This window comes from Ornithorhynchus anatinus, chromosome 17 (assembly GCF_004115215.2).
Source record: "Ornithorhynchus anatinus isolate Pmale09 chromosome 17, mOrnAna1.pri.v4, whole genome shotgun sequence".
Lineage (NCBI taxonomy): Eukaryota > Metazoa > Chordata > Mammalia > Monotremata > Ornithorhynchidae > Ornithorhynchus > Ornithorhynchus anatinus.
The window spans coordinates 22,361,967-22,506,145 of record NC_041744.1 but is presented as its reverse complement, the minus strand read 5'-3'; the positions used below and the strand labels follow the sequence as shown (position 1 = coordinate 22,506,145).

Genomic DNA, 144,179 nt, shown 5'->3' with positions numbered 1-144,179 from the left:
TTAAAAAACACTTAAAATCCTCAGCTTTGAAGTTTCTGTATATCTCACTGTTTAAGTTCCGGGTTCACTTCTCCCCTCCCCCATTTCTAGTTTCAAATCAATCAGTGGTACTTAGTGAGTGCTTCCTGGGTGCCGAGGACTGTATTAAGTAATTGGGAGAGTACAACAGAGTAGGTAGGCAATGAGCATACAATCTAGTGGTTTAAGAATTAAGGGAAAAGGGACCTTAAACATGATTGGTTCTTGGCCCTAATATGCTAGTCAATTTCAAGGAAATGTTCAACAAACACATTGTGACAGAAGTTGGCTTGTGAGTTGGGCCTTTTGTTATAGTGGTCATGGAATCTTGCCTGAGTTTTCTCTGGTACCCTGGGGGTTCCCTTACCAAGATGATGAGGCACACCACTGTAGTTATTCTACCCCGGGCTTTTATATTGTCAGGGTGACGATTTGCTATGGTGTCTTTTAGCAAGTCAAGAAACTTGAATAGAAACATGCTGAAAGGGTCACAGAAATTGGAGTCAGGGAGATGAACTGACGTGATATCGTTCACCGGAAATATTGTGTGCAGATGGTTACTATATACTGCTATGTTGAAGAATGGACTAGAAGAGAATAAAGGAGAGAAAAAAGAAAAATGGCAGCGATGAATAAAGCTAATGTTACATAATGCTGATGAGGAATTAGATGATTTACACTGGGCAACAAGACTGAAATACATCTTAAGCATGTAATCTCACATCATGTGGTATTATATATAGTAGAGACTGTGCAGGGAGCTTGGAGGTGAAAAAGATCATTCTCTCATTGGAAGTGATGCATTAGCAGAAGGATTACAGGGCAGGGAACAGAAAAGGAAGAGGATTGAAAGGAGTATGACGCAGGAAGCAAAGGATTTCCACACAGGACAGAAAAAAAAGAGAAAAGTCAAAGGGAAAAGGTTATTGCCCTCCAAATTGCAATGAGAGTGTCATTTGCGTGGCTCTGAAATGTAGTCCAGATTTCCCTGGGGGACAGAGGCATGAGAGTAGAGGACCCAAAAGCATCCCTTCAGACAAAAACTCCCAAAATGCATCACTTGAACTTCTAGCTAGTAACAGTGGGTTGCAGTCAGTGGGAGCTCAATAAATACCCTTTCTACTTTTACTGCCTCAGTGATGAGCAATCACAAAATGAAGTCCATCTCCTAGGAGACAGTTCCTCAGATTATTATCTCGAAAATAGAAATAATCCCCAAACCACAGGCCTTTACAGCTTCATTAGTCGTTCAGAACAAGTGGGGAGCGTGAATCACAGAAGCAAGCATGCTGTTCTTAGATCTGAAGCTCTCACATGTTGAATTGATTGATGTGTTTTAAAACAATCTGGATAAATCGAGCTCCTCTCCTTCCCTTGGACCTGAATCTGCGCCATCCGCCTTTCAGAATCAATATCTAGCGATGTTTCCAAGGCATCACAATGTGATTTTGGCACATGACCAGTGGAAAAGAGCCTTCTCCAAATCTCCGAGCATGTGTGTGAATCTGGTGGCCAAGCAGATCTTTGGGCTTTGGAATAGGCCCCATCTCCCCCCTCCCCATCCACCTCCGCCTTCCCTCAAAGCACCAGATTGCCTAAATGCATGCACTTAAGCCTCGAGAAGCAGAAGGAAGGGGTCTTGTTGATAGGGAGATTTTGTGCGCCTTAACTTTCCCAACTGAAACCCTAGCGGGCCTCTGGAGACAAGTGCCCCGCTCTAAGCATCCATAATTCATTAAGGTATGAAAGGAGAGATCATACAGAAGTCACTGATTTACATTTGCCAGATAAATGAAGTGCCAGATCTTTTTTTAAAATCAATAAGTGAATGAATAAATAAATGTTTAGAGCATTTAGATTCCGTTATCATAACTACTAGCTTGGTCGGCTAGTCAGCGTTGCCTGGACTGGAAATGACTTGTTCATTTCTAAAACCTCCTTCCCAGTGGTACAGGGATACGCATTTACTCAGCCAGTCAATCATATTTACTGAGCGCTTACTGTATGCAGAGCACTGTACTAAGTGCTTGGGAGAGTACAATATAACAATATAACATAATTCCCTGCCCAGAGTGAGCTTACAGCCTAGAGGGGGAGACAGATATTAATATAAATGAATAAAATTACAGATATGTTTATAAGTGCTGTGGGACTGGAAGAGGGGAATAAATAAAGGGAGCAAGTCAAGGTGATACAGATGGGAGTGAAAGGTCAGGAAACAAGGATCTAGTGAGGGAAGCTATTATCCAACCTCTGCTTCACTGACACTTACCTCTCCTGCCTCCCAACCCCTAACTGTGAGTGTCACTCAAAGTTCAGTTCTGGGTCCCTTTCTTTTCTCCATCTACACCCACTCCCTTGGAAAACTCATTTGCTCACGTGGCTTCAACTATCCCCTTTATGCTGATGACACCTACATATCCAGGCCTGATCTCTCTCCTTCTCTACCGCCTCATATTTCCTCCTGCCTTCTACTTGGATGTCCTCCGCTCACCTCAAACTTAATATGGCTAAAACTGAACTTCTTATCTTCCCTCCCAAACCCTGTCCTCCCGCTCACTTTCCCATCACTGTTGATGGCATCACCATCTTCCCTGTCTCATAGGCCTGTAACCTTGGCATTATCCTTGATTCTTCTCTCTCATTCAACCCACATATTCAAACTATCACTAAACCCTATCAGTTCTACCTTCACAACATTGCCAAAATCTGCCCCTTCCTCTCCATACAAACTGCTACCACATTAATGCAAGCACTTATCCTATCCTGCCTTGATTATTCTATGCCTTGATTGTTCTATCAGCCTCCTTGCTGACCTCCCAAGCCTCCTGTCTCTCCATACTCCATTCTGCTGCCCAGATCATTTTCCTTCAAAAACATTCAGACCATGTTTCCCCACTTCCAAAGAAACTCCAGTGGTTGCCTATCCCTCTCTGCATCGAACAAAAATTCCTCACCACTGGCTTTAAAACACTTAATCAGCTTGCCCCCTCCTACCTCACCTTGCTACTCCCCTACTACAATCCAGTCCGCACACTTCATTCCTCTAACGCTAATCTTTTCACTCTACCTTGATCTTGTCTATCTCGCCTCCGACCTCTTGCCCACATCCTACCTCTGGCGGGGAATACCCTCCTTCCTCAAATCAGACAGATCATATCTCTCTCTCACTTGAAAGCCTTGTTGAAGATATCTTGTGAAGATCGATCCAACAGGACTTTGTGATGGATTGGACATGTGGGTGGGAAGAGAGAGAGAAGTCAAGCAAAATGCCATGGTTATGGGCTTGTGAGACAGGAAGGATGGTGGTGCCGTCTACAGTATTGGGAAAGAAGGAGAAGGACAGGGTTTGAATGGGAAGATAAGGAGGTCTGTTTTAGATGTATTAAGTTTGAGGTGATGGCACGGCAGCCAAGCTTTGCCCCTGTCCCAGCCCAGCACCCCACCCTTGTACAGGCAGGTTTAAGCTTGAAGATAGAAGGTTGATTCCAGGACACTGATTTCTTGGCCATTGTCGATGAAGCAAGGTCAGTGGGAATGCTCCAGTGATGACGTGATATTTACCTTTGGCCCATTGAAATTGGTTATTTTATTCCCATCCTAAAAACTGGAATGCATTTTTCTCCTTTGACCCTCTTTTGAGACTTCCCTTCCTTAAGTTTATTTTTCTAGTGTGCTTTGAGATCAATTATTCTTTCCCCATCCCTTTAGGCAAGCCACCTGGGTGGTACACTGTTCAAAAATATGCTGAATGGTAAAGAAGAAGAAAACCATAATGGACTTCACACAGCTGGTGGACACTTCGTGGGGGAGGCAAGATTCCTCCCCAAAAAAGACAGATGGAGAAAATGGCTGGGAGAGTTTGGACCTTGGGCATCCACCTCCCCTGGGTTTTATGGTTCACACCCAGACTAACACCCAGGAGCTGTAGTGAAATACAGTGGGTGGGTGCCTGGGGTGAACAGACAAAACCATTTTTCATCTTCTTCCCTCTAAACACAGACTGCAATTGGAAAATCTCCAATTGGGAAATCTGGAAGAGAACTCTGCTGTCACTTCCTAGGATCTGAGGGAGTAGCCCTTAGATCTCTAACCTTCTACCTCCCGCTGTTGTGAAGTCTACGTCTCTTGATTGCTCTTTAGAGAGGGCTATTCAGCAGTGTCAAATTTTGACTTGTTTTTAAGGACCCCAGAAAGCAAAAAGAGAATCCTCCCATATCAAGAAGCAGTGTGACCTATTGAAAAGAGCACGGGTCTGGGAGTCAGAGGACCTGGGTTCTAATACCAGCTCTGCCAATTGTCTGCTGTGTGATTTGGGGCAAGTTGCTTAACTTCTCTGTGTCTCACTTTCCTCATCTATACAATGGGGATTAAATCCTACTCCCACTAGAATGTGAGCACCATGTGGGGCTCTACACACAGTGAGCGCTCAATAAATACAACTGAATGACAGGGACTGTGTCCAACCTAATAACCTCATAGCTATCCCAGCACTTAAAACAGTGCTTGGCACACAGTAAGAGCTTAACAAATGTAATAATAATAATAATTACCATAGTAGGTTTATAGTGCACATTGGCCATCTTTGCATCCTTTTAAGATTTCAAATCTACTTATCTTGCCATCTAGAAAGCAGGTCAGGATCAACAGGTTTTACCCATGCCAGGAATACACCTAATGACCCAGGGAGGGATTTTCTAGAGGTCTGGCCCAAGAAAGTCTAGCAGCAGTAGTAATAGTACTAGAATTTACTTGGTCTACTGGATACCAGTCTAATACAGCATGGTCCCAATCCAGTCACATTTTGTACATGAGCTGACTTGAGGGATTATAAATTCAGTCAGCTGGGAACATAATAGCACATAGAACACCCCCAGTCCGATCAGTCTGCTTCCCTAGCTTCTTCCCAAACACTGCAGCTCCCAGCTTAGAATCGCAGGAACGTTGGCTTCAGCCAACAGAGGCGGCTAGTCCATTCCTGCTCCCTAGGAAAATGTCGGGGTACCTTCCCACTACCTACAGTTCCTTGTGGACAGGGAATTTGTCTACCAAAGCTGCTGCATTGCTCTCTCCTAAGCACGTAATAATATTAATAATATTGATTGATAGACCGAAAACTTCCAGAAAGGGGAGCCCTCATGGATGCCCCAAGACATGACAGAATTCAATACCTGATTCCACCATCAAGCCTGCTCTTTCTATCCTGAACTTTGCATGGCCTTCAGGATAGGCCTGCTAATGTCTGCTAATTATTTTGCACTGTACTCTCCCAAGTGCTTAACACAGTACCCTGCACATATAGTAAGTGTTCAATAAATACCATTGATTGATTGATTGGTTCCCTAGTAAGAGAAGCAGCATGGTTCAGTGGAAAGAGCACGGGCTTTGGAGTCAGAGGTCATGAGTTTGAATCCCAGCTCTGCCACTTGTCAGCTGTGTGACTGTGGGCAAGTCACTTAACTTCTCTGGGCCTCAGTTTCTTCATCTGTAAAATGGGGATTAAGACTGTGAGCCCCATGTGGGACCACCTGATTCCCCTATGTCTACCCCAGCGCTTAGAACAGTGCTCTGCACATAGTAAGTGCTTAACAAATACCAACATTAACATTAGTCATCTCAAGGAGTTGATGGCCTCCCCTGCACCACCAAAAGGGTGAGTTTCCCTGCAAAGGAGTTACTCGGGATCAACAGCTTTACAGGCTCCCCATACAATGTCCAGTAATAAGGATGAGAAGGAGGCATTGCAACAGAATGAGAGAAGACCAATCCTAGGCAACTTTTCCCACACTGGGTTTGCCAGTGCAAAACCAGTTAGTCCAGCCTTGCCTCTTTTCTAGCCAGCAGTCAGCCACATACACCAAAGCCACTGACACAGGCTGGGGTCTGAGGGAAATCAGAAGAGGATCACCAAACCAGCCTCGGAACAAGAACTAGGCCAAACACAAATATTTCCTCTGTGCTCCAAGACACAAGCACAAGGTGAAAGAAAATGGGCATTGATGGAGGACAAAAGGTTAACAAGAACAAGCCTGTAATCTGTAATGGAAACTCCAGCCACAAACAAAGCAGAGTGGTCTAGTAGAGAGAGAACGGGTCTAGGAGTCAGAGGTCCTGGGTTCTAATCCCGGCTCTTCCACTTCTCTGTTTGTGACCTCGGGTAAGACACTTCATTTATCTGGGCCTGTTTCCTCACCTGTGAAATGGGGATTAAATCCTCCCTCTGATTTAGACTGTAAGCCCCATGTGAGACAGGGACTATGTCCAACCTGATTATCTTGTATCTACTCCAGTGAATAATACAGTGCCTGGCACTGAGTAAGCACTTAACAAGTACTATTAAGGAAAAAAAAAGATAAGCCTTAGTCCTGACTTCTGGAGAGCCTAAACACAGGAGTTGATTTTAGGGCTAGTAGTTTGTGTAGCCACTTGCAATCTCTCATCCTTGCCGATCAGGTTCCCACTGGTGCCCAGGGCCTACCAGGTGAGTAGACAGTATCTCCAAAAGTGTCTCCAAAACATTTTACCTGCAAGGCCCATTTATGGCTGAAATAACCACTGTATAGTTCTGATGCTGGGCCACAGTGCCACAACCCTAGTAGTATTTACTGAGCACTTACTCCTTGCAAAACACTGTAAAACTCTTGAGATACTAAACATTCGGTAGAAATGCTCCTTGTCCTCGAAGAGCATACATCAAGAGGAGGAGACAGACGCTACAGTAAGTTATAGGTGGGTAGAACAAACAAATTTAAATTTTAAAATTTTATATATATATGCTGAGGGGGAAGGGGACAGGAAGATTAGCTAAGTGCTTAGGGGGTCCTGCAGGGGATACTGTAGGTGGTATGTCTGTCTCCCCCTCTAGACTGTAAACTCACTGTGTGCAGGGAATATGACGGCTTATTGCTATACTGAACTCTCCCAAGTGCTTAATGCTTTACACACAGTAAGCGCTCAATAAATACAATTGAATGAATGAATGGTCTTCACCAGCCATGCTACCCAGATATTTTTCAGGATTCCTCCTGGGCCAAAAGTAAAGTGTTTTGGGTGATTCTTCACTCAGGAATCTTCATCCCTAATGCCACAATCCCCGCTGACAAAACCAGGACTAGAACGCTGGCCTCCAGTTTTCCAGAGCTGTGCTCTTCCCCCGGCCAAGAAGCAGGGTTAGATGTAGTCTACAGACCCTAAGGGCAGGGTCACTTTTGACATACCGGCTGCTTCCAAAGATAGCAGACTGAGGGCTTTTCTCAGGGAGCTTGATGAAGTCAATGAGCCCTGAGAAGGTGAGGTGTCCGTTGAAGCCTTCTCCAGTTGTTCATGCTGTTTGTTCAGCTGGGTTGAGGTCATATTTATTTCTTAGCTGTAATGAAGGTATCTGATGGCCTCACAACCTTTCTCTGGGCTTTTTCAGTACTTTCCCTCCTAGAATAACAACCCAATCCAGGCACTGACCTGATTCTTACTACCTTTCATTTACACTGTGTGCGACGATACAGGCTACGGCAATAAAATTCCCCGGGGCAGAATTTAAAATGTAAATACACTCGTAGAAAGGCCAAAGTGACAATGAGAAGAAAAAGCAGGGGAGGTGGCAGAAAGGGAGAAATAGAGAAAGAAAAAGTGACAGCTACAGAAAGGAGTAGCCACTTCTTAAGGCTTTTAGACAGAGGAAGTATGAGGAGTTGGCATATTGATGAGGGAAAAGGACAGACTCACAAAAGGTAGAATCTTTGCCCCGGAAAGGACTCCAAGGGGTCAACCAGTCCAAGCTTCTGTCTCTAGTAAAATGAATGCCTATCCCACCCAGGCTCTATATCTGTCTTCTTTGTGTAAATTTCCTACAGGAGGAAGATCACAGGACTTCCCTTACCTTCTCATTCCAGGGTTTAATCACTCCTCCAGGCAAGTCAAATCTCTCTATTTGAATTCTCTCATTTCTTGTAATTGAGCTCATTTACTCTTGTTGAGTTTCTCTGTGGAATTGGAGATCAATGGATCACTGCTCTTCCTAGTGGCCCATCTTTGTCATGCAAGGTCTCAATAAGCAAAATCAAAGAACCAAAACACACATATGTAAACACCTTGTTGTACTTTCCACGGTACTCAGCAAGGTACTGTGGGTGCTCAGGAAACACCTTCACTATTACCACATTCCTCTAATAAAGACATACACAATATAAATACTTTTCATGTTCCACACAAGAGCCTCGATAAGGTCTGTTACTGTTGCAGCTTTCTCTCTTCCTTACAGAGCTTCTATAGATCTCATATATGGTTCTTGAATATTTATTGGTTCTTCATTTCTGTCACCTCATGGCAGAAATGAACTCACACTTGGAATTCCTTACCTACTTCAGCTCCACTAAACTTCATCATCTCACTCCTTCACAGCCCTCCTCAAGAGTCACCTCCTCCAAGACTCCTTCCCTGATTAATCATCACACGCCTGTCCATGGCATCCTATCAGCCATCTCAGCATAGTGGTGAGGTTTTTTTTGACACTGTAGCTATCCTCTCACTCTAGCTTATTTTTAGTAGTAGTAAGCAATGTGGGTTAGCACGGTTTGGGGAGTCAGAGGTTGTGGGCTCTAATCTCGTCTCTGCCACTTATCAGCTGTGTGATTTTGGGCAAGTCACTTAACTTCTCTGTGCCTCAGTTATCTCATCTATAAAATGGGGATTAAGACTGTGAGCCCCTCGTGGGACAACCTGATTACCTCGTATCTACACCAGCACTTAGAACAGTGCTTGGCCCATAGTAAGTGCTTAAAAAATACCATCATTATTATTATTGTTAATATTGTAATTAATAATTATTATGGGATTTGTTAAGCACTTACTATGTGCTAGGCACTGTACTAAGCTCTAGGGTAGACACAAGCTCATTGTGGGCAGGGAGTGTTTCTGTTTATTGTTATATTGTACTCTCTCAAATGCTTAATACAGTGCTCTGCACACAGTTCAATAAATAAGAATGATTGAATGAATGAATAAATGAAGGTAGCTTATTGTTTGTTTGACCATTTGTATCACCAATTAAACTGCAAGTTCCTTCAGGGCAGAGACCAAGCCACTAGAAATGATAATAATAATGATATTTATGAAGTTCCAACTATTTGCCAAGCATGGTACTGAGCGCTGGGGTAGTTAATCAGGTCAGACTGACCCACATGAGGTTCACAATCTTAGAAAGATAAATTAATCAATGGTATTTACCGAGCACTTTCAGTGAACTAAGTCTTGTAGTAAATACTTGGGAATGTACGATACAACAGACTTGGCAGATGCAGTCGGGGCCTATGAGGAACTTACAGTCCACAGGGGAAGGACTGATGTTAAAGAAGCAGGGAAAATAGAAATTGGATAGAAGCTTCATTATACAGATGAGGAAACTGAGGCAGAGAAAGGTGAAGTGACTTGTCCAAGGTGACTCAGCAGACAAGTGGTAGGGCTGGGATTGGACCCCAGGTCCTCTGGTTCTCAGACTCTCACTCTTTCCACAAGGCAACACAGCTTCTCTGTAATAGGAGTTCTGCTTCAAGTAAATGTTCGAAAATTGCTGTTGATGATATAATAGCCTTGGGGTGTTACTAATCAATTCCACACTGTGCACAAAAAGAAGGTCCTTTGCCCGCTGGTGTTTGTACATAGGGCTCACAGCCTTAATCCTCATTTTACAGATAGGTAACTGAGGCTTAGAGAAGTTAAGTGACTTGCCCAAGGTCACACAACAGACAAGTGGAAGGACCGGGATTAGAACTCAAGTCCTTCTGACTCTCAGGTCCATGCTCTATCCACTAAGCCATTCTGCTTCTCTTCCAACAGCCTGCTAATGGAACTCCCTGGGACCCTGTTTTCAATTTCAAAGACTTTAAAAAGCTCTTACTAGGTGTCAAGCATTGTTTTAAGCACTGGGGTAAAGACAAGTTAATCAGATTGGACACAGTCCCTATCTCATATGGGGTTCACAGTCCAAGTACGAGGGAGATTTAATCCCCATTTTACATATGAGGAAACTGAGCCTCAGAGAGGTCAGTGATTTACCCAAAGTCACACCATAGGGAACTGACAGAGCAAGAATTAAAACCCAGGTCCTCTGGTTCTATCCTCCACAATATGATGCTTCTGTAAAACGTTTGCTCTGCTCTCCCTACTTGCTTGACCCCCATTTCAGTTAGCCATTCAGAACCTTGGATAGCTGTTATCTTTTATTTAATCAATCATAACATTTATTGAGAAACTTCTGTAAGCAGAGCACTGTACTGAGCGATAGGGAGCGATCAATAGAATTAACAAATACAACCCCAGCTCTCAACGGGTTTAGAAGCTAGCAGATTGTGTCCCAATAGTAAAGCTGTGTTGCTGGGGTTGGTGAGCTGACTGTATTCCAGGACTTTGCTACTGGTGTCCTGTATTCCCAATGGATGAAGCAGATGTCTTATAGGTAATACCGATACCTTTTTCTTTCTCCACCCAATAGCTTTTCTTTTCTACTACACCAGTTGATAATTAATGGCTTGAAAGACCAGAGGTGTTGAGAGAGTCTGACATCCTTATACACTGTCCATTATGACTTCTCTCCCATTTTTGTTGGTGCACAACCTGTAAGGAAGCCAAGTGTTTTCATGCTTCGTACCCGAATAAAAAAGTATGCACCACTGAAATGAGCCCCAATCTCCTGCTCAGAAAACACAGAAGACAGTCTCTCTTTGCATTCAATAAACCCCCTGCCAATGATCTTGTTCTAACTAAATGTTCCCGTTTTGCAGGCTCTACAGGCAACCGATCATTGAAGTGAAATCAATATCCCATTAGAGAATTTTTGACCAATCGCTTCATTTGACACTTGCAAGAAGGGTGGGAATATAAATCCGTCTGATAGGCTCTGAGGGTGCCATTAGTCTATGATCCCAAACAACACAGCCTTGTCCTCTTAAGAGCCCTTTCTCTATGAAAGAATAGAGAGAAGTGATTCATTCTCCACCCTGATAGCCTCAGAATGACTCTTTAGCTCAAAAATTAGCATCCACAGAGCTTCTAAGGTGATTTAGGGGGCTCGGGGATGAATTCATTTTGTTAATTGGTGTCCAATCTTATATAAAACTGTAAAAACTTAAATACCAACTTTCCTGAGAAAAGAGAAGCCTCAGCCCCTTCTTCAAGAGCCTTCCCAGTTCAGAGCCAATCACAAATCCTTGGAAATGAAGAAATCTACATTGCTCCCTATTCTGGTCCCTCCAAACTTGAGCCTTTTTGACTCCATGCTTTGGACCAAACTCCCCAGCCCTCCGGGCCTATACACCAGCACCTTCTGCTTCTCCCATCTTCTCTGTCCACCAGACAAGGATTTGGCTTTGCTCCCGTCTGAGCGGCCCAGGGTCCTGGACAACTTTCTGCTTTTGGCTCCTTTGGCTCTGCTTTGGGATTCCAATTCCTTTTGTTCTCTCAGATGGTGGGAGTTTGTAGACAGTCTGCTCTCCCAGTCCTTAGCCTTCTACTTGGTTCTGACATTTCATAAAGTACACCGTGCCAGCATCCCAGATCAAACTTGTCAGGGCACGGACGTGTTACCCACGCCAGGACGACTCTCGCAGCTCCATAAACTCGTGTGATAGCATCTTTTTTTTCCATTCTTTCCTTGGGTCTGGAGATTGATGCCTCCTGGATTCCAGTTTCTACCCTCCGGTTTGCCAATGACGCACTACCTTGGTTGCTATGGCCACTGGTGATTTATCTGTTGGAGTCTTATTCCTCGGCATATGGCTGCCAAAGCACCAGAGTTCCAGACCTGGGGTTCTGGGCAAGTCTTTTAGCTGAGGGTCAGGTTTGCCTCAAGCAGTCTGGCACATGATTTGAGTTTTCTTCAAGCTAATTGCCCCCCTTCCCCCCCCCTTACAAATGTGCCAGTAACTCTGTCATATCATCTCTAATCCATTCCATTACTTGGGTGTGGGTGTCTCTGACCTCATCGTCAGCACACAGTCATTTACAAGCAACTAGGCTCAGCAATTCCCATAAGCCCCAAGCCAATGAAGCAAAGCATCGTGGGAGAGTGGAATCCTGGTCTCCAGGGCCCTTTTAGTATTTTTGCAAGACTTTCTGGCCACACCACACAACCCAGTGATACACCACTGGGAAGAGAACTGGTTTACCATAGTATTAAACCAACCTTGATACTGGTGATATTTGTTAAACATTTACTATGTATAAAGCATTGTATTACACACTGGGGTGGATACAAGATAATCAAGTCAGACACAGTCCATGTCCCATAGAGGGGGTCTCAATCTAATGGGGAGAGAGAGCATATATTTAATCCCCATTTTACCAATGAGGAATTAAAGCATAGAGAGGTTAAGTGACTTGCTGAATGTCACACAGCAGGCAAGAGACAGAACCAGAATTAGGTCTGCCATGACCCATTTACTCCTTTAGTGAAGCTCTTTGCAGGCAGGGATTATGTCTCATATGTCTGCCGTACTTGCCCAGAGCTTACTACAGTGTTCCGCACTCAGTACAAGCTCAATAAATACCACTAATTGATTGAAGCAATAAAGACCTGGAGGAAATCACGGGGAAAAACTTGCTTTCCCAGATGAACTTACTTATGCAGCACCTAATTCAGAATATAGTCAAGGTCTCTTTCACAGGCTCTAAAAGTCTTAACAACAATTCATTTGTCAACAATGCATATTAGGCTTTTATCAGAGTCCTTTGGGTAATTAATTCCAGGGCTTCTCCTCACTGATAGAGAAACAGTTTGGCCCAGGGGAAAGAGTATGGGCCTGGGTTCTAATTCTGCCTCTCTCACTTGTCTGCTGTGTGACCTTAGGCAAGTCACCTCACCTCTCTGGACCTCAGTTCCCTCATCTGCACAGTGGGGATTCAATACCTGTTACCCCTCCTACTTGGACTGTGAGCCCCATGAGGGACCTGATTATCCTATACCTACCCCACCACTCAGTACAGTGATTGGCACACAGTAAGTGCTTAACGAACACTACTGTCCTCTCTGAGGTCCCTTAATGCAACTTTGCTGGATGTCTCTAGAGATTGTAGTGGAGACCAAGAACTTGGTTAGATCTAAGAAAGAATTTTTTCACTTCACGGGTGAACAGTCAAAAGGCTACCACACAATCCCATTCTTGAATATTAGACTACTAACCTCCCTGGGTGATTTAGACAGTCACTTGCCTGGAAGTTGGGGCCTGGACTGAAAGACCTAATGAGGTTTCTTCTACATCTAGGACTCTATTTGACTCATCGCATTTTGGTTAGTCTTATTCACTGACTCTCCCGACTTGAACCAAACAAATGGTCCACGTGCACAGACTCTTAGAAAACCCCTTATTTCTTCTCAGGTCACACAACCGAAAGGAGGGAAAACGTCTCAGAGGCCAACAGATCTCACTGAGCGACACCATTTCCTGGCATTTTATTGAGGGCAAAACCAGGTAGAGCATAATTTGCAACACACAAATATTCTGGGAAAGATCTGATAATGAGCTGGAGTTAGCTCATACCCATTACTGGTGATGCTCATCCTCCAACAGCTCTTTATGCAAGTGTCTTTGCTCATCCCATTACCCGCCTTGAGAGAGTCCAACACATCACACACCCAGATTTCCTGGCATTACAACATCTGCCATTCTTATCCATTTCGATCAAACCCATACAAGTTAAAAGGAAGAGAAAATGCCCAGAGAATACTTTGAAAAAATCAGCAACTCGGCTTCTAGCACCTCGCCTTTACTTGTATTTTTGCAACCGTATAAAACTCCGTCCAGTTGTGCGACCAAACCTGATGGAAAGACCTCCAAGGTTGAATGGTGAATTTTGAAAAACAGGCAGTTATAAGTGCTCTGAACCAACCAAATTCACTTACCAAGTTCCTGCCATGAACCCTCAATTGTATCCACCCTAATTTTTGTGACAGAAGATGTCGCCTTCATTTTTTTTAGCATTGCCAGTCTCCCACTTTGCTCCAATCTTTGCCAGAGAAAAAGGAGAAGGCCCTGAGTTTTATTTCACTTGGCCCAAATCAAGCCTTGGACAGCAGCACTGAAAGGGTCCCGTGATACTACTGCCCTGGGGTGAGCCCTTAAAAACGGTTCCTTTGATAAAAGGATCTTCCCGAATACAAAGTTTCTCAAGCTCCTGTGAGGTAACCTTTAGCAGGATTAAAAAACAGTAATGAGATAACTCCTCAAAAATCAATAAATAAACATCCAATTCAGTAATGCATACCACTTAGCTTTTCGACATTAGGCGAAACATTGTTTTTCACTAACTGAATTTACCTCTGATCCATTAGGAATGTTGATGGTCCACACAGCTGCCTGGAATTAAAAACTAGAATTTGATACCCAGTGGTTTTATTACATTTACAGTGGGCATTTATCATCCTAAAATGAGCACGACGGTCTGACTTCCTGGCAAAAGCAAGGGGAGGGGTCACATTTAATTTCAATTTTCTCACCAGGATTCATTTATTCATTTTTGTGCATTTCAATTTATGTTGAAAGTTTTGATGATAGTTGCCATGGATTTAAGGGGAATTATGAAAAATGGTAAGGAGCAGTTTATATATGATGATGAAGGCTATTCAGTAGAGGCGTTCTGAAAACAGCTAAGAAGAATAGTGGAAGTACGCATACAATTGTTTCCCTTCAAAGAGGGGTTAGTCACAGCCCTGCTTGGAGGCAGTAGGCTGGCATGGATAACCTCTTTGAGATTCCATGCAAGTCAATGATTTTATGGCAACACTGGTCTTGAGCCAATCCCACTCAACCAACTAAAATGGGTTGGTTTTTTTCCAGATCCCGAGGAATCATTTAGTATTTGATGCTCTTCTGGGACATCAGAATAATAAAGTATTCAAAAATTTATTATGTCGGATTCAGATCCTTTCTCTGCCCCTAAACATTCATTGGCGTAAACATTGGTGAATAGTGGAATGCCCAGAAATTGGTCAGCGGAAGAAAAAGGAGCTGATAGGGCTCTAGAGTTTTAGCTTACACTCTCTAGAATGTAGAGAAGCAGCGGTGCCTAGAAGTAAGAATGTGGGCCTGGGAGTCAGAGGGTCTGGGCTCTAATTCTAGCTTCACCACTTTCCTGCTGTGTGGCCTTGGGAAAGTCACTTCACTTCTCTGGTCCTCAGTTACCTTACATGTAGAATAGGGATTAAGACTGTGAGCCCCATGTGGGACATGGACTGTATCCAATCTCATTAGCTCGTATCTACCCTAATGCTTAGTACAGTGTCTGGCACATAGCACGTAATAGCATAAAAAGCTCCTTTAAAGCAGGGAACGGGTCACTTTTTAAAATCTGTACTTCCAAAGCGTCTAGTACAGCACACTGCCCCAAATATGCACTCAATGCATACTACTTCAGAAGACAAGATTGAGTCTGTTGTTCTGTATCGCCCAAAAGTATTCCTGTCAGAGACCTGAGCGATCCACACCCAAAGACAATGTCTAAAATATTTCAAATTTGTGAAGGGCAAAAACTGTAATAAGGCACTACTAAATAGCCCAGGAGAGGAAGCTTCAAGCACAAGCAGAGGCAAGCTGTCCCAGGAAAATGTCAAATGATTTTTGCTGGAGGCACACAGAAGTATCTTGGAAGTAAACAAGAACCCAGCCTCCCCTTGCTTAAAACAACCATCCCAAACAGAAACCCCACCCCCACGCTTTCTGGGATCAATAGGGCCCTTGATGTCACACTGCTTGTGTTTCAGGGTCACAAGCAGCCCATTCTAAACCCCACAGAATGATTGAGAAACGCATCTGTGTTTGAGGCAGGGGATATGAAGTCACGATTCAGTTTTGCTCAGCGATCCCAGGCAAATGATTGACCCTGAAGCCGACTGTGCCGTTCAGATCCGTTTACTGTGTCAATGACCACCTGGCTACAGGCCAATGACCACACAACGAAGCTTGGGCCAAAAAATACAATATCACAGGAAAACAACCTTAACAAGCAACAGGTATAATTTGTACACCAGTTTCTTCCTCAAACGTCTGAATAAATTAGGGGTTTGATGCACAACTCTGGCATCTCCCACTTCTCTGACACCCACCAAGAGTAAGGACCCCAATCTTCTTGTAGACAAGATCCCAGGTATGGAAGTGGGGTATCAGGGAAAGAATCAAGGAACACCCAATCAACTGAGAGAAGGGGTTTGTTAACAATCATAAAGGTGCCGTTTGTTAAGTGTTTACTGTGAGCCAAATATTGTGCTAAATGCTAGATGTGATGCAATCAGCTCAGACTATAAACTCGTTGTGGGCAGAGTATATGTCTTTAAGCTGTTATACTGTACTCTCCCAAGCAATCAGTGCAGTGTTCTGTACACAGTAAGCACTCAATAAATATGATTAATTGATCAGACACAATCCCTGTCCCACTTGGGACTCACAGTCTCAGGGGAAGGAAGAAAAGGTATTTAATCATATTACAGGAGAGAAAATTTAAGCCCAGAAAAGTTAAGTTCCTTGCCCAAGGTCACACAGCAGGCTAGTGGCCAAGCTGGCATGAAGATAATTTAAGCAAAATTAAATGATTTGGTGGGTGGCATGTGGTCCTTTTTTGGGCCCAACTCAGATTCTGTACATACTGAACCAGCATGAAATGATGGATTTACTCTGTGGCCAAAGTCTTATGGCAACTTTTAGCGCTTAAAAAGCGTTTACTTCACCAGAAACTCTAGGTCAGCCGCAGAAGACTGTCTTTCCAAGTCTGCCGGTGATTACTCAGCATCTTGCCTTGTTTAGGCTTGGAATTTAGCCACTGTCCCAAAGCTGCAAGGTCTGAAATGTCTGACAACTAAGATGTGAGCATTGTGGGCTTTACCAGGGAATTACAGTTTAACCGTTCATCCTCCTGATACCCCAGGCCCGCTGAGTTCCAGCCTGTGGGGTTGTGGTCAGTTGTCTGCTCAAGCGAGGGATGTGTTACCTGGGACTGGCATGGCTGAGCTGGTCTCCCGCACTATTCCTCGAAAACCACTCCTTTGCTTCATTATTAATAAGAGCATCAATAATTTATTCTATGATACATTATGATGATGAAAAATAATGCATTCTTAATGAATTCTAAGTGGTTGTTTTGCATTTCTTCAAGGAGGGTGCTTTGGCAGAAGGTAAATACATTTAAAATCCTCTGCAGAGTTATTAAATACTCCGTTCCTTGCCAGCTTCAGAATGGTCCTTGGGGTTTCAAATCCTCGCACCCTAGCAGTAATTACAAGCCTTTTTTGCCCTGAGCTGGTCACTGAGCCCCCAAACCTCCCCAGCTGCGTGTGGCATTCCACTTCTCAGCAGCAATCCAGCTTTCGATGGAGAGGGTGGAGCCAATCTGATTTTCTTTTGTGTCAGGTGGCTTATGCCAGAGATTTGGGGGCAAGGAGGAAGACAGCAGCCTCTGGGAGCCTGTTATAGGCCCAAAGAGTGTCCCTACCCTACCCTACCCTACCCACTCCTCTCCGCACCAGACATGTTTCACGGGCAGCATCAAGCAGGGGAGACAGCCACCTCTTTTTGCCAAAGAAACATGGAAAGTGAAAATTGGCAGGCAGCAACTTGTCTGAGGGAAAGAAATGTTCCACAGGAGAACTGTTGCTTCAGGCAGCGTTCCAGCAAAGGAACTGATAAACTCAGGAAAATAGGCTTGGGGGCTTCACAACCTGAGGAGGAGGAGGAGGAGGAGGAGGAAGAGGGGGGAGGTAGGAGGGAAAGGTGGAGGTGGAGGAGCAGGAGAAGATGAAGAGAATAGATAAGGGGAGGAGGAGGAGGCAAAGGAAAAAAGGTGTATTAAGAGGAAGAGAAGAGGGGAAGTGGGAGGAGGAATGGGAGAGGAGAAGAAGTGAAGGTGGAAGAGGAGGAAAAAGCCAGGAAGAGGGGAAGGATGTTGTGAATGAGGGGTGGAGCAGGAAGATCAAATGACCTTTGGGAATTTGATATTCACCCCACCCTCAACCACACAGCATTTATGTACATGTCTTTAAATTATATATTATAAATTATTTATTTATATTAATGTCTGTCTCCCCTCTAGACTTCAGCTCATTATGGGCATGGAAAGTGTCTGTTAATTCCATTGTATTATACTAACCCAAGCATGTAGTACAGTGCTCTATACATAGTAAGCACTCAACAAATACCATTGATTGACTGATTAAAAGATGAAGAGAGAGACAGAGAAGACAGAGGAGGAACAGGAAAAATCGTTGTGAGGGAAAAGGGGAAAGAATAAGTGGAGGTGAAGGAGATAGAGGAAGAGGAGGGGAGGGAGTGAGATTGTAGTCAAAGATGGAGTGACAATACAACAGATTCAAAAAGGATCTGGGCCTGACTCCTGGGATTTAGCAATCCACGTGTGTCCTGAAAACTAACATCTCAGGGAAAAGCAAAAGACATATAATTGAATCCAAAATAAGGACTCCAAAAGAATACACCCACAGAGTATAAAATTTCCTACTATGGAGCAATCGTGGGATATGCTGACATGTGATTAAATAGAACAGAAAGTTCTTGCTTTGTAGTGAAAAACTATTGCCATGTTCCAAAGACCCTGTCCCACGAGGGTCAGGAATTCATCATCCTTGACTCAATCCAAAGGACCCCTCAAAGCAGGATGAAACACTTATTACAGTGCTTCATACTAAGTCGGCACACATACATATCAAAAAAGTCTTTGATGATGATGAGGATGATACCTTGACGAGAGATGTAAGAGACAATTACAGTGAAAATATCAGTTAACGGATCACTAATCCATTGATCAGTAGCATGTGACCAGCTGCTATGTGCAAATCACAGGGCTAAGCACTTGGGAAACCATGACAGAGTTAATACAATCCCTGCCTTCAGGGAGTTGGTAATTTAGCAGGGGAGATAGACACCAAAATAAGTGACAGATGGGAGGACCCAATAAAGGCCGTAAGATAGTGAGGGTTGTGGGAACTTAAATGTTTACATGAGGTAGAAGGGCTGAAGTGACAATTGTGGGAGACAAGGTAGGGAGATTAAAGATGAGTTAGCGTAGGCTCCTGGAGGACAACCTGATGGTTGGATTAAGTTGTTACCCTTACTGCCTGGTTGGAAGAACATGGAGAGTGGGAGGATTGGAAGGAGGGAGGAAGCAAGGAGGAGCAGGAGATGGAGGCAGTGAGGGAGGGAGAGAAGGCATAAACTCTTTATGGGCAGGGAACGTGCCTGCTAATTCTGTTGTATTGTACTCTCCCAAGCACTTAGTAGAGTGCTCTGCACATAGTGAGCAGTCAATAAATACCATTCATTGATTGAGAGAGTGAGAGAGAAGGGTGGGAGGGGGGAGCGAGGAGGAGAGGCAGGGACAGCAGCAAGGGGAGAGGAAAGGAAGATAAAGGGGAGTAAGAGGGAGTGGGAGAGGGATCCTGTGACAATGACCTAATCCAGGAAGCTCCTGGAAATTCGGCTACCCACTGTGGGTCCTGAGTGGTCCAGCTGTAATAGATTCCACCCAAAGGGCAAAGGTCACAGCCCGGAGTTTCCCCTTCTTTCTTTTTGGCAAACCCAATGGAGGGTTCAACAGCACAACACCCAGACTTAATGACCACCTCCCAAGACTGAGCCAACAGGATTAGGGTCTTGCAAGGAATGGAGGCAGCTTCCTTGTCAGCAGACTCGATTTATCTGCTAACATATGTGCTCAATGCAACATCAATTCAGTCTTCCCCTGCAGGCAGGGGCTCCAGCAGTGTAATGAAATATGGAAATGTGTGGTGAAGGTGAAGATGGCTGTTCCCTGCCCTACTTGGGGTCTGGCTCTTTGATTGATGGGGTGGCATGGGGACCCAGAAAATAAATGCATGAGGGTGGCACACACATCTAGAAATGCCCTTGGGGCCAGGAAGAGAACTGCCAACTTCAGTCTGTCATCTATTCTGCATCAACCTCAGAGTGGATATTCCTCTCTCAGGTATTTAGCAGGGAGCAAAACTCACATTTGCTTGGCTGAAGGTACTAATTTCCTCCATTAGAGTCTAAGCACCTTGAGAGTAATAAACAATGAGTGCTTAATAAGTACTAATAAATTAGAGTACAACACAGAGTACATATTCAGGAGGATGTCCAAAGAAGACTTTCATCAAGGGCCAGAAGGTTCAAGAACCAGCAACTTAGAAGGGAACACAGGAAATTATTTGGTTCAGCCTCCTGGCAGATAAGTGTCCAATAAGCTCCAAAAGATCCCCTGTGGGTGGAGATACTACAGCTCCCCTGGGTAGACAATTCTATTATTTTATTCCATCAACACATCATTCTTCCAAATTGCTTAAAACAGGACCTGTGACTTTGCTTGTGCCAAACCCTAAGAAAATCTCACCCCAAGTGAGCGGGCTTTCCAACATGGCTTTCCATTCAGATCATCAACTTCAAGTTGGGCTGCTGATTCTAAGTTTGAATTTAGGGCAGGACTCATCCAAGGCACTAGAGAAGCCCCCGTTTGGCCATTTTAGAGGAGACATACTCATCCTTTGGAGTGGAGCCCCAGCAGATGGAGGCTGAATTGATGGGAAGGACTTCACTGATCTCCAGATATGTAGGAAATCTGGATAATATTTAGCACAGTTCTGTTCCTTTTGACTATTTCCATTCAGCCTGTTATATAGTCCAGGCCTATGTTTGGGCCTTCCTGTACAAAGCCACCTTCTTTGGGGGTACTGTTAAAACACACCTAGGAAGAGAAAGGCAGCATGGCCGCTCCCATTACATACTGATGGGTCAAGGGAGCATCTTCTGATGACTTGGGGGTCAATCTTTAATGTTAGTGATGGTATTTATTGAGCACCCACTGCTTATAAGGCATTACCTAATCTTTAGAAGTAGTTCAACAGAGGCACAGGGTGCATTCACAGCCTGCAAGGAGCTTACATTCTAACAGTACCTACACCACACATGAGAAGTGGGGGGGAGCAGGATACGTTGCCTGAAGCTGGGATGGTTCCTTTTGTAGGATGGAATGAGTGGCAGCGATTGTTGGCTTTGTTCCTGCCCTTGACAGGGGAACTAGAATTGTCAGGGAAAATATAGGGTCGGCTTTCCTTGGTGTTGATTTAGGCTTGGTGGCAGGTGAAGGCAAACTATCTGAGAAGACAACTGGGTTCCAGCAAGGGCTAACCTGGGTTTCTATATGCCATCTTGGGCCATTTTAGAAATAGGTAAATGTCTGGGGGATGAGGACCTGAATTCTAATTCCAGCTCTGCCACTTGTCTGCTGTATAAGCATTGGTATAAGCAAGGAGTGCAGCCCTGACGAACACAACCCTCCTGTTTCCACCCAACAGAAGCTGATCACCTGGACCCATGCCACTCAAGATGAGACAGACACAGCTGCCGGGAAACTGCCATCACGGGAGGGTCCCCTTGCTTATGGACTAGAAGTTTTGTCTCTATGACGACAGGAGTGTCAATCCCAAATTTATTTGTTGATGAGAGGCATCATGAGGGATGTGTTCATCAGCCCTGCACTCCTTGCTTATGCCAATAGATTTTCTTCGAGGTCCTCTGAGGCCAGGCCTTGAACCAGCTGTTCAGGACTCTGATGTCCAGTGCACCTAGTGACGACGGCATTGCTATCTATTTTAAAGGGAGGTTTTTTGCCAAGTTGACTTTGTCAGGGACATGGACTTCTTGGAATTTTTCCCATATTAAAAGGGAGGAAAAAGGCAGGGGGTTAGGGGTGGATATGTGTGTGTGTGTGGGTGTGGGTGTGTACACTTCCAAACTCTTGGTACAATGCTCTGCATGCAGTAAGTGCTCTTTAAATACTCCTGACCAATTGAAGAACATGTTTTGTCTTATAGTATAATTTATTTATTCATATTAACTTCTGTCTCCCCCTCTAGACTGTAAGTTGCTAATTCTGTTGTATTGTATTCTCCTAAGTGCTTTGAACAGTGCTCTGCACATAGTAAATGCCTAATAAATATATGATTGATCTATTGCTGTTGGATATACAAGTCACATAACCAGAGATTCCCCAAACCTTGGGCAAAGTGGTGATCCTTCTTAATTCACAGCCAGGCAGAAATCTGGCAAAAAGTCACTGACACATCTGTGTTGATACTCACTTGCTTGTAGGAACTCACTCAAAGGGGATTTTTCAACTGCAAGATAGAGTGTTGCCTTCTGGAAAGTGATTTTAATGGGCTGTTGGACGATCTGAGTTCTAGTCCTGCCTTGCTGTACGACTTTGGCAAGGACACCTCACCTCTCTGTGGCCGTTTTCAAATCTGTGAAAGGGGGAGAGTTATCTCTGCTTTCTTTCTGCTCACAGGAGAAGGTTTAAGGACATATCAGGGTAAGGGATATGAAAGTGTCCTAGAAGAGGCTATATAACAAACATCAAGGGCTTATGCTTAGATGGGGGGGGATGATGATTGAGAAAATATTCCCAATTCAAGCTGCAGTAAAACAAAATTAGCCTGTCTCCAATTGAGGAAACAGGAGCTTTCGAGGACTAGGGAAAAAAAAAATTGCCCCCAAAAAGTAAGACTTCAAGAAGGCCAGAACTCAAGCACGAATGCTGTGGCTCCACTTTGCGGGATGGCCAAGTCTGGTTTTTCAGTGCTCTGGTTTATCAGCTATGTCAAAGAAGCACTCAGGCCTCCTGTACAACACTCACAATGCAGATGAATGGGAGACACAGCATAGCCCAACTGCCTAGACTTGTCCAAACCGGCTTATGCCAGCAAAGTCCCTGTGCACTGCCAGAGGGCGATTATGATGCATTTCTTAAGGAGGAATGGGACATCTTCCCCTCGGCTCACCTTGCAATTGCCTTGGGCTTCTTGTGTCCTTTGGAATTTCATCGTCCAGGTTCTCACAGTGCTTGGATAATAGTAAGCGCTAAATGAATGCCATCACCTTTACTGTTTTGCCACTATGGACTCCAGAAGGGAACAGTTAAGCTAATGGTTGCCATGGATTCTGAAGAGCTTTAATGTGTAGACTACTTGTATTTACCAGCTGTGTCTCTGGGGTTCACAACACAGATATTCTTGGCCCAGAGGATGTCATTCCACAAAAGAGTAGTCACATGTGTCTATGTGCTTAGAGATGTGATCTGGGCTCGGAACCCCCACAACCCACTTGGGGCGGAGGCGAGGCAACTCTTCCCAGCCGGGTGTCTGAAAAGGAAACTCTGATCTCCCAATTTGCCTCCTGTTCAACCCAGTTGCTACTCAGGGACATATAGTTGGCAACCTCCTGGTCAGTAGGGAAGACTGCCCTGTCCAGTCCGCGGGCAGTGGTGGGATCGATGACAACCTGGAAAAACCCAGCCAATTTTCTTAATTAGTTGAAGGACGGTGACATGCTTATTTGGGTTGGAGGTGGTGTGGCAAATGACGTGGCAGGGCACCCGGCCCCTTACAAAATGGGGGTCCAGGTGGTATTTCACAACTTCAGCTTTTCCCCCGTAGACTTTGGCATCCACATTCCCCGGGGAGTATATATTTTAGCCTTGGCAAACCACATAGAGCTCAGGGATCCGATCAGGGACACGCTGTCTCTCAGCATTGGCGATGATGTGTCGGCCAGCCCCCTTCTTGCCAGGAGAACCATAAAACTCAGAGACAGGTGTCTGGGTTAGCCCCTCCCGCCGGCCCACTAGTGGAACGAGAGACTGAGCTGCTTGGCTGTACTGAGCTGGGGGAAGGCAGATAGGAAGGGGTCGGGAAGGAGAACAAGGGGTACCAGCCGAATCGTCTCTTGGGAGAAACAACCGGTCTTACCCCAACTTGTCAGTCCTCTGGAGGTAAAGGAAGGAGTAGAGACTCGCTGGGAAATGCTTAGTTTGAAGAAGAGGCAGCCTGCTTCTTTGACCATATAGAATTCCTTTGACAACCATCCTGTCATACCTGAAGGGATTAGGCTGCCACATCGATTCCTCAGTCTTTCCTAATGCCCCCAACTCTCATCAGTCCCCGGCCCAAATCTGGAGTGAGGTAAATGGCCTTCTTCCTAGATCAAAGGGGTTGAAGTCGCCCTAGGACTCATTGCCAACTACCAGCAGCCCCTATGGCCACAGTACAGCTCTTCCTTAGAGCTATCATTTTCCAGACTGGAAACAGTCACTGTGATTTAACTCTAAGTGCCGACCAAAAAAAAAAAGCTGATGGATAGGCGGGATTTTGTGCTGATTTTTAGAGTACTGAAGCCAGAGGTCTTTAAACCAAACACCTGTCTCTGAGTTTTAACGGCTGTACTGGCAATGATTTCACATTAAAGAATGAAGCAATCTATTGGAGGACTACAAAGATCCATTTAAAGCACTTTTTTTGCTCTGTCTCCAGGCACCTTAATTTGAACAGGCATAATCAATGCCAGTGAGCCCAAGAGCTGCCATTTTGAAAGTTCAGGTTGCAGAGGGTTGAGTGGAGCAACAAGTCACAAAGTAAGCACAGGGATGATTACAATTTGGTGTGAGAGACCTGCCTCACCCTGCCCCTCCCTACCTCCCACAGTCAGTGGGAAGAGAGAATGAGATGACTGATTGGAAGTGCTTTGGAAAAACTGGAACTATTACAAGACAATATTATTATTACCTCACAAAATCACAGGAATGAACTCTTGTTTGGGTTTTCAGATCATTATCTTCAAAGGAGGAAAGGACAAGGATTCTTGACCACAATTCTTAGTCTCCTAAATCTACTGTGCTCTCTCTAGCATTAAGTACACAGGGCTGGGCATCCGGCAGATCCTCAATAAATACCATTGATTGACTGATCCCAAATTATTACTTCAGAAACCAACTTATATGCAACAAGATAATGGGCCCTATGTAAACACACATAAAGAAGAACACTTTTATTTCTCTAATTTACAAAGCACTCACAGAAACACCAACTGAAGGGTAAAAATCTAGCTGTAAAACCAAGGAAATAATGTGGAATATTAGTTTTAATTTTAAGAAATCAGCTATCACCATTCCTGATGTTAGAACTTTTGTCCCTTTTCTTCTTGCGGAAGTAGCACCACACTTTTAATGCTCTTGCTGAAGAAAGAAGTCAGAACATCTTTTTCTCATTAGAAAATATGGTTTTCTTCATTTCCCTGCTTAGTGCCAATGTAGGGGCACATATTGAGTGGTGTTTCACAGAGGTCATTCCTGGGGCTGGTCATAGTCAATAACCTTATTGATGTCCTGGATGAAGAAATCGAGAGCTTACTCAGCTTTGCAGCTGATACTCAACTGGGTGAAGTTGCTAGCCCTTTAAAAATCAGTAACAAAACTCCAAGTGTCCTTAAAAAAATTCAAATAACGATCAGGTAAAACCAGGATGAAATTCATTTGGGATAAGTGCAAGTCAGGGTCTGAAAATTAGAAGTATTTATATGGAATAGGGCAAAGATGTGAATGACACAAGTAGCACAGACAAAAATCTGGGGGTCACAGCTGCCCACTAGCTGACTACGACTCTACCTAACCATTGGGTGATTTAAAAATACTGATCCGCTCAAAGAAATGTGGCATCCTTACACGGAAAAGAAACGTCACCTTGCACTGGTTAGAATCAAAAGGAAGTATTGCGTTCAGATCTAGTCACTCCATTTTGAAAAGAATGCAGAGGAACCAGAGTGGATAAAGAGACGAAAGATTATCTAATTACAAAGCTGGAAAAAAGGTTTAATGGGGAAAGGTTAAAAGAACATAGGTTGTTTACCTGGAGAAGAGAAGGCTAAAGGTGACCTCACTGTGTTCAAACCTCTAAAAGGTTAAGGGGAACACCCTGAGCAGCTGTGCTCTTAGGCCACTGAGTGGACAAGAGGAAATGAGTTTAAAGGAGATTTCAGTTAGACCCCAGGAAGAACTTCCTGTCTGGCCTGGGGAAAAAATCCTGGAATGAATAACTAAGGAAATGTGCAGAGTTCATCCTTGGACACCTTTACTGAAAGAATGGCTGTCTAACTGCCCAGAAGGCAAATTTACTTTCTGGAACCTCAAATCACAGATTTCTCAGCCTTTTAGAAAGATGTGGACAAAAAGCCTAATAGGTTCCAAGTGCCAAGTCATGGAGATCTTAGACTTTCTTCCACACACAGCGGTCCCACTGGGATGTGCAAGAGCTGAGGGCAACAACAGCAGCAGACCAGCCCAGTGTGAGAAAATCGAGAAGCTTCAGGATGACTGGGAAACCAAGAGACTGAATAAAAATAGCAAATGCAATAGCCCAGCAAGAAAATCTTCACCCGTAAGCAGAATGAGTAGAGGGGTTTGGGTGGAGAATTGGGCTCAGCATCATCCTCCACCTGGACAGCAGTCCCTCTTCCAAACAGAGTGAGGAGACACATCAATACGGTGTGCTGTTTCTCAAGTAGGGATACACAATGCTTCTGAATCCATACTAAGTCACAACAGTCATACATTTAAACTTCGGAACAGAAGTTTTAAATCAATGTAGCATTACCAGGTGGCCAGAGCGTTGGCCTTGGAGTCACAAGGACCTGGGTCTAATTCCAGCTTCACCACTTTTCTGCTGTGTGACCTTGGGTGAGACACTTCACGTCTCTGTGCCTCAGTTACCTCATCTGTAAAATTGGGATTAAGACTGTGAGCCCCTTGTGGGACATGGACTGTGTCGAAGGGTTCATTTTGCTTCTGAGGGTACAAGCTTAGAAATACTGTTATGTCAGGAAAAAACTATGTTACCTATTGTTACTTGGACTCTTCGGAGCATGGCATAGAAGACAGAGCACGGGCCTGGGAGTCAGAAGGTCATGGGTTCTAATCCCAGCTCCATTTGTCTGTTATGTGACTTTGGGCAAGTCACTTTGCTTCTCTGTGCCTCAACTACCTCACCTGTAAAATTGAGATCAAGACTGTGAGCCCCATTTGGGACATGAACTGTGTCCAATCTCATTAGCTTGTATCTACCCCAGCACTTAGTACAGTGCCTGGCATATAGTAAGTGCTTAAATACCACAGTCGTTATTATTTTTGGAAAGAATTGGTCCTGGGGAACTGGAGGCAGCTGGGGACAACTGCAGCTCCTTAGGGCTGATGGCCCGGGGCCTATTAGTGAGCTGCCATCTTGGTGCCCCAGAAGTGGCACCTTAGGCAGAGGTGTCCAGCGAGGTTGTACCATATCCTCTGGCCTTCGATCCCCCTCACGCCTAGCCACTTTTCCAAACCACATGGACATTAGAACCAAGGGTTTTTCACAAACAGCTAGTCTATCCTCACCAACACTCCCTGTGTCCCTCCTGCCTGGAAACTGGAGAGAGCAGCTACCTATGGAATCACTGGAGGAAATCCACCAAGATGAATTGAAGTTCAGAATAGAAGCAGGCACTTTCTTCCCCAAAAGGACTAGAGAGAGGTTTTAATTGAGAACCCTTCCCATGTTCGTTTCTCTTTTCCTTTAACTTCCAGCCCACCTTACTTCTGATTTACAGCTACAATAAACTCTTGTCCAGTTTCAGACACTCCGGGTTTTTGTTAGTACATGTTTGTAGAGTTCTGGGCCCAGGATGCCATTATGTCTAATCTTTCTTATTTGCAGCCTTTGGCCTGCCTCTGCCTCAGCTCCGACCACCGGGTTCCACCGCCCAGAAGCACAACCATGTTCACGGGGACCTGAAAGGGGAAAGCAATGGATCTGGAGCAAGTGGTGGATCCAGGAGTCCCCTGGAAGAAAAACCCTGGTTTTAGGTGGATTTGAACAGACTCTGTAAAATAAACAGGAGTGGCCTAGTGGAAAGAACATGGATTTGGGGATGGGACCTGGGTTCTAATCCTGATTGCCACTTGCCAGCTGCGTGATCTTGGGTTAGTCATTTGTCTTCTCTGTGCCCCCATTTGCTTATCTGTCAAATGAGGAATTCAATACCTGATGTCCTTCCCACTTGGACTTTGAGGCCCATGTGGGACAGGGATAGAGTCTCACCTGATTATCTTGCATCTACCCCAGCACTTTGTACAGTGGTTGGGGACATACTAAGTGCATGGGACATACTAAGTGCTTTACAAATACCAGAAAGATTATGAATTATAACCTTATTTGAGAATATAAAAGAACATATACAGAATAGAGAAGTAGCACAGCCTAGTGGATAGAGCACAGACCAGGGAGTCAAAAGGACCTGGGTTCTAATCCCTGATCTGCCATTTTGCTCAGTGACATCTCACTTCTCTGAGCTTCAGCTACCTCATCTCTACTGTGAGCACCATGTGGGACAACCTGACTACCTTGTATCTACCCCAGCCCTTAGAACAGAGCTAGGCACATAGTATGTGCTTAACAAATACCATAATTATTATTATTATTATCTACTCCAGAATTCAGTACAGTGCCTGGAACATAATGAGCTCTCAGTACCATTAAAAAAAAATCTACCCCCAGCATTTGGTACAGTACTCGGCACAAATCACTTAAGTTCCTGAAATATTATATTATTACAGGTGCATATGACATAGACCTTTTGCAACATGGCCAGTGTAGCGCTTGGAAGTCACGTGCTTCTGGAGGTCTTCTCACCACTGATGGCTGCCCTACTTGCTGCCGTGCTTGCATCTATTTTATAAAGAAAGCCACACTCTCCTTTTCATCCTTCCTGCTTACTTGGGAACTTTCCAGAAACCCCCTCTTCATTTGACCTCAGCAAGGAGGAGCCCTGAAAAAGCATATTCCACTTTAAAAAATGTACACCTACTTCCGATAAATTCAGATATGTTCCTTCTCTATTGCTCTTTTGCAATTTTATGAGACTCTTGTTGCTTCCCAAAGTAAGCTCCAGAAGGGTAGGAGACATGAGTCTACTGCTGTACTCTACCAAGGGCTTAGTACAGTGCTTAACACTCAGGTTCTCAATATGGGCTCCTGATGGACAAAAGTAACTATGTCAAATCAAACTATCAGCATTTTCTTTTCCAGGTCCGTGCATGCACACACACAAACACACACACACACACCAGTTTCAGTCTAGCACAGTCAAGAACCTAGTCAATACTTTGAGGAGTCTTCCTTTTCTCCATATCTTGCTCACCTGCCACCTCGTTCAAGTGTTTAAAATGGGCCAACACAAAGGAAGAGCAGGAAGCAATAAATCTGAAATAAATTCAAGGGCTCTGTGGGACCTCTGGCCAGTGTACCATCTCCAATGGAGCAAGGGGTCGATTGTCCCCCCAGCTCTCTGACCTGGGCTTCCACCTCATTCTTCATAAATCTCTGATAAGACCTGAATTTCTAGTCAGGGTGGAAAGTCTTAAAATAATGGGCTTTCTAGACACCTACTGGTTGTTCTTGTTCTTGTCCGCCTGTCTCCCCCGATTAGACTGTAAGCCCATCAAACGGCAGGGACTGTCTCTATCTGTTGCCGACTTGTACATTCCAAGCGCTTTGTACAGTGCTCTGCACATAGTAAGCGCTCAATAAATACTATTGAATGAATGAATGGTTCAAGTTAGCCTTGACAGAGAGGCCCTTGGCCTGTGGGCTAGGTTGAAACCTATAATCCACTTGTCTGACTTCCACCTGCCCCGCAAAGCCCCCAGGGTGGGGGCTTCCACGAGGGACAATCCCCCAACCCCTCCAACCGTATTGTTCACTCCCCCAACTAACAGCTCCATTAGGAGCCCTGGGAATTCTGTTGCCACCAACCAGCCTCGCTTCTGGGACTTGCTAAGGAGACAGTAGGGTGGGGAACAGTGTGGGATTAAAAAAAGGCTACCAGTCAATCAGGAAACCCTCCTGATGTCAAAGTACCCAGGCAGTCACCTGGGCAGAATGTGAGATCTGTAATTCCTGCAGGACCTTCTGATAGAAGGGTGTTTTCCATGTGATATTTCCCCAAAATATCGAGGTCTCATTAAGGGCTCAACTGGAATATTAGGAAAATCCTGCTGGACCAATCAGAGCCACTTCTGCGATCAGGGGGATGAAGCAGGGAAGAGATGAGAAAGATACCAACCAAAAGCCTCAGTAATTTCTGACACAGTCGACAAAACTAACCAGTTAGTGTAGAAGCCAAGGTTTAGAGGGAGTCAACAAGAAGGTTACCAGTGCCCAGTGCAGGCATGCAAATAGCCATGAATGGTGGGTGACGTGGGCACAGTGGTCGCCAGTCAGATGCTTCTTTGGATTCAACAGCCTGTTTGCTAGGGTAGACAATGAGAAAACAGCATACACCTATTAAGTACTATTACTATTCTGTTACATAGGGAGTGACAGAACCAGTAAAAGGATCTGAATAAAAGAGTACAATGGATTTTTTTTCTTTGGAGGCAGGGGAAATAAAAGGAAGAGGGAATGAGTGAAGAAAAGGGGAGGGATTGCTATTGTCTTACCTTTAAAATGGTAACTAGACTCTTGGGTCACATAACACTAGGGAGGGTTGTGAAGATGGAGGTACAACACCTTCAAACATGAAGTTTTCTAAGCAATGCTAAATAATCCAATCTAGTTTAGGTCAACCCAACCCCAGGGAAGTGACAGAACAAGACAACATCTGATTATTTGGCTTGATTTTGACAGCCTTGTAGGTTCATTCAGTCACAAAAGGGGGATTTTAGTACCTCAAAGATCTGTCTAAATAGGCCCAATCGATGAGTCAGTTATTCAGTCCTCCACTTCACTTAAACTACAGAAATTCAGCCATAGATTCCTCTCCCGGCCTCTTAGAACAGGTAGGAATAGCAAAAAGAGGAAACCAATACTGATTTTTCCAGACGAACCCGTCCTTGCAATTTTAAATTTGGTTTTGTTTCTTCTGTAAAAAGAATAAGGATCTCAAAATATAACTGCAACTCAAAAAATCTGGGTCCTTTTTCCAAATGAATGTTCTTAAAAATTCCACAGTACTCTGCATCAGCTGATTTTTTTATTACTTTTTCCCCCTAGCATATTAGAAAATATTTAAAAGTACTTTTGGAGGGAGAATTAGCTCATTTGCAAGCCTTAAGGGAACAGTAAGGCAGTGTTATTGCAGCACTCTTCAGATTTGGAGAGAGAGGCTGGTTTTCCCCAGACACAAGAGGAGCTGCAAAAGCAGTCGAGATACACAATGTGCATGGGTTCACCTTTGCTTCGCTAAATGCTGCAGAGTGACAAACACATCCTTCAACTCTTCAAAATAGACTTTATACTCTTACTTTCTCTGTCTCTTCCCTCTGTGTGTGTGTGTGTGTGTGTGTGTGTGTGTGTGTATATATATACCATAATAATAGTAACACAAATCCATTTCTTCCTAATACAATAAGATCTGGGTTTTGCAAAGAAATACCAAAGGTACTCAAACATCATTTTTAAATGAGCCAAATTTCCCCCTGAGGTGGTGTACTAGTGTAAACAATACAAACCTGCACTCTTCCTACTCGCCTGAGAAATGATTTCTTCCTCTGGCCAAGTGGCTCTTGGCAAGGAGAATCAAAAGCCTTTATTGATACGGACATTAAAAAAAAAATCCCAAATTCACAAAGAGACAAAATGAAAGCTACAAATCTACAGAGGAGGCTGACACGAGCAAATGGAGTCAGAAAGGTCAAAGGGGATCATTTCTTTTGGTTTGTGTGATATATAACCCCACTTAACTGTATATATTTTATATGGTCAATTATTAACATTAATGTCTATCTTCCCTTCTAAACTGTAAGCTCGTTATGGGCCGAGAAAGTGTACCAACTCCACCAAGCACTTAGCGCAATGCTCTGCACACAGCAAGCACTCAATAAATACCACTGATTGATATAACCAACAATATACACCACCAAGTTCCTGGACAGCACTAGGCAATGCCCACAACCACGAAGGGGTTCACTTTAATTCATTGTCGCTTTGAGACTTACATCAGTTTCAGTGTCACAGGCTGCGCTGATTTGCTGCTGGCTGACGGTTTCCTTGTTTAAAGTTTGAATTTCCCCAGAGAAGGGCACAAAGAGTCCTTGGAAAAACTGGTGGTATTTCTGTAGTTGGGACCTTACCCTGACAATGCTGCTATTTGACCAATAAAACAATCACACTAGGGAAAGCCAACACAATAAAGGCCATTTCAAACCATCAAGACAATGCATTTTCTCATTTATTCAAATCCACTGCAGGAAGTAAACACTAAAAGATTTAAAAAAAACCAAAAAAAACCTCACACTGCAGTATGTACAGTTTTGTGACATCACATGAAGAAATTAAAAGTCTAATAAAAAAATGACAAGTCATATTACTGAGTACGTTACAGCAAAATTGGTTGTGTAAACCCAGATTTCATACCATGTACGGCAATGAAACAATATTCCACTATTTCAAAATACTGGAATACCCCGGTTCAATATTGTGTTTCCGATTTTCAATGGAATTAAAAATTCATGAGATTATTTGGGTGAGTTCTTTATGTTTGAAAAGTCAGCTACTTGATTTTGTTAGACCCTTGGATTTAAAGCACATTCTCTCACAAAGCTAAAATACCACAGCATAAGTCATGTCCGGAAATGGAATACTGTTGTGTGTGCGTGTGTGTTTGTGTGTGTGTGTGTTTGATGCGCATCTGATCAGACTCATTAAGACATTTTGCCAAATGCACAGGGTCCCCCATGCATGGTTCATGCAGCAGGTAATTACAACTTTAAATAAAAGGTTTTGTTCTATACATTCTTCCAGACTTGCAACTGTATACATACATGCAAAATTTTTTAAACCTATCTGATCATATTTACACTTATACATGGAATATACAGAACCCAAAGTAGATCGAAAGGTTTTTCCTTTGCAATAGAACAATACAAAATATGTATTTTTCATTAAGGAAATCACTATTTACATCACCTTTTAAAAACCAATTTCAACATCTTTATGTGTAACAAGTCAATATATATACATACATTATATATATATATAATATATATACTCACTAGTTTACTCTTCTGTAAGATGCAGCAGAGAGTAAACTGGTTAAGCTATCTGACTTATGTCAATGAGAGCCGTAGTACCCTTTCACCAAGAGAAGGAGTTAGGGAAAATTTTGTAAAAACTTTTTTTTGTTTGTTTCTTTACGTGTATGTGTAGAGTGCATGAATATGGGTGAATCAAGAGTAAACTTAGAGTGAATTCTCCTTCAGCAAAATCTCCCTTAAAGTCAGAATGGAAAGCTCCTAATATGGCATGCCTAGTGACTATAACTACGTTCGTGATTTGTTCCTTCAAAATGGTGACAAACAAGAAACATACACCAGCAGGAGCAATCGGGTCTTCCCTTCTCCTCCCTATACCCCAAACATGCCCAACTTTGCGTTGCAAGGAGGAGGCAGGTCTTTTCTTGATGGGGGGGGACAGTGGGGATACACCACTCTTCTCCATGATCTTCAAAATGGCTCCCCAAAGTGGCCTGCACTTATGCTGCCTACTATCGGGGAATCGTCACCCTGGTTCCTGGCATTTATGCAGCCCCAACCTGCCGGGGCTACCTCGGTCTAACCCCTAGATCATGGACACTCTGTGGCGCAGCCTCACAATGCCTGCCAGCCATTCGGAAGTGTGCAATAAGAATCGTTCGATGTTGCCTTTTGATTTCACCAGGGATAAGATAGCCAAGAAAAACAATTTACAAAGTTAACAATTTAAATCAAAACTTGAAAAAATATTTAAAAATGAATCATTTAGTATGGGACAGATAGTACATGATCACGGAGTAAAATGCATCATGGAGCGCATTGCATTCTACACCATTCCCTGATTGTTAGAGCACTCGTCTAAAATTAAGCTATTTTAGAACTGGGAAAAAAACATACCCCTCCAACTGATGCAGCTTGAATAGTCTCTACTGACTATCAATTATTTTATAGGCCATGAACCGCATAGCTATTTACACATTTTTGAGAAAAATAATCACTGGTGACTTTGCACAGATATATTCCAGAAAAGGAACAGAGCTCATTTGCTCGCCAATATTTCAGTTCAACTGAATTAGTGATCTAAAAGTGATTAAACCCCATTAGTAACAACTAAAACGGATTGAGTCCATCTAGGAATGACTTATTACAAGACAAATTTCAGCTGTTGCAGGGCCTGTTTCTAAAATGTCTCATAATTAATAATAATTAACAATAACGATTGTGGTATTTGTTAAGCGCTTACTTTGTGTCAGGCACTGTACTAAGCGCTAAGGTAGATAAACGATAACCAGGTCCCAAATGGGGCTCACAGTCAAAGTAGGAGGGAGAACTGATACGGAATCCCCATTTTACAGATGAGGAAACTGAAGCACAAAGAAGTGAGGGGACTTGCCCATGGTCACACAGAAGGAGAACGGTGGAGTAGAATTAGAATCCGGGTCCTCTTGAATCCCAGGCTCATGCTCTTTCCACTAGGCCACGCTTCCATAAAAGGCAAAACAGGAAAATATCACTTGGGTATAATGTGGTGACTGTAGCCTGGATGGCTAAGTGAGTAAACAGGTAGTAATAATAATATTTGTTACAGTGTTTAGTGTGTGCAGAGCACTGTACTAAGCACCGGGAAAGAATACACAGGCATTGGAGTGGTTTTAAGATGAAAATCTTCTGCATGTAGCTCAATAAAGTATTAAGCTGTGCTACCCAGACAACATAAAGCTCTCCTTTTCAATCAGTATTGGTTATAAAGCAGGATCCCGTGGGACAATTTCTTTATGACTTTGTCAAATATCTGAGCTCCCTTGTGCTTCCTGTTATTAGGATTGACTATAATTTCACTGGCTTTCTTTGAGTAGAACAAAATCTATTATTCATCATTGTCAGCAACTTTTCTTGTGAATTGGGTACTTATGAAAGCGAGGATATATACAGAAGGAGTTGGAAAGGCTCCCCTATATGATTCGGTCTCGAGCTATGGTGGCCCTAAAATCTTCCAGCCTGAGGCTTCATGGGCAGATGGTACAAATAGTGACGCAACGCCACGATGTGTTTTTGCTGCACCAAACTTCCCAGAAAAATATGCCAGCATTCAGTGTGACACTTTGGATGTAATTCAGCTTCCTAAAGCAAGAAAAAAAAAGGGGGTGGGGAGGCAGGGGGGGAATAGTCAGGTAGAAATCTAGAACCAGAAGGGCAAGAACAATAGTAGAAAAGTGGCCAGGAGTCAATGAGGGGCCCATGAACTCACACTCAAGGTTTAATCAAAGAGGACTGCCGAGAGTCTATGAGAAACAGATCCAAAGACAGTCAACAAAAAAACCCCTAGGATCAAAGCTTTTTTGAAGGCATTTTCTTTCAAAGGGATTTCTCCAAATTTCCACGATGAAATGTGAGTGTAATGATGGTCGTGCTATTTATTCATTTTTATTTGCAATATTATTAAACCTCCAAGGGGAAAAAACAATACTTTGTGCCTGACAAGGTTTCTAAAAGAGAGGAAACAGTCTCATAAAACACAAGTGGGAAAAGGGGCAGCAAAATGCATAACCACCCCATCCCTCCCAAATGAAAAGTTTTTAGTTCAATTTTGGCCTAGAAGTGGTGGATCCCCCAAAAGCCTCTTGCAGAGAATATTCCTAGCAGAGGGCTGATGCCTACAGAAAGATGGGTCATACAGCCAAATCGCCAGTTCGGTAGTTTCCTTGAGACATCTAACATAAAGCAAAAAGTAGCTATGGGTAATTTAAACAACATCACCAGAAACCCATTAATTTTCCAAAGAAAACAGTGTCAGTTAGACCATGCTTTTCTCAAATCATGCTCTTATTTATACAGGATTCACGTTCGTCCCGATTAGTTTTACGAACGCCACGTGGTGAGAATATTTTACTCTGCTTCTTTCTTTATCGTCAGCACCTTCTCTAGTAGTCCGTATATCTCTCCATTCGTGTTGTGGGGACGGGGGGCTTTGCTGCCCAGGGGGCTACCATAAGGGCCCCTCAAGTTCAGGAAAGGGGCTTTCGTTTCCGCTCCAGGGAGAAACTCCTCTTTGATCGCCATCTGGGCGGGGCTCTCTGCAAACGGGGACTCGTTCCACATGTCCTTGTCGGGCACTTCCTGGCTGCAGGTGGAATTCCCTCCTTTCTGGAGCATGTAATAGAGGATCGGGTTGGTTTTGGTCAGTCTTGGGGAGTCTTTCTCATAATCGCTCTTGTCCACTCCTGTAATAACCCACCGGATGGGACCCTTGTCGCCAGGGACGGGGCACACGCTGAGCTGTCCGGACTCTTGCCTAGGGGCCGAACAGCCCAAGTGTTCATGGAAGGGCAAGCTGGTGGGACTCTGGACGGCCACAGGGTATTGAAATGTTCGGTTCTCTACACAGCTGTTGGCCTGAGGGGGGGCGCCCATTAGCCCATTTAAAGGTGCCATGCTGAACTCGGGTTTGCCGTTGGGGCCGCCACTCCTGGCTCCTTTCCTTTTACCCTCGGGTACTGCGCCACCCCGCGGCTGCGACAGATCCCGCACGCAGTTTTCTGAAAGGAGCAGCTGTTTCAACACATTGAAGCCTTTGCTGTCTCTTGGCCAGCTCCGGTTATCGCTTTCGGTACTCGAGCCAGGCGCAGCCAAATATTTCGGCTCGAGTTCGCTTCTGCTCAATTTCACCTCATCCTGGTGGGATGTGGGCCCGTAATGGGGGGGCTCTGTGGAAGGGCGGGGATGGTTTGTCACATCGGAAGTGGGGCCTTTCGTCTTTCTGAGGGGGCTTTCTCCAGGCTCGGGTTGCAGCTTCCTCTTCTTCGGAACGGTGCACAGGCTCCTCGGCTCTAAAAGCGTCAGTTCGCCGGGACGGTGACTTCGGTCCAGGTCGTCCGAGGCGTAGCTGTCCTGATTCTGCCTCAGCAGACGACTTAACAAACCATTCTTGGAGAAGGAGAAATCCTGAGGTGACAAGGGCTCCAACTTAAAGTCCTCCGACGCTGGGGAGGCCGCCGCACTTCTCTGCACTGCCGGAGCCATTCCTAGGAAGGTGTTGGTGGGGCCATCTCGGACGGGGTGTGCGGGTGCGGGATGAATGACGTGTAGGTCTTCGCCCGGTTCTGTTTTTATTTTCACCGTCAATATCTGCTCGCTCAAAGGCCTGTCTGTCGGTTCAGGGGGGCTCTCGGCTCTCGAGGAGATTATTCTCTCCTTCTTCTCATTCTTCCCTTTGTTGGAGTTCCCGAGGAGCAGCTGAAGGACGGTGCGCCTTTCGAGCAGGTTTTCTATTTCAGAACCTGAAAGTCCTGGTTCGGAAGAGGCAAGCTGACTGTTGAACACTTTGCCGGCTTCCTCCAGGGATTTGTTCGGGAGGAGTGGACTGTTCAACCTATCGATCAAACCTACGGGCTTATCCGCATTCACATTTAGCAGCTGTTTACTGGTTCTCTGCTCTTCCCCGGACATGGAAGACTGCATCCCGCACTGAGCTAAATTCTGTAACAGCTTGCTGGCACTGAAAGTCGCCGGGTTTGGGGAGCTCTCATTCCGGATGGGTTTGGTTCCTTGCAGCTCCTTGCTTTTTGTCAGGTCTACCAAGTGTTTAGATGCCGGAGTCATCAGCCTCTCGGGTTGTATGTGGCAAGTATAGGGGGGAGAGTTCCGCTTGGTGACAAAAGAATGTTGGGAGAGGTTTATGGGAGAACCTGGGCTCGGGGACGTGAGTAAGGGCGGAGTGTTCAGTGGAGTAGCTCGATGGACACTGGGGCTTTCTGTAACAGGAGTCCTCTTGGTCGGGACGCTGAATTTTGGCAGGTCGGCAGTCCCGGGGGATCCCTGAGGGTCGGCCTTCCTCTCTGGGCTTTCTTCGGTCTTGTGACCGAGTAACAGTTGAAGAAGCGTGACTTTCTGGTGTGGATTCAGTTTCGCGTTCTTGGCAGGGTCTCGGTCTTCTTTGATCTCCAATCCTGGAACCTTGGGGTCCCAGGTGTTGAGTAAGGATTGAGTCAAGTTCTCCAGAGAGGTGGCCTGAGCGGAGTCGGGTTTTTCAACCCGGTGCTTGAAGGACAGGTCTATGGGGACGCAGTTGGAGTGAGAGCTCTCGTCCCCGCTGCTGTCATCTTCAGTGAAACTCGGGTTGTGGTCCGAGCACTCGTCGAGGGTGGTGGGCGTGCTGCCATCCTCAAACATGCTGCTCCTCTCCGCCTGGTCGTGGCCGTTAGTTGGTTTGGCTACACTCTGGCTCTTGAGGAGATGCAGAAGCAAGCTGTTGTTGGCTGGTTGCTTGAGGTGGTTTCTCTCCAAAGGGCTCTTGTAGCCCCCGCTCTTAGGGGGGGAATGAAGGACGCCCACTGGATTCGGAAACGGGGCCGCGCTAATTTTGCCTGGGACGGCCTTGGAGGGGGGAGTCCGAGGGTGACCGTTGAGGTGGCCTGGCATCCCTTTGGCTATCGGAAAGGGGCTCTGCTCCTTCTGGCCACTTTCTTGTAACCGGGCCATGGCCGCTAGCCTTTCACTGGCCACCTGGTTGGCATTCTGGGCTTTCAGAGCATGCTCCCGAGAGTATTGCTGCAGGTGAGCTTCGCTGGAAAGGAGCAGAGCCAACTGGCTGCAGGCCACACTGGGCTTGGGGGATGGTGTGGGGCTGGCCCGTTTCTCAACCATGCTTGCCACTGCTTGCAGCCTGGCAGCGCAGGACAGGGGCTCGTTCATGACCTTGGCACCATTTTGCCCGGGGTGGGGAGCCTCTATAAAGCGGTCTTTCACCAGGGTCTTGGTGATATCAGAGAGTTGGGCTTCAGGCTTCTGATCTTTCGCTTTGCTTTTTTTCAGCAGGGTCTTTAAGTGGCTGGAGGCCACCCCGTAGCACCTCAAATCCTTCTCCACTTTTAAAGGATCGTGGCTGAGGGAATACCCTTGCTCCCTGAGGCTCTGTCTAATCTGTTGAGACAGAGCAACACTCTGCAGCCTGGAGCTGAATGACTGAAGCAAAGAGGCAAGTAATGTGCTATCCTGTTTGCCTTTAGGCACATTTTCAACCATGCCAGCCAGCAAGGCTTCCTTTTTGACGTTCAGGTCCACGATAGAATCAGACAGGCGCCTCCTCTTTGCTGCATTCCAGTCCTCAGAAGACTGCAGCAGTCTTGCTTTTTTGAGATGCAGCATGCCCGATCCCTGATAAGAACTGGTGGGGTTGGGAGACGGACCATTACTCTGACAGGTGGGAAACAGATTTCCAGAAATCTTAAAGTTTTGATCGTCTCCACTGGGCCCTGTAGACGTGTGGTCAACTGCAGGACTGGATCCTCCCGTGGCCTGATGCATTAGTAATCCCTCTAGGTAAGTTAAAACGATAGAATCCTGGTGCATATCAGAGCCAAGCTCTTCTCCATGAGTCATGTTCAACAAAAGTATTCACAAAGGCTGGGTTTCTAGTTAGTCACTTGAAGACTGGATTTTGCTCAGCAAATGAGATGGAGCTTTAAGCAACGAGGGCTGGGTTCTCGCTGTCCACACAGGTCAGGTGGAGAGCAGTGGGAACATTCCGGCCTGGGGATTTTCTGGCCACAGATAGGTTAACAGCAATTTAGCAACCGGGCTCCCAAGCTGATCAGTAGTGGCAACTGTCACCTTCATCCAGGGAAGGGGAACCTGTCCTTCATCTTCTTTTCCACTTCACTCCCGTCAGATTCCTAAACAGAAACATAGAAAATTAGTCAGGCGGGTAAGAAAGGAAGAAAAAATTGAGATTCAGGTAATGCCAATCAACCAACCAATCGCTGGTATTTATTGAAGGCTTACTGTGTGCAGAACACTGTACTAACAAACAAGACCCCCAATCCAATCCTAACCCCCTGCATTTTCAACCAGCTCACCTCACTCCGTAATGCGTTCATTCATTTAATTTACTGACTTAATTCAGGCCCACTGCTGTTTAATTTATGCACCTCTGCTGCTAGACAACTTAATCATTTCCCCCGTTTGTCCAAATTAGCAGATAGGTAAATAGAATATATTGACCTATAATCTGCGTCTCACCTAAGCCTAAAATGTGTAATTGCTTTAAGCATCTTTTTTGAGAAATGATACAACTCAAAGTTGGGCCTAGCAATTTCAGTAGAGAAAAAGTAAAAAAAAAAAAATCACTGTTGGGGTTTTTTCTTTTTGTTGAGTTTTTTTTTCATGGAAGCCTCAAACATCCCACAAACTTAACCTTACTGGATCATGGGCTATAATCACACCATTAATCTGAACTGCATATACTGAGGGTTGGGAAGGAGTGAGATTAGGAATGGAAATAAAGGAGCAAAAACCTATTCCTTTACATATAGATATTTCACTTTCTACTCTACTCTGGCAAATATGTAAGAAGAGATCAGTTTCACTGAAATAAAAGTCGATAAAAGAAAACGATAGCCAGAATACACAAGACTATTCCACTCCTAGTATATTCATTATTGGGAGGTGGGCGGGATGGAGTAAGCTAGTTTTCCAATTCAAGTTGTAAAGGGACAATGGTATTGTTGAGGCCATGGGAGACCGGAAGTCATGCTGCCAACATCAATACTATTTGCTGAACACCTACTTATATGTGCAGAACATCTCCTCCAAGAAGCCTTCCCTGACTAAGCTCTCCTCTCTTCTCCCACTCCCTTCTATGCCTCTCTTACTTGCTCCTTCTTTCATTCTCCCTCCCATCCCCACAACACACACATATGTGTGTGTGTGTGTGTGTATATTATTAACGTCTGTCTCCCCCTTTAGATTATGAGTTGGTTGTCAGCAGGAATGTGTCTATCTGTTGTTGCATTGTACTCTCCCAAGCACTTAGTACAGTGCTTTGCACACCATAAGTGTTCAATCCATACAGTTGACTGAATGAATAAATCATGTTTGGGAACATGTAACCAGAGTTAAAAACCCAGACTCTTCCCGCAAGGAACTCACATTCTAATAAAAGACAAAAGATCATAAATTGTCCATTAGCCAATAAGAAGAGGAGCAAGAGAAGAGTTAAAAGAAAAACATTTAAGCAATTAAATGGAAAAGAAACTAATGTATGTTTCAGTGCTAAAAATGCATTCCATTTTATGTTCATCCAATAACATTTCTTGAGCTCCTGCTGTGTACAGACCACTCTCCTGAGACTGTAATCAAGGTGAAAGACAAAATCATTGCCCTTGGGGAATTTACAATCTGGTGGGGTGACATGACCAGAAAGGTGGGAGATTAGTCAGGGAGGGCCTCTTGGAGGAATTGGTCTTTTAGCAGGAGCGCTGAAAGATTGGAGATTCATAGTTTGGCAGAGCTGAGGTGGGAGGGAGCTTATCTCAGTGCTCTGCACACAGGAAGCACTCAATAAATATCACTGATTGACTGATTCCATAGTCTGGTCCATTTCTGTACCACAAAATACCACTTCAATGGCTCGTTATTAGATATCACTGCCCTGGGGTAAGAGGAGGTGTGGCAGATAATTTCACACATCCATTCCTGGTGTCATATCACAGCAGGAGTGGTACCATTGAGTGACCACCTGATTTAATGCACCAAGCATTAGGGCAAGTCTAACAGAATCGCCAGATGTTTTCCCTGCCCATGATGAGCCTACAATCTAATGGGGAAGACAGATCGCAAAATACTTACAAAATGAGTAACCAGCAAAAATGGCCCAATTAATCTGGGCAAGAAAGAAGTTAATGATGGGCAATAACAATGATGATATACTGGCAGCACAGAAGCAGACCTGGGAATCAGAGGACCTGGGTTCTAATCTCGGTTCCGCCACTTGTCTGCTGTGTGATCTTAGGCAAGTTATTTCACTTCTCTGGGCCTGTTACCTCCTCTGAAAAATGGGGATTAAGACTGAGACCCCCATGTGGACAGGGACTATGTCCACCCTGATTATCTTTTATCTACCCCAGTGCTTAATACAGTGCCTGGCATACAGTAAGCACTTAATTAAAAAAAATAAAATAAAGAAAATAAGGGCCCTGACTGTCTGAGGAACCAGAGGAACCAGAAATATATACTTGCACTTTCTGTGCCAAGAATGGGGGATGAGAGACCTAGGGTGTGGGGATGAAATGAAATATTTATTCATTCATTCAATTGTATTTACTGAGTGCTTACTGTGTGCAGAGCACTGTACTAAGTGCTTGGGAGAGTACAATATAACAATAAACTGACACATTCCCTGTCCACAACGAGAACTTTGGGGACATCCTGAAAACTTCACCCGCCTCTGGAAAGTTGTTCTTTAGATGCACATTTCAAGGTAACATTACTGCTCAGAGGCGAGGTTCACAGAGTCTCATTTTACAAAAACCAGCAGGCCAATCCCAAGCTCAATAGGAGTAAGAAAGTGGTGAAGATAAATCTTAGCTCCTGCCAGAAGAGGCAAAGGGTTCTCCTGCTCGGGGCGCATTCTGCCAGAGGGACAGAATGGGGGTCCGGATGGAAACCCACTGCACCACTTCAGGAATAAGTGGCGACGGCAAGAGCCGCTGGTTTTTAAAAGCTTGGGGCAAAACTTTCAGAGTCCTCTTGGTGGACCAGCAATAATAGTAACACTGCTATGATTTTATGACAATGAGGAAATATAAAATTGGAATAGCTTTGAGGAGGCCCTTTATTACACTTTATAGCACTCTGGCAATAATCTCCACACCGTTTTGCCTCCAATAAAATTTAAAAAAAAAAGTAACTAAGGTGATGCCAATAATAATGCTTTCAATAAGATCTTCGGTGGCCTGTTAAATCCTGTGAACACCTAAGATGATCCAAATGAATAGATTTTAATAAAAATGTTTTTAAGGATGAGATGGCACAAATTAAAAAAAAAAACACCTTTTCTCTCGTTTGGTCTGGCAAGACCTGGCAGCTGTGCCACACACAGCCAGTTGCCACGCCCAGCTACACAGCACTTTTGTAAATATACTTATACTCTATTTCCTCCACCTGTAATTTAGTTTACTGTCCATCTCGCCCTATAGATTGTAAGCTCCTTGTGTAAAGGGATGGTGCCTACCAATTCGGCTATATGGTACTTTCCCAAGTCCTTAGTTCAGTGCTCTGTGCACAGTAAGCGCTCAATAAATTCCATGGATTGATGGATAATTCTGAGATTAATTATCCTGTTCAAGAGACACAAAGCGTTACCTTGGATGTCTCAAAGAAAATAGTGAAAGAAAAAAATGTGCATTCGGGGTTAAGGAAAAAGTCTGAATAATACTACCCCATGAAAATATTTTAAATTAGAATAGACTATATATAGCACAAACATAAAGAAGTTGAAATTGAAACTGTGGGTTTGACGCTTCCTTAATTTATGAAAAGCTTCAAACATACATATTACTGAAACACCAAGTGATGCATTAGCATTTTCCACACTCACTGATCCATCAACACCATACATCAACGCCTCACACCGTACAAAAAGCACTGTCAGTGCTTTACTGATTGTGTGTGTATGTGTGCGCGCGTGTGTTTATAAGAATTTAAACCCAAACCTGAGAAGAGTGAAGGAAAATACACAGTAACATAAATGGTAGGTCTAAAATCAATTTCATATTTAAATATTTTATTCCAGTCAAACTTAACTCAAAATAGCAAATAAAATGACCCTCTCTTACAATGTGAAGTGTAAAGAGGCACTTGTAAGGCAAAACTGATCTCAGTAATCCATTAATAATACTGGAGCTGGGCTATGTTTCAACCTGGACAGCTCAATGACAGGACGATCAAATATTCTGAACAGATACGGATATTAATCAGAACTCCTTCGAGTTATTCAAAAACAATGCATTCACAGGTCGTGCTGCTTCTCAAAGAGCAGAAACATTCTATCCTGCACTAACATTTTAGCATTTGTCTGGCCAAACTGCCTTAGTTCTGGATCTAACGGATGCTCCCTGTAAAGTATTAACTTTGCCTATCTTCTGAAAAGTACAGACAACAGTTCTGAAATAATTCAAGGAGTCATTATGCAAACATGTCGGCAAAACTAGGGAACAAGTTTCTGGATCCAGCACGGTGGACTACTGCGTTGGGGGGAGGGGCGCGTTGCACACGGCAGGCACAGGGAGAGTAATGCAACACAGGTTTTCCTTATTGCATGGTTCTTCAAGAATGCAAACCCCGCTTTGTAGGAAAACTGACTGAACTGATAAAGAAATTCTAAATTTCAAAATCAGGGCCCCACGTGTAAAAAGAAAACCCATTATGTTGCCAATAAGTAGACTTTTTACTGAGTCTTTGCTTTAGTGTTTTTTCCAACTCAAGTGAGAGAAGGTGAAGAATTAGACAAAAGAATAAACTTATTTTCTAAAGTATATTTCTTCCTTCTGAGGATACTAAATATCCCAACCTCAGTGAAGTCACCGACTCAGAGCAAAGAGCAGGATTGCCTGGATAAAAGAAGTAAAATGCACCAAGGACAGAAATCTGTGGAAACTGAACTGGAGGTGGAGTTGCCCAAGAGAAAGCTAAGAAATATGTATCTTGTTTCTCCACATTTTTTAAAGACTGGAGTCCTTCACCCTAGAGTGCCCTAATGAGATCAACTGGCCTTTTGGGAAACTGATCCTCCTCAGGAAACAACAGATGTAGCACTCGCCAGATGGCCCACGAACAACAGCAGGAAGTTCTTAGTGGGTGAGTGCGTGTGCACAATAGTGGCCCTTCTCCATTGGAGAGGGACACCTGGACATCTGGCAGTAGGATGGCTTCCCGCCAGAGTCTGCAACCAACCCTGCTGGGGTGGAGAGAGATGCCATCTTTTTCCACCCCCATCCCCTGGACCAGCAGTGATAAGTCTCCCTCCAGCCCACCTGCGCTATGCCTTGTGGGGGTGGGATCTCCCCCTGATGCTTGCTCCTGAGGAGTTTGCTTTTCCACCAACCCCAGGACAGATGGCCATTGATGTCATGCAGGTCCTTCTATCTGTAAATAACACTTCACTTAATTATTCAAGGACTGATGCTCTTGACTGTGGGTTAGCTAGACTTCTCCATTCTTTTACTGCCCATCTTTTGGACAGTTTACCACAATGAAGATTGCGTAATTCATGAGAAAACTGGCATCAAATTCATTAGCCAATTAGCAAGTGTAAACGAGTGGGAATAGCAGGACAGCTTCTTTTTACCATATATTCCACGGAGGATCTTACTGAAACACCAAATATTGAAACACCAAATATTTTGCGGGTTACCCTCAATTGCTTAATAAAGTCCAAGTGGTTCTCCTTATCCCAATGTAGCATGGGTACTGGGTACACATCAGGAGATGGCGAATTTCCTTCTCATCAGCTCTAACGTGACTCTGGGAAATCAGACTGGAAATTCCCTGGGCAGATGTCTCACTGGAAGCCCAACTCCTTTGGATGAGTGCACAGAGTAGCACTAACACTCTGTTTTTCCTTCCCCGCAAAAGCCATCTGGGAGCTAGGAATGACTAGCCAAACAGATTCTTGTTCCCCTTCTCTTTCATTCAACATATTATCCTCAATCTAGGCTTCCTCGTTTTGGGGCGATGAATTTCAGGTTTCCAGAAGCACAGAAAAATAGGACCTCTTGGATTTTCTGACACTAAAAAGTGATACTACCTGTTCAGAAGATGCTACCAACCATTTCTATATTTCAAAAGGGGAAAGTGCACAGACCTGGGACACGGACGAGGAGACCTGGGTCTAATCCCAGCCCCGCCCTTGCTGGTTGTGTAACCTTAGGTGAGTCACTGTGTCTAAGCCTCACTTTCCTCATGTGTAAAATGGGACTTCAATTCCCATAGCTCTCCCTCCTACTTCATGCATTCATTCATTCAATTGTATTTATTGAGCGCTTACTGTGTGCAGAGCACTGTACTAAGTGCTTGGAATGTACAATTCGGCAACAGATAGAGACAATCCCTGCCCAACAATGGGCTCACAGTCTAAAAGGGGGAGACAGCAAAACAAAACAGGTAGACAGATATCAATGCCATCAAAATGGATCAATAGAATCATAGATATATACACATCATTGATACAATAGAGTAATAAATAATACATACAAATATACACAAGTGCTGTGGGAAGGGGAAAGGGGTACAGCGGGAGGAGGGAGCAGGGAATATGAACCATCCTATACTGGTTCAGGCCAGTGGTCCTACCATCCCAGTTCAGCTCAGTGTTCAAATTCTGAATGGGGGCAACAAAGCATGAAAGTAAGCAACTCATTCTCAGAACATCTCCTATAGATATAAAGTTCCCAGTACTCTCGTCTCATTTCATACATTTCCTGTTGCCAGAAACCTTAACATCCTTTGCAGACACTCTTAATTAAAATGTTTCAACCACAATGTCTAAGTACTAGATACTCCTGTTACTCAAGGCGAGCCTTACCAGTTAAACACACGGAACAAAAGCAAAAAATGAAAAATGACATCTTGGGAAAAAGCTGAGGCTACTAACCTGTAATTTCCTAACCCAGACATTGATTTTTGCGTGAACTCTTTTGTATTCCCTTCTGACCCACAAGGGGAAGTAGATCCAACTGATAACTGTCAATCAGACCATAGATCTCGAATCTGCCATCTCGAATGTTTCCTGTAACAGGCTCCAAAGTTAACTAGATGAGGGGAAATATTCCAGGGAGATGGATAAAGAAAGCAGAAACAGGAGTAAAAGCACATCATTATCAGTCTCTATTCTGATCCTGAAGCGACCCAAGCTGAGGGATGTGCTGGAAGGAAAACCGAGGGCCTTTAGTAGTGGTGTCAGATCAACGCACTGCTGAACAAGCAAAGGGCCAGAAGAGATATTCAACTGTATTCCGGTGGGCAAGAGAGCCTCTCCCATCTATCTCTCTCACATCCATGATGCAGTCTCATGATAGACAGCATCATCCTCAAACGAAAGGGTAATGGAACTGAAGTAATGAATAAACATGTTATTAATCTACCACTACTGTCACCACAACATCCACGTCTGGGAGGTCTTTGCCTGGAACTCCATGTGGGTGGAGGTGAGCAGGAAAAAGAGGGAGACCTGTTCTGATCACCCACTCGTTTGTTTCCCAAACCAATACAAATGGACAAGAGAAAACTGCCAAATCACCCACTGTAAAAGCTGATTAGGATGCAGTGAGGTAATTGATGGAAAACAGACATGGCACTAAGTCAATACAAACAATGATGAGTTCCTCATAAACCTAAATCATACATATTACAGGCAGAGTTTAAATCAGTTAGAGGGACAGCTCTCCTAGGACAACAGAGATTACTATAGTCGGTGGGGATAGAAAGACAGAGACAAGAAACATGTTCTGGGAAGTTCACTGCCATGAAATATCTCCTCAGAAGCATTTTACAGCAACAGCCAGTTTTACTATTAGATTACAATGACTTGTTAAATTTTCAACTGAACCCTTATACTGTACACTTTAGTATTAGATTACAAAACACTTTCTTTAGGGAAGAGCTATTTGTGTTTATCACTGCCCTCATTATATTTTTTAATCAATAAATCAATGGCATTTATTGAATGCTTACTGTGTGCAGAACACTGTACTACGAACTTGGGAGAGTACAATACAAGAGTTGGAAGACACATTCCCTGTGAAGTTTCCCCATTTTTTCCCCATTACCAAATTCCTTGAATATTGGAGGCACAATCTATAATTAAAAGTGTGCTTGGCTCTTCTCTATTTTGCAGGGCACATACATTGGCATAAATGAGCTCCCTACTAGTGGTAATAGTATTTATCATATGCTTAATAGATGCAAAGCAATGTGCCATGCTCTCTGTGGCAAAGGAATCCTAGAGGGCAGGGAATCAATCTATGCCATTTTTTGAGCGTTTACTGTGGTAGAGCACTGTACTAATGGATCTCTGTTGTACTCCTTTAAGTGCTTAATGCAGGGCTAACCACTCAGTAGCTGCTCAATAGATATCATTTGGTGTTAATGATGATTTATCTATCTGTTTAATTATATTAATGTCCATCTCCCCCTCTAGACTGTGAGTTCACTGTGGGCAGGGAGTGTGTCTGATGTCATATTGTACTCTCCCAAGCACTTAGTACAGTGCTCAATAAATAAGATTAATATAACGATAATGAAAAACTAAAAGAAACTCTTATTATCCCAACGCATCCTTCAAAATGGATGAGAATCAGGTACTCATTTGCCTGGGGTGCTTCTTGCCACAAGGCCTAAGGAACAGTTTTTGATTCCCTTACAAGATTGACAGTGAGCTCCCCTTCCAATTTGTGGGATTGGATCCAGGAGGTCTTTACTGATGTGCGGCCATTCATATTAAACCACATTAAGTTTTACCTCTAACACTGCAGTGGCATTTTGAGGATGCTTTCTTGTTTAAAAAAACATACAAGAAGTCTATAATGGACAATCCTTGCAAAGATTAAACATACGATACTTCATCGGAAGCCAACGGTTCTCAGGGATGTATGGTTTACAGGGCTAAAACTGAAAGCACTCAGTTCTCCTAAAACATGAGCATTGGGTTCTTGCAAACCCCAAGTTACAGAAAACTCATGCTAGAGCTCTCTGAAGTTCTCTCAAGCATGAGCAACTTCTTTCAGTATCATAGTACGCTGGGGCCAAGCAGGCTCACGTTCTTATTAGAGCATGCCCTTATTTCCTAAAGGCATTCTAACCAAAGCGTGCAGTTAAAACACACATTAGAGTAGAACCGAGTACAGATAAACAACTTGTGAATGCCACTGAGCTAGCAAGTTCGCCTCACTTTGAACTCTTCAGCTCCAGTATGTCATCAACCAGTTTCATGTGAATAAATTATGCATTCCACATCTACTATGAAAAGACCATCACTAGAGGATGCTTCTGGCAAGCTACCCAAAACGTTCAATCCCGAGGACACGTATTTCTGAGCAATTTCTCAAATTTTAGTTGATAAAACGACAAGCACTTTAAGCAGAAAGATGATACGCTGTCACAAAGTTGTGGAACGAACTCTGTCCGTTGTGTTTTATAGCTGTCTTTTCTGAATTTTGCAGTAGGGAAACAATGATGAAATAACAAAGCACAATAAAAGCTGTTTATCTTCCCTGCTTCTTTCATAGAGGTCACAGTCATCCAAAGGGACATTAATTTTAAAATTGGATAGCCTCAAATCGAAACAAACTTGCTTTTCTTAGGCAAAACATGTTGGCCATAACCCATTTTTAAAAAATAAGCACGGTTTTAAAGCTAGCTAACCAAACAGTTTGATGCCAAGCCCCTAAAGCCCTAATATGGAGGAAATAAGATGAGGTTCTGTTTTAGTCCAATCAAATTCATCAAGTCCACCAAATAACTGCTTAGCTTTCCATTTCTCCTTGTTTGCATCTAGGCACACTAACCCTAGCGGGAATACTCAACTTAATGGGACATCTACATTAATTTGATGAGAGGAGTTAAAAGAGGACTCAATTTGGTGTTAGCCAAAGAGCTTCTTCTCTTGAAAAGGCTTCATTATATTGTCAGAAAAAAAGAAAATCAGTACATACATTGCCTAAATGCAGACATAATTGATCCAAACTACAGTAAAATCTATTTAGAGACTCATTTAATAATAGTTAAGCACAACATTAATTACCTGCTACAGCACCACACCTCTCTGCTTCTCTCAACAAAACATTACTTCCTCTAAATATACACTGCCCCAGCACACAAAAAGATACTCATTTTTCAAATGAGAAAACTCTGAAAAACCTGGACAGAAACAATCCAGAAATTTCTTGATGTGGAACTCAAACCGACTGTGGCCATTTCTATCAGTTTTCAAAAGCGTGATACTTTCAGACTCTGCCCAATGAAGAGGAAAAAAAAATAAAGGAAGATGGAACCCTCTTTTGGAATTGTTAGAGCCTTTGTATTAGAGAGAGGGACATCCTGTGAGATTGCAGTATAAATCCTATTAAACTCAACTATGGTTTGCCCATCCCTAAAATAGATTTGACATACAGACACAAGTACAAGGTCAAGGTCACAGATCAGCAAGAAAGATTACAAACAGGACTGATGTAACAGCTGGCATTTGATCAAAGCTCCTGGGGTTTTTAGTACACTTACCAGACACCCTCTGCATTTCCTCATACTGTACACTGTGTTTTTAAAAGGTTTCCATTCTTAGAAGGTAGGGGCTTGGCGCAAACAGAGGCATGTCCTGAAGAAATGTTTAATTCCTCAACACGAACTCAAACATACACACACATACACACACACACAACCCGTAAGTCTTTTGCTTCCATCACCATTTTGGGTCCTATGCCAACTATTTGTTAAGTAGTGGGCAACTGATCCTTTGCCAGGATACATACCTAGCTGCAAGAGCTGTTTACCACCATCTGCCCATCTGTGCCTTGCCTTACCCCCTGCATCTCCCAATAGAGGACCCGGATTTACTTTAAAGGGGCTCATTACAGTTCAGCAAGCACTCAATCAAAATTCCAGACTACATCCTTACCCACCTAGGCCATCAGAACAATTTCCACATTATCCACCTGGAATTGCTGCTTATCAACACCCACATCTAAAGTCATTTTAAAACATTCCTATAACTGAACAAAAACAAGTCTGTGGTAAATTATATATAGTCGGATGAAGCAAGGGATTGAATTTTACTCTTAAATTACACTTGTAAAAAAACAGAGTTTTGCTGAGAATGTCCTTAATGGAACTGCATGGCTCATGAAATGATTTTTTTTAAGGATACATAAGCCTGCTTGGGTGATTTTATAATACAAACCACTCATCGTGAAATCAAGCACCACCTGCTGTAGCTTTGTGCAATATGCAAATTAAGTGCACAATATGCAAATTTAGTGAACTATATAGTTTTTCCCTTTGCAAAATGTTTTTGTTGAGTTAAATTGTGGCATGTTTTATACCACTATATTCTATCACATTAAAAACTACCATTGAATATCAGGGAACAAAAATTCTGTTGGATGTGAAGTCAGCAAGTAATCTCCATCAAACCAAGGATTTACTTCACTACATGTACATTAATAGTAGTGAGGAAAAAAGGAAACATATATAATTTAACGAGCAATGGACACTAAATCCTCTTTTGAATAATCACCTAGAACCACCATCGCCAAATGTTCCCATGATAACAACCTTGCCATCACCAAGTATTCCCATGATAATGACCCTATCTTGAAAGCAACATCGAAAAACTAAGAAATATTTGAACCAAGGACTGTCACGTGTTTTAATGGCCTATTCAACTTATTGCTAGAACAAAGCACATTTCATTTAAAGAGGAAACTACATTCTTTTCAAATATATACCTGATTTGCTGGCAAAAATTCCTAATGCGCACGCTAAACTGTTCCTTTAGATGCACTCTGAACTAATTTGCAGGGGAACCACTAACAGAATTGGACATTCTAGCCAAAAGAAAATGGACCATCCATTATTAGTGCAAAACTAGAAGAGCAATACTATAAAATAAGCACCAGATATTGCCTCCACTATCACTTCGTGGTAGTGACCTCACTCAATGCCTTTGACTAGTCCAGGAGAAAAAAAAAAAGAATATTAGAATTAACCTTTTGGACTCTCTCATGAGCCATTAGACCACAGCACACCAGATCAAACAATGCCTCAGTCCTTGGTCTGGTTCACGACCGACCTAAAGGCTGGCTGGAGTCATGACAGGGGGTGCTTCCTGATCAGGTAAGCAGGCCCCTCCCCTCGAACCAGGTCCTATAGGTGACCCCACTTTCAGAGAAACAGATCTCTATTTTACATCCAGCTCAAAAGGACACTTTCCAGAGAGACCAGGATCCTCAAAACTGTCCTACGAAAGCTGAAGCTAAGAACCTGCCACTCCTCGCAGGCCTTTTCCATTTTCACAAGGCTGAACAACCTGGGAGGCATGAACCACCTCTGGATTCTGGGAAATGGACACTTTACCTAAAGATGAAAGGAGTTAACAGATTAATGAGATACATCCATCTTTCAGGCAAAACACTCTCCCCAAGCCCACGAATGGCTACTGCCTTTCAAATAAAAATGCAAAGGTTTGAGACATTTGAAGCAACAGTCTTTTTCTCTCCTAGGTAAATGCTTATTTTACTGCAATCCTACTGCACAGGTCTTTCTATCCCCAACTCTGTAAGCTGTACCTTTGCTCCCTCTTGCCTGCTTGGGATAAAACAACATGCATCCAAGGTAATCAAGACCGTCATCAGAGTTCAGGAGTAAAGAAGAGCCAAACTGTTTTGGCACAAAGTGAAAGATTCCCCTTGGAAATCATCAGAGACAAAGACTCACAAGTCAACAATGCCGCTCAAGCCAGCCATGAAGACCGTTGGAAGTCTCCACCTGTCCCTCCAAAGATCCGTTCTCTGCTCCCTGACTTCCTCTCCTCTCCCCACGGCTCCGCATTCTGAATCCAAGATGAGCCAGCTTGGACAGACCGGTGGGGAACCCAGGGTTTAAAGGCGACTCGGGAGGCTTGCTTTATTTTCAAGTCCGTTCTGATGAAATTGACTGTTTGCTTTCGGTCATTTTCTGTTTCCAAAAGATCTTGGGGAATTTGTAGGGAGGACACATCATTCTTGAAGACTTTCCCTTGATGAAATCCAATTTCCTTATCAACTCAGTGTAGGGAGTAATGCTGATTACACACAGTGGCTGGGCAAACTCGCCTCATCCCTCTGGGTGACAGCGTCCTTTTTACAGCCAAATTGGCAAACTCATGAATCTAATGCCACATGTCTGACCTCCTAGATGATATGAATAATAACACAATCACCTATCATTTGATGGTCTGAAAAATGTTTCATAAACACTATTTTTCACCATACTCCTCCCACAGTTCCCTCTCTCCCTTCCCTGCTGAAGGGCGGTGAGGGGCAGACGCCCCTTGTTTGAAAATGAAGATAGCGAAGCACCCATAGATGGTAGGTAACGTCCAAGGTCAGACTTGGAGATTGTAGCGGCAGAGCTGATGATAACACGGCTCAGAATTCCTGACTCCCGGCCCATTGCTCAAACCAATAAACCAGCTGCCTCCCTTGATGGAGCTAAAGTGAGCCAATTATCCAAACTGTGTAGGAAACATTGACCAAAACAGGGGTTAATTGGACATTGGTTGTTTTAATTCCATAATCAGCTCTTTCCCCGAGTTACCCTGGGAGTGAATAACATATCTTTCACAGGAATGGGAAAGGGGCCAGCACAGGCCATCTGGATGAACACGTCCTTTCATAAAGTTATCCTGCAGCTGTGTGAAACTTGCCACCACGGAGGAACTTTTCTGTGCATCCTATTTAATCATTTCATTCGCTTAAAAATCCGAAATGGGATGAGCCTCCCTTTTCTCCTTCATTTGAGATTACATTTTGCAGAAGAGCCTCTGGGTTTTCCGAATCCATGCGAATCCACAACAGACCCAGTTTACTCATGTTTCTACCTCGGAGGTAGATGACCTGTTGCTATCATTTACCCTTTTTCTGAACTCACTGCCATCTAGGCAAGTCAAAACATTGGATCTCCTACCACAAGTCACTCCCAACACTGCCCAGAGGCAGATTTTGGGGGTAAGCACATTTCTCTTTCCCTGAGGGGTGCAGAGTCATTACTGATCCAGTGATAACCTTCTAGGACCAGAAACTGGATCCATCAAGGCATGAGTTTCTGCACCAATTTAGGCAAGCGAGAGGAGGCAGAAGTCCAGACAGGGTGCTCTCCAGAGACTCTAAGGTGGGGAAAGGAATACACTCCGGCCTGGACGTGCTCTTGCAACAGGTAGAGGTGGTGGCTATGGGGCGGTGGAAGCAGAAGGCTGGGGGAGGTGTAGCCTGGCAGGTTATTGGGTTTTATGGGTGGGATCTACCTACTGCATGAGTCAGCAGGAAGGAAGAAAGGGTAGAGAAGGTAAATAAGCATTCCCCTTCCATCCTCTCCTGCTCCTTCTTCACTTCTTCATTACCCCCCAGCTCCCTGCCTCCAAGGAGGAATCTTGCTCTCCAAAAGTCTATCCCCCACTCCTGCTTTCTCCTGAAACACTCCCCAGTTTGCTCTTTTTCCCCACGAGGGGTCACCTGAACCTCAGTCCCTTCTGTCCTTGTTTGCCGTGTCAGTCTAATGGAAAAAGATCTCCTGCCTCGGTGGTCTGGGAAGAAAGAAGTTGAACAATTTTGCATCAGGGATGCTGCACACTCAATAGGGGCGAAAAGTTAAATCCCTCTGGTTTGGGAGGAAAGAGAGGTTGCCGGGCTGGGGCCACCTCCTCCTGTCACCATATTCCACTTAGATACCAGTGCCGTGATCAAAATCAACTAAGCAAATGAGCAAGACCCAACCTGAGAGGCAGCTTAATGAATTTTCCATCTCAGTCGGAAATTCTGGTGATGGACATTTGACCAAGGCCATTAGAAACCTTTCCCATTTTTCCCATCATGCTCTTCTCCCTCCCTCCAAATCATCTTCCACATGGTAAAGCCTCTGACAGTTGCGGTCTTGGACCATACCATGTCTTAAGAAATTGTGTCCTCTGAAGTGCCGAGTCAATGGGAAATTGGGATTAGCTTCTATTTCCTGTTGGATGACAAGATTTCATAAACCTAATCCTTTATTTCTCATTGCCTTGATGACTCACCTGGCAGAAATGTATTAGGGTGGGGCTGACCTACTCTGACTGTAGCTCGCCTGCCACTTCAATTTAAGACAAAAGACAGGCTACATCCCACTGGACAGCAGAACTCTCAGGGACCTAAATCCAACTTGGACCACATAAACCACTGTGGGTGGAGGTCAAGGCTGGAGGAGGTGACCGGGTCAAAATGGGGATGGCCAACAAACTACCTGATGCTTTGACACTTTCCACCCCTCCTAAGCAGCCACAAAAGAGGGGCTATGGGTTACAACTACGCAGCCTCATGTCCACTGTAGCCGCAGCTGACAATTCTATTTTAGCAACAAGGATGACCTCGTCTCTCAGGATTCAGCTATATTCCCAAGATCCGCATTAAAGCCAATCTGCATCTTTTAAAACCACTAATCAGGGTTCGTCCACACACAATCCAACTCTCTCCCCAACCGCCAGATCTCGGGGCACACCATGAATTGCCCTTAGACATAAATCGGGAAGCAGCGTGGCTCAGTGGAAAAGAGCCTGGGCTTCGGAGTCAGAGGTCATGAGTTCGACTCCCGGCTCTGCCATTTGTCAGCTGTGTGACTGTGGGCAAGTCACTTCACTTCTCTGTGCCTCAGTTACCTCATCTGTAAAATGGGGATTAACTGTGAGCCCCGCGTGGGACAACCTGATTCCCCTATGTCTACCCCAGTGCTCTGCACATAGTAAGTGCTTAACAAATACCAACATTAATAAACCATTTCCTCATGCCATGAGGTCTTAACAAGCCAAGAGAATTCAGCCTCACCCAACTTGTGGCTTCAGGCCAGCATTTTTCTCTCCCCGAAGTGAGAATTTTCTAAACCAGTGAAAGAGATACTATAGAGTTCAAAAACGGTACTGCTTACAAACCATGCTTGACTTCTATGATTTGAGGCTCTTTTGGGGTAACCATAAAGTAGTTATTATTAGAAGAAATGTCTGGCCTGTGCTGAATGAGTCAAAAATTTAACTGTGAAAAAGAGATGCCAGGTAGCTTGGAAGTTGAGAGGACATGAAATGGCAACCAGAAAAGTTTCTTGGGGCCTTTGACTTTCAGGTGTTCTCCAGGAAGCCAGTAAGAAGACCAGTGCCACAGAAAGACAACTCTGCACCAGAAGGGGAGCAATTTATCATATTTATTGAGTGCTTACTGTGTGCAGGGCACTGTACTAAGTGAGAGTGAGTTAGTGCAGGGAAGAATTCCTGCTTTCTTCATGATCAGATCATAGATCAGAAAACGTCTGGTCCTTCCAATCGAGATCAAACTGAAAGAAGAGAAAGTAGGTGCTCACATCTCTCCTACATTTCCTCATCATAACTCCCATTTTCTAATCTCCAGTGACAATTCAGTGACCATCTAAAGCAACGACACAGCTAAGGTGCACCTGCCCACCTTTAGCAAGCACCACATGACGCTTGGCCATCTCCCCATCTGTTTATTGCTAGGCCCACCAACTTTCTTCTGAGCCGCTGGGATGGGAGCCAGGGTCACTCTAGCACAGTTTGGGCCTGACTCCTCTCTACCCTTCACTTTTTCCTCAACTCCCCCCATTTGAAGGAAACCTAAAATCCCCCTTGGGGATGATAATAATAATAATTATGGTATTTGTTAAAAGCTTATTATGTGCCAAGCACTATTCTAAGCACTGGGGGAGATACAGGACAATCAAGTTGTACCACGCAGGGTTCCCCAATTTTAACCCCCATTTTGCAGATGAAGTTAACTGAGGCACAGAAAGGTTAAGTGACTTGCCCAAGGTCACATAGCAGACAAGTGGCGGAGCTGGGATTAGAACCCATGTCCTCTGTCTCCTAAACCCGTGCTCTTTCCACCACTCACTGCAGTGATAGCATTAATTGAGGATCCATTGGGAGCAATACACTATATTAACAGCTGGGGACTACAAACCACTTCCTGAGTGATACATTCCCTGCCCACAAAGGGCTTACACTCCAGCAGGACAAATATACTGACAAATCGAGTAATCCAAATAAATGAATCGATTGGATGGTCAATTGAGTATTTACTCAACAGACATAAGTACTAGGGAAAGGAACTAAGGACCTGAACCTACGCAATAAATTAGGCCCAGGAGGTTTAAAGAGCTTCAATTTCTACTTTCCCCGAAACCAAGAGAAAGCAAGGGTCCCAAGATACTCAGGGCAAAACTGACTGCTATGCATTTTGTTTTGAATCCTAACTTCAATCGTCATACAAAACTGCCAACTCAACACCAACTCATCACAATGGCTCTGGTACTGTTTGTATGATGTGACCCATGAAAAGCAATTTGACACACTTTACAATACAATATCCTGAACTTGTTTCTAAGCGCTGAGTTGTCCTGTTGTTTATTTGTCCCTAATTGGCAGCAATACAAATAAGATCTTGGTTTAGGCAGGATGACTTTTGATGACCGGATGATGGTTGGAAATTCTACACCAGTTAAAATCTCATTCATAAGGGTTGAACTCTTTCTTTATCTTTTGAATTTCAAACGACCTCTACCTTCCACAAAAGGCCAATCCCCAGCTAACCTCAGCCCGGTAATTCCCAGAGCCTAATTTGGGGCTGAAAAAGGAGACTGAGGGCATGCTGGTAGATTGGAAATTGGAGGGGGAGGATCCAGTCCAACTCAAAAGGCCAAGCAAAGTTGGAATCCTGGCCACCCCAAGCCCCAAACAAAGGGCAGGATAGTAACAAAGGGGGCAAGTGTCACAAGGTGCCTGAACCCAGACTAAACCAGACTGGATTAAACTGTGGGTATGTTCAACCTCACTCAGCTCGGCTCAGTCCATGCAAGGATCCGATGTGTAGAATCACAGCTTTGTGAGATCGGTACAGTGCACTGAGTGGGTGTTCAATATACAATACTGCAGCACATGTATCTTTCAGCTTTTTCCCCTTTAAAAAAATCAAGCAAAACAGTATTGCAGTGATGTAACAGCAGTTAAATATAAATGATAGGCTTCAGATATAGTCAATTCTCCTTTTTCATGAGAATGAAAAACTATCCATGAAGAGACAAACGTCTGGACCAACTAAATCATGGCAGTTCTCCCAGCATCCTCTCCAAGCCCACTCCAGGTTCATACAAGTTCTCCCTCTAGACTGTAAGCTCGTTGTAGGCAGGGAAAGTGTCTCCAACTCTATTATATTGAACTCTCCCAAGTGTTTAGTACAGTGCTCTGCCCACAGTAAGTGCTCAGTAAATATGACTGATCAATAAAAGCATTTTGGGGAATTCTAATGAAGGCAGAAACTCATCAGGCTCAATGGCAACAGATGCAAAATTCCTGATCCCATACTTACAATTTGAGAAATGAGGGCAGATAGAGCAGAGAATTCCATTGAGACTAAAAAATGAATGATTTGGACAACTGAATCACACATCAATTGCAACTACTGGTTGGGCTATTTTAGATCTAAAGTTATTCCTACTCCTCACCCCCCGACTACTTGGAAACCTCAAATTCTAATAATTCCAATGGTGGAAAGTGTTCAAAGTAGAGCCAGGAGAAAAACTGAAAAGTAGAAGAGACATGAAGAAGCACAGATAAGAATTCCAGTTGTCAAATGACATGAGGAGATCTACCATGGAATTCCAAGATTCCTTGATTATAGTTCAACCAACATCTCACAGAAAACTTCACCTGTCTCCAAGAATGGAAAATGAGGGAATGTGAATGAGGGGACAAAGGATGTGTACAGCAGATCATGAAGACAGACCTCCTGCACTCCCACCATACAAACCAAACACATTTATAATGATGAACGTGACCCCTGCATTCTAGGAGACTGAGTGTTCTGAATATGCATGCAGAAATATAGTAATACAAAATTGCATGTCAAGTATTCCAACAGATCCCACTTCCTTCTGCTGAGTTGAAATTTGAGAACATTGTGGGGCAGGGAGGAGAGGGCATGAGGGAATGGCAAGGAGGGAGGAAGGGAAGGGCCAGACCAAAGGCACTTGGTTGAAATACCCATATGGGAGAGGAATAAGTAAGGGCTGGAATTCCCTGGTAATGAATCATTTATTGGGGAACCTGCAAATCGAACACGGCCCTTCCTGTGGGGCTCACGTTATAACCCAAGAACCCACTCTGGGGACTACCTCTCACATATCACGTTCATACTTTATCCCACCTCGACTACCAATAACAAGCCTCTCTTTACCAAGCACCAAAATACAACCACACAATCGCTCGCTACATCCACACAACAAGAGTTAACCAGATGAATCGTCAAAGCCTCAACCCCAACCTATGCCTTCATGATTTTTCAGGGACAGGTGGAGTTGAGGATTGAACCTCTTTTGAGATACAATACACAGTCTTGTGGATGCTTGGAACTTAGTTGCTTGAAGTTCAATCACTTATCTAGAAAATTACATCCTTTCTACTCTCACATCTGGGCCAACGTTTGAACACCAGAAGCATGAGGGTGAGAAACAGAAAGACAACTAAGGATATATGTGGAAAAGCCTAAAGTCACACTCCTTCATGGGGATCAATGCCTCCTCTAAATGCCCCATTTAGAAGTACATCCAAGGGCTTGCTAATCATAGGATACTTCTCCAGGGAGACCTCCCAAACCACTCCCTACTTGGATCCAGGGTGTTTGCTTTCCTCTCCCTGATCCATAATCTGTGATAGCAGCCAGCACAAAGCAGAAGAAGACTGACACTTCAACCTAAGATACCAGAGGCCATCTGCTGTCATATCGGTGTGGGACATGAGGATGGGCCAGCTGGAAACGGGACTGACCAGTGTGAAACTAGGCAAATGGACACCTTAATCATGAAGGTAATTTTCCTGAGAAATTTTGTGATTTCAGATACAGGTTAAGAGAGAACCCCAGTTCATTCTGCCTTGTAATTTGTTATTGTGGAAAATGGCACAAGTGCTTCAAAATATTCTTATTCTTTTGTACATCAACTACCAGAATGTTTGTCAATATATTTAGTATTAAGGGACTATTTTTCCCATTTCGCTGGCATTAAGCATATCAAGATGCATTACTGCTGTAAAGCCCAATGTCAGTATCAAGTCTCTGATCCTCGACTTAGGTTCGAAGTTTATAGATCTACACCACTAGCAACCTGTGAAAACCACCCCCATGTTCAGCCCATTCTGCATATCTGGACAGTGTTGGTTTCAATTTCAAGTAGATCAAGAAGTAAAATGTACTAACTCTTTTTTAACGTATGTAATCGCCTGAAGCAGAATGGGGAAAAAAAAGAGATGACGGTGGCATCCACCCACTTGTGTTGAAAAACCTGAACGGATGCATTTGCCACAAGTTGTCATGAGCTTATATTGAGATTTATAAATCTGAAGGGACATCTTCTGCAACTGACTCTTAGCACTGCAAGACTTTAAGGAAAGACTTTTTTAAACTAAAATGGTCCAACATGCCTTCATTTGACTAGTGTTACAAATGGAGTTTTTGCCCAGTCTCCCAGAATAAGCCCAAGTATCACACCACATACCACTGTGGGAACAGCATTCAGAAAAAAGTAACAAAAAAATAAAAACCCAAAAAACAAAAACCAGAATCTGGCAAGGTAAAGGCAACTAATCTTAAAAAAAATTCAGCTAGAGCACTGGTTTCTAAGATATGTAGACTAGTCAGTCAGAACCCAGAAACACAAGATTCAAGGCTCTTATGTTAACACAGTTGAAGAATGAGCATTATGAAAGGGCTATCTTCATCAAGAATCTTCTCTTTCCATCTCTGCAACACACACACTCTGCAGGACTGCTTTGAAGGCAAAGCACTCCAAGTCTCTAAAATAATTCCACCCCTCTGCCTCAAACTACCAAATCAATGACCATATCAAAGGTCTGTTCCTTCCCCTCCTCACTGCCTCCACCCCTCTCTCCCTACTTGTCCTGATTAAAAACTTACAAAATTAGCCAAGATTTCATCTCGTGCCCTGCATGTTGCAACCACAGAAGCATATTTTTGCCATTGAAAGCATTTCAGAGGGTTTTGCCATCCATCAGATTACCTCCCCCCACAAGTATACAGCAAATCTGTCTTATTAGAATGGACCCGCTGATGTAGTAAACAGAACTGCGGACCACTGCTTTCTCACACTTTTCATTCATTTATTTCCTTTTTCTTTACTTAAGACTTATAACATGTGCCACAGAAAGAGTGAATGTTAAATAGTCTTGGAGTGTCACAATATCTAATACAATAAAACAGATTACAACCCTACCTTTCTTTCACAGCAGTGGTGCCAAGCACAGGTACACTGTAGCAATCAATTTGTTCTGCAGACAGTAAGGCTTTCATAGAATACTAATGTAAAATCTCTTTTCTCCCTCCTTCGCCTTGACTCCCCAATGCCCAGGTCCCGACCAATACAAGGAGGAGGGCGGAATGTCTTCTGCTGAGATATCCACAACTACTAATCAAGAATTCGTGTACAAGGGCACTGGATTAACCCTCCACCAAGCTTGACTCAGTCACTGAGAGAACACAACACATGCACAGCAAGGTCAGAATTAAGCACGCACATGCGAACACACACACATACACGTACAAGAGAACACACAGACGTCTACTTGAGTGAACTAATTCATCACACTTTGCCACTGATGGCTTTTTACCTCAGGGGTGTAAAATTACATCCTGGTGAACTGAGAAGTCTTAGACACAACAACATCCAAAACAGTTGTGTTTGCACAAAACAGAAAAGAAGGGAATGTCACTCTGTAAATGAAAAGCTTCCCTGCTTCAAAATATTTTTGGAACAAAAAAAATTCATCCAGGGCAGCTCACAAGGAATTATTGAGATTTTGCCAGGAGGCTTTGAAACACAGTGTTTACATGCTTGAGATGAATTTGAGTTTTTTTCATCTGAAATTTTTACAGTAATCAATTGCCCAAAGTGTCCAGGAATGGTATGCATTTTTACGATGGTCTGATATTGCAAATGGGAAACTGTTCGCTTCCCTTGCAGTTTAGTAACAGCACAATCCAAATATATTTCTGAAATGCATCTGGTACTTTTTGATGCATTAAAAAAAGACCAAAAAAGAAAAAACACTCTCACTTAACACTTCTATTTAGTAACCTAGCTAGGTACCTCACTATTTCAACACAAACCCAAAGCTTTGATCTCTCACAAATATGTATTTCCATTTGCTTTTCTCCTACCTAAAATGCAAAGACACACGTACGCCACTGAAAATTCTGTAGAGTGGGAGGGAAAGCTGTTCCATATCTCCAGTAAGTTTCTCTTTAAACCTCTCCTGTCATATTCCTTTTATAATAATGCACTAAGATGGAAGTTTGGAGAATTACACAAATCCAACAGTTAAATGACCAAATATTATTAAATTCCTCCCAAAGTCTCCCACCTAACTTCAGCTGGATGATATAGTTGGAGCACTCCTAAAGCTCAGGCTTCCACCCAGAGGTGGTTCCCTTCCCATTTCCACCATTGAAAAATGAATTAAACAACCCACTTCGGATATATCGGAGGCTTCGACAAAATTCCCCCAAAACCACCTAATCAATGCCGAAGACTTTGTCCTTGACATACTGACCGTGTCACTGGGCGACTGTCATGTGACATCATGTCACTCCCCCACCTGGCTCATGACCTTGTCCTTTAAATGACCCAAAGCTTCCCTCAAGGAGCGGGAGGCCCCTCCCCGCTGTCTCAGCAAGGTCGATTGGGTCAGTGTGTCCTCGTCTATAATCCACCACCATTTGTCAGCAGGGAGGCTGGAGGAGGCAGGCTCGCTACAAGGGGAGAATGCCCAATTAGGCAGCTGTCACACAAAGCACAGGCTGCAAAATTATCCCCTGTCAAAAGAAAGAGCAGCTGTGGGTGCCAATTACAGCAACCTTTCAACCCTTTAGGTACTGGAAACTACACACAAGTAAATGAAGAACAATTAGTGATAACAAATCGATGAATTAGGACAGTAAATTAGATATTACTAGCAGGTGAGCTTGGGTCGCACATAATACTAAGGTTACACTGTACCCCAGGCAAAGGCAAGACCATACCATTTTCACATGGCAGATTGGTTTTCTAACCATGTCCCTCATATGCAGACTTTTCTTCCCACAGAGAGAGTAAGGGCAGAACAGAAAGAAAAGAGAAACTAGCTCTCAATGAAGTCTAATTTTCTAATCTGATCTCCACCTCCCACCTTTAACCCAGAAAATGATTAATTTTTCATCATAAAAGGAGGGAAAGGATAGAGAGAGGAGGAGGAGAGGTGCAAGGAATCTCGTAGAGAATAAACCCAATTCACTCCAACCTGCATTCAGGCTCTGATCCACCATTTAGAGTTCACTTGATTTAACAAGAGAAAGGCCCGCCCATAAAGACCCGAACTAACAATGAAACATCAAGTACTTAACCTCTGATATGCCATTTACCAAGATTCCAACTTCTATCACACAAAGTAAAGGCAGTAAATGTATTTAAGAGCCCCCAAAAATCCTAATGAGGGATAATCGTTTTTGCTATCCAAATTTTCCCAAACTTAGTCCATTGTTATAGAGTTTATGGCATATTAGTCTTCCAAAAAGGGTCATTTTACTATGAATTAGAGGACTCCAGTCTACCTCTAGTTCAGTTTAAATCTTCTCTAAAGGTGACTCAAACAATCCACCTGAATCACCAAATCCAATTGAGAACATCAAGTGACATATTAAAATTACACTAATTCAAGTTTAACAGTCACCAAAAATAACCAAAGAAATGGAACCCAAAACACTGAAATTAAAAAAAAAATCCAAGATCTCTTTCAAAAGCAACTCTGATCCATGCTGCTAATGCAACTCAGATGCATGGAAATGGTTATTTGGTCAACCTATAGAGGAAATGTTATCTTTCCAGGCCATCACCAACTATTGTGCTAGGCACATCTTTTAAAGGTCTAATTTAGTCTTAATAATTTATTTTGAATGAGAAGAAAAATGGAATTTGCCTCTCCTGTCCCTAACCCTTCTAAATTGGTGCTGTTAATCGTTAGCAGTTAGCTTTGCTGCCTGTAAAACTGAAATCTAACTACACCCAAACTCTAACCTCAAATATAATGGGGAGGGGAGTATGAGGGTGGAGGGGGAGGGCACATGGTCTTATCCTGCTGCTCTTCCCTCCTCCTTCCAAAAAAGAACAGAAATAAATTCACAGCACTTGTAGGTATAAAGTTACTTGTTCAAGTCATCTAATCAAAGGTCAGTGTACCCCCTGGAAGGCAATAGGGGCACTTTCATAGTCTAATTTACACATGAGCTGGAGAGTGGCAGGCACTGTCCCCTTAATAGCAGTGAGCCCATTACCAACTCAGTTTGGCATTTCCTTTAGAAAAGCCAATGGCAGGTAAACAGCACTGAAGGAGTTAATGTCTTTAGAATTCAGTTTCCATCATACTTGGGTGACTATCTCTTTAAATAATTTAAATCCTTTCCATCAACTACAAAGCTGTTTTGAAGCCATTTAGCTTTGTTCTTTACATGTGTTCTAATTAAGAAATGACCTTGTCATCACACACACCAGAAATCCTGGATTATTTCCTACAGCAAAAATCCACGGAGCCAGAAAAAAAAAAAAGAGGTTGGGGAGGGGGCAAGAGGGGGGCGCGGGAGAACCACTTCTTCCTTTAGAGAGGAACTGAGGAAGTTGTTGGTTGGCTGAATCCTGAAGCAGTTTCACCGCATAATTTTTTTTGTTGTTGAATGTCACAGGGCGGGTTAGTGTGACCTTGAGCTGCATCAGCAGCACAGCAAGGGTCGAGATGCCTGCAGGCGCCCTTGTACTGGATTTGCAAGACAAAAACCTTCAAACTGGCTGAAGGACATCTTAAATCTCTTCAAAGGTTTTTCCGAACTAATCTGGGCAGCTCTTAGCCGGATCTGTGCCAGTGTGAGAGGCAAAATTAAAAACAAGGTCTCTGACAGCATGTTGTCTCCTCTTAACCCTTCTTGTGCGGACTAGCGCAAATCACGGGCACTCTGGAGAGACAGTTTAATAAGCAACTGGGATACACAGTTCAAGTAGCAGTGCTCTTTCATAACAAATTATATAAGGGCACATGCAAAAGAGGAGAGGACTGTTATTAGTCCTGAAAATTGAGCAACCTTCCACCACATGAATGGGGGTGAGAAGTGTTTGGGGGGGGGGGGTCTGAAGCTTTTCACTCAGACTCATCTTCCCCATGTTTGAAGAGGAGGATGGCGGCAAACAGTGTAACCTCTATGTTGAATTTATGAGGGTTGAGGGGCCATGTCGGTTTACAGCCCATGCAGAGATCATCCTCAGAGACATGTAGAAATTAGGCTATTTTTTAAAAATTCAGATGTAACCCCTTATTTGAACTTCTATTCTATAATCAGGGCAGCAACAGCCAACTGATGGTGTGCTGAAATGTTTGAATCACTCAGGTCCAGACCACACTGTAGTGGGAAGGGAAGAGTGCCCCACCACCTTCTCCAACTCTTCTCAAGTGAGGAGCACGCCCATCTAAGTGAAAATGCACTGCTCAGAATCCTGAAAGAACGCACAAGTAAAATGAGGCAGAGCAATCTCAGTCTTGTTATAAGAAATCAGCATGACACTTTGTTAATGCCTTTTGGCGTTTCCCATTTTAGGCCAAACAAGTCCTTGGGGAAGAAGCAGTGCATTAATGCCAGCAGAGGGTGTCCAAAGCTTCCCTGGCTATGCACGCAGAGTTTAATTTAGTCACTACCGTAGGCTGACTTCTAAAGCACTTCCCTGCTCTAGAACAGAAATGAACATAGCTCAGTGTACGCTAAGGAGGATATGTAGCTTGGGCAATTACATCACAATTGCTAAAGCAATATCCTTCATCTTAACACTAAAATGGGTTGAATTTCTCATGCCTGCAAATAACAGTTCTTCTCTAAAAATATCCACCAAGATGCCACTTTAACCTCTTATGTGCAGGCAAATCAGTAACAATTATTTCTGAACAACAGGACAGCAGTAGAATGCCACCAAACAAGAAATCACATTTGGCTAAGTTTCTGAACAATTTCTAACATACCGTGTTCACCGAGACTGGTTTTTAAACTGCTGGGTTATGAAGTGTTATCATTAGGGCTTTACTTGGAAGAGACTTGAAACACAAAGCCATTTTTACAATTCAAGCCATTGTGTGTGTGTGCTTTAGAATGTCAGCACCCAACCCTTTCAAAGCTCCCACTTCTGATGGCAAGGTTGAAGTTGGGGTCTTGCTTGATCCTAGTGAAATGTTAGGAATGGCAAGATCTTCCTAACTGAACTGGAACTGAGATACTGTTCATTCCATTTAACCCTGGCTTTTCCTTTTCTCTTTCTTCCTCCCCCCAGGGACATGCTGGAAATAAGGGCCTTGGCACTGTCCCTCAACACTGCCTAAACTTTCAAATGGACATTTCATTTGGGTCCTAGTGTTAGTAAGGGCGTCAGAAGGTTGGAGTAGGTTTGATTCTCAAGAAAATGGTTGGCACTGCAGATTGATTAGTGATGTGGTTGATGGGTGCCGCTCAATACATCAGCATTGCTATTTATTGAGTGCTTACTGTGTGCAGAGCACTGGACTAAGTGCTTGTGGGCAGGGAAGGTGTCTGCTAATTCTGTTGTACTCCCAAGTGCTTAGAATAGTGTCTGAACATAGTAAGCGCTCAATAAATACCATTCATTGATTGACACAATTCAACAGAATTAGCAGACATGTTCCCTGCCCATAACGAGCTTACATGCTCTTAGACCTCTGTGGCTCTCAGCGCAACATGCTCTTAGTACCTAAAAATAGTACAATACACTCAGTTCTCCTAGAAGGCAAGGGCTGTGTTTTGGCAAAACCACCATTAGTACTCTTTTGGGCCAACCCCGCGCACACACATTCAAGCTATTTCTTGGCTAACCCGATATTCCAAGCCCCAAAAGGCTCTCACTGTCGCAAGACCGTTTCCTCATCCTGTTCAAGCCAAAGCGCATACAGAAAGCAGGCATTAGGGCAGAGCTGGGTGTACTACCATACACATTCAAGGCTCTGGGGTTTATGAAGCTGTGTTTACTCTGGCCGCTTCTTCTCCAGGAGAGGATCATGACTTTTATTTCTCAGCCAATAAGGTGTCTGGCCTACTGTGAGATGCTCAAGTGTGAAGACTCAAACCAGAGATGATGGTAGTTGGGCGAAAACTGCTAAAGCCTGCTAATTGAGGAAATTCCACAATCACTTCAGGTTTGTGCTTCTGCTTTAAGGGACTGCCAAGTCACCAAAAGACTTCAGGACATCCAAACAACTGTTGGGACAGACACCCGGCTGACATCTCCAGACTCCAGCATGCCGCTAAGTGGACAGGTCCACAAAGCATCCCAGCATACAGAAAAGACCCAGAGCCATGTCATTTGAGGAGGGCAGCCTAGCCCATAGAGACTAATTGTCCTGCTAAGACTCCAGAAATAATTTAGCAGAATATCAGCCTCCGCAAAGGGGTAGGGAATAAGAAAGAACAGGAGATGTGAAGGCCAAAGGAAGATGTGCCAGAGAGCAGACTGTGCTTTCAGATGGGGAGAGCTGGCCCTGGAGATCAGGTTGAGGCAAATGGAGGGGAAGGTCATAAAAAGGAGACAGCTGGGCCGGAAGAGAAAATGAGTTTGAAAGGGGGAAGGAAAACTTTACATGGGACCAGGAAACATCTTCATCCCTTATGATGGAGTATGAAGGCTGCATCAAAAGAGATGGTAAGTATGTAGGGGTTTGTATCATTAAAACAGACGAGCAGATTAAAGTCAAAGTTACTTACAGGGCCCCAGTAGGTATGACCTCACTAAGCATCCCCAAATCGATTAGACTGTGAGCCCGTCACTGGGCAGGGATTGTCTCTATCTTTTGCTGAATTGTACATTCCAAGCATTTAGTACAGTGCTCTGCACATAGTAAGCGCTCAATAAAATACTCTTGAATGAATAGAATCACCCAGGAGGTATGGCTTACCCTCAACCAAGAGTATCAGCCTCAGTGCTGCTGAAGGTACATCGTGAAAACATTCTATGATCTGGCCATTAATAGACAGGCAGTGATGCCAGCCTTGCAGAGAGAGATCTACCAAAAACTCCTCCCCTGCCTCTGATTGAGCATTCCTGTTTAGGCCACCCATTGGGCCAAGTGAAAATCCCCATTCCTCTTTGCAGGCAAGGGAGAAGCTGGCAAGTGACTTTCTGCAGGCTTCTCGTGAATTCCCAGGCGGGGCCACCCCTAAGACCTGGCAAGACCAATCTGTGCCAAGTAAGTGAAGGAGCCTGGGCCAGGCTTTCTTCCAAAAATGTCATCACCTCATCCATTCTTAATGCATCCCTGCTGTGGCTCAGAGGAAGTGGGATACAGGGCCCAGGCAATTTCCCTGCGTAACACAGGATATGCCAATTCTTAGCAGAAAATTATTGGGGGAAAGAAGCCACTACCATTTAGGCACAAGCCAGCATGTGACACGGACACACCATGACCTCTCTCTCAGTATATTCACATTCTCAATGTATGTGCCACAGATACAAACTGGAGGAGCAGATAGACTATAGCTTAAAAGCTATGGCACGGAGACAGCCCAAATTCACATTTCCCCCTCCTTTTTGATGGTAATATTAGGAGAAAAAGGAAATCTTCTGAAATGCCATATTTTAAAAATGGGAGGTCTTTGTGCCACAAAGGACAATGGGATTCACACACCCAATTAGCTTGTCAGCTTTTAAATTAAGAATTGTTTTATGTTTCCAAAAATCCATGAAATTACTTGCCTAGCAGCACCCGACATCCTACCTCTCAGGGGTCTAGCTCGTACTGAACAGGGGTATCCTGGAAATTGGCAACAGTGTGATTTAAAGGTTGGCCATTTAAAGGTCAGTGGAGTTGTTTTTAAGCTTTTTGCTTTTACACAACACAGAATAATCAGAGACCCCTTAAATTAATTCAATCTTTTATATACATAACATATATGGGTATTATATTAGTCATCCATGAGGGTGTGCTCAAAAATTGTTCATTGATTTACAGATTTCTGGATTCAGCCATTCCTCTATTATTCAGAAACTCTCCTGTTTTTTCTCCTCTTCTGTTTCTTCTCCCCCCACCCCCATCTGGAGGCCTGTCTTTTTGTTATTTAACTACTTATGAGTACCCCCACAGGGTGGAAAATGAAACTCAATTTTGCTCCTGGCAGCAGCTATTCAAAATGATTTGATGGAGGGATAGGTTAAAACATGGGGTTACCTGTGAATTTCATTTACCCAAGCCCTCTGCTTGTTATCTTACCATCGATGGTCATGAAATGGTGGGCCCAAAGTGACTTGGGAGAAATAACATCACTTACCAGTTCCAAGGATAATCAGAAACAATAAGGAACAACTATCCTTGTCTAAAAATAAGGTCCCAACTTTAGGATACTGTTTTGTGGTTCACCATCTACCTGAAAAGAAAGCAACTTTTTACAGTTCATCATGCTTTTTCAACTCCAAACTAAAAAACTGCTCCTTGTTGCTGAACAACCCCTACGGCTCAGTAACAGAAAGGAGGAGAAACTCTTCTGTTGTATTATACTCTCCCAAGCACTTAGTACAGGGCTGTGCATATAATAAACATCAATAAATACGACTGATTGATCTTCAAATAGCACATACTTTCACCTGAGCATTTAGGTGGTTACAACTGGATACTTCCCCTCCTAATTTAACAACCGACTTCTCCACTAGTAAGCTTCTTGAAGGAAGGGATCAGGTTGGTCTACTAATTCTATTTTTCTCTCCCAAGCACTTAATACAGTGCTCTGCAAAGAGTAAAGACTCAATACTATTAATTGATCACAATACAGTGGGCACCAGCCAGTGTAGCACTCTTAAAATGCTCCAACCAGAAGAATATACAAGTTCTCCTATATCATTAAAGCTCTCCTATTAATGTGTTCTGCTGACATCTTGAAGAACCTCGTGTCAAGGAGAACTTACACTGCAGGACCCACTCTATTTCACACCACGCTCAGGGACACCATCGTTTCATTCAACACTGTTTCACACCCAACAGCCATGTATTGTCAGAAGGACGGTTTCTAGTTGTAGTTATGTTCTAGCCGAAACATATTGGAAGCACATGTTCTAGCAGAATCGCATGTACAACATCTTACTCATTTCAGCTTCAATACGATTCTCGTTTGGATGCTCTAAGGCAGGAAGAGAGAGGCTAAATAAAAAGCCAAATGAGCTGACCTTCTGGTGTCTCATAAGAGATATCACAGTGTTTGGCTCACACAATTATCCTTCTGGAGGGAAAACTGACAGTTCATGATCTCAGATCTCGGAAGGGGAATATTTATTTGGATGAAACCAACAGCCAGGTCTTCATAATCTCAGTCTTGAGAATTAGTGGTACCTAAGAAAAATACTGATTTTAGTCCTCACCATTGAAAAGAAAATTTATCAACAGCTTTCTAAAATCCCATCTTCATTTCTTTTCCACATTTTAATCACTAAATCCATTATATGCTTTTCAGGGGTCTACACAATTACCCCCAAAACAGCAATACAAAATTACAGAGGAAAACATGAAAGATAAAGCAAGCACTCCTGCAGAATTTAAGAACTGAACTTTTAGATAGCTATAAGAGTGAAGATCAGATAAGCAAAGAAAATACTGCTAAAGCAGCATGGGGTATTTTTTTGGAGGAACAAATTGTTCTCCTACAATCCTTTTTAAACAAATATGCTGTTCAAAAGTTAAACACACAAAAAGAAATGACAATTTTTTTCTAAGTTAACACTAAGGCCTGGCACATTTTTTTTTTGGAACAAATAAGGGTGCTGCATGAGTGTTTGGTATTACAGTAAATATATGGGGGAGGGTGGTGTTTGTCGTCATTTTGCAAAAATTTTACTCCTAAAAACAAACCTACTTTGTTTGAGAGCAGCACTGTATTCTCCCAAGGCCTTAATACAGTACTCCACACACACTAAATGCTCAATAAATACTACTGATTGATTGACTGATTGTTGCAGGCACTGAAAATCAGCCCAAGAAGCAATATAAGTGATGTTAAATTGAAAAAAATATATACCGAGGAGATTATCTTTTTTTAAGAACACAGTTTCTTCTTCTAGATAGCAATGTTGGGATCTTGCCAAACTCCATGTTAAGAAAAACTTCAACAGTACTACTCACCCATTCTGATTCATGTGCAGGTGCACAAGCATTCTTCTGATACTCTGCTATGCCATCACCCAAATGGCCCGAGGTGTTAGATAAACAACTCCAATTGCCTCACAAAAAGCTAGCCATGATGTATAGTAAAAGCACGCATTGTGGCAGAACTCGATTTCCAATAAGTCATAATGACAGCATTTAATAAATGCTATGTGTCAAGCACCATTCAAAATGCTACGGTAAGAGAAGATAATCCTCTCATCATCTCTAAAATGGCAAAAAAATGAGGCCCCCATTAAAATTCCAGACAGACTTGATGAAAGTAACCCTAATCCAGGGTCTCAGATATCCATGTCCTGTAACCTAAGCTAAAAAATCAACTGCAAAGCCTCTACAAGGAATTTATCCACCAAATTTAATGTCCATTTCAACTGGCTTTTCACTCGAGTGCATTTATTGAACGTTTACTGTGTGCCAAGCACTGGGCTAAGCGCTTGGAGAGTACAACATAAGAGAATTGGTGCAGACGTTCCCTGCCCACATTGGGTTTACAGTCTTGAGGGTTAGCAGTACTGCTGTTAGTCATTAAGAGAGCACAACTCTTGCTAAATTGTACCCAACTGGAAAAGTGTCTTAACATGCATGATGGTGGTTAGTGTTCCAAGTGTCTTAATATTGTTCAATGAAAACACGGTGGTGCGCCTAAAATAAAAGTTACATACATTTCCATATCAATAAAGTTTGAGACCCTTCTTCGTATCCCTACTCCCCCTGCTATCAGTAGTTTCAACCTTGATGTAGTTCTAAAGAGGCAAGTAATGGGAAATTTAAAAGAGCGCAGATTGCATTAAATGCGCAAAGAAGAGCTGTGATATGTGTTCCAGTGAAACTTTTTATTCCTTCCTACTTGACAAATATATCCTGAATCACATCTCCTCCAGGAAGTTTGCTCTGATGAATCTCTCCTACCTCCTCCCTATGTCCCGCTCACCTGACGCTTTGGCATTGCCACCTCACCTAAGAGCTTGTGTACTCACACCTGTCTGTAACACTTAGCCACATATCTTTATACTCTATTGCTTCCTCACCATGTAGTATGCCCCTTAAAGGCAGGGGTTGTGTCTACTAATGCTACGTACTCTCCCAGTGCACTGCTCACAGTAAGCCCACGGTAAATGCAAATGACCAACAAGACTTGCATCCCTCACTTGTGGCTTCACCTGCCAATGACACGATTGCTTTACATGACCATCCATAGAATGAGTGCCTTAAAGCCAATGGCTTGAACTTACTCCCTGATGGAGAGAGAAATGGGCAACCATTGGAAGTTTTTAGGGAATCAGAAGATGTGTACAGAACCAAGTTTTGAATTGAGAAATTACCAGATGTGCCCAAAAACCAAATAGGTCTCAACCTCCTTGTGAAATGATGGACTAAAAATCAATCATATTTACTGAGCACTTACTAATAATAATGCCATAATAATTAATATTCTCTGTGCGCAAAAGTCAGAGAACTTGTCCAGGAAGACATGAACCAGCTGGCAACCAGCAAAGGCCTTGAAAAACTGTACACAGATGGGGAACCATTTTCCAAGTGCTCTCCTTCTGTACCAATTTTCATTTAACAGGAGGCCTTCATTTTGGTTTACGTGGATATTTATTACCAAGGAGGCAAATAAAAGCACTTATGAAAGCAAAATGCTAGTAATTAAAGTCAAATAAAATGTGTTAAACTGAAAAATTACACAACCCCAAAATGCTTCTTTTTAAAATTACACACTGAAATTAAAGGGAGGCATGTCATATTTATTCATCATTCCAAAAAGTTATGATCGTTTCCATTAGAAACATGTCACAAGGGAAGAAGTGGACTAGCAATTTAGAAATTAAAGTTAGCAGGAAATGACAGGACAATAAATTACCCCATAATACATCTAATTATGTCCCTATAATCAAGCTCAACTTAATATCTTAGAAAAAACACAAAACCAAAATTCTCATTTTGCATGTCTGACCCAGAAGAACAAACAGCCCAAGAGTCATTTCAATGTAAAGTGCAAAAGAATATTTGATTGGAATTTGCAATCAATAATCAGTTTTTTCCTTTTTCATCTGAACAATAATTGAACCGCTGGTCAATGAGAATTTACCGGGAGATCTCTCACTGACTAGTGAGTAGCTCTCATCCTACGAGGCAGGATGGTCAGGGAGAGTGTGCTCGTAAAGGCGGCACTAATTAAACGTTGGGGAACTAAAACGTTAATGTGAGAGGCCTCCTGTGTGGGGTGGAGCCGGCTGAATGGACCTGGTGGCAATAAAGCAAATTTGTGCACAAAGTGCTAAGAATGCTGTGAGAATGCAGGGAAGCAATCAGAAGGCGCCGGTTGGAAACTGATGAGATTCTAGACTGTACGCTCATTGTGGGCAGGGAATGTGTCTGTGATTGTTATACTGACTCTCCAAAGGGCTTAGTGCAGTGCTCTGCACACAGTAAGCGCTCAATAAACACGACTGACTGGCTGGAACTGACAACTATTCTGGGGCCTCACCACGATGGCCAAACACGTGAGATGGCTGAGGTGACAGGATTCGCATCCCAAGAGACTCATCCGAATGGTCATATTAAACATATGTGACATAGAGGCACATGTTAATCCCGTACATTGGGCTGTGTGGACAGAAAGGGAAGTGACCAACACCACCTCGCCTTATGGGTGGCATTCACGCAAACTGGGAGCAGTAAGACTGAGCCCGGCTGGGTGAGTTGGGAGAAAGTAGTCTGCCGGGGGACCCAGGCAATAAACTCAACCCAATTCATGTAACAGAAAATGATGAAAACAACTGCAATTTTTGCTAAGCGTTTTACTATGTGCCAAGCACTGTACTAAGCACTGGGGTAGACACAAGATAATCAGGTTGGAAACAGTCCCAGTCACACCCAGGACTCTCAGTCTAAGTAGGAGGGAGCACAGGTGTCAAATTCCTATTTTGTAGATGAGGAAACTGAGGCCCAAGGAAATTAAGTGACTTTCCCAAAGTCACACAGCAAGTTAGGGAGGAGCGGGTATTAAAACCCAGGTCCTCTGACTCCCAAGCCTGTGCTTTTTCCACTAGATGATACTTTTCTTGCTGTTGGATAACTTGGGGTGGGCAATCAGCCACTAGATCTGTTCCACACTTGCTACTGGGGAAGAGGGACCATTTGAAATTAAGCAAAATAAAGAGAAAACATGTCTTGAGATCCCAGCTCACCATCTATCAGCATGGCTAAGGCTATCTTGTTTACTTATGTAACCTCTAAAATCACACCTGGATTTGAAGCTTTTAAAAACTCACATCCAGAATAAAATCCTTCTTGTAATTTCTCCTCAGCTACTCTGAGTCTATGAAACTATTTATGTAATAAATATGGCCATAATGCAATTAAACAACAGTGTCAAATTCAGCTTTTCAGTTTTAGGGATTCCGCTTTAAAAATACTTAATTTTTGCAGTAATTGACTGATTGGCAATTTTTTAATAAAATAATTCCTATATTTTAAATGAGTGGGAACAAAGTTTGTGACATATTGGTAACTTCTCATAGGGAATCTTCCGTATCTTGTGATGGTCCATAGGTCAAGGACAAATAACCATTACTATCCAGGCCATGGAAAACTGGCAGGAGATCAGTCAACGACCCTGGTTTACCTAGGAAATGGAAGGACAGACTGCTTTCAGGTGCATTTTAATAGAGCTTTCTTAGCATGGGAACTTCTATTGGCACTTCTAAAATCTCATGTCACTGGCAACCCGAAGATCTGACCATCAAAAAATATTATTCACTACACATTGCCAAATCCCATCATGAAAACATTTTTAACTTTTCTCAGAATTTACTCTTACTTCATGTGAGCTTTTAGGAAGCCATGTCCTATTAAGTCATTTAATAAATCTTTTTTTATCCCCTTACCCCTCCTACTCTTGCTAAATTCTTGAGTGTAGATGCTTGATTTTTGATTAGCGTGAAATGGCAAACTTGGTGTTTTGATCCATTTTTGATTCTTTCCCTGTACAGTTTTTAAGATTAAGTCTTTTTCAGGCTAGAAATTACAGTTCTTTATAAAGAGCCTGCATGTTTTTAATAATATTATCTCTTTTTTTCCTATCATTACCAATTGCAGAATGAAGAAGAGCAGACAGAGAACTATCCAGAAAATTCATCTTGGAGAGTGGGTTGAGATTTTTTATCAGCATCATAACAATTATGAACTTTTCTTGGCATTTTGAGCTTTCCATGCTCATGAAACATGCCTTGGATAACATTTCAAAAATGGGAGATACTTAGCCTCCATAAAGATCTAGTTTGGTAAGACTGTTCTCGCTAGGTCACTGACTGACCTCGTCACTTCAGGCCCAAGTTATCAGCCATTACTTAATCACCCAGAGTGTCACAGCTTCAGAGTTTGATTTAGACAATGTAGCAGACAAGACAGCGTACAAGAAATGTCAAAGGCATGTCAAAGGCATCCTCCCTTTAGCCCCTTTCTATTGTAGAGAAAGTGTTGGGTGTTAGTCCACACAGAATCCAATGCCTTATCTGTTACATTATTTCAGTCTTCTCTTATCACAGTCTTCTAGACTGTGAGCCTGTTGCTTGGTAGGGATTGTCTCTATTTGTTGCCAAATTATATTTTCCAAGTATGGTGCTCTGCACACAGTAAGCGCTCAATAAATAGGACTGAATAATGAATTACTGCTAATGAACAGCTCACAAATAATCATTAACATGGTAGGATTCTACTGTCTTCAATGCCAAATAACTTCAAGGGCCCCCAAACTTGGTCTTTTAAATCTTTCTGGTTCTTTCCAAGATAAATTTTCTCCCCCTCTGAAATCTCAGCAGTTGTGAGATCACACACTCTAGAGCACAAACTCAATAAGGGCAGGGAACATGACTGCTAATTCTGTTGTACTGTACTCTCCCAAATGCTTAGTATAATACTTAGCAGGTGTTCAATAAATATCACTGATTGATCACATGAAAAGCACCCCTGAGTTCACTCTACTCTGTGAGAGTTGGGGACCAAAGACCAACATCATCAATGAGGAATTATTTTCTGCCTTGGGTAAGCTGCATGGCCAAGTGGAAAGAGCACATGCCAGAGAGACAGAGGACCTAGGTTCTAATCCTAGCCCCGCCACTTGTCTGCTGTGTGATCTTGGGTAAGTCACCTAACCTCTCTGTGTTTCAGTTATCTTGTCTGCAAAATGAGGGCTAAGATTGTGAGCCCCACATGGGTCATGTACTGTGTAACTTTTGTCTGCCCCAGAGCTTAGTAAAGGGCCTGGAACATAGTAAGCACTTACTAAGTACCATTACAAAGAAAAAAAAGAGCAAAATCCCCATTAGGACACCTTGGTTGAATATTATCAAGAACTTTAAGACAGTAAAAATGTACTTGCCAACTATTTCCAAACCTTGACCCTTTGCTTTCTGGGGAAAGTAACTGAGAAGGTTGTTGGAAAGTAGGTCTGGTGTCAACTGGGGTCCTCAGATTTCCTGGATCTCCTTTAGTCTGGTTTATACTTAGGAAGAAATGACTTGGCTCATCCATGTTCCAAAAACAACATCCAATGACCTCTCCTTAGAGAAGTATAGCATGGCTCTATTCTATTGACCTTTCTGTTCAAGTCATTTGAGGAAAATAAGAGGCCTGTGTACATCAGAAATGAAACACCTCTTTTACCACTTTAATTGATGAGCTTCCCTCTCCAAATTCCTCAAATTTGACCAAAATAGATTCTCTAATGAAAGCTAACTACGTCAAGGAGCACAGTGTTGGGGATAATGCTCCCATCCAATAGCATATCTGAACTCGAAAACAATAGTAGAAGCAGTATGATTTCCGCTGTGTAATAATAATAATAATGATGGCATTTGTTAAGCGCCTACTATGTGCAAAGCACTGTTCTAAGCACTGGGGAGGATACAAGGTGATCAGGTTGTCCCACATAGGGCTCACAGTCTTTATCCCCATTTTACAGATGAGGTAACCAAGGCACAGAGAAGTGAAGTGACTTGCCCAAAGTCACACAGCTGATAAACGGCAGAGCCGGGATTAGAACCTATGACCTCTGGCTCCCAAGCCCAGGCTCTTTCCACTGAGCTAAGCTGCATAGATAACCAGGTCCCATTAAGAATATTCCAAAGCTAATTTCCTATATATCAAACTGGTTTGGCTCAAAACCATGCCTCCCAGTTTAAACATCATCAGAAAACCATCTATGAACTGAATTTACCTCCCTTTTGAAGTGTTAATCGAGTATGAACACAAAGCCATAACAAAGCAAACAAGTGAAAAGAGTGAACTTCTCTGATCTGCCCTCACACCTGGGTGGACTGCACATGGAAAATAGCAGAGCATAGCTGATTTCATCTGGGTCAGAGAGTCACCCCTTAATTACTTTATCAACCAGAGGAGAATATTCCTTTTTGTTTTTCTTTTGCGTGAAAAGTTTTAGTATAGAACCTGAGGGAAATACCACTTTCTCATATTTCTGTAGTTATCCTCTCCCATGTGTTTAGTATAGGGCTATGCACATAGTAAGTGCTCAATAAATACCACTGATTGATTGATTCTGGAATTCCACAAGGATTCCTCACTATAGCTTTGTTTAAAAAAAAATGGGGGGGGCGAGGGGGGAGAGAGGAGGAACACCTCTGAAATCACAGGGCCTGCAAAATGTCAATTAAGATTGTGAGCCCCACATGAGTCATGGACTGTGTCCAGGTTTTTGTCTGATCATCCAAATGCTTGACAGCTCTATGCATGCTTTACTGCATCAAAAACTTAGGGGCTTGTGAAGTACCATTATGGACTGATGGAAAAGGGCAACAGAATCCTTTTGGTGTTTTGGGAAGTCATGTTTGATGGCCAAAATTGCATTCATGCACAAACACTAACCTGGCAACAGAGACTGGGTTGAAAGGTTTTAATAGCAGGAGATGGGCCCAGGTGTGCAACTCAGAGGCCTTGTAATCCAGATAACGAAAGCTCATCCCTCTTCACTTGCTGAAACTTGACTGGTGTTCAAACAATTGCCCTAATGTTATGGCAACTACCTGGAAGTGGGAGAGCTTTGAATAAACAATTTGGCTCCTCTCTGAGCACACTTCTGCTCTGGAGAAGATATGCCTAGAAGAATTCATCCTTCCCTGATTACACACCTCACCCCTTAGGGATGGTTTGTTACAATTTTGGAGTGTGTTTAAAATAGCATTTCTCAAGCAGACGGTCAGCCTTTCACTTCCAATAAGCTGAAGAAAGAAGAGGAAACTGAATTTGGGTGGCTCTCTCCTTGTAGACACATTTCCCAGAATCCTCTGGGAGACTGGAAGCTTCTTGGAAGAATACCAGTCAATCAGTAAATGGGGAAAAATAATGAGATCCTCCAGTCAGCAAGCAGGCAGAGCTTTTACACTTGAGAAGGGAAGGAATCTAGCTCTCTTTCTCCCTGAATTCTTCACTTACAAGTCCAGTTGATTGAAAGGACTGCCCTTCCATACAAAATGCACACATGCCCAGGCCCAAGAAAGCTTGCATGTTTATGGAACTGTACTTATTTATTTATGGCCTTTTGAGTATCCAGTGAGACATAATTAATGAGCTGAAACACTTGGATCTGCTATTTATAATTATGGTATTTATTAAGCGCTTCCTATGTACCAGGCACTTTATCCATGAATTAAGATTAAACCCCTGTGACTCAGATCTCTGTAGTAGTTTGATGATGATGGGAGCAAATTTCCCCCTGGTTCATGCCCATTAACCCTACAAGACTGGTTTTCCCAGAGCGACACAGGGATCGCCACTGCACTCCTGTATTGTGGAATGTAGTCTGAGATGTTGTCAAAAGTTCAGAGTCTAACGCCTGCCTTACTACCTTACCATTCTCGCTTAACTGGCAGAACGTAGCCTCTCAGGCCCAGCTCTTGCTCCCATACCTCTTGGAATGACATGGCCAACAACAGCCACTATGGGCTCATAACTTTTTAGGTTGAAAGAAAACTACTGCTGCCCTCAGGGGAGGTGCTGGGCGAAAACAATTCAAAATCTAGCATGAGTAGGATTAATGACGACCCCAAGTCATAAGGGCATTATTAATGCTCTTTACTAACCACAATCCACTGAGGGGTAAATGATGGGTAAATTCAGAAAATAGCAAATCTCCTCTCCTGCCTCCTCTTGAAACAAGATAATGAAACATAACTACTGAATTTTAACTGGCCATCTCAAACTAATGATGCCTTAGCATTCTTAAATTTTTCTCCAGCCTAGAGCCAATCTTTAATCAGAGTTAACTAGTTCCTTCCCTTGGGTCAAAACTGAACTATGCAACCCAAATCTGCTAGCTGAAAAGACGCACTGATTCTCATTTGTTTCAACCAAAGTAATCTGCCCACCTCTTATATTCTTAAAAGAAAATCAGGAATCCGGACATGATTTACAAGAAGAGCTTTAGATTTACAGTTATCCTTTTCACTTGGATAAGGCTATTGAGTATTCATCCACACAAGTTGTTTGTAGCTTGACTTGTGGACTAGGAAAGAATAATTTATTCTTTTGCTCACATCTTCCAGACCTTCATAAATTCACTCGGCTACATTCTCCACAATAAAAAACAAACCAGAAGCCAAGTTGTACTCCTACCTAGTAATATATATTTCCTTATATTTTTAAACCACTTTGGCCTTCAATATGGTGACATAGAAATCCTGATACCAAATGTCCTGATATTTTCTTTTCAATTCCCCCAATTGCATTATTTGGTTGGTTCTTAATCATGACATCTTTTTTCAACTGTTTTTGAATCTTTTTTTGGTTCTCTACTGGAATCTACAGATGCCTTTTCACGATTTCCTGTTTCTCCACTGTTCCAGGTCAGTGTCACTGAATTTCAACGCAAGGATTCCATCTGCCTTCTCGAGAGCATTCTTGTGTCCTTTCGGAGATCTCCATTCTTTGCCACCTTTTTCAAGCCTGTCATTCTCTTCAACTTTGTCTCTCACCTTACTACTCCCTCAGCCTCCATTTTCCCTTCTGTACTTGCCCAGAGCACACATTTCAAAGGAACACACTCATAAGATCTATGGAAAAGAAACAAGTGAGGAAATCTCAAAAGATTCTTCATCCCCTTCTCCCCACTCCAGGCCAGGTTGAGGGTATGCCAAAATTTCATTTCTACAACTGAAGTCTAGAATGTTTGGCCATACTGGTTATCCAGCCATTATGCAAACTGTCAAACCTCACCAAGGGATTACACTTATCTAGCCCATTCAGAATGCATTCTCCTTTATGGATTTGTAAGTAATGGCTTAGCACACCCTGCAACGCACTGAACCATGTGTTTAATTTTACAGGGGATGGGGAGGAGGGGGATTAATGCCAGGGGAGGAGATTTTCCATAGTATCCACAAAGGTAGCCCTGGAACTTTAAAATCTTATCAATTTCAGGCAGGTTCAAGTTGAAGCTCTATTTTAATCAGGCTGTGGTAACCCAGTGATTTTCAAGAAGCAAAGAACGCCAGCTTCTTGACACTAATCCTGCTTGGCTGCCCTCCAGGCATCAAAGCACCAGCGCGCACCACCGGATCTTTTACTCCAGTTGTTCGGTGAAATCAATCAATTAGTTGTATTTATTGAGCACTTTCTATGTGCACAGCACTGTATTAAACACTTAGGTGAGTTCAATAGAATAGAGTTGGAAGACCCATTCCCTGCCCATAAGGAGTTTACAGTAGCTTTTACATTTCACTTTCTGCAATTTAGCTCAATTTGGCTAGTGCAATTAGCGAGGGTGTTCTGGGGGTTTTGCATGGGTCTCATGTTGCCAGCATTGCAGCCCCTTAGCAACAGGTCACAAGAACGGTGCTGTGCTTTCCCAACATCACGGATTAGCCAGAATGATCTCTACTGTATTCATATATCTCCTTAAAGGAATTTTAAAGGTTTTATGGGTGTCCCCATATCACTGTTCTCCCAGTACTTTCAAAATCTAGTGCGTACTTAACCAGATGGCAGAATGTAATCCACTGAATAAACTCACTCAATGTTCCAGCAATCAATCTTATTTATTGAACACTTATATGTGCAGAGCACTATACTAAGCGCTTGGGAGAGTCCAACCAGGCCACAGAGAGCATATATCCTCTTTTCAACCGAGAACAAAAGTTCCTCAAAGTTTTTGGCCATTTATCTGGGACCCATTTAATCTAAGAACCTAGAGATGTGTTGGCTCTTTCAGACATATCTAGATTTAGTGCGAGCTGGCATTGGACCTCATTTTTTTTTCACTCAGTCAGCAAAACTAGAAACCTTTAAAAATGTGATAAGTAGTTTAGAACACGTTATCTTCGACCTGATCCTCAATGTGGTGAACCACATTACAAACCAGTATCCTAAAACTGAATACATTTCATCTCTGGATATGTTTATTTCCTTTCTAAATCACCTAGAAAATTCTAATCACTGTCAGTGGCCTCCTGCTACATAAAGAGAAATAAATAAAAGACCCATGGGAAAACATAATTGATTTGATGCCAAATTTTTCATACCAATTTCATCTTTTTTCATTTCACTATACAAAATTCCAAGAATGGATTAAAAGTTTTATACCAATGACAAGGAAACATTTAAAGAAATTCAATGTCCCTTTAAATGAACATCACTTATCCAACTCAAGCACGTTTTTCATCTTAAGGTACAACAGATTCTCACTGGAAAAGTATGTTCAGGTACGTCATTTACAGTGGAAAATATCAGATCCACAGGAGGTTTCATGATGAGATGTGATTGTTTAAGGAATTCATTTCTGAAGGTAATTACATACTTGGTCCCAGCTTCTAAGTCATTGCTGCTGCCCCAGCTGGATCCAGCATGGCCACAACTGCAAAACTGGCTCCATCTGGTACCAGACCCTTGTCTGGCAGCCCAAAACAGACTCCTGGGATTGTCGTATCGGTTCATACTATACTAAGGAAGAAAGAGATTTGGCAGGGTCCAAAGTAGAACTGGCCCTCCCTCTGAAGTTCAAGCTTCAACCTTTACCCACAGTCTGACAGAGGAAGGCTGTGATTCCCATAGCTCACTGGAGTAATTATGACAAAAAGCATAACTTCACATGCTCAGCTGAGTGGTGGGGGCTGAACTAGGCCCAAGCCCACCAGATCAAAGATCACGATTGGCCCACATGGATATCTAGTCCTTCCCCTGGCTGGAACGGTCGGGTTGGGACGGGGGGGAGGGAGACCAGCTTTGGTTTCATAGTCAAAGCAGACTGAGGCTCTTGGAAGAAAAGATAAAACAGATCTTCACTGAAGACAGCAGCAGTTAAATACTGCCCCAACTCAAAAAGGGGACAAAGAAGAAATAGCTTGTCAACCCTAAGGAGAGCGATCAACACCTTGATTATTCATTGTACTGTAAAAAGACACCCCCACACACCCTCTGCCACCCACAGAACAAGACAATTTCCCATGTCCTATTGGAGACTCTGACAAAATGTGTCCTCATTCTAGGCTGTAGGTTCACTGTGGGCAGGAAATATGTCCAGCAACTCTGTTATACTGTCCTTTCTCGAGCACTTAGTACAGTGCTCTGCATACAGTAAGTGCTCAACAAACACCATCAGTGGATTGATCGCTGTGACACTCAGAGTGTCAAACTTTCTACATACCTCTAAGACTTCGACCTTGTCACAGGCACCACATCTGATTCTCAGGATTATCAAATGCGAGTTACCTCAGTTCTCCAGGCAGGCTCAGAGATGAACCCAATCCAGCAATGTGATCTCAAGCAATCCAGATTCAAGCTCCTCCTCATTTTCCCTCGCCAACCTACCTCTGGGCAGTGGTCATCAACATGGGACCAGGTGCAATGGGGCTACGTCCAGAATTCCTGCAGCTCTTCTCTCCTCCCATATGGCTCCCAACCAAATCCAGTTGAGAGAATCAGAGAACTAACTATGTTGTTGGGGACCAGAAACCTGAACTCCTGCTTAACACTCACAGAATATGTCACTCTATATTAGGAGCCGGGGGACACTTGAAAGAATAAACACTGGGTCTGCCCTCCAGGGAGAAAGGAATAAGGAATATCAAGTTTCTAAATATATGCACGTTTGCCCCAAAAGCACAAAGCTTGTCTGGACAAGCAGCGCTTTTCCCTCTGTCTGTTTTCCAACATCAAGGACAACACTGCAGAATAGTTTCTTGGGGCAGGATCGGTGTGGATAAGGTAGTACTGCAGGATACTTCTTCATACAGAAGGAAAGATTACAATTACGATGCAGAAGAAATGTTTTAAAAATACTGTGAAACCCAATCTTAGATAAAGAGACTGAGCAATGTTGTTCAGACTCTTGTGATGTGTAAACCACAATCAGGAATGGGACAGCTCCTTATGAGCAGGCAATTAGGTGGAGGTAACCAAGAGCACAGAGGGTATACCACCCATGATGGATCTTCCAAACGGGTTTAGGATTAAAGTGGTTTAGGGGGTCATTCTAGTAGCCTGCTAGTTTCCCCTCGAATGCAGAAGGACAATAATTTAACCGTGATGCTCTCTCACGTCTGGGTTCAGCAATATGGTATTACACAGCAGATGGTATTCATCCTTGACATATTGCAAAAATTACAAAATTGGCCTTTTAATAGACAGCATCAAAGTATCCCAACAATCCACAGTGCAGTTGGACAGATTTGCACCTATAGAAATAATTTGAAGGGCATTCCACACTAAACCACATCTACAATTACTGCAATGACCACTTAACTTCTCTGCCTCAGCTTTTCCATCTGTAAAGTAAGGCCAGCGCAGCCACCAGAGATCATTGAGTGTGAAGGGGAGTTAATGTTTGCAAATTGCTTTCAGACCTTGAGAGCCACCGAGGCAATAATAAATTCAAGGATTGTGTCGTCTGATTTCACCTTTTGCTACTAACTTGATTGATCTTGGGCAAATTAACACCATTGTCAAATATTGTTTATAAAGTGCCACCCCACACACAGAGCTATAATAGTAACTCTGTGGAGTAGGTTAAACCGTCTCTGTGCTCCAAGAGCTTAATGTCATCTGTTCTAGAACCAGCAAGAATATGCAGCTAACACTATAAAAGACAGAAGACAATTATGTACAAAAATAAATAAGAATTAAGAACGGGCATTTACAAATGCATGTGTTTTGCCATGGGCAGCAAAGCTTTTGGTGGTACAGAACAGGCTCCATCTCTTGCAAGGAAAGGGAAAAGTGGGAGAGAGTAGATCGTAGCTCACTCTCTCTGCCTGGGATGAGCCTTGGTTTCTTCCTATATAGAATGGGAACATACCATTCTGCATCACAGGGCTTTTGGGGAGTAATGACTAAAAGAAGATATCTACCAAGTTTTAGCTTTTTTAAAATGCTAACTTCCTGATCATTCTTTGATTAAGCATGCACCCTAAAATATTAGCTACTTCAAGAATAAACTATTTTACCTTAAAAAAGTCACTTCAAACACTGTTGAAAAATATAGTAGAGTTCACAAGAATAATATTAATTAAAAAAACTCTGTGAAAACCTTATTGGCTGAGAGGTAGCAAAGGGTTTTTTTAATATATTTGAGGGAGAACCATTGTACTGGAATAAGACCACTGATGGTCAAATTGTGTGAATGTGTGTATATGTGATTGGAAAGGCCAATTTACAACCCACAGTTCCAACCACATTGTGCGTGCATGAGTGTGCACATGCATGCACACACACACACACACACACAATAAGACTCTCTTGTTGGCCACCAGGATTGATGTCTGCAGCTCCTGGTGCTAATGTTGTTTTTGCCTTCTTGCCTTGCCAACATTACAAAGTTTCAGTTCTAAATGGGCTTGACTGCAGTGTGCCATGCTGGTCTGTCAAGGGCAACTACCTCCCAGGTGGCAGCTGGGATGCAGCAATTCACTGAGGCTTCGTTTTCCAGTATCCTTATTGCTCCTTCTGTCCTCCTTGCTTCCTATTACCCAATCCCGAGTCACCATTCAGCAGCTGTCCGGCTTTCCTGTTGTTGTCCATTTACCTCATGTGCCCCACCTAGTGCAATTGTATGAATCACACCTAAAATCTTTACAACTAGCACACATATACTTAATTTCCACCATATACAACTGAATCGCAGTGGCATTCATTCATTCATTCAATAGTATTTATTGAGCGCTTACTATGTGCAGAGCACTGTACTAAGCGCTTGGGATGAACAAGTCGGCAACAGATAGCGACAGTCCCTGCCGTTTGACGGGCTTACAGTCTAGTTTGACGGGCTTACAGTCTAATCGGGGGAGACGGACAGACAAGAACAATGGCAATAAGGGGAGGAGGGGTTGAAGAGATTGGCTACAATTTACATCAGCAGCATGGCCTAGGGACAAAGCACGGGCCTGGAAGTCAGAAGGACCTGGGTTCTAATCCCAATTCCATCCCATGGGTGTGCTGTATTATCTTAGGCAAATCACTTCACTTCTCTATGCCTCAGTTCCCTTAATTGTAAAATGGGGTTTAACAACGTGAGCCCTATGTGGGATAGGAACTGTGTCCAATCTGATTACCTTGTATATACCCCAGCGCTTAGAATAGTGCCTGGCACATAGTAAGAGCTTAATACCACAATTATTATTGTTATCATCATCATCATCCCAGTGACCAATTCTCCGTCCAGAACAGCCCTCCCTGTCCAGCGTGGATCCAAACCTGTGTGTCTCACCTAATAAAAGCTAAAATGTGGACTGCACCAGCACACTTTCCAGAGTTTAGCTATATCACAGACATTTCAAAGTCTTCATATACATAGCCACATTCCCTCACTAAGCAGACAAGACAATAAATATTTAAAATAACCCTACGCATGCAGCCTATTCTACATGACATAATACACTTCACAAAATAAGGGAGTCAGACATTAAGTCTGAACATATGGTCATTCTCAGAATGCTCCAAAGACAAAAAAGCTATCAAAAACAAATTATAATCATCGGCCTGGAAGCACCATGAGGCTCAAAGTCTCATATCCTTCAGCCTCAATAACTTTCAATGCAAAATATCAAAGGATTTATCCCCACAAAATACTATGCAGGGGAATTGGGGAGAAGATTTCATAGATGCCAGAATGAAATTATCACCCCAACATTTAACACAAAAGACATCTCCTCATTGGAAGTAGTCCAAAATCCTCCTTCACCAAATTCAGTCCTAAAAACAACAAATTAAAGTCTTCCTTCCACAGAAAAGCTTGCTTATTATGATTACAATTTTCCATTATATCATCCTCCCTTAATTCTGAACCAACATTCACCTATTCGTTTGCAACTACTTGATGGAGCAAATTGAGAAGAAAGGGAAAGGACAATGTTTCTAATAAGGAAAAACTATTAATGGATGCAAATCTAAAAACGGATTTACTCCATTTATTTTCCTAATAGAAAAAAACCTTTGGGAGTTTCCTTGTGAGGCAAAGGCATAACACGTCACCAGGTCCATGTTCTAGTTAACTTCAAAACCATGTACATTTGGCAAATTCCACGTTGCCCACCTTTAGAGTTATCAGGTTTTATATCCCGATTCCTTTAAAGGTATTTCCCAAAGAGGGAAAAGGCAAAAGTCAAAACACAAAGTATTGTAAAATGAAAAATGAAGATAACTCCAATGAATGAGTAGGTGGGAGGAGGCGGAGAAAGGGAACTGGTTTCTTGCCTCATCTGAATACTTCCTTTTTTTCCCCACTGGGCCTTTTTGATCCAATCCTACTGTCAGGAGGATCCTGAAATTTACTTCTCTGAAGTGCTCAGAGGTAGATTCCTTTCTGTTTTAATACCCTACCCCCATACAATAATGGAACAGACATGCACAGCAGGGGTAGCGTCCAACCTGTTCACAAGCTCACAGCTGGTATTGGGGCGTAGCTAGCAATTTTAGAATGTGTAGGTACTGGCTGACACCCATAACCTCCCATTACGTTCAATATGATCACTAACACAGCAGGTGCCCTCAGATATAGCTATCTCTCAGTGAGTAAATAAAGGGTTGGGTGAAGAAACAACATTAAAAAAAACAACCAGTGTATGCCTGCCAATATGTATGAGCTAATTTTAGGCTAAATAAAGTCCATCTAAGTGGAACATTTCTAGCATCAAAAACTTCAGAGACTTTGAAGAACCTTTATTCCTGATCACGGGGACAACCCAAGCCGCACAGAGATCATTCTACACGTCCGCCTGTTTCAGGCAGGACTGTTGCTCTCTCACAAAAATCGTTCAACCAGTGGTATTTATTGAGTACTTACTGCACCTACAAGCTCAAGGAGCTTACACCAGTCTCTAGCCTGACCAACTCTGAAATCCTTTTATCTGACTACACCTACCTTCTCTCCCACACACCTCCTCCCCGCAAATCTGTGCTGCTCTCCCTGAGACCTGAGTCTTTTGACTCCATCCCATTTTCTCAACTCATCATCACCGATTTAGCCTCCTTACCCCAACTACCTTCACTTGATAACCAAATTGACGCTCTCAACACCACCCTCTCTACTCAACTCACTCACTCTCCTATCCCTCCGTCCGCCTCGTATCACTAACCCATAGCAATGAATCACCTCCAGAATCCACTTCCTTTGCTCTTGTGCACAAGCCACAGAGCACTGCTGGTGAAAATCTAGATATCAGGCTGACCTCATTCACTTCAAGTGTATATACTTATATGCTATAACCCTGCCCTCTCCTCTTTCTGGAAAAATTATTTCTCCATCCTTATTGATACCCATGCTCACTGAGCTCACCAGTTGTTTCAGACTTTTAACTCCCTATCTATCCACCTCAAATTTCCTGTCTCATGAGCCCATTAACCTTGGCATTATCCTTGACTTCCCTTTCTCATTCAATCTATCACTAAATCCTGTCTGTTCAACCTCCACAACATTGCTAAAATCCACCCTTTCCTCTCCACCCAAACTGCTACCATGTAAATCCAAGCACTTATCCTATTCTGCCTTGATTACTGTATCAGCTGACCTCCTTGTCTCTTGTCTCTCCCAACTCCAATCCATAATTCACTCTGCTACCCAGATCATTTTTCTACAAAAATGTTCAGTCCATGTTACCCGTTCCTCAAGAACCTCCACTGGTTGCCCATCTACTTCCGCATCCAACACTAACTCCTTACCATCGGCTTTAAGCACTCAATAGCCTGGCCCCCTCTTACCTCACCTCACTGCTCTCCTACTACAACTCAGCCCGCACACTTGGCTCCTCTAATGCTAACCACCTCACTGTACCTTGATCTCATCAATCTTGTCATCAACCTCTCACCCATGTCCTGACTCTGGCCTAGAACATTTTCCCTCTTCATATCCAACAATTACTCTCCCCACCTTCAAAGCCTTACAAAAAGCACATCTCCTCCAAGAGGCTTTCCCTAAGCCCTCTTTTTCTTTTCTTCCTCTCCTCTCTGTGTCTCCCTAACCTGCTGCCTTTATTCATTCCCCCTCTTAGCCCCACATCACTTATGTACATATTCATAATTTATTTATATTAATGGCTGTTGTCCCATCTGGACTGTAAGCTCGTTGTGGCCAAGAAGTGTGTCTGTTATATAGGATTCTCCCAAGTGCTTAGTATAGTGCTCTGCAGACAGTAAGCTCTCAATAAATATGATTGATTATACAAATCCCAATAAGAGAACTGTTAACTCTAGCCCAAATACAAATCTCCAATAGGAAATTCCACAATCTTTCTTGGTACCATTTATTTCAGGATCTCAGATCTCTTCTTCCTGGCCAACCATGCTTTGTGGGGGCTTTTGGTGCTATTTTAAAATTGTTGTGCCTAACAGAAAATTTTTACAATCCTAAAGCATGGCAGGATTTACATAGAATAAATGCCATCTAATCACACGCAGGATACTTTTGGTTAGGTCAATTTTAGATTTAAAAACACCCAAAAAAAATGGCTTTTTGGAGAGCCACTTTTACAAAAGGCCACCCATATACAAAAACAGAAGAACACCTATATTCTTGGAAAGGTGTAATAGCATTAACCTCAGGGTGCAACTAACATGCTCCGTCTGACTCACGTGCCAAAAACTGGAAAATGCCAAAATGCTCTAATTTTCTCATGTATTTTAAAGCAAGAAGTCCACCACCTCCTCTAATAGATGCAACTTAAGCTAGACTCCAATTTATCATCTAGTGATTCCATCCTAAAAAACACATATACAAATCTAGACTTTAAGTAGGTGGCCCCACCACATAACACCCTCATATCCACACAGCCCCTCAATAACATATGGTATATCAAACGTGTCACATGCCCACTCAAGGAGACTTTTGCTTTAGTCTACTTCCTGACCGCACTAACATCTCTTCCTAGAGAAGGGCTTGTTCACAAAAAACATGGAAGTTAGTTTGTCTCCCTTTGGGTGTTTGAGCTAGAGCCAGGACATAGCCCACCTTTCATTTCAAAACTATCTTTTTAAGTAGCACTTCTACCAACCCACACTAAACATAGCTAACCAGAGTAGTAGAGTTGCCCTTCTGTTCAAAGAGGACGCTGCCAACAGTGAGACTGCGTCCAAGAATGTGAGCGTCGGTGCGAATGAGTTGCACACTTCCACATTCGGGCAATGAAAATACAGTAGTGCAGCAGATGAGCTGAGTTGTTTTTGTGGTAACAGTGATGCATTGCCGTGAGCCATCCACACACTCTCACCCATTTCATGGTGCCCAGCAGCATGTATTGCGTTACAGCTGGGAGGAAGAATGAGTGCAACATTGGTCACAGAACAGAATGGACAAGAAATGTATTTGTTTATTATTGTACTGTACCCCCCAAAAGCTCAGTGCAGTGTTCTGCACAAAGTATGCACTCAATAAATATGATTGATTGATCTCCAAAACCTCATCAGTATTAAATGTGCTGCACCCTCATACATCACGCTTGAGCATGATATTCAGTGAATGCAGTATGGGTTGGAGCGGGGCGAGAGCAGTGTGGGTGGGGAAGTCTACGGACAAAGGAGGAAACGAGTATGGCAGATACTGCTTTAACCTAGGATAAGACAGAGAGAAAGATAGTCGCTAATGGCACTTCATGGTATGGGCTGGTGATATCCTTAGCCTCCACGTTGAGAATGAAAAAATAAGCTAGTCTCTAGATCCACTTCTCCTGCTGGTTGCAGTACATTTATAAGAAGGTTGTTCAATGCAGCCACTTACATTTCTTTTGTGCAGCTTCTAATTTCAAAAGAATATGCCCCTGACCCTATCTCTCTTTTCTTCCAGTCTTAATGGATACTAGCCATCAGTGTGAACTCCAAAAGGGGGGAAAAAAAGGCAACACATCCATAAGAAGCTAAGCAATTGACAAAGCTTGTTGAAACATACTGACACACAAAGGAACATTAACCTCTGAAAGATGTGTATGTGTGCTCTATACACCAGGAGCCCCCAAATCTTTTTTCATAAATTTCATATCATTTTACATACAGTGGGTAACATAAAAATTAGCCTCTTGCAAAATCCAGACCTGGAAAGATAGTAAAAGTCAATCTCTTTAAAATGCCTTCATTTTATAAAAGGAAATTTAATTTTTCAGTCCAAATATCTTAACTAATGAGTTGCTTTTATCAGGTTTACAAAACAAGTTCTTCTTAACTCAGAGCAGGCATAGGATCTTAAACATTAAATTCCAATAATGTGCCAAAATGCCACCAAATTTACTTTCAGCATTGTTTTAATCTCAGTTGCTCAATACACCACCCCTCTATGAGACTCCATATTGTCTTCTGATACAGAAAATAAATTAGTGTGGACTAGTAGGTAGAGCAGGGCCTGGGAGTCAGAAGGGCCTGGGTTCTAACCCCAGACATGTCACTTTTCTGCTGTGTGACCTTGGGCAAATTACAACTTCTCTGGGCCTCAGTCACCTCATCTGTCAAATGGGGCTTAAAACTGTGAGCCCCTTGTGGACTAGCTGATTAGCTTTTATCTATTCCAGTGCTTAATACAGTGCCTAGCCCATAGTAAATGCTTGACAAATACCAAAAAAAAATGGACAAGGCAGAAACTATCCTTTTTTATACTTGCAAAGGCAGAATGTACGTTAGACTCTAAGTTCCCTGAAGGCAGGGATCATGTCTACCCACTCTATTATACTGATTGGAGAAGTTGGTAAAGTGCTCTGAGCAGAATAAGTGCTCAATAAAGACCATTGATTGATTGGGGTTCCTAATGGGAACCATGGCAGTGCATCCCCGGGGGGTGCAGGGCCAGGAAGCTTATCTAAGGACCCTGGCAAATATCCAAAAACTGACACCTAGGTGACACCTAGGGTTCAAATGGACAGAAAAATAGCAGGGGAGGCAAGAAACTGGCCTGCTTGCACACTAAATTCAGACATTTCATTATCCAGAAGGGTAAACAGATACTTCCCACATCCCATTTCAGGTGCATAATAAAAGCCCTCTTCAACCTTTTGAAATGGTTCTGTTCTGGAAAGATGGAATTTCACTGCTCTTGACATTGAATACGGCAGGATTTTCTGGACTTGAATCAAACTGTTTTCTCCCCACTCTTCACTTGCTTGGTATTCAAAGTTTACAATTTCTTGACCAATATCCCTCAACACACATTTTCCAAACAGGGAGAAGACACCATGATCTGAATTGTTAATGTAGAAAATCAGCAAGCAGGAATGAGAATATTTTTCCTCTCCTGCTACGTCAATGAATAGTATCCATAATACATGAAGCCCGAACACTACCTGCCAGCTGACTTCTCTCCCAGGGGCCAAAAGACAGGATGCCGGGAAGCGAGTCGCTCTTACTGGAGGCAACAAACTCATCGATGTGGGTCTTTGCAATCCCAATGGATCCTGAAAAATATAACAATGACTCTTATTTTGGAAAGAGCATGGCCTGGAAGTAAGATGGGGTTCTAATCGTGGCTCTACCACTTGCCTGCTGGAGTACTTTGGGCAAATCATTTAATTTCTCTTGGGGTGGGTGGAGGAGGGTTCCAACTAGCTCCAGCTCATTCTGGACCCCAATAATTCTGACTAGAATAGGTGAGCTGTAGGGGCTCTTCCAGGAAGATGGACAAGTCTGTTCAATTTGGGAGTCCAGTTCAGTTTTGAATGGCTGGGGTCACCTTGGGCATGCCATAAACCCATCAGGACCTTGGAGTAAAGGTTAGATCTCCTAATGGGTTCTTTGGGTCTGAAATGCCCCAGGGCTGGTTCACCCAGAGCTGCTGCAAAACTCTCTTAGGCTGACGCAAATTGAAGAATGATCAAAATGGACAGACCTGGGATTCCAAGTGGGCACACCTTCCTAGCCCCCCAGCCTAAAGGCCAAGAAACACCAGAGGAGAAAGGAGACAGCAGTCCTATATGCCAGTTATGCTGGACATTACTTTTTCTTTTAATTGCTTCCATCAAGAGGCACTGCAGACATCAGAACTTCCCTTTATAAAATCTGAGAAGTGGGAGCAAGGGGCTGAACTCTACGTAGTAAAGAGAAAAATTTACTTTTAAGTAGATCCTCCCCCCCAACTCCAGGGTCCAAGAAAACTGCCTGCTTTTAGAACATGGCTTTCTTCAGCAGCTAAAATAAAACCATTACCAAATCATTTTATGCAATAAAATTTAACCTTATTTTGACCTTCCATATAAAGCAAACAAACCTTTCCAGCCAATAAGCTTCCCTCTGAACTCTGCAAGATGATAAGCAATACCTTAATTACATTCATTTACATGACTTTGAAATTGTTCCAGATTATAGTCAGTGATCTCAAGGTCATGGAGTTTAGAAAAGTAACACTGAAAGGGGATACTTAAGAATGATGGTCATTAAATCAAGGTGTGGTCCACTAAGGTTAATTAAATCAACAGGTGCATGCATCAATATCAGTTCTTATGACCAATATCTCACCTTAAATTAGTTCACTGGTTTCCTTTTTCAGTTGTCATCCCTATCACCAAGTTGAGGAGTACCATTAGGCTATTATCCCTTTCATACTCAACACAAAGCACAATTAATCAGAATCCTGTGTACCTCATTGCCAGTTGAAATAAATCTCCTTATTTCTCTCATTTGATTATGAAATTGGGAAACGCAGTTTGAATAAAATTGTTGAGCATGATGGGTTTAAAGAAAAAGAGCAAACAAAAACTTCTGGCCGTTCCTCACAAGTTGGCTAAAGGAGCATTTGGATGCATTGTAAAAAGTAATCAGATTAAAACACACTATGTTTACAAAGGCTATTCTAATGTATAAACTGACCAGGGATCACATAAGAAAATGTAACCACTCGTGAAATTAGAAAGTGCAGGAAGTTGAACTGCTGGACAATGGGAGGTGTTGCAGGCATGTCTCCTCTGAGAGGCCTTCTCTGACTTAGCCCGCCTTTCCTCTTCTCCCACTCCCTTCTGCGTCACCCTGATTTGCTCCCTTTATTCATCCTCCCCACAGCCCACAGCATTATTGCACATACCTGTAAAATTTTATTTATATTAACGTCTGTCTCCCCCTCTAGACTGTAAGCTCATTTTGGGAAGGGACTGTACCTATGTGTTTATTATTTTGTACTCTCCAGAGCGCTTAGTATAGCGCTCTGCCCACGGTAAGCATGAATTGAAAAGGAGATCTTCCGGGGGCTGGAAAAGATTTAAACTTCTATCCGATATAAACACACTGTAGAACAAAGTCTAGAACATGGTTGACAGGGATGAGAGAGCCTGGAACCAGCTTCACAAACCTCTAGCACTATAATTAAGTCCTTCTCACAGGTTCTCCATCCCCGGATCTCTGTGCCTGGATCCAGGCTCCTCCGTCACGAGGGTAGACTCCATCACTGAGAGCAGAGTGCTACCAAGTGCTTGGCAACCCGCCTCGGTAACTAACGGTCACTGCGCTCGAGATGTTCAAAATCTAAATAGAAAAAGGGGAAATTTGTCTCCCCAGAGAACACACTCTGAGCATTCTGGCTCAGAGATGGCTCCCAAGCATCAGGGTGGTGGAGGTGGGAGGGTGTGGGGTTGAGCTGGGCCACAGGAAGAGGGGGGTCTGGAGTAGAATAAGGGGCAGGAAGAACAATAAGGAAAAGGATGTGTCTACCAACTCTGTTGTGTTGCATTCTCCCAAGTGCTTAGTATAGCGCTCTGCAAACAACAGACACTTAGTACTGTTGATTGATTGAGGAGGAGGAGAGATTTGGGGGGGGAAAGGAGACCAAGGATCCCAGAGCTTGGGACCAAGAGAGAAGAGCAGCAGATCCAGCCTTGACTGCACAGAAAACAGCTTCAAGTGAACCTGGATGCAGAACAAGAAAGAGTTTCTGCTCGTTCCTTTAGATCCACCAGCTACCCTCAATTTACTAGCCAAGAAGTTTCGTACACACAACTCTCATGACAACAACCTTGTGCAATTTGAGAATATGAGCAATGAGTATTATAAAATTTATGCTTGTTCACCTTATCCCCCCACTGAGAAGGACAAGATGTTTGGTTTTTCATGTAAATAGGTCTTAGAGCCAAATCATTTCTGTGGCTCTTTTCCATTGAGGACAAGGAGGTCTATATCCATTTCAGTTCTCTGATACTAAATAAACGCAAGATAATGATGTTGTCTTGCTCTTCCTAAAGGACAACACAAATAGCTCAGGACTCTCCAACTGAAAATTAAGGGGCTCCTTCTTTGCTTTCTTAGGAACAAAGGGGGTTCTTCTACAACATTAGTAAGCAGAGCCTGAAGTGTTTTTATAATAAAGTGGAGTCTGTTTCACAGAGCAACAATAAACTATCATCTTCCAGTTCACCTTCTGGCACTAGGTGAAGGCAATCAATAATAGCTAGAGGAGCTTTAATTTTCTTTCCATCATGAAGTAACTAAGGAATCCAGCATTCCCCATTCAAATATAGACAGGTCTGTAGAAAGGGGGGTGGGAGGGCAAGTGATATATTTTGGGATGCATGAATAAGAATTGAGGGAACCTAAGAATCTCTACTTAATAAATATAATGGTTCCTTTTCCACGCTGCTCCCCATGCTTTCATTTGGACCCCAAATATTTTGGGGGAATGATCCCCATTGAAATGCTTCAAAAACATAGGTGTGGGGGGGGGGGAGACAATCTTCACTAGCTATTTCCTTGACCTTTTTTCCTCAAAACTGAATTAACATGTACTTTATAGCCACATAGCATATTCAGTTCAGCCATACCAATGTGATGTTCAAAATTAAACTTTTTATCCTTTGGGAGACAAAGGCATGTCTCTGGGGTCGAGGCCATATCTAAACTGTGACCTCACTATGACTTTAAATGGAATAACAACCTTGAACTGGAAATGAACCTCAAACATTGTGAAAAGTGCTTTTCTTGCATCGACAATTTATTAATAGTGTTATATTAGCACTAGTTCTGCTCTCCCTTCTTGAAAACTAACAAGAAAAAAAAACAGAAGGGGCAATTAACAGCTCACATATATTTTATTTTAGCACTATAATCCGCATTCGGTTATCCTAATCAATATACCACGGTCAAAAGCTGCCACCCCTAAAACACACACACACACACACACACACAGCTTTCACTTTTAGTCTCCTCCACACCCAAGTTTTTTTTAAAAAAATCCTTATGCAGGTTTTAAAAAGGAGTAAATGTGGCAAAATGCCAAAGGGAATGAAGGTGGGGGCGGGTGGGGTTGTTGGAGGGAACAGGTTTCGATTTAGATCTCATATAACTGTAAGCCAAATTCACTCACAAAGGTGGTCGAAAGCAACACATCTACAATTCCAAGTAGAAAAATCACAGTCCGTTGGTATTAGAAATAGTTTCCTGACATTTACAAATGAACAGTGAACACCTCCACTCAAGCTTTAACGCCAAAGAGCATTTCATAAAGTCTAGTGTATCCCCAGCAGGATGGATACCAATACAAAAACACCTGCCACATAAATCTGTGACTTCATAGATCCAATACCCCAGGATTGGGTCCTCCTCTCCCTTCCCCCTCTCTGAGCTGCCAACTTCACAAACAGCGGTTATCTCCCCCCCCTCCGCCCTTATAAAACAGTTGACCGTTAAAACAAAGAACCCCCAAGAAAGTACAATATTCTGTAACTGACATTTACTGCGTTGGCCTTGGACTTCTAATCTTTACCAGACGGGCACACAAATCAATCCATCAGCTCATAAAGGTGTGCTTTCTTAACCTCTAAAACAGATGGGATTGGCTAGAAGCGTCTGGCATGTCAAACTGCTAATCACTGGTGCCCTTTGCACAAAATAACCCACTTAAGTTGAGGCATGGTTGCACTGTAACCGACATTAGTCTGTGGGAAACCCATTTAACTGTCACATACTCCTGCCACTCCTGCTCTCCCTTAATTAAGCCGAATGCCTTATGCTTTGACCTTTTGTTCTAGCCTATTAACCCTATCTAGTACAAGTTCAAATATGTTAAGCTAAAAACTTTGCTGTAAAATATTAAATGTCAAGCTGGAAAAACATCGTCAGAGACCCATCCCAACCCATCCCCTTCCACGCCTCTCCCGACCTAGAAGTCTTCCAGTTTCGGCGACTTTGCCTGGTGCAATGAGACTTCTCTGTCCACTTAATGGCTGAACCACGCCAGTGCTCCAAACTGCCAAAAAAAGTCTTTTTTTTCTTTTGTTGGGGGAGTGCCAGGCAGGAGAATGTACCTTACTTCACATGAAAACTCTCCCCAACACATCAACTACTTACCACAGCAATTCTCCTTTCCCCCATTACCTTGATTCAGGCTCTCTAAAAAACATATTTAAAAAGGGCAACTCCATTCCATTCAGGACCGTGGCATTCGATAACATAATTCAACCTGCAGTCCACGTGAAGAAGACTTTCTGCTATGACAGCTATTCCTCTGGGCTCTCACCACAAGATACATAAGCTCCTCCTTGTGTAGGAATCCTCAATACAAAGACGTTTGTCCATATCCCACAACTACATACATTTATGTGAGAGTGAGGGTTTATGTTTAATAGCTCTCTGAAGAGAATTTAAGTTGTTCAATACGTACTTGAAGGTTACACTGCAATTTGACTCAGCAAACCACGGACTCTTTCTGTCCAAGCGGCTTAATTTGTGGTGCTGAGTAGAGTTTAAGTATTATTCCCTCTTCAGCTTCATTTCTTTGGCTTTCTTAATGCCATATATTAACAACCATCAATCTCCAGTATATTAACACCATGTTGGAATTCAACACTAAATAGCAAGGTGGTGGTATTCATCTAATTTATAATCCCTGATACTGTATTTCTTTTCATTTTCATAATATGCTGTTACAAGTTGCACTTAAATCTTCCAACTCAAAAATGGCATTTTGGTTAAATGCATAACCTCTTATCCTCAGCGTTTAAAAAGACGATAGTCTTTCCCCATTTCAACTCTTCACCCTAAAGGTTTACAGCCACAAGCAATCCAAAGCAACAAAATTAATTTAGCAGAGCAACTTATTTTGAGGCTGAGCCAGTAGTGGGTGGTTGAGGTAAAGCAAATTAAAATCTCAATCTCAAAAAGCAAGCGAGTCAATTCACAAAATAATGTTCCAAGATAGTGATGCTCAAGAGTTTTGTAAATATTGGAAAACACCTTCAGAATCAATAAGCCAATGCCTGAAAAAAAAATCACCTCTATTCACACTTCCTGTAGTATACCCATAATTAATGTGTACATATGAAAGTCAAGATAGCCAGGTGAATATATACAGCAAGGGAAAGGCTGGAGCGCAGAGAGCACTGGTAAATTTATAAAGTTGTCTAAATCAGACTAAATATAAAGCTAACCAAGCTGCAAATTACAGAATCCTGTAAATAGTGCCCTGATTATACCATTTTGATTGATAACTGTGTTCATGTACTTAATTAATGGTATTTATTGAGTGCTTACTATGTGCAGAACTCTGTACCAATAACTCAGGAGACTTCAACACAGCAGAAATTAGCAGACACAGTCCCTGCCCATAACAAGCTTACCACTCTTCCTGCCTAAAGAAAATTTACAACTCACAGATGAGCCTTAAAATGTGCTACATAACCAAATACTCGTTTTCTCACCCAATTCTGTTCCCTGCAAGACTACACTGAAAACGATCAGTACATCATCCCCTGATGTCCAACCATTTCACTGTTAAAAACACCGTAAATGTGTCTCATTTCAGATTTTATTATTCAATAATTTATGATCAACAAGCTTGAACTATCTTAACCTCTCAATAACACTGGTTGCCCAAAATCAACCTGAGAATATTAAGGCCCTAGGCCTTCCTATTCAAATTCAACATTATGAATTGGTAGACATTAAGCATTTTAACAAGATGACATTAAAGATACTAACTATATTATTAAATTCTTTGGTTTTAAAAATCTAAAATTATATCACAGTATTTATCATTGTATTTAGTATAATTGAAGAAACGCTGGCACTAGTGAGAACAAACCATATTAAGAACCAACATCAGGGAATACCAAGGGAACTCACCTTCCCTTCTTATGCTAAGATACGTGAGGAAATAGGTTAAAAAAAAAGGAGTCCCTATGAGATGTCTCAAAATAAAGGGGTCGGGAGAAACAAAAAAATGATTTTTTTTTAAAGCAGGGTGGCCATGGTCATACACATTAACACTGATGGTCAGCCTCTCTCTGGAACAGTTTATAGCATTTCTCAGCAGGAATGATGGGTAGACTGAGGATCAAAAGACCCAGGTTCTAATTCCAGCAAATAATGGCGCTCAACTCTCGGTGTGCCCTTCAGAGGATTCCGTTTATGTTTAGCAATATATAAATCTTCCAGAGAAAACCAATTGAGCAACAAACAGTACATGGTTTGACTTTATAAGCAATTTCCACAACCCCTAAATTGTAAGATCAAGGTTTGACTATTATCTATTAGATTAGGACTGCTGAAGGGAGTTAAGTGACAGAATTTCAAAGAAGTGATTGTTTACTCCACATTCACACTCAAATCTGTTCACTGAACAGCAGTAGAAAAATCAGGGCAACAGCTGTGTATGGATGAATTTCCATTTAGGCCTCTCTATAATGCAGGGCTGGGAGTCTGAAAAGACATAGCTGTAGAAGACATAACTGTAGAATAACTAGAACCATATTAAAAGAAAGGTACAACCTGGGGGTGGGAGGCATAGGGTAACACACACCTCTCACTTTGGGAAGGAGACAAAGTCCCTGGACCCAGCTTCCTACCCCAGGCTCTCTAGAAGGAACTCAAAATGCAGCAGCATTTGTCTGTGCCTGTGTTCTTCCTGTTCAGAGACACACGGACTGGACTTTGTAAAACACGACATGGATTTCTCCTGCAACGGAGGTAGAGCTACAGAAAGTGAAGGAAAGTGGATAAGAAGCAGCACCTGGGTTCTCAGTGGGTCAACACTAGAATGGATAAACTCAGAGTGGGCAAGGAATGTGTCTGTTCATTATCGTGTACTCTCCCAAGCACTTAGTACAGTGCTCTGCACACAGTAAGCGCTCAATAAATACAACTGAATGAATGGGAAGGAAAAGGATTCCTCACTCCTCTTACCCCTTCAACACCTCCAAACAGATTTGGTTTTGCTTATTTTTATTTAGGGCCCAGATGGTCCAGCAGTTTACTAAAGACAGAATTATGACAGACCATCTTATTGCAGGGTCCCAGGGAATGAAATGCTGGGCTGATTAAGGCAAATTTCATTCTTTGAATTAGTGTATTTAAAAGGTCTGAAGGGTTATAGGAATACTATAACTGTACACTTGAACTCTAGATGGATCTTTTTTCCAGATTGTTCACTTGGTTATTCTCCTTTTCATTTTTGGCCCCATCAGGGTATTACACATCCTTAGCCAAAGAGGGCTGAGTGCTTCCTTCAGGGCTTTCAAACAAAGAAAACAAACCCTTTGTTTCCCCAACATTTACCTTGGCAGCTCAAAACTTGGGGATGCGAAACAAAATATTTGGTATATGTCTTAAGCAACAATGGTTTCAGCCAAAACAATTTTCATTGTTGTTTTCGTTTGCAGTAGTTTCAATTGAACTTTCTTTCTTGTGTTCGGGTAACTACTTAGCCATGGATTTTCTGGAGTCAACAATTTCAGTAATCCCACAAATTGTAAATACAGTAGAAATGTTTGCTATTTTTTGCATCAAACACTCAGTTTCACTAAAACATTTGTATACTCTGAATGTAAACTTAGTGGAGGGAAACACACCCTACATGAATTGGACATTTCCATCCAACTCCTTAGCACCCTTTCCTCCCACCAACCAACTCAAGTACAGCTCCTCAAAAATTTTGCTCTTCCCAGTGAACTATCTCTATACCGTGAATTACCTTTTTATTTAAAAACCTCTGTAAAGATTCGGAATTCTTTTTAAAAAAATTAATTCCTTCCACCATTATTCCTAGCTTTATTCGTAGCACCATTCCTTGACAATAAAAGTCCATCACTGCTGGAATTTTCACAGCTTAAAACAGACATGGTTCCAGCATGATGCTTGGCCTGTGATTAACTATCATATGCAAAAGCACCAAGAACTCAAAGCAACTAATTCTCCTAAAAAATATATCTGCACCATCCTTCATCATTCTCCTAGATTGTGCAGATCACAATGGAGATAAGACTTAAATTCTCCTATAATATGATTTTCTTCATTTTCTTTCAACTTTTCCACTGCGCTCTGTGGACATGCACAGTGACAAACATCTGGGGAAAAACACTTCCGAAGACAAACGTACCCTGTATGCTGCTACTATTACACGAGGTTGGAACCTACTGTCAGGAAGACAGACGGGATTCAGTAGTGAGACCCCAAGCCTGAGAGCCCACATGGAGTTGCTTCTAGTGCAGGGGGCTTGCTCGGCATCACTCTCACTCTCGCCCCTGCCAGCCACATTCTCTCTATGGGCACAGAGTGCAACGAAAGACTCTCTGACAAATTCACAGGCAGCCACTAACCACCTTAGCCAGCCACAGGCACAGCTAGTTGAGACTAAAACTCGACTCTCCTGATTACCAGAACAGGCCTCTTTTCACTGGACCATCCTCAAATGACACTGAAATTTGCATGGTCATTTCTGCTCCAATATGACAGTTGGGTTCTTGAAGAGTTCCGTGTTCCAAAACTCCCGCTACAGTAGCAACCACCGATGGAATGAGAATTAATGGGTTAGAGAGCAGATAACTCCAAGACACCAACATGGCTGCCATTTTTCAATAGAAATTCCTATATGACACCAAACACTAGCACAGTGTTTTCCATCTGCACTCCTCGTTGCTTCTTCCTACCCATACTTATGCAAGACCCAGAACCAACTCGCAGTGTGGGAAGGACATTCCCTAAATTTCTCATCATGGTATAACTCCAAACCATGGCATGAAGACAGGTTATGGCAGTATTGTCTCTCTGCTTTGGGGGTGATTTTAGAAAACACTTCTCTGAGGTGGGTACTGTTCGTTACAGAAACAGTCTGCTCTCATATCAGAATTCTCAAACTGGGAGTGGTTTCCCGGGAGCGGAGGAGTAAATTATGGGAAGTTTCTGAAAGGGTCACAGAGGGCAGAGGAATTAGTCAAATAGCACAACCTCTTTATCCCAAAGCCTCTCTACTGCTTGCCTCTTGAGTTAGCCCCATTGCTCAATGAACGAGCGAGATTTGTCCCTGTGCCAACAGTAGACACCAGCCTTTGCCCTCCCCTGCGGCCCACCCTTCCCATTTGTTTCCTCTGAGGTTTTTAAACATTCGCTGGCATACGTGACAAGCTGCTACAGCCACACAAGTAATCCCACCACAGTGCACCCCACAGACTGCTACAATATCCTCAGGTAATTTTTTTTCCACTTGGAGTCTGTGCTCTACAAACTGTGTAGAACCTGTAAGCTCCTAAAAGGTAGCGATCCATGATGACTCATTCTAATATACTCTCTCGCTCAGCTCAGTGTTCTGCCCACAGTAGGCACTGAAATATCATTGATTGTTTTACTGATTGAAATACCTTAGGTTCTTAATTTTTTTTAAGGGGGAAACTGGGCTGTCCCAGAAATTTCCTGCTTTAGCCCAGTGCCTATTAGGAAATCTAACCCAGCCATTATTTAATTGGCTGATCCTCCCACTTCTCACCTCACCCCCAGTATAATTTAGTTCCCTGCCTAACCACCCTCCCACTGGCCTCTCCTCCCCTCCCAACTTCGTTTCATTTTCTGGAGGGGGATAGGGGGGACAAACTACAGCGGCCTGTTGAGAGGAGTCACAAGGTGAAAAAATTTGAGTCACTGCTCTGCTAACTAGAGCGCTAAATTGAGGAACATCACTGCGGTGTACCTCAGCTCCCTTCTCCGTTCGGGATCTGGTTAAGAACTAGGTGGTTCTGACAGAAACCGACCCAATCCTAAAAGCTAAACTCCGATCACGACCTTGTGAATGAACACACCGACTACATTTGCCTTGACATTTCAACCTAGAGCCCCCAAGAGGTGCTGTGTGACAGCAAATGGTCCCCTCATTCTAAATGCGGAATGAGACTGTTCCCTGTCCTCCCCAGGGATCGGTCGGCACGAGGCCTGTTGGTGAGGCAGTTTCCTGTGCTCCGGTTAAAGGGGCTGGTCAGGGTGGAAGCAAGGCTCACCAGTGAAGAGCCCGCAGAATTAGGTCACAGGGCTAAAGCGGGAGATAAATCTTGGCCTGAAATTCTCCAAAGCTACAGCACAGAACTCTTTCTTCTCCTCGTTTCTAATGGGAGCAGCTTCCAGATTACCAATTTACTCAAACCTTCCATCTCTCAGATGATCCTCCCTTCCCACTGCCCCCCAAAACATGCTTGCTCCACTTAGAAGGGAAAGAGGACAGAGTGGAAAAAAAAAAATCGCTCACCAAGATCCACGTCTCAAATGCTGTCTACTGGTCCAGTGGAAGGAAAGAGCACGCCACTGGTGAGGTGGGTTCCGGGCCGATTCTGCCTGCCACTGGCTATGTGAGGGAATCTATTTATCTATATTAACGCCTTCTCTCCCTCCAGACTGTAAAATCATTGTGAGCAGGTAACATGTCTACCAACTCTGTTACACTGTACTCTCCCAAGCACTTAGAACAGTGCTCTGCAAATAGTAAGAACTCAATTAATGTGATTGATTGATCCAGGATGCTAGGTACAAGGCCAATTTAACTATTCATGCTTTTTTCAATTGCTTTAGGGTAATCAGACTTGCCATTAGATGATTTCAGATTATTTTTCCCATAAATCCCCCAAAATTCTTCCAGAGACTTCCCTTTTTCATATTGCCAATCTGACCCTTCTAGTAAGCCAATTTAAACATGGGAGATTCCAAAATGACCATCCTTTGAAATGCAATCTTTTCCCATTCAGTTTAACTCCACACCTCTCCTCGATCTTCTGGTCAGAAAATACACACTTTTAAAGAAAATTTGCAAATCAAAATGGGTAGTGAGTAGGTATATCAATGGGTATGGAGCAAAGATGAAAGTAGCATACAGCTCTTAAAAATGCCCTGAAACATCTGCAAGAGAATGCACCATAAAAAGCACTAAAATGAAATAGCATGGCCTAGTTGATAAAGCACAAGCCTGGGAGTCAGAAGGCCCTGGGTTCTAATCCCAGTTCTGCCACATGTCTGGTGCTTTGTTTGCTTTGTGATCTTGGGCAAGTCACTTAACTTCTCTGTGCCTCTGTTATCTCATCTGTAAATTGGGGATTAAGACTGTGAGCCCCATGAGGGACATGGGTTGGGTCTAATCTGACTAGCTTCCACGTACCCAGCATTCAGTTACAGTGCCTGGCACATACTAAGTGCTTAAATACCATTAAAAAAAAGCACTGAAGATGAATTACTGCTATATGCTCTTCTTATGTAAAACAAAACCCATAATCCCAGGCCCCTTGTCTGGAGCCAATATAGACTGTTCAAGTTGACCCCTGCTGATGGCTAGGAACTCACCAAGACCTCAGCACCTGGTCTACCCTGCAAACTCACCAATCTAGTCCCTGCTTAGGGTTTGCTGAAACGTGAAAACAGCTGACCACTCCTCTGGGTAGGAATCAAACAAGTTCCCGCTCTAAGGAGAGTCTAGGAATAATGGCTTCTCGGACAAGAGGCCGAGGCCCCCCTGTTCCCCTGGAGCTCTGACTCAGGGTGCCGTTTAGGTCAGTAAGACAGATATGAGACATCACTGGGTTGGCTCCTGAAGCATCCTAAACTGATGATTCAAATTCCCGCAGGCTTGTTATTTAATATTTATCGAACCCTCAGGCTGAGTCACCCAGTGACCTGAACTCGAAGGCAAATGAGGAGATCTTCTTCCCCACCTTTTTGTGGTATTTGTGCTAAGAGGCCCAATGTAAAAAGCACCAGGATACAGAGCGAAGGGTATAATTTGGCCTAAGTATTTCACAAGCACAATCCCTCCTTGCGCCCACAGGACTTGGTGACATCGAGGATCACACCAGCTTTGTAATTCAAGCACAACTAATAACCTCACTGGAGCGTTGTTATTCCCTTTGGCAACTGGTAACTAAATTTGCATGTCATGTGTGGACATGGCAAAAAAAAAAAAAGTCCCTCAACCATCCTCCTTGCCAAAGTCCCCGGCAAGATCTGGAGATTGTACTCTCCCAAGTGTTTAGTACAGCACTCTTTAGAGAGTTATGTACTCACTAAATATTATTGATGATGACGACAATGGAGAGCATTCGCTTGAATTTTTGTTTCTACCTGAGGAGACGGGCAGAAGTAAATGGGAATGACCGAGGCCAAGTCCCAGAAAGGCCGTTTTTGAGATGAGAATGATTTTGCCATCACTGTGGCAGCTGCCTCGGCTGGTGTGGTCAGCACCCCCCTGTCCACGTGGACCTAGATAGGACTGTGGCACCCAGTTCCTAGCCCTTCCTTAATGGGGCATTCCAGACCCTTCCCCTGGCAGCAGGCTGCACCCACACCTTCCTCTCTTCCCTGTCACCCTAGCCACATCATCCCACATCAAAACACTTTTACTTTTGCCCCTGAAGAAAGCAGGACATTGTGAATTTTAGCGGGTGAAGAATAATTTTCATGGCAGCATGATCAGAGTGGTGGAAAAAAATCCACAAAGTCCATATCTTCAAGAATAGATCATTCTAGAACTCCTATTCTTTGATGACAGGCAAAGGTGTTCTCTCCGACAACCCAGAAGGCAGCTTGGCCTAGAAGAAAAGGGCATGAGATTGGGAGCCGGGAGCCCAGAATGAAATCCCACCTCTGCCACCAGCTTGCTGTGTAACTTTGGGCAAGTAACTTCACCTCTCTGGGCCTCAGGTTTTCTCATCATTCATCATCAGTTAAGTAGAAACAAGAAATCTAATCTGATTACCCCAGTGCTTAGCACAATGCCTGACACCGAGTAAGCACTTAATAACACAGACTTGTTCCACTGTTCTGGTGACACTCAAAAGGAAATCCTGCACACGATCTAACTCCAAGTCTGCTTCTCATTACGTAACTCCAACAGTTTTAGGGTAAGTGTTATCCCTGGCAAGGGTCATGGTATTAGCAGTATTTTAGTAAGGTCAGCAATAAAACAATAATATGGGTCAACATTCATTCCTCTCCTTTATCCCCTCCTTCCCTTTGGTACTTCCAAAACATTTAGGGAGAGAAGGCTTCTGATCTGGGATTGGTGGAGCCTGGAGAGCCTTGCGTTTGGCTGAGCTGATTTTGTAATGTTTGCAATAAAACAATTTAGAATTGGATTTAAATTTCAGGCTCCGTGATGCAGATTATGCAGCATAACCACGACAATTAAAAATTTTTAATATAAACTGCCTGTAGAGGGGGATTAATAATCCATTTTAGGGCCTGTCCCATGTCAAATAAAATCCTGGTGCTCACAGAAGCACTGAAACTAAACTCTAGAACTTTGAAACCACCAACTTCAGGAACACTTCAAGACAACAGAGGCCCCCCAAAAAAGAAATTACTATTGGATTCCCAAAGGATTTCTCATGGAGACCAACTTCTGAAGTGATTAGGTAACAGGCACCCTAAACACTGCTTTGGGTGCAAATGAAATGAGAATATTTTTTTTTATTAAATGACATTTCCTGGGAGTCCTAAACAAGTAATATCTTATGCCCGCCACTTCTTCCTTCAGTATTTCAGGCACTGAGGTGAAGAGCAGAGTAGAATGCCATCCATTTTAGAAGTGTTTCAAGCTAAATTCATTTCCTCCAAACTGTGGGCAAAGAGCCATTAGTATCCTGGGGGAAAACCATCTTGCTATCTTTCCCCCACCCTCCAAGTCCTCCAATCTCCTTCCCCGGACTTTGGGGTAACCCGCCCCTGTACAATAGGGAATCTAAGTCAATTAAACTGCTTTTTTAAAAAGAAATAGTAAGGGGAAAAACAATCAAGAGGTGATAACCTTCAGGGTAGTAACAGTAAAATTTTAACTTGAAAAATAGAAGCGACTTAGCCAGCCTATTGTAGGCACCCACAAATAATATGCAAACATGCTGTGGCCCTATTCATATTATTGTGGAAAACCTGAAAGAGATCACTGTTTTAATAAGACTGATTAAAGGCAAGCGGCTCCCAAACAAAAAGTAGACTTCACACATTTCCTCCTGCCTTCATGACATCTCTACTCAGATGTCCCGCCATCACCGCAAATTTAACACACCTAAAAGAGAACTCCTCATCGTCACGCCCAGATCCTACCCTTCCCCTGACTTTCCCATCACTCTAGACAGCACCACCATTCTTCCTGTCTCACAAGCCCATAACCTTGGCGTTATCCTTGATTCCTCTCTCTCATTCCACTCACACATTCAATCCATCACTAAATCCTGTCAGTTCGACCTTCACAACATCGCTAAAATCTGCCCTTTCCTTTCCATCCAAACTGCTACCATGTTAATCCAAACACTTAAACTAACCCGCCTTGTTCACTTTATCAGCCTCCTTGCTGACCTTCCTGCCTCCTGTCTCTCCTGTTCCAGTCCAAACTTCACTCTGCTACCTGGATCATTTTTTCTACAAAAGTTCAGGGCATGTTTCCCCACTCCTCAAGAACCTGCAGCGGTTGCCCATCCACCTCTGTATTAAACAGAAAGTGCTTACCATGGTCTTTAAAGCACTCAACCAACTCGCCCCCTCCTACCTCATCTCACTACTTTCTTACTACAACCCAACCCGCACACTTCACTCCTCTAACGCCAACCTTCTCACTACACCTCAATCCCATCCATCTCGCCCGCTGACCTCTCTCCCACATCCTGCCTCTGGCCTGGACCGCTCTCCCTCTTCACATCTGACAATTACTTTCCCCATTTCGAAGCCTTACTGAAGGCACATCTCTTCCAAGAGGCCTTCCTCAGCTAAGCCACCTTTTCCTTTTCTTCAACTCTCTTCTGCGCCACCCTGGCTCGCTCCCTTTATTCATCCCTCCCCACATCCCACCTCAGCCTCACAGCATTGATGCACATATCTGCAATTTTCTTTATATTAACATCTGTCTCCCACTCTAGATGGTAAGCTCATTGTGGGCAGGGACTGTGTCTGTTAAACTACGATACTGTACTCCCAAGTGTTCAGTACAGTGCTTCGCATACAGTAAGTGCTCAAATATAACTGACTTTGTTCTTGACTGCACTCAAGAACAAATTTCCCTCTCGCTTATAAGACTGATGCAGAGATACCTGGAAACAAAATGACCTCATTTACCAGTGGAGAAGCTTGTATTGTTCCCCCTCTAAGGATCAGCTACCCCTGCCCTGATATAAAGGAATGAATCACCATCAGAAATACATATTCCTACATCAGCACCTGAGACAAACAGGAGGATGGAACCAGACCTCTCCTTTTTTCTTATTTATTCCAACTTCTTCCTCTTACTTTTCTTCGCATCCAGAATTTCTTCATCCACCTTTTTGTCTGATGGCTGCAATTGGCTTGGAGGTTTTCCGCCACACCAACTTAATTCTCACTCCCAATCTTCTCTAGCCAAAATGCCCACAGTCCTAACTTGTGGAAAGGATGCACACACCAGTGCGCTGGTATTTTAGATGTTCCAGGATCCAAATACAGTAATTCTTTGCACTATTTTTCCCAGACAGCAGCCCCAATAACTAACTTTAAAGGAGCATCCCTTAGGGCAGTTATTTCTTAAATTGAATTTCTCAGAAAATCAGAAATGCCCCATTCTTAAGAAAGATTCATCTTCTCCATCCTGTTGACCGTAAAATAATCTCTGAGGCCTTATGGTGTCAATTCCCACTACTGAACCACAGCAAGAAATATCAAAAACAAGGCACAAAGTAGATTTAAAAACACACAGACACACACTATTCACCTGGCTTTTTGTAAAAGAGAAGATTCAGATCTCCAAAGTCATGCTCTTTGTCAAATGATTTCATGAGCTAGGGAGGGATGGCATTTCTCTCTCTCTCTATTTGGAGCCTTAGAAATTGTCACAAAAAACTTACGCCCATCTGTCCCCCTCCATTACACCCCTACAGTTGTCAGAAAGAAAAGTGAATTCATTTTTAGTTTCTCGTCCTCAGAGTACTAAAATAGTAGTAGTTGACAGAATTAAAAAAGCGCTCTAATTCTCCCTGCTCTATTGGTATTAAATAAGGCTCCAGAAGGCCATATTTCTGCCAGGCTACAAGATCTAAAAAGAGCGCATTACTTCCTCTCTAGACAATGTGGAGAAACATGTAGAAGATAAGCAGCTTTCTCTGAGCCTCCCATTTCATAGATTGTTTCAAGTTCAACCAACATGATAGACTGAAACAACCGAAACATCTTTTATTTTCAGCTTGCCATCCTGCCTCCTAACCCTCCCACCCTGCACGGTGAAGAGCAAGACCAACTTTAGTAAGACAGGGCAAGCAAGGAAGTCTAAAGTCAAAAAATGGCCACTGTTCACACTAGGGAAAGAAAAATAATCCCCTTGGGTTCTTTACAGCCTTTTTGAACCAGACCAAGCTACAGTGCCTTTACTCCTTTCTCGAGTTTTTAACTATCTGTACCTCCTGCGAAAAGATTATTTAAGCACAATTCAGAAGCAATCAAGTAACAAACAGACTCTAGGTGGTGGTGTAGGGTTTTTTTTCCCCCTAGAAATTTTGGCTTAGTCTTGGAGGAGTCATAAGATCATTTAGTCATTTATACGGACACATACTAGTATAGCAATTTACAGATTGCAACTATAATAATTTCCTGCTTTCAATCATAATCGCCACAGTTTTCCTGGGAGAATTTGGTGTGGCAAATGGAAGGTGTCCTAAAAATCTTCTTCGATCAAATCCCCGTAATATGCTGGGAACTGGGATTATAATTTCCCCACCAATTTTAGTGTATTTCGCCCGCCAGATCATTTTAGGGCAGTTTGAAGGTGGGGGGGAGGGCGCAAGGAGGACTTGACTTTTTTTTCTTCCCAATCACAAGGGACCAAATCTATGACACTACTAACCTTGTGGTCACCAATGCAATAGTCAGCTATATCAAATCCGCTTCTTTGTTTCCCAGATTTAAGAGGGAGGAGACATCCCACATGGGTTCTCACCCCTTAACCTCAGAACCTCTTGGAGGTGAAAAATCACAGAGGAAAAAGCTCAACAATGAGGCAACTACCTAGTTAGAACAACTCTGGCAGCTCTCAGGTCATTGTTTAGAAACTCCTCTTATTTAGCCATAGCTCTCAACAAAGACCAATAAACAAGAGCTACTCGGAAAACTTTTCTTCAAGAATTCTATTTCCAGTGTCACCACACGAACCCAATGCAGAATTGATTCATTAAAGTCAATTCTGGCTTAATACCAATTCATAAATTCAAAGTTATTATTCGCCCGGGCTTCAGAAGTTTACCCAAGAAGATTAGGAACCACTCATCCCATCACAACCACTCTCAACCTGAAACGCCCAGTGTCGTTCCTGAAGAAAAAAAAAACAAACACCTCCATAATCTAACAATTGATCATTTATCTACCATGACTCAGTTAAACTCCAACACACTGAATATAAAAACCGCGGACCAGACATGTTATTCAAATAAAGAGGGTCTTTTTTTCCCCAAAAACACAAAGTTACCTTGTCAAAACAAAGGACAGAAAAAAAGGATCTAAAATCCTTTTAGGGGTTCCACTCCTGCCTAAAACTAGGGTCTCCTTTTAACTTTTGAAACATCAACATGTGTCAAGGATTTCCAGTTCCTTGCCCCCCCCCCCCTTCCGCAACGCTCTATGCATAAAGGCCCACTACATTTTCTCAATATTAGAAGCTTCATTAGGGAAATGTGCTTTTCTTTGACGGGCAGGAGGGTCAGTTGGGGTAGATGATTTTAGGATCATCTTGAAATCCTAACTACAACCCTGAGCCAGACGATTCCCTGGGCACAGTTGGGAAGAAGGGATCTTCCAGGAGAGACTGGGGACAGAGGGCACCCCGAAACGTGGTGTCCCCCACCCCCAAAGAGGAGCTGGAAGGATAGCTGAGGCCTTTGGGCAGGGGGTGGCTATCACATGGGAGAGGAAGAGGAGTCACTGCCTGCGGGGGTGCGGATGTGTGCTTGGGGGTGGAGGGAGGAGGGGAGGGGAAAGGAGGGCTGTCTTTTCTATTTTTAATTTTTGTTGTTCTCCGGAATCCAACAGGCAGAGAGGGGAGGCCGCCGGGAAGCGGCCAGCAGAGGCTGGGAAAGGGGACACAGCAATAGGAGGGAGTCGAGGCTAAAAACGGGGTGTCGGGGAGGGGGCTCCTCCGGACGCAGGGGTCCCCCCAACTCCACCCACATGTGCCCTTCTCTCTACCCCACGGCGTGCAGGCCAGAGGGGGGTTTTTCTTTTTTTTCTCCAGGGTCGGGGGCGGTACAGTCCTTCCCGTCGGCCGGGTGGGGAAAGCGGGCGGTGGGGGGAATGCAGGCGGCGGGTTGGGATGGTAAAACTCCCCCCACCCTTTAGGACTAAAAAGGTCTGCCAACTTTTTTTTTTTAATTCCCTGGATTTTAAAGGAGTTGGGGGGGGGCTCTCTCTGATGTTGGGGGTGATCGGAAATAATCATTCCGGCTTCTGCCCTGCTCTCCCCCCGCCCCAGGCCCTCCCGGTCATCAGCCCGCCCCTCACTCACCGGACAAGGGGTGGGCGGGGGTCCGGGGGTCCTTCGGTCTGGCCGCCCCTCGCGGCGAGGCTCCGGCCCGTCCCTCCTCCTCCCCCCTCCCCTTTTGGGAAAGCAAACAACCCCTCCTAGAGAAAAAAAAAAAAACCCTCTTCCTTTCTGCTGAAAAATTGGGGAAGGAGCCCCTGTCCCCAATCCGCCCCCCTACCCCCGCCGCCCCTCCCTGGGGGGAGATGGCCGGGGGGCCTCAAACGGCGGCGATGGGGCGAGCAGCCGGCCCTGGCCGGCTCCGGCTGGAAAGCAAGTTGGGGATGGGCCGCTGGCCTCCCTCCTTTTCCCTGCCTGCTTTTCTGCCTGTCCGTCTGTCCGTCCGCCGGCCTGCCTGTGCGGGGCTGCCGGTGCGTGCGTGTTTCCAACAAAGCTCGGACCGACCGACGTCGTCACCACCACCACCGTCTCCTCCTCCTCCTCCTTCCCTCCGTCCGTCCCTCTGTCCGTCTGATCCGTTCTCTGTCCGTCCGTCCCCCCCGCCGGCCTCTCCTCCCAGGCCGGGGCTCTGCTGCAATGGCTGGGAGACTGACTTTCAAAGCCTCGCCCGCAACCGGGCTCCTCCCTCCTCCACCTAGTTCAGCTCGGCTCAGCCCGGCTCCTCCCCTCCCCTTCCCTCCCCCCCACGCCATTCATCTGTTCAGCCAAGTTTCTTAACCCCTTTCTTCCCCCCCCCGCCCCCAACCCATCATTGTCACCAGGAGGAAGGAGAGAAAAGCCCCCCCCCCCAACACACACACACACACACACACACACAACACACTCTCTTGGGCCAGGGCCGCCCTAGGAAGGAGTGGGATTCCCTCTTTTCCTACTTCCCCCCTCCACCCCCATCAAACAGCCCAAACCTGGGTTCTTTCCATTCAAACCCAAACGGAGATGGAAGCCGCCGGGGAATTCAGTCTAAACCACAAGCCTCATCCCGAGCCAAGTTGTAGGACCTTGCTCTCTGCACTCCCCCCCACACAACGTCTCGGAGCCCCTTCTCCCTCCTGGGCTGGAGGCCCGCCAAGACCCCCTCCCTGATCTCTTCCTTTCTCAGGAAACTTCTTGGGGAAGCCTCGGCTCTTCCCACTTCCCGCAGGCCAAAGGGACGCGCACATGCAAGGCAACCTCTGCCCCTCCTGCTGCAGGAAAGGCCTCTGGGCCTGCCGAGGTCAGGGTGATGCCAGGTCACCTGCCCTTTGATGTGCTGAAAAGCGGATCCCATCGGCCCCCAGCTCACTCCCTTCCTTCCCCTTAACTGTTGAAGATCGCCCTCCCTAAAGCTAACTCCCCCTGGATGTCCCCTCACCTCTCCATCCTCCCCGAAGCTCTCCCACCTCCATTTGAAGGGACAAAAGGAGAGAAGGCGATTCCGGGGACGTCCAAACGGGTCCCCTCTGACCCTTAGATTTCTGGTGTGCAGAGACAGCAGCCCACTGGTAGAGGGAGCTTAATCCTCAAAACCTCCCTTTCGGAAGAAGAGGATTTGACAATTTCACATCAGACCCAGAAGAAGGGGACGTGACCCCGCCTGAGGGAAAAAGATGAGACTCGACCCTCCTCGGTCGTTGTCCTCCGTTTTTGTTTTTTTCCACCTCCGGATTGAAACGTCTATTACATCATGTAACCCAGCTCTCCCGAGGCCAGGGTAGTATCGCCAGGGGACCAGTACAGCATAATTCCCTCCAGCAGACGCCGTGGTGTTCTGTAAAGGTTGGCTTGAAAATATCTCAGAGAGCACACACCAAACAACAAAACAGGACTACGCGATCGTTGTTTCTCTCTTCTGTAGTTGCTGCCTTCAGGGCTCACCTGCAATCTTCAAACTAGAACTATTAACACCCCCTCAACACCTCCCCAAATGTCAGATTTCCTTTTGACGCCAGCATTTAGAGACACACCAAGAAACAATTATCAGGGGAAACGAGTCTTTGCAGATTTTTTTTTTTGCATAAACGAATATGCTCCAGTCAAGCCTAGCCTCACCTTAAACTCAGAAATACCAAATACATGTTAAAACAGAAACAGATTGATAAGCACTCGACACTACTCAAATGCAGATTTCTGAACCGCTGAAGAATTCTATGCGGTCGCCAAGAAATTATACTGAGAATAACCCAACCAAACTATTGCCTATACATTTTCAAAAGAGCAAAACATGGCTGTTATCCGTTTTCCAAAGTAAATTAGAACTGGAGAATTGAACTGGAGAATAGAATTTTTATATTCGCTGTTAACAATGAGTGGTGCATTATTTGTCTAGATTAAATACTCAGCCTCTTTGCAGCCCTTAAAAAGAAGTATTTATTCCTTTAGACCTGGTGTTCACAAGTCAGAATTACACCCATTTTATAGACAAGAATGTTAAGGCACATTCGTTATGTGTAATTTATCCAGGGGAGGGCAGCAAAGATGTGACAGAAGCAGTTAGTACAGTGGTCTGCACATAGTAAGCATCAATAAACACCACTGACTGATTGATGTATTAGAATAATTCAGCCACAGGTACTATCTGGAAGCCTATTTAGCTGGGTTTCTAGAGCAAAGTTACTTCAGCAACTTGTGTATAGGTGCCATACTCTTTGATTTGTATAGTTCATTTTTAAAATGATTGAGTAATGAGCAGTGGGAACTTCTGGGAGAGTCCAATACAACAGAGTTGGTAGAAACATTCTCTACCCACAAGGAGCTTAGAGTCTAGAGGGGAGTTAGCAGTGTAGAGGACAACCTTGCCATTTTGACCACAGGGAATGAAATGCAGAACCAAAGAATCTAAGACTTGAGAAAAACCGAAGAAAGTAAGAAATCCTAGTCAGCCTAGATTACTTATTGGTTTCCCTGCCTAAAAGACGCAAATAACTTCACAAATAACTTCTCTGTGGCTGTGAGAACTGGATCCTTTCAACATCACATTCTGCTCTAACAGTTCCATCAGGGTCTAGCATCTCTACCATATCAGTAAATCAATCAATGGTATTTATTGAGAATTTACCCTGTACCTAATACTGTACTAAGTTCTTGGGAAAGTACAATGCAACAGAGCTAGTAGTCATGATCCCTGCCCACGAGGAGCTTGAAGGGGAAGACAGACATTAAATTAAATTACTCAAAGAGGAAATAGAGTATAACGAAATTTAAATAAGGGCTGCAGAGTACAAGTGCTTAAGGGGTACATACCCACGAGCATAGTCAGCACAGGGGGAGAGCAGATAGGGGAAAAGAGGGCTCAGTCAGGGAAGGCTTCTTAAAGGAGATATGATTTTAGGAGGGTTTTAAAGGTGTGGATGGTGGTGGACTGTGGGATATGAAAAGAGAGGGAGTTCCAGGCCTGAGGGAGGATGTGGGCAAGGGTCAGTGGTGGGTTGGTTAAGATCAAGGCACAGAGGGTAGCTTGGCATTAAAGGAGCCAAGTGTGTGGATTGGGTTGTGGTAAGTGATCAGTGAGGTAAGTTGGTGGGGGCAAAGATGATTGAATGCCTTAAAGCTATTGAAAAGGAGTTTCTGCTTGATGCAGAGGAGAAGAGGCAACCACTGTAGGTTTTTGAGGAGTGGGGAGAGATGATCTGAACAGTTTTTCAGGAAAATGATCAAAGCAGCAGAGTGAAGTGTAGCTTGGAGCGGGGACAGGCAAAAAGCAGGGAGTTCACCAGGAGTCAGATCCGGTAGTTAAAGTGGGACAACACAAGTTCTTGGATATCATGGTATCAATTTGGATGGAGAAGAAAAGACAGATTTTAGAGATGCTATGAAGGTATAACCAAAAGGATTTCATGACAGATTGAATGTGTGGGTTGAATGAGAGAGATGAGTTGAGGATAAAGCCAAGGTTATGGGTTTGTGAGACAGGGAGGATGGTGGTGCTGTCTGTGGTGATAGGAAAGTCAGGAGGAGGACAGGGTTTGGGTGGGAAGATGAGGAGTTCTGTTGCGGACATGTTAAGTTTGAGCTGCAGGATGATGGTGCTGTCTACAGTGATAGAAAAGTCACAGGGAGGACTTGAGTGGGAAGATGAGTTCTGCTTTGGACATTTTCATTCAATTGTATTTATTGATTAATCATATTTGAGTGCATCTCTGTGCAGAACACCGTACTAAGCGCTTGAGTTTGAGGTGTCGGTGGCACATCCAAGTAGAGATGCCCTGAAGTCAAGAGAAAATGTGAGAATGCAGAGAAGAAGAGACTCAGGGCTGGAGTGGTAAATTTGGGAATCATTCACATAGTATTTGAAGCCATGGGAGTGAATGAGTTCTCCAAGGGGGAACTTGTAGATAGAGAATAGAAGGGGATCCAGAACTGAGCCTTGAAGCACCTACAGTTAGAGGGTGTGAGGCTCTTGTACTCACCCAGGTGCTTAGTACAGAACTCATCACACAGTAGGCTATCAATTAATATTAATTGATTGGGTCACCTAAAGCACCTATTCACCATTCTTAACATCCAGGGGTAAGGCAGAATCACCAGTGGTGGAGAGGCCAGGAAATTCAGTCAGTTCACCAACTTTAAGGCAGGTATACCAGGAAATCCTGGTGGGCCTGGCCCAGTACCTGGACAGTTTGGGGCTACATCTGGCTCCACACAGTGTCTTAAGAGTCTAGTCTCCCTCCCACCCTACCAGGATGGTTCTAAAGCACTCCTGCCAGGATTTCCTAGGAACAATTTTGGAGCCAGCCACAAGACCTGATCAGCATTAGGATAACGCTCATCACACAGCAGTTTCCAGGACAAAGGAGTAGAACGGAGGACAACGGATCTTCAGGTAGGGTGAGCTGAGATGGGGCAACTACGGGCAAGTTATGCAGCATAAACAGTTTATTAAAGGTCAGGTGAAGCACAGCCTCAGGTGATGAGACAGGGAGGGAGGTAGGCTGTCGGGCTGGCTGTATAACAACCAGAAGACCATACAGGCATCTGACAGTTCAGGGGGCTGGCTCTTCTCAAGCAAAAGCTTTGGGAAGATCTTGATAGCAAAAGGCAGAATCAAGGACAGTACCTGGGGCTGCAATTAGCAAATGCAGCAGCACAATAAAGGACAGTCAGTTACCTATCAGTCTTTTCAATCAAACCTGGTTAGTTTCCATCCATTCTCATCCTCAAACCTGAAGGACAACTTGAGAGAGAGAGAGAGAGCACAACAAAGAGACTTTCTTTACAGTCACTATAGGTAAAATTCTAAAGAAATTTCACTTCCTCAAATTCCCACTGGTATGCGGAGTGCTTTTACCAATACACAGAAATCCAAAACAGATTACCAGAGGGAAAGTTAGAGATCAATCAACCATATTTACTGAGCACTTACTTTGTGCAGATCACTGAACTAAGCTCTTGGAAGAGTACCACAGATGAGATTTGGTAGATACATTCCCTGCCTATGGGGAGTTTGAAGCCTAAAGGGGGAGACAGACATTAATATAAATTATGGCCATGTACATGAGTGTTGTGAGGCTAAGGATGGGGTGCAAATCCAAGTGCAAGGGTGATGCAAAAGAGAGTGGAAGAAGGGGAAATAAGGACTTAGTCTGGGAAGACCTCTTGGGAGGAGATGTGATTTTAATAAGGCTTTGGAGGTGGGGAGAGTGACTGCCTGTCAGATATGGAGGAAGGAGTTCCAGGCCAGAATCGAGATGTGGGTGAGGAATCAGGGACAAGGAAGATTAGATGAATATAGTATGAATATTTGAGATGTTATTATCATTATGGTATTTCTCAAGCCCTTCCTCTGTGTCAAGCACTGTTTCAAGCACTGATATAAAGGGAAATGTTGGGAACATTTGATGTAGCATCCTTATCCTTATTCCACTGCTGGAAACAGACAACTAGGCTGGGTACAAGGACCATTGGTCTGATGTCGGAATGGCATTGTGCTTTATGAGTGGTGCATTATTTGACTAAATTAATACTTATCCTCTCTGCAGCCCTTAAACAAAGAACAATTTATTCCTTGCAGCCCGGTGTTTCAAGTCAGAATTACATCCATTTTATAGATGAGAATGTTAAGGCACCTTTGTGCTTCATCTGTGGTGAGAGAGGAGCTATCAGGAGAGTTGTGGAAGTTTGTATGACTCAGTAGTGCACTTTCAAATTCAAGAGGATTCTGGGACCAGGCCTGTGACCTTCTAACCTCTGGGGACTCCCCTGGGGGAAGCACCAACATCACCCCAGGGCATTGATGGATCAGTGGGGCAGAGGGTGGGTTATAATTGCCCATAGCTGGTTTTCTTTGTAGTACAGGAATGGACTGATTAACCTCGGTGATCGAGCCAAAACACCCTTCGGTGCAATCTGCTCTGCTGACTCACTCCCACAAGTGGCTAGGGTCCCGAAGAAGTGGTCTAGGCTGTCCCAATTTTTTTTTTAATGGTATTTGTAAAGTGCTTACTATGTGCCAGGCATTATACTAAGCAAGGGGGTAGATAAAAAAACTACTCATGTTGGACACAGTCCCTGTCCCATGTGGGGCTCACAGTCTGAATTCCTGTTTTACCAATGAGGTAACTGAGGCTCAGAGAAGTGAAGTGACTTGCCTAAGGTCACACAGCAGACAAGTGGAGGAGACAGGATTAGGATTCAGCCTTCTCACTCCCAGAACCCTGCTCTATCCACTAGACCACGCTGCTTCTCAATTGTACTTCTGTTACTGTATGGACCTTAGACAAACTCTTGGCTCTAGAGAGACTTTTCACAAAAGTATACAAGTCGTTGGTCTAGTAGCACTCTGCATAGCCTTGGGTCTCTTCCACCTACCACTTATCTCACATGTTCCTTAATTTCACCTGACATTTCCTGAACCAGCTTTCTAAAAACAACCCTTTTGTCAGAATCTTTAGGAGTGCAAGGTGTTGATGGTGTACTGCTTATTTTAATGCAGGTTGCAAATTCCCTACCACAAACCCTATGTTAGATACTGATGACCCTGCAGATATCCTGGAAGCCTCTTTCTCCTCCTCAGAAGCCCTCTTGGCCAGGGCATAGGCACTATCTTCTGTTTTAGAGATAGGCTTGGGGTCATTAATGCTCTGGTAAATATGAAAGTTCTAGGAGGAGCCATCTTCTGATTGCAAACCTGATCCCTATGATAATGCCTAAAGCTAAGAGAGAGGATTCAGATCAAGATATGCAAAAGGAAAAGAGGCACTTTTATCTCACAATGGAGAAAACCACTGAATGTTTCAATAATTGAGTCTTCCACATTTTTGGAAGAAATTGTATTCTGCCTCACAAGGGCTAGAGATTTAATCACTTTGAAAGATTGTTATGATAAATACCATTATTATAATTCTTAAAAAATCTGGTGGGAGAGCCAGTATTAAAGCCCCATGTGGAACAGGGACCTGATTACCTTGTATCTATCCCCAGCACTTAGAACAGTGCTTGGAAAATAGTGAGCACTTAACAAACACTATAATTACTGTTATTACTATTATTATGTGACTTTCTTGGAAGAGTAAATCCAAGATTTCTATTTAGGATTTTCTTTTGTAGGAGCACTCTGGTGCCTGAGACATTATTGAAGAGTCTTACCTTCACCCCCAAACCATTGAGAAGAGCATGGCTCAGGGGAAAGAGCATGGGCTTGGGAGTCAGAGGACATGGGTTTGAATCCCAGCTCTGCCACTTGTCAGCTGTGTGACTATGGGCAAGTCACTTGACTTCTCTGTGCCTCAGTTACCTCATCTGTAAAATGGGGATTAAGACTGTGAGCCTCACGTAGGACAACCTGATTACCCTGTATCTGCCCCAGTGCTTAGAACAGTGCTCTGCACATAGTAGGCACTTAACAAATACCAACGTTATTATTATGATTTGCTTAATTCACTGTCAGCAGTTCCATGGCGGGGGTGGGGAGGAACCAGATGCCAGGAATGATTTGGTAGTTGAAACAAGCCTACAATCTGCCAATAACTAACTGTATAGAGTTGCAAAAACATCACTTTGAAAGAGCCCCTACCTTAATTGACTGTTAAAGGTAGAATCACAGCCAGGATACTTCAACCACTTTGGGTGCCATGCTTTGAGATGGCTGTTTCGAATGGGATTCTGAGAAGAGCCACAAGAGTGATCTGAAGCCTAGAAATCACGACAGGATGTTCCAGCCCTCTATCTCTATAATTTGAGTATAAACCAGTTACAATGAGTGCACTCTACTTCCTATATGGAGGGACTGTCTTGGTCACTAAGCAGCAGAGGTAGAAGGTATTCTCTGAGATGGGTGGATGTGGAAAGCTAGGAGCCACAAACACTGAGGACATGTATTATAAATGGGGAAGAGAACAAGTTATGTAGCAGGACCATCTGACTGGTCACCTGACAAACAATCAGTTCGCAGGTTCTGTCTGGGATTTAAGGTTTGGTATAATTCCACTGGAATAAGGTGTTCGAAGTGTCCCCAGGATGTGGAGCCTGAAGCCAGTGAGGAGGGAGAGAGAGGAGCAGAGAAATTCTGTCCTCCCCCCGACTTCCCTCATCACAGTAGAGAACATCACTATCCTCTATGTTTCACAAGCCTGTAATACTAATAATTCTGGTATTTGTTAAGTGTTTACTCTGTGCCAGGTACTGTACTAAGCGCTGGGGTGGATACAAGAAATTGGGTTGGACAGAGTCCATGTCCCAAGTGGGGCTCACAGTCTCAGTCTCCATTTAACAGATGAGGTAAATGAGGCACAGAGAAGTCAAGTGACTTACCCAAGGTCACACAACAGAGAATGACAGAGCCTGGATTAGAACCCATGACTTTCTGATACCCAGGCCCATACTCTATCCACTATGCCATGCTGCTTCTAACTATAATCGTAATGCCGTAAACTTGGCATTATCCTAGACTCCTCCCTCTACTCTACCCCCTTCCCCGCCCCACAGCACTTGTGTATATTTGTACAAATTTATTATTCTATTTATATTATTAATGCTGTATCTATCTATAATTTTATTTATCTATTTTGATGCTATTGATGCCTGTCTACTTGTTTTGTTTTGTCTGTCTCCCCTTTCTAGACTGTGCATCCGTTGTTGGGTAGGGACTGTCTCTACCTGTTGCCAAATTGTACTTTCCAAGCACATAGTACAGTGCTCTGCACACAGTAAGTGCTCAGGAAATACGATTGAATGAATGAATGAATCACTCTCATTCAACCTGCCACCAAATATTGTCAAGTTGTACCTTCCCAACACCTCTAAAATCCATCCAAAATGCTAGCATGCAGATTCAAGCACCTTTATCCTGCCTCGACTACTGCATCCGCCTCCTTGCTGATCTCCCTGCCTCCTGTCTCTCCCCACTCCAATCCATAACTTTACTCTGCTACCAGATCCTTTTTCTTCAAAACATTCCATCCGTATCTCTCTGTTCTCCAAGAACCTCCAGTGGTTGTACATCCCCCTCTGCAAAGAACAGAAATTCCTTACCACTGACTTTAAAGCACTCAATTACCTCTCCCACTCAATCAGTGGTATTTATTGAGCACTTACTGTGTGCAGAGCACTGTACTAAACACCTGGGAGAGTACAACACAACAGAGTTGCTAGGCATGTTCCCTGCCACAAGATTTCTACTACAACCCAACCCACACACTTCACTCCTCTAACACCAAACTACTCTCTTCACCTCGTTTTGTCTATCCTGCCACCAACACCTTGCCCACATCCTCCCTCTGGCCTAGAACTCCCTCCCCTTTCATATTACAACAGTCCTACACTCTTCCCACTTTCAAAGCCTTACTAAAATCACTTCTCCTCCAAGAGGCTTTTCCTGACTAAGCCCTCATTTCCCCTATTCCCTCTCCCTTCCACACTGCCTGTGCACTTAGATCAATATCCTTTAAGCCCTTTGATATCCACCTTACCCTCAGCCCCACTGCACTTATGGATATATCTGTAATTTCTTTTAATGTCTATCTCCCCCTTCACACTTTAAGCTACTTATGGGCAAGGTACCCGTCTATCAACTCTATTATATTATATTCTCTCTAGCTCTTAAAACACTGCTCTAAAAACAGTAAGCATTCAACAAATACAATTGATTGAAGGGCGAGGAGAGGAAAAAAGAGAAAGATGGGGGGTTGGGGGGAGAGAAGGGACTAGGGGAAAAGGAAACAACCTATTGAGCACTTACTGTGTGCAGAGCACTTTGCAAAATGTTTGAAAACCTACAATAAAACAGAATTGGTAGACATGATCTCTGCCCACAAGTAGCTTGCAGTCTAGATGGGGAGACAGACATTAAAATAAATTACAGATACTTAGCTGCGGGGTTGAGGATGAGGTGAATTCAGATCTGTCCAATGTCACCACACCCATGGTCTTTCAGTAATTCCTCAGGGAGGGGAATTGGAAATGAAGTGAATGATCTGAATCATACAAGCAAGATTTTCTGATCTGAGGGGCAGGATTGACAACCTGGAGCGAGGCTGTTGGGAGAGGGAATGATAAGCTTCCAAACTGAACACTGCAGGAGCCCGATAGAGCTGGCAAAGGCCAAGTGCAGCGGATTTCCCAAGATCAGGCCAAGGGTGGGTCTGGGGAGCAATCAACTCTTTCCCTCAAAAGCAACCTATACAAATTACTCTGGAAATAGCTGGGCAGTGAGGAAGGAACCTTACTGGCTGTGCCACCCAGGTGCCACCCAGCCAATCACAACTGTTTATTTTCTCAGGGTCATAGACTTGAGAACTCCATCTGCCAGGAGGTATTAGGTGATTTTTATTTTCCAGCAGGCAAGTTCTGATTATACCCTTCTCTTTCCAGTCACAGCTCTTATACAGTGCAAAGATTTGGTCACAAGGAGAACTAGAAAGGGAAATGGTATTTAACTGAGTTCACTCACTGCACACTAACTTACATGCACTATCAGAACAAGCATACAGCAAAAAGCATCATAAACAGCTGGGATCAACAGTTATAAAGATCTGAATGGAGGATGAGTAAATATAAAATGTAATGAACCTGAGTCTATGAGTGCCTGGAGGAATTCTGTACTACAGCAACCTTTAAAAGGCAGTAGGAATTTATATGTTGGCCCCACGGATCTTTATTTTCTCCCACAACACAGGCCAATTAATAGTTAGGTACTCAAAGGTGTTACTGAGCCAGTAATGCATTTTATTTCATTTTTTCACTAATACTGGGAAGTTTAAAAATGGTCACTTTATTTTTGAGCGAAGAATAACCTAAAAATCAGAAGTAAAACATGTGTGTGTGGTAGTGGGGAAGGGGGTTATTTTAGTCCTCTTCTCAGCCCTTACATTAATACTGATTTATTTACATTTACATTAATACTGATGTTCATCCTCCTGTTCCCACTATTTCCATCACTAACATTTATTGAATGTTTACTATGTTCAGAGCACTGAACTGACTGCTTAAGAGAATAAGATAGAATAGATAGGATATCTGCCCTCGGGAAGGTAAGTACTTTTTCCTGCCTCCCCCAGTAGATTTATAAACTCCTTGAAGGTAGAGAAGGTCTTGCTTCTATTGTACTCTCCCAAGGACTTAGTACAGTGTTTAGCCCCCATTAGGCACTCAATAAATTATACTCCTTGAAGAGGAAGAGCAAGAAAAAGGAAAAATAAAATGAGATTTGACAAGAAGGGTGAATTCAGAAGAAAAAGAAAGAAAATAAAGCATTACAGAACTACCCCGGAGATCAGGGCCAAAGGGAAATGGAAGGGAAGGAAAGAGCAAGGGAAGACAACAGAATGGCAAGAAATAGAAGGGAACAGAAGGGTTTGTTTGGTTAAGAGCATGTGGGCTGGTGAGTGAAAGAGGAGACGGATCGAGAAAAATGTGTGGGAGGTATATTAGAGAAAACCGGGAACAGGTTTGAGAATAGGTGGGTTGGCATGGTGAAAAGTGGTTTATCTGACTTGGGAATAATTCATTAATCCCCAGTGAACTTACACTTTGGTATTATCCTTATTTGGAAACCCTGCACTTTCCAACTGGAAGACCCATCCAGAGGCCTTGATGAGGACAAGAGTTTTTGAACAACTCTTCTTCACCCTTCTCCCCTTCACCCCCATCCCCTACACATGCACACATACACCCCTAACCCCCAAGGAATCAAGTCATGTGGGGGAAAATAAAAGAATAATGATAATCTTATGAAAAAGGGAAAGGGCAGAATAGGGAAAAACATTTTCCCCTTATGTTTATCCAAGGGATAACATAACCTTGTTTCAATAAAAAGGCTTCATAGATGCATCATCCGAAGGCATTCCTCAAGTGCCTTTCAGGAAAAGTCAGATAATCCACTCTATTTGGTGATTGAAATGGTGAAACCAATCCTCTTAAGATTTAGGTGATAGAAGATGCTTAGGTAAGCCTTGTAGTGGAATATTTTCTGAAGATAAACTTAGACCAAGGGTCAAAGGGTTGACCCTGCATGGGATGGTGGGGGGGATACTGGGTTCTCCGCAGTGCAACAGAAACATGAGCAAGAGGTTATTAAATGTAATACGTGGGAAGGGACCCTAACCATCCCCAGCAGATGAAAGCCTACTCCTTTCAAAATCAGAAATGGAAATTACCTCCCTTGGCAACCCACTCCAATATCTAACAATACTCTCTGTTGGACAATTCCATACTTCTTCTGGATAAGAAGATAACTGCACTGTCACCTTGCCATTGTGTCTCCAAGTCATGATGAATGGGAATATCTTAATTTAGCACCTGCTTCTTTCCCTGATAAAAGTAACCGTTAGCATCTGTTGAGCACCCATGGGAAACAATAGACTCTCCTAGATGCTTAGGATGTACAGAATGAAGAAGTGGTCGTTCCCTACCCGCAAGGAGCTTGTATTCTAATGGGAGAGTCAGACATAGATATATATTCAAATTGAGCAATCAGAATAAGTAGACTGTATAAATGACTACTGCTTATATATCCCTTATATACTACTGCTTATATATTGAAGACGGTACACTGCTAAAAGTGGTTTGGAGGTTGATGGGATTTGGTGGCTGGGAGTTAATCACGGAAGGCTGTTTGGAGGAGATAGGATTTTAAGAGGTACCTGAGAGGGGTCAAAGCAGAAGTTGAGAAGTCCCCATTAAGAAACTGCATTAGAGAGACAACCCACAGGAATGCAAACCCACTGTGTGCTGAAAAATGTTTCATTTGGAAAATATTTGCCAATGAAAGTGCTTTAAAGTCACTTACTGACTTTTAGAGTTAATTGAACACAGCTAGTCATAATAATATGGTAACAGACACTTTTCCTATCCTGAGCATATGCCTTTCTCATGCTCTACTTATGCTTTATCATGGAGAAGACAGATATGAAGTTTTATTGTGATGACATTAAGTGTTCCTCACTCGCATTTTTAAATATCACTGCTCTATGCCTTCTCCTTTGCCTGTATCCCACTAGTTTAAGTCTAATGGATAAAAGACAACATTTTAGAAAGCATGAGCTGATGATGAACAGTAGTGGAATGGTAGAATAGTAATATAAATCAAATAACCAAACCAATTAGTAGCATATGGTGTATGATTTTTTTGAATCAGCCAATAGTTTTTATGGAAAAAAGCATTACTATTTGTATATAATGCCAAATAAAGAAATCTATATTAATAAAAAAATGCCAGCTAGAAAGGCATTACACTGCCATTACAGGTCATTAACATGCAAAAGCGGACTAAATTATCCTTTGCTCTCAAATTATTTCATGTGTTTTGCTATTTCTAAATGATCTTACATCATTTAAACTGTTTGTTCCTTTCAAAACAATTGTTCAAATTCTGCATGTCTTTCTGGCAAACGGGAGCATTTTTAACCACTGAAGAACAAAGATTATGGAAAATAAAAGATATTATTTTATGACTTTGTAAATGAATATCAAATTTAATTACTGTAGCTTCTGGCTGCTTTAGGTAAAGGACAAGACTTAACTTAGTATTCTGGCACAGGACCTGACTCAGTCCTGCCTTGGAATGCCTGACCTGAGTAGGTAGTAAAAGTGAGAGGAAGGGAATGAGAATTACAAGGTTACAATTTAACATGCCCAGAACAGAACTCCTCATCTTCCGACCTGACCCTGTCCTCCTCCTGACTTTCTCATCACTGTAGATAGCACCACCATCCCCCCATCTCACAAACCTTTAACCTTGGCATTATCCTTGACTTATCTCTCTCATTCAACCCACATATTCAATCTGTCATCAGATCCTGTCAGTTCTACCTTCACAACATCGCTAAAATCCACCCTCTCCTCTCCATCCAAAGTGCTACTATTCTGATACAAACAGTACCCTAGCTTGCATCGACTCATGGCATCAGCCTTCTTGCTGATCTCCCTGCCTCCTTTCTCTCCCCTCTTCAGTCCAGACTTCACTCTGCTGCCTGAATCATATTTCTACAGAAACATGCAGGCCATGTTTCCCCAGTCCTCAAGAACCTCCAGTGATAGCCCATCCACCTCTGCAACAAAAAGGAAGTGCTTACCATCGGCTTTAGAGCACTCAATCATCTTTTTCTCTCCTACCTTACCTCACTGACTTCCTGCTATAACCCAGCCCGCACACTTCGCTCCTCTAATGTCGGGCTACTTACTGTACTTACTAGTACTGTACTGTACTAGATCTTGTCTATCTCCCCATCGACCCCTCATCTTGTCCTGCCTCAAGCCTGGAACTCCCTTCACTTTCATACATGACAATCACTCTCTCCACCTTCAAAGATTTATTAAAATAATTTCTCTTCCAAAAGCCCTTCCCCAACTAAATCTTTATTTCCCTTATTCCCTCACTCTTCTGCATCACCCTTGAATTTGGATTTGTACCCTTTATTTAACCCTTCAGCTACACAACACACATACATGTCTGTCATTTATTTCAATGTCTGTCTCCCCATCTAGGCTGTAAGCCTACTGTGAGCAGGGAACATATCTGCCAACTCAGTTCCGTACTGTGTACTTTGCCAAGTGCTTAGTACAGTGTTTTGCATACAGTAAGCACCCGATAAATATGATTGATGTATTGATTGACAAGAGAAATGGAATAGAGAGAGGAAGAGAGAGATTTTTCAAGACCAGTATATTTAGAAAAGTGGTTTGCACAAGCTTCACTAACTGGATGTAGTTCTGATAATCTCATTTTAGGAAGGACATATCAAGAGAAAGAACAGAGACAGTCAACCAAATGGACCAGGAGGTAAAGAGGCAGCTTTTGTACCAGGGTTGGTAGGAAAGATTTGGACTCTGCATTGAAATGTCAGAGACCAGGAGGGGACAGGATAGTAGTTTTCCAAATCATGATGGGTACGGGCAGGCTAAACACAATGCTGTTGTTCACCAAATCCCACAATACCAGGGTGGGATGGCGGGCATTTAAGCTTGAAGATGGTAGGTTGCAAGCAAATGAAAGGGAAATATTTTTACTCAGATAATGGTATACATGTGGAATTCATTTACACAGGAAGTTTTTCAGACTGAAAATGTCTACTTGGGTTTGAATAAATTCATGGAACAGGGAGGTCCAGAATATGTTATTAGAAGGAAAAGATGGGGGTGTTTGATGGTACATCCCTAAGGACACAATTGGATGCCAAGGAGAGTAGCATTACTCTGGTTCTTCTAGCATCATTTGTTGCCATGGTTGGAGACAGAATCTTGGCCTGGAAGGATCACTGGCCTGAGCCAGCATGATATTGCCTATTAAAAACAGAAGACTATGAGAGGATTTAAAATAATCAAAAGGAAAGAGATTAAGCCAAGTGTCATTAGCACATTTACTTTATCTGTTTATTTCTGAATCCTCTTTCTATTTAACAAGTACGGATGCACCCTGAAACACTATCTACAGAAATGCTATTTAAAAGGTGAATGAGAAACTGGGGATTCTAGAAGTCATGCCCTTAAATTTTCTCCTCTCAGTCTCGGTTTTTGCGTGTAGCATTTAGGTATGCTTCTTTACTTAGGCTGAAAGGAATGTCTGCCACAATATTTTCTTACTTTTATTTTTAAACCAAACCAATCTGCATGATTAAAAAGAATGATAAGCAAAAGACCAGATGCTATAACTTTTTCAATTGCAAAAATATGAAAAGCCAGCTGTACCTGCTAAATTTTCATGAAGCCATCATATGGTTTCAGGGTCTGTTTATCTTGCTCACAACCTCATTAGACTCTATCTGCCTTGAGTCATGCATTAAATCTAAATTTGCTGGTGCACCCAATGTTCAATAGAAATCACAGTAAGCAATCAATCCATTATTCGTATGTACTGAATGCTTACTATGTTCAGAGCAATGTACTAAGTGCTCGGGAGAGTACTTTATAACAGAGTTGGTAGACATGTTCCCTGCTAGACATGTTCCCTGCCCACAGTTAGCTTACAGTCTAGAGAAGCAGTGTGGCTCAGTGGAAAGAGCACGGGCTTGGGAGTCAGAGGTCACGAGTTCGAATCCCAGCTCTGCCACTTGTCAACTGTGTGACTGTGGGCAAGTCACTTAACTTCTCTGTGCCTCCGTTACCTCATCTGTAAAATGGGGATTAACTGTGAGCCTCACGTGGGACAACCCAATTATCCTGTATCTACCCCAGCGCTTAGAACAGTGCTCGGCACATAGTAAGCGCTTAACAAATACCAACATTATTATTATTATTAGATGCCTTGTATTGAAGGCAACGGATTGTCATGGGTTGTTACTCCAAAGCTTAGTCCCTATGGGAATCTAGCCATTTCATGGGGAGATACCTTGACTTCCCCCAACTTCTCATTCCACTACTACCTCCAAGATGATTTCATTTCCAAATTTTTTTGGAGAGGTCACCACTCACTGACATGACATTAGAGCCCTAGTAACTCAATTTTTAATTGTGTAAAACTCTTCCCAAAAGTCAAAGTCTTTGGTGATGATTCCAGGAAGAGGGTAGTGAGTTCATTTTAGTGGATGAAAATGTCACAAAGCCTCTAGGAGTGCTTTGTAGTGTGGGGGTTTCCTGACAGTTACAGCTCTTGGTGAATTTACCTGGAATTCACTAACTCAAAAGTTGAAAAACTCTTTGATTTGTCAAGCCTCTTCCCTCCTAATTTCCTCCCATATTTTGTGGGAATAACATTCTCCTCAACAATCATACACAGATGTGTGTGTGAGGGTGTGTGTGTGTATGTACAATCTGCTATTTGTTAAATTGTTTCTCCTTGATCAATCATTGGTATTTATTGAGTCTTTTCTCTGTTCAGAGAGCTTTACTAAGAGCTTGGGCAAGTAGAGCAGAGATAGTAGACATGATCCCTGTCCTCAGGGAGCTTACAATCTAGTGGGTTGTGTTTGTGCTGCTTTTTGCTTTATTCTTATTTTTCCTCCTGCTTTCACTCTGAAAATAATTGTTGTTTATCTCTTCCTCTAAATTTGCTACTGTGGTACTCTCCCTAGAATTTAGGGCAATGCCTAGTACTCAATAGGCAATCAAATACCACTGACCAACTGAATGATTGATATTGAGCTGAAAGTGGTTACAATTATCTGTATATTTCAGGCAACATCAATCACTGGTGAGGGCCTACTGAGAGGAGAGCACCATACTCCAGTTGTTGCCTATCCACTTCCACATCAAATAAAAATTCCTCACCACTGGCTTTAAAGCATCTCCCCTTCCTACCTCACCTCATTACTCTCCTACTTCAACCCAGCCTGCACCTTCAACCTAGCCCGCACACTTCTCTCCTGTAATGCTAACTTTCTCACCGTGCCTCGATCTTGCTTATCTTGCCGCCAAACTCTCACCCATGTCCTGCCTCAAATCCAACGGACAGTTAGTCTCCCCTGTTTCAAAGTTTTACTGAAGGTACATCTCCTCCGGGAAGGCTTCACTGACTAAACAGCCCTTTCTTCTTCTCCCACTGCCTTCTGTATAGCCCTGACTTGCTCCCTTTGTACATCCCCCTTCCCACCCCCACAGCATTTATGTACATATCTGTAATTTTTTTTAATATTAATGTCTGCCTCCTGCCCCCTAGACTCAAAGCTCCTGGTAGGCAGGCAATATGTCTATTTATTGTTGTATTCTCACAAGTGCTTAGTGCAGTGATCTGTAAACAGTAAGTGCTCAGTAACTACAACTGAATGAATACATCTCACCACAAGGTTATGGAGATAAATTAACTCACAGCAGTTCAGCCCTCTGAACTCTTTAGAGTCCTATACAAATATTTACTTGAGTATTCATAAAGTACATATTCCTGAGTAAACTTTACACCCTTCCGCAGGAAAATTAGCTGTGAGGGGTTGAGCTATTTGACACAGTCATCGAATAGTGAAACCGTGGTAGCATGGAAATCAAAATCCCAAATTTCTAGTTTTTGGTTTGCCTGGCTTAACAAGTCTCAGAGCCAAGCAAGCAGCCCAATTTTATTTGTTTATGTATATAACAGGAGAGACAGAGGTTACATTTCCATAAATAAACAGATTAAGTGCCTTGAAGCACATGGCCTAGTGGATAGAGCAAGGGCCTGGGAGTCAGAGAACTGGGTTCTAATCCCAATTCCACCACCTCTTCTCTGTGACCTTCAGCAAATCACTTAACTTCTGGGACCTTAGTTTCCTCATTTGTAAAATGAGTATAAAATCCTTCTCTGTCCTACTTACACTGGGAGCCCCATGTGGGATAGCAACTGTGTCCAACCTGTTTATCTTTTATCTACCCCCGTGTTTAGTACAGTGCTTGGCATATTTTAAGTGCTTAACAAATACCGTAATGATTCATTATTATTATTATTATTAATTGATCTTACCCTTTTTTGGAATAACAGCCGACAGATCAATCCGCAGGCCCCACAAAATTTTAGAATTTTCCGTGCCAGTGACAACTATTATTTTAAATACATGGTTTTGGAATGCAAAACTATCAGATCCTTGTGGAAAAGTTACAAGAAAGAATACATCCGAACACCCTTTCCCATGACCCAACTCTATACATCTTAGAAAAAAATCCTTCTATAAAAAAGATGTAGGTCGTTATCAAGAAAAATGGTTCTTCAAAGCCCTATCGATTGCCAAAAAAACTATTATTGCAAAAAGAGAAATCTCCAACTATTCTTAAAATAATTGACTGGACATAATGTTATATGTGACCTAACTGCACCAAAAAAAAAATTTATTTAATCCACAGAATCTCTCTCTCATCCCAAATACGGTCTTCTGCAGCATCATTTGAAAGAAGTCCCATTAGCTGCAATGAGCTTTTAAATAGAGGCTGTTTTCGATTGGCCAACCTGAATCGGTGCAAAATCTGCTCACATTTAACTCCAATTATCATTATGCCTTAAAGACAGGAATTTGAACCTCCATCTAGAAACACAAAACAAAGGATGATCTCAGACCCCTTATTTTGATTATTCTTTCACCTTAATTGTCTCTGTGTAGTTACCAGCAAGCACTGTCCTTTACCTGATCTAGTTGCTCAGGAAATTAGAATTACAAACAAACATTGCTTAAACAGCATGGTTCACCCAATATTACTGAGTGCATTCGTAACCAATGGCTATCAATGCTTTTTACTGAGGGCTTACTGTGGACAGAGCACTGTACTAAACACTTGGGAGAGTACAATTCAACAGAGATGGTATCCAAAATATAAATAAATTATGGCTATGTATATAAGTGCTGTGGGGCTGCAGATGAGGTGAATATTAAGTCCTTAAAGGACTTTTAAACTTTATATAGAAATAAAAATCCACAAACTTCTTCAAAAATCTATTTTTAAAACAAGACTTTTCAATGCTGTTACATCTTTCCTTTTACCGTCTTTCTCCACTCTGCTCCAAGGTGAGGTGAACTTTGGCTTCCTCACTGTGGCTCACTGACTTTTTGGCACCTGCCCCTTTAAGACATAAATATTTATAACTCTTTAGTGGTTGGTAAGAAAGACGTTGGGAGTCCTGTCTTATCTTAGGTCACCGCCTCACTTCAAGCAGCTATCATCTAACAGTCAAACCCAAGGATGGGATACTTGTTCACTAGGAAACATAAAGAAATACAGAACAAGTCAGATGAATCCTTCTCTGAAGAAGAAAGATGAGGAAGCCGACAGTAGCCACTAATGGAGCAGCTCACGACTTCTCTTTGCTCACAAGGCCCCAGTCAGGGTCCTTCTGGATTGATGATGCTCCATGCCAGTCTATCACATGATGATGACGGCGATGATGGGATCCATGATTTATGGCCAGGATTCAGTCCAGTCACGAAGACTCTGGGACCGAGAACCTGCACAAAAGAATGGATTGTCCCGCTAGTGCTTTGGTCAATGCCAGCTTCTTTCTTTCCCTTTCTGTCTCTGTCTCTTGCTTGCTTTCACTCTCTCTCTCTCCTGCCAGTCGCATTCCCACTGGGGCAGTGGCCACAACAAGTACCGATCACGGACTTCCGGAACCGCAATATCATTTTTGGCGGCAGTGAGGAATGGCGGACACGATCCAGAAGAAGTGCAGGGAACAATTTCAAAACCTCAAGACTGAATTCATTGCCCTCTCGAAGGCATTTCGCACCATCACTGTTGCCTGGATTTCCTACTGAAGACCCAAGCTAAGATATGGTTTCTTTCACTATTCGAGCACAAGCCATTTTTCCAGAAGAATGCAGTGACCAACACAATGTGCAGGGGCAGTGGTAGAGAAGCTGTTCCTTGCTATTCAATGGTCTTTTCTGATGGTCCACCCAGGGGATGTCATTTCCCTCCCATTGCAAAGCTTAGCTGCCCTGAAATCTACTGAACTCTCTCAGCTCAGGGAGCAGAGCTGTTGCTTTGATCACAATCTTATCAAAGCACTTTTGGGGGGTTCAAGGGAAAGCGGGGAGGGAGGTGCTTTGGCCTAATCTGCCTTCCTCTGGTAGACTGTAAGCTCTTAGTGGGCAGAGAACATATCTATCAACTCTACTGTATATTGTATTCTCCCAAGTGCTTAGAGAAATGCTCAGCACACAGTATTTTGGAATAGGTGTCATTAGCCGCAGGTGGGATGCAAAACACCTTCTCCATGCCAAGGCCTGGGAGCCAGAAGGACCTGGGTTCTGATCCCTGTTCTGCCACTTTGTGCTGTGTAATCTTGGACAAGTTACTTCACTTCTCTGTGCTTCAGTTACCTCATTGGTAAGATAGGGATTAATACCGTGAACCCCATATGGGACATGGATTTCACCCAATCTGATTAGCTTAGTCTGGGACATAGTAAGCACCTAACAAATACCATGAAAAGAAGGAATCTGGGGACAGACCCCAAAACATTTACTGACTACAGGATCCCTGGGGAAAGACAGTGAAATAATGCTGGTTCCTATAACTTTTTTATTTACGTTAAGAAAAAGTTCAAGTAAATCTCCTGGAACTTCTGAAGACTGGGGGATTCTACCCAATCAGAGTCTGTCTCCTCCACTAGGTTGGACAAATAATAACCATCATAACAATAATTGAGGTATTTGTTAAAAGCTATGTGCCAGGCACTGTATTAAGTGTTGGGGTAGATACAAGTTAATTGGGTGTAGGCAGAGGCCCTGTCCCACATGGGGTGCACAGTCTCAAATGCCATTTTAAAAATGAGGGAACTGAGGCATAGAGTAGTTAAGTGACTTGCCCAAGGTCACTCAGCAGGCAAGTGGTGGAGCTAGGATTGGAGCCCAGGTTCTCTGACTCCTAGGCCCACGCTCTTTCCACTAGGCCATGCTGCTTTGGGAAGCTCCTTGGGGGCTGGGACTATGTTATCTGGGCAAGTCACTTAATTTCTCGGTGCCTCAGTTACCTCATCTGTAAAATGGGGATTAAGACTGTGAGCCCCACGTGGGACAACCTGATTCCCTTGTGTCTACCCCAGCGCTTAGAACAGTGCTCGGCACATAGTAAGCGCTTAACAAATACCAACATTATTATTATTATCTCTAATGTAGACTCCCAAGCACCTAGGACAGTGCTTTGCACACTGGTTGATTGCATTCCTTCTTGAGAAAAGGAGAAATTAAAAGATCACCCAACTCTGGTCCCGATGCAGCTACTGATTGGAGTTATCCATCTCTACTAGAAAGGCCTTTTATCATGGGCAGAGTAAAATCTGTTAAGCTGGCCACCTGAGGACTATTAAAAGGTGGTCAGTTCCTTTAATGATGACCTCATAAGGCTTGTGATGGTTCATAATAATAGGTTCACTCAATTACCTTGTCCCCTCCTACCTCACCTTGATACTGTCCTACTACAACCCAGCCCACACACTTCACTCCTCTAATGCCAACCTACTCACTGTACCTTGATCTCGTCTATCTTGCCTCTGACCTCTTGCCCACATCTTGCCTCTGGCTCGGAACGCCCTCCCTTTTCATATGCAACAGACAACTACTCTTCCCACCTTCAAAGCTTTATTGAAGGCCCATTTCCTCCAAGAGGCCTTCCCTGATTAAGCTTTCAATTCCTCTTTTCCGACTCCCTTCGGCATGGCCCAGCCCCACAGCACTTATGGAGATATCGGAATGTATTTGTTTATAATAATGTCTGTCTCCCCTTCTAGCCTGTAAGCCTGTTGTGGGAAGGGAATACACCTATGATATTGTGTTGTACTCTCCTAAGGCCTTCATACAGTGCCCTGCACACATTAAGAGCTCAGTAAATATGATTTGTTGATTGAGTGATTGGTTCAACTTCTACAAGTGGTCAAATGCAGATTTCTCTGCCCCTTCTTGGATCAGAAAGGGTGACTCTTTTTTTCCTAGGCTCAGGAAGAAAGAAATTGGTCTGGGGAAAGAGTGGAGTGGGCTGGTCCAGTTGTGTCGAGTGAATTGAAATGATCATGTGATTTTCCATTTTTTAAAACTCACACCAGCACAGGGAGCAGATGTGAGGGAGAGGAGGAGGCTATCGTTATTATTATGGCATTTATTAAACACTTTCTATGTGCTGAGCCCTGAGTTGGACACATGACAATCAGAATAGACACAGTTCCTGCCCCGCCTGGGCTCAATCTCTAAACAGGATGGGAAAGCAGGTACCTTATTTATCCCCACTTTATAGAGGAGGAAATGAAGGCCCAGAGAGGTTAAGTGATTAATGCACACTCCCACAGCCAGCAAGTAGTAGTACCGAGACTTGGACCCACGTCTCCTGATGCCCAGACTCTTTCTGTCAGGCCCTGCTGCCACTTAAGAGGGATAATTATTACTTTTTAAAACATTAAGGCTGTTCTCATGCAGAAAGGGCTCCATTAATCAAGAGCCCCCTCTTGGGGTTCTATCGGTTTCAAGGCATTGATGGCTTTTCCATAACAGGAAACATGGTTTTGGATGAAAATGCTCAGTTCTCTCAGAAAGCCAAATGAGCAGGGATCCTCCAGCACCCCCTCCACAAGCATTTTGGCTCTCCCGCGGGAAGTCATCGATAGAAACCGCTTCCATCGAGCCGAGCAGGGAAACCCACTTGAGCCACACTGCCACAGTGGAGGCAGTAAGAGCTCAGTCACTTTCTAGGGGGGTTTTACAGGTTGGCTGCCTCGCTGGATCGGAGGATGGTAATAAAGGGATTCCCCTTTAAGGGAAACAAGCTCTTGGAGAAAGCAAGATTAATGAGTGTCCTGGGAGAGTGTGGCACGGTTTGGATGCCAGGGACTCTCAGTAACCGGGACTGCTGTTTCTGCTGGGCAGCAACTGAGGCCCCGGAGCTCTGCAAACCCGATTGTCTTGTTCAGTCCACTGTGCAAGCACCGGACTGGGCTAGAGCCGGTTGTGTCCAGGGCACCAAGGCCCACCTTTTCACCAGAAAACCCCCAAAAGGTGGTCACATATGGTATTTCCAATTCTGATGCTTGGATCCTAGGTATCTGCTGTCTGGAATCTGCCCTTTCAGCTTTAGATTTATCAGCTACATGCCAGACTTTCCAGTAAAGATACGGGTATGAAGCCAGTGTGGGATTCACAGCCAGAATGAGGTGTCCAGTAGATAAATGAGTAAGAAAAAGCACATATACGGTCATGGGCTTAAGTTAAACTCTGGCCACATATTGCCAGGAGCAGAGATAGCTAGATCAACATACAGAGATCTGCCAGAACAAACAGAGCTAAATATACACATACTTTTGTTGCCTACATAACCCTCAAGCCTTCACCTTCTTTGTTAAGATACTTCTGTTTTGAAACAAAGCCACAGATTTCAGCTGCAGTCCATGGCTCCACAAATGCTCAATCTTCCACAGACCAGAATTCTTCAGGTTCTAAGCCTCCTGCAAGTACAAAACAAAGAACCCGGAGCGGGATTGGACATCTCCAAGAATTCTTCAGCTTGCCGTCCTTTCCGTGGGGGAAACCAACCCTGAGATCCCTGAAAAGAAAGGCGTCATCTCATCTCACCTGGGCTGTATATATAGAGGTCAATGAAGACGGGTGAAATGGTGGCGGGCTTTGGACTGATGCACCCTTGTCCTAAAATGTGTTTAATCGATCGGTAGCCACAGGTACAGTGACACTCAAGGAAGTGAAAAGTGAGCTCTCATGCCTACTGAAGCCAGATGCCTAAATTGGTGGGTTTTCAGCAAGACCAGCAGGGAGAGATAAGTCTAGCGGTAGAAAACAATAAGCTTCATCGGGCAGGGAAAAGAGTCAGCAACGAGACTAGACTCCTAACCCTCATGTAGCTAAGTCACTGAAAATCAATTGCTGAATGAGACTTCTCTATGCTAACCACAAAATGGGCAAAACCCACTAACTTTAGTAACTTCCAGCAAAGAAAAGGGAAGGTGGGAAAAATAAGTCAGCGAGGGAAACATTTGTCACCAAACTGCATTCTTTTTATTTTCTGCACTCTGGGTCTGTTCAGATCTCAACTCCCGCTGAGGGATTCAGTGCAGAACTAAAATATGATGACTTACTTGGCAACAGCAAAAAAAAGAACATTTACTCAAATGCAATAAAGATAAGCAATAAGTTTCAGTGATGCATATAGTATGTTTTCTGCTCTCCTGCCTTTTCTTTCTTCTCTCAGCAAAAGTTCAACCGAAATAAAGGCTCCAGCAGCAATTTACCAAATTAGCTAGATACCTCACTTGTGACCAAATGTCATCTTCTGCAGGGATGCTGTACCCAACGCCTCACCTCCCAAAAGACCGATTATAAAGAAAACAGCATCCTCATTTAAGAGCTCACTAAAAAAATGTGGTGGGGGGCAGGGGCAGGGATAGGATGCATAATCTGCTTCTTCCCTTTATCTGTAATTTACTTTATGTCTGTTTCTCCCACTAGACAGTAAACTCCTTGAAGGCAGGAACTGTCTGCCAACTCTATTGTATTGCACTCTCCCAGGTGCTTAATACTGTGCTCTACACACAGTAAGTTGAGTAGCCTAGTGAATAGAGCACGGGCCTGGGAGTCAGAAGTACCTGGGTTCTAATCTCGGTTCTGCCATTTGTCTGCTGTTTTACCTTGGGCAAATCACTTCACTTCTCTAGGCCTCAGTTACCTCATCTGTAAAATGGAGATTAAAACTGTGAGCCCCAAGTGGGACAGGGACCGTGTCCAACCCGATCAGTTTGTACCTATCACAACACTTAGTATGGTGCCTGGCACTTAGTAAATGCTTAACAAATACCATAAAGAAAAGTAAGCCTTCAATAAATACCACTGATGGATTACCTAGGCTGTAATTTCCGGATGTGGCTGGGAATCCCACTCTTCATTTTGGCTAGTATTTTGAATCTTCTACACTCTGAAGGCCTCAGCTCCCCCCTCCAAGTCTCTCACCAGCTGCAGAGCAAACTGGAGGACTTTCTGGTCAGAAGAAAAATGCTAAAATGGAGAGCAGAAAGAGAAAGGGGAAAAGGAGGAGAAAGAGGAATTGCATGGGGTAAGGTGATCCTCTAACAGGATAATCGCTCCCTGCATGAAGTAGAAATGGCTAAGCAACCAGATTGTAGAACTGTTAACATTTCTTTCATCTGCCTCACTGTGTCAATGAGGAATAAATACAAGGTAGCCTTTCTTGGAACAATCTACACCACGACATTAGTACAGTGCTCTGCTCAGAGTATGGGCTCACTGAATACTATTGATTGGTAGTGACAGATTCTACATCTAAAGGGAATTTGAGGTATTATAAAGACTGTTTCATTCTCTCCATGGTGTGGGAAAATAGTGGAGCAGGACTTCCACTGTCAGCAGTTGTTCTAGTCAATATTTTCAGAGGCAGAATTCTTCCTGGCCTGACCAACGTAGCAAGTGGATTCACCGCAGGAAAAATCTCAGTCTACCCTAAGCACTCCTCTAGGCTTTACTGTTCTGGTGTAACCAAATCTCTAGCAGATGCAAAAAGAGTCTCAGCAGCTGTTTTAATCTGGCAAAGAATCAATCAGTAATAATGATCAAGCGTCTGTGGGTAGAGCACTGTCCTAAGCACTTGGGAGAGTAAAACAGCATGGGAAGAATGGGAGTTCATAGTCTTGAGATTATAATTACAACCCAGGGTAAATCTGGAGACTTCACTGATGGAATAACAGAGTGGTTTAGTGGAAAGAGCCTGGGTGAAAGAGGAGCTGTATTCTACTAATCCCAACTCTGCTACTTGTCTGCTGAGTGACCTTGGGAAAGTTACTTACCTTTTCTGTGCCTCAGTTACCTCATCTGTAAAATGTGAATTATATCCTCATTCATTCAGTTGTATTTATTGAGCACTTTCTGTATGCAAAGCACTGTACTAAGTGCTTGGGAGAATATAATATTACAATAAATAGAAACATTCCCTGCTCACAGTTTGTTTACCTTCTCCCTCCACCTCAGACTGTGAGCCCCATGTGGGACACGGACTCTGACCAACCTGATTACCTTTGGTATCTACCTCAGAGCTTAGCACAGTGATCGGCACAAAGTAAGCACTTAAGTACCATTAAAAATATGTAGTTATGGATGTTCTCATGTCACTGTTAAGGGGTGCAGACTGTCTCCAAAGATTTTTCACACAAGGACAAGATACTGAGGAAAAATCTCTTCTGGAGATTAAGTAGTAACACTAACAATAGTAATAAGAGTAGAAATGGTAGGTATTGAGTGTACGCTTAGCACAGTACTCAGCAGCAGCAGTAGGAGTAAAGTTGTTCTCTGGTTTGAAGGTGAGGCTGAGGATTCATTCAATTGTATTTATTGAGCACTTACTGTGTGCAAAGCAATAAACTAAGTTCTTGGCAGAGTACAATATAAAAATAAAGAAATACATTTCCTACCCAAAACGAGAGATGGTTACACTATATCCATGAGGGTCTTCGCGGGAGACAGTCCTGCCCCTTTTCTGGCTCCTTGCCATTTGGACACACAATGCAGAAAAATAAGCACAATACACATTATCTAACCCTTGCTGGATTTGGGCTCTTTGAAGGGAATCCACTAGGCTTCATGGATGGCTGCTATACCTGAGTTCACTAGCATGGCTGTGTAAAATGGCCAGATGTACTTAGTCAGTGATTAATAGGTTAGAAGGCCTACAGAGGGTATTTCATATTGACAAACTGCTACTAACTGAAATGTCCTCACTTGAACATAAATGTGGATTAGTCAGTTTTTACCAGTGAAGATTCATAAACTCGAGTGTGTACTAATGAATGGATGAATCCCATGTTTCTAAAATGCAGACTAACAGTTTAAGAATCCATACGAATTTGTAATGTGATTTTTTTAAATGTTTTTAGCTCCTCTCTTGAGAATTACCAAGATAAAAGAATCAGATTAAAGGGACTTAACCTAAACATTTTGGTCCCTGTGGTAGAGCCCAAATCCCTCCCTCTCCTCAATCTCCATCCTGTCGCCCTCCCCAAAGCCCAGCCGGGCAGCTAGGAAGTAGTATGTTTGGGGGAGAAAAAGAAGGAAGCAGAAATGTTAAAGGAAAAGGCATGTTGCACCCCTTTCTTTTCAACCCCCAAATGCTCATATATGCCCTCCCACTCCAGTCCTATTTGCTGTCCCCTGCTGAGAATCATTGTTCTTCACTGTGTGTGTGTATGCATGTGAATGTGTGAGAGAGAGAGAGTGTGTTCTTTTAAAGCAGTCTATTTCTGTTCCCCCCATCACCTCTCGAAGTGCCTCATAAAGCCATCCTCATGCTACCATGGGCAAGAGGGAAGACAGGGAGGAGCACTAGGCCAGCAATTCTAGGGATGGGAATAATAATCATTATTAAATGCTTCCTATGGACAAAAACACCACGCTAAAGTCTGGGGTAGATACAAGATAATCAGGTTCAACACAATTCTAGTCCTATGCAGGGCTCACAATCTAAGAGGTGGGGAAAGCAGTTACCTTATCCCCATTTTACAGCAGAAGTAGATTCAGAGAAGGTTCATGACTTGCCCAAGGTCACACAGCAGACCAGTGGCTGAGCTGGGATGAAAATTCAGGTGTCCTGACTCCCAGCCCCATACTCTTTCTACTAGGCTTCCTTGTGGGCAAGAAAGTTGCTCACCAAGTCAATTGTGTTATATTCTGCCAAGCGCTTAGTGCAGCTAACAATAAATACCACTGGTGTTAATGATTATGATAGGCCACAGTGGGATGTCTGCTAGGGAAAAGAATATGGCCATTTCTTTCACTATTTCTAGAGCACCTGTTCTTGCCATCTATTTTACTGAACTAAGTTTAGGCATTTTGACTCCGAAGACAGAAATAATGAATGCATTTTAGCAGACCAGGCGACCATAAGACATACTATTCTGCTGAAAAGTTGTCCTGCTTGCCCAGTGAAAGGTGGGGTTTATTTACTCCCCAAAGCCATTCCTATTTCCTCTAGCAGTCTGCTCTGGCACTGAAATGTAGGGAGACCTTGCTGTGCCCAGAGATTATGTTTGTGGAGCTTGCTGGGAGCTGCCAAATGATGAACAGCAAGCAATTTATCCCTGTGGCTAAGAGGGTAGGGTTCCCACATTGGCGGGTGCTGGCTCTCCCCCACCTTTACCAGTCTCTCACAACTGCTCTAGGGACTAAAAATATGGGCTCCTCCTAACCACAGCTGTTGATCGTATGACACCAAATTCCCACCTCTGCTCAGGGTCCTGGAACCCAGAATTATTCACACCCCTTTCTGCCCATCATTCTCACCCTACCACCTTGTGGTACTTCAAACACTCAGATTCAGCAGCTAAGAGCAATAGAACCCCTTGCAGGGGAGACATAGACCATAGCAGGTGGAATAAGAATCCAGAAGGGACAGAAAAGCCTGCTGTTGCTGAATGCAGAAACCTAACTCTTATGTTTACGTTAGAATTTAATACCTGCCTCTCACAAGATGGCGACTCACTCATGCAGTGAACCAAAATCAGATGAAGGCCAAGGAACTGATTGTGGCAAAATGAGATGGTCCACTAATGGTCTGATATACCTGTTCTGATGTTCATGAGAGCCATTAGTGTTAATAATGCTGTAAAAGAGGCCAAGTGATGACTTAGGGTGCGGTGGTACCAGAAAATTTCTCAACAAAGGCATTCCCCAAACATCTGGGTCTCTCTGTGCCTGTTAGCTTTACGTAGAGTGTTCGCTTCCCAGCTCCATGTCTACTCTAAGTAACAGCAGACACATTATTGACCTAAGTGCCCACAAGTTTGGGTTAAAGTCCAGATTGACAGATTAGCACTGGTATCCTTGATAACACAATGAAAGGTCAGTGACTACAATTGATCAATCAGTGGTATTTATGGAGCACAAACTGTGTGCAGAGCACAGTACTATGCGCTTGGGAGAGTATCAAACCACAGCATTCAGGGTTTCAACCTGATGCAAGGTTGGAAAATATTTTTTAAACTTACTCATGAATTTGACCTAAATCTCATATTGCAAACAAATTAATTTTTTCTATGTTTTTCTTCTAATCTCTTATAGAGAATTTTAAAGGAGCAATGGTTATATGCTTTCTTATTTCCCTTCTCATGCAAAAACACTCATCAGGGCACTGTGCAGTCATGGAAGGAGACAGATTATTGACTGCAATAGAAATAGGATTCCTCATTCTGCCCAAAAACCAAATGGGCCCAGTACAGGCAATGACATGAATATTGTCGCACTGAAACTAAGGAAGAGGGAAAAGGTTGTCTAATCATGGAATCCTGAAAGTGGACTTCAAAGATCATTTGGTCCAGTCTCCTGCCTCCAAGCCAGCAAATGATTAAACCATTCAGAACAGATGGCTATTCATTAGGCAGCTGCTAATGGGTAAAGGCAGGATTTATTTCACAATAACTCTTTAACCGTGTCTAAACGGCCAAAGCAAACTACAGCTTGAGCAATTACCTTGGGAGCAATAGGAAAAGGGCTCTCTACATGGTGCTGGAATTTACTGAAGAATTATGCAATCCCTTATGCCCTACGCTGTCCACAGTGCAGACCTGGACAATCCAGGACAGTATAAGAGGTCATCAGAGATACCACTGTGAATCTATCTCTGGCCTACTGCTATCCTTCAGGGTACTTACTTACTTGTACACACACACCCTCCCCCCACCACCACTCTCCCACCACTTTGGGATCTTTTCATCATGCAACCAGAAAGAGTATGCAAAATAAATATCCTGTAAATAGACTCATTTGTCTGTTGGCAGGAAAATGGGGAAAATAAGCTAACTACAAGAGCTATAAGCCATTCGGCATAAGAAAAGATGAGAAGGTGTGAAATCAAAAGATAATGGAAGCGGTTCTCTCCCTGTGGGAAGATTGACATCTACTAGCTCTACTGAACTCTCCAAAGCACTTAATATAGTGTTCCGCCCACAGAAAATGCTCAGTAAATATTACTGACTCAATGTCACAGAACTAGAGAGAAGAGAAATGATCCCCAGGGAACCACGCCACAACAAAAGACCATCTCAAATGCCCAGACGAGCAACTTCAGAAAAATTAATCTCTGGAGGAGGGTGAAACCGCATGGCACTGGATGGACAGAAATGGAGAAAGGAAAGAACCTTGAAAGCCAATGTGGCACTGTAACTTAGTGAAGTAGGGTACGCAGTGCTACACCAGAGTTTGTTGAAAGTTACTTTAGATAACATAAGGTGATTTAGATAACATCAAGGAATTTATTGCAAAAAGGCACCCAGCAGTCATGGCTGTCAGGTTTTGAAAGCCAATCATTCTGTTTGCTCGAGACACTTCATGGCTTGGGCGCTGATGGTTTCGCTGGGCTGGACATGAATGACCAGGGCTGAATGAGGAGAAGACAAAAAAAATTTACTAAAATGCTTTGGAAATCTGGGGAAATGGGTGATACTTCTATGCATCAGAAATGGAAGATGGCCATGGGTTCTCTCCCTGCCCCTTTACAATCCTCCCAGTTCTCCTAGGGTGTGGAGCTTCTTGAAACTTGCAGAAACTTGAAGTGTGGTTCTCAAAGTGTCAATGCCATGCACAGGAACGCGAGCCATTTATTCCATCCCATCTGTTCATATTTCATCTGCCCCAGTGCTTCACACAGTGCAACTCACACAGTAAACACTTAACAAATACCACAAAAGTTAATGATTATTCTACCACATCATATCCAAAGAGAGTCAGCTATTTGGACAAACACCTAATTCCCTAATGACATTCTAACCATAGTACGTCATTAAAACACATGCTATGGCAGATCCACGCTTTTTAAGGTAGTCTCAGTCTGTGAAGCCAGTGTGGACAGTGTGCCCATATTGTATCTATACCAATACTTAGTACTGCATCTGGCACATAGTAAGCTTGCAAAAAATGCCACAGTTAAATCATTGTTACTATCATCCAATGGCATTTGTTGAGCACTGTGTGCAAAATACTGTAATAATAGTAATATTACTATTACTCCCGACTCCCTCCCTCTGCTCTACCCCTTCCCTGCTCCCCAGCACTTGTGTATATGTGTACGTATTTATTATTCTATTAATTTTATTAATGATGTTTAAATATCTCTAATTCTATTTATTTATATTGATGCTATTAATGCCTGTCTACTTATTTTGTTTTGTTTGTTGCCTGTCTCCCCTCTTCTAGACCGTGAGCCCGTTGTTGGGTAAGGATTGTCTCTAATTGTTGCTGAATTATAATTTCCAAGCATTTAGTACAGTGCTCTGTGCACAGTAAGTGCTCAAAAAATACAATTGATTCAATTGAGTGATTGAATAATAATAACTTTATTTGTTAAGCACTTATTATGTGCCAAGCACTGTTCTAAGCACTGGGGTAGATTCAAGGTAATCAGGTTGACCCACATAGGGTTCACAGTCTTAATCCCCATTTTACAGATGAGGGAACTGAGGCACAGAGAAGTTAAGTGACTTACCCAAGGCCACCCAGCAGACAAGTGGCAGAGCCGGGATTAGAACCCATGTCCTCTAACTCCCAAGCCCGTGCTCTTTCCACTAAGCCATACTGCTTTTAATGTATTTAACTGTGAGGAGAAAGAGTCAACAAATTAGTAATATAGTAATATCTATTGAGTCCCTATAGTATGCAGAGCACTCAACTAAGCACTTGGGAGAGTACAACCGAATTAGTAAATATAATTCCTGCCCTAGGGGATTTTATAATCTAGCGAGGGAGACAGGCAGAAAATCATTACAGGTATGAGGAAATAATCAGAGTTTAAGGACATGGACAATAAGTGCTGCAGGTGAGTACTAAACTGCTTTGGTGGTGTGGAAATGATGAAATGGCAGTTTAGAGATGGAAGGTGGGGAAACCAGAAATGCTTGGGGGGTGGGGAAGGTGGTCAAGTCACTCAAACTGGTTCCACATCGCCAGCTTCCCCAGCCCAGATAGTGTGTGTGTGCAGAGCAGGTGTGATTTTTTTTTATTTAATTATCTCTCCAGTTTTGAGCCAGGCCCATTGCCATTTGCAAGAAAATCCATCTAGTTTGGGAATGCCTCTCACAGTGGACCCTTTCCCAGTGTTTTCTCCTTCCTCTTTTGAAACAGCACAGGCTTGGCAGTCGAGGAACCAAAATTCTCATCCCAGCTGTGCTACTTGTCTGCTGTGTGAACTGGAGCAAGTAGCTCCGGTTCTCTGTGCCACAGTTTCCTCATCCGTGAAAAGGGGATTCAAAGCTTGTTCTCTCTTCTCCTTTGACTGTGAGCACCAAGTGGCACAAGGACATGTCCTTGTGAGAAGCAGCATGACTTAGTGCCAAGATTTTGGGGTTGTGAGTCAGAGGACATGGGTTCTAATCCCAGGTCTGCCACTTATCTGCTGTGTAATCTTGGGCAAGCTATTTAACTTCTCTGTGCCTCAGTTACCTCATTCGTAAAATGAGGATTAAGACTGTGAGCCCCATGTGGGACAACCTGATTACCATGTATCTACTCCAGTGCTTAGAACAGTGCT

The 144,179-nt window shown here is 43.2% G+C and overlaps 1 protein-coding gene across 3 annotated transcripts; it reads right to left on the bottom strand.

The window, feature by feature from the left end:
• Window positions 1-35,300: 35,300 nt before the first annotated feature.
• On the bottom strand, window positions 35,301-111,469 carry NRIP1 (nuclear receptor interacting protein 1). Of its 3 annotated transcripts, XM_007669508.3 has the most exons (4): window positions 95,499-95,748; window positions 92,669-92,708; window positions 91,501-91,611; window positions 35,301-39,563 (listed from the first exon to the last, which is right to left on the bottom strand). In XM_007669508.3, the coding sequence occupies exon 4, from the start codon at window positions 39,268-39,270 to the stop codon at window positions 35,779-35,781; it is 3,492 nt and encodes a 1,163-aa protein (XP_007667698.2). In that variant the 5' UTR covers window positions 39,271-39,563; window positions 91,501-91,611; window positions 92,669-92,708; window positions 95,499-95,748; the 3' UTR covers window positions 35,301-35,778. The 3 variants fall into 3 exon arrangements, with proteins under 3 accessions (XP_007667698.2, XP_028938076.1, XP_028938077.1); XM_029082243.2 differs by lacking the exons at window positions 92,669-92,708; window positions 95,499-95,748 and adding an exon at window positions 110,883-111,469; XM_029082244.2 differs by lacking the exon at window positions 92,669-92,708.
• Window positions 111,470-144,179: the final 32,710 nt, after the last annotated feature.

Bases quoted from the DNA above. Each gene is read 5' to 3' on its own strand.
- NRIP1 (XM_029082243.2), bottom strand. From the start codon at position 39,270: ATGACTCATGGAGAAGAGCTTGGCTCTGATATGCACCAGGATTCTATC.